At 41.6% G+C, this 144,179-nt stretch overlaps 3 protein-coding genes and 1 long non-coding RNA gene across 4 annotated transcripts; 2 read left to right on the top strand and 2 right to left on the bottom strand.

Moving 5' to 3' along the window:
* Positions 1-20,294: 20,294 nt before the first annotated feature.
* On the bottom strand, positions 20,295-20,839 carry LOC122655504. Its single transcript, XM_043849691.1, has 2 exons — positions 20,461-20,839; positions 20,295-20,350 (listed from the first exon to the last, which is right to left on the bottom strand). The coding sequence occupies exons 1-2, from the start codon at positions 20,837-20,839 to the stop codon at positions 20,295-20,297; spliced, it is 435 nt and encodes a 144-aa protein (XP_043705626.1).
* An 11,415-nt stretch (positions 20,840-32,254) lies between these two features.
* LOC122655503 (photosynthetic NDH subunit of lumenal location 3, chloroplastic-like) lies at positions 32,255-35,134 on the bottom strand. The gene is made up of 4 exons (XM_043849690.1): positions 34,849-35,134; positions 33,811-34,097; positions 33,248-33,325; positions 32,255-32,585 (listed from the first exon to the last, which is right to left on the bottom strand). Exons 1-4 carry the CDS (start codon positions 35,132-35,134, stop codon positions 32,505-32,507), a joined length of 732 nt encoding a protein of 243 aa, XP_043705625.1. The 3' UTR covers positions 32,255-32,504.
* Positions 35,135-62,264: 27,130 nt separating this feature from the next.
* LOC122656057 (RNA-binding protein 208-like) lies at positions 62,265-140,341 on the top strand. Its single transcript, XM_043850489.1, has 12 exons — positions 62,265-62,380; positions 63,647-63,708; positions 64,065-64,167; positions 103,635-103,711; positions 104,169-104,230; positions 104,353-104,440; positions 104,607-104,682; positions 118,983-119,013; positions 119,134-119,253; positions 138,878-138,963; positions 139,137-139,310; positions 139,991-140,341. The coding sequence occupies exons 1-12, from the start codon at positions 62,276-62,278 to the stop codon at positions 140,309-140,311; spliced, it is 1,305 nt and encodes a 434-aa protein (XP_043706424.1). The 5' UTR covers positions 62,265-62,275; the 3' UTR covers positions 140,312-140,341.
* Positions 78,281-88,509, top strand: LOC122656058. The gene is made up of 3 exons (XR_006332037.1): positions 78,281-78,294; positions 78,847-78,850; positions 88,375-88,509. It is a non-coding gene; the product is annotated as an uncharacterized LOC122656058 (long non-coding RNA).
* Positions 140,342-144,179: the final 3,838 nt, after the last annotated feature.

The following is a 144,179-nucleotide window of genomic DNA, read 5'->3' as shown; positions in this document are numbered from 1 at the left end:
ACAGATTGCTGCCGTTGTTGCTCCAATATCTGCTGCTCCTACTGCTCTTAGTGATTCTTCCAAAGGGATTGTGAGACATGAACACTACAATAAACCCTATCACACTAAAGCCACTTGCTGGAAGCTTCATGGTAAACCAGCTGATTTTGAGGCCAAGCGTGTTGCTCGTGGAAAATCAAAAAACAAAGCCAATTATGCCGAGACTGTTCCCACGGCTCCTACTGACACTGGTCTCTCCCAGGATGATCTTCAGGCATTCCGTCGTATGTTATAGGCCTCTGCTGCATCTACTACATTGATTGCCAATCAATCCGCCACTTCAGGTTCCCATTTTGTCTACTCAGGTAGTCCGTTTGCTGGTCATTGTGCATCAGTAGTATCCACCCCTTGGATCATAGACTCTGGTGCCACTGATCACATGACCAGATCCTCTAACCTCTTTGATCGCTATTCAACCACTTCTGGGAAAGATAAGGTTCAGGTGGCTAATAGTTCTCTTTCCTCTATCTCTGGGGAAAGGCTCTATCAGTTGTTCTCCGTCTCTCTTTATCCTCTGTTTACATATACCTAATTTTACTACTAACCTTCTATCCATTAGTAGTCTTACTCGTGACTTGAACTGTAAAGTGACATTTTTTCTTTCCCACTGTGTTTTTCAAGATCTGGCAACTGGGGAGACGATTGGATGGGGTAAAGTGCATGGTCAATTATATAATGCTCGATGATGGTCATCCTCCACCACTACCACCAACTCCCCTTCATCAAACTTCATTGGTCTCTTCTGAACTTCAGCAATGGCATAATCGATTAGGTTACCCCCCTTTAGGAATTTTATCTCATTTATTTCCAGCATTGGTTAAACAATGTAATAAGGATGACCTTTTTTGTGAGGCTTGTGTTCTGGCCAAACAGACTCGTTCAACTTATTCCATTTCTAATAAAAGAAGTCTTTCCCTTTTTAATTTGGTTCATACTAATGTGTGGAGTCCTAGTCGGAAACCTTCTATTTTTGTCCAGCATTGGTTTGTTTCCTTTATTGATTGCCACTCTAGGAGTACCTGGGTGTATTTGATGCATAATAAAAGTGATGTTTTCTCATGTTTTTAGTATTTTCATAAATTGGTTCAGACTTAATACAATGTCACTCTCAAAATTTTGAGGAGTAACAATGGCAAAGAGTATATGGAAGGTCAATTCCAAAACTACCTTGTTGCCCTTAGGCTCCTCCACCAGACCAGTTGTGTGGACATTCCTGCCCAGAATGGAGTGGCTCAAAGAAAAAATCACCACCTCTTAGAGGTGGCTCAAGCACTTTTGTTTGCCCATAATAATCCTCCTCAATATTGGGGGGATGCACCCCATGCTCTGCCTCCTTCCTCTTCTCCAGTGACCACCACTGACCCCACCATCTCCGCCGCCTCCTCCTCCCCTTCCCCCCCTTTTATCCATCTTCACCATGCCGCCATCCTCATCTTCCACCACTACTCTCGCCACCACTGATGCAATCCCCTCCGATACCATCCCTTCATCCTCACCTTCCACAGCCACTCACACCATCACCACTACACTACCCTTTGCCACCATCCCTTCTACCACCGCTGATCCTAAACAATGGTCATCCTTCTTCTCCCAGCCATCTTCCACAACAACCACCGACACTACCCTCCATTTCTTCAAACTTTCTTCTGAAAATGGTGTTCGTTACACCCTCTGCCCCAACTCCATCCTCTCTCCTGAAATCCCTCAATGGCAATCTTTCTTGGTAGGTCATTTCCTTGGTGCTAGACCCTCTTTCAACATAGTCAAATCCTCCCTCTCAAAGCAATGGAATGCCGCTGGTTCGCTGGACACCTTTCTTCTTGACAATGGGGTGTTCATTTTCAAATTCTTCTCGGATGATGCAAAATCTAGAGCTCTTGATGGTGCTCCCTGGATGGTTGGCTCCAAATCAATCTTCCTCCACCAATGGAGGCCTCGTCTTCTTCTCCACATGGTCGACCTCAACACCATTCCCTTGTGGATCACCCTCCCTAGTTTGCCTCTGCACTATTGGAGTCAAGACTACCTTAGTCGATTAGGCTCCATCTGCGGTTTCTCGTTGCGTACAGATTCACGCACTCTCAAAAAGGATCATCTATCTTACGCCAGGATCTATATCGATGTTTCGGCCGATGTTCCTCCTCCATCGTCCATCTCCATTATGGAAGAGGATGGGTTCTGCTTCGAGCAACTTGTCAAATATGAGTGGATTCCTCCACATTGCAACCTCTACAAAATTTTTGGACACCTTTCGAAGGACTGTGTAGCTTCTTCTCCTCTATCCACTGTTGTGCTAAGCTCAACACAGGCTTCTCAACCTTCTCTGGCCGTTGAGTATCCCTCAACTTCTCTGGTTTCTCCTCGGAGGGTTCTCGCAACATCCCCATCGACTGCTACTGCTCCACCGACCGTTACCACAAATGGGCTTCTCCCTGGTTCTTCTCTCATCAACGCTTCTTCGACCCTTTCTGGCACCCCCAGATCCCTTAGTCGAGGAAGAGACCCCATCCATCACCGTACTCGCCGCCGCCACCCAAATCGTCGACAACAACACAGCCACCGTAGCAGCTCTCTTCGCACCACTAGCTCCCCGCATTACACGACGAAGCTTCCCCTACCAGTCCCCGAGGCCCCTCTGGCCCCTATTGTGCTGGCTCCTTCCTTGTCGGCTTCTCTGACATCTGAACTTGTCCTCTCGAAACAAGAAGTTCCCTTTGGAGATAGGTCTATCTCTGTTGCGTGCTCTGAGCTTGGAAGATGCTCTTTGCCTTTCCCTTCTCCTGATGTGATGACAAGCGGCCTACACAGATCGCAGCCTCCTCTAGGTGATGCCTCAGTTGAAGTCCTAGTGAGTTCTATCACCAGAAGCCATTCTCGTGCTATAGCCCCGTCTCCAACGCTAAGGTCAGTCTCCCCTTTACCTAATTCAGCCTCCCAACCCCTTTTTTTTTTTTAGGTGAATAAATATGTATTACCAAACCCTAGGAGGGGGCAGGAAAAAGGAAAGAATATACAAGGGAGAGGAAGGGGGGGAGAAACAAAACAAACCTACGCAGAGGTGGAAGAAAAAAGAGAGGGCAGGTCAAGGCCCCAAAAGATAGCAATATGCCTATTCTTAGGGTGTCCCTAACAGCACGAAGATGGCTACGGCTGAGCTAGGAAGAGACTTCAAAGGAGATGGCTTTCCAAATCAGATCGAAGGATCGAGAGTTGGAAGTCCATCCCTCATTTTACCCCCTTATTACCTAACCCTCCCTTTCCAAATACCTCCCCTTCCACGTGTCCCCCTTCACGTCTTAAACACCCTCCCTCTCATCCATCCTTTAGGCATCTTCCTTCGGCTCATTAAACCTCTCCCTTTGCCAAGCCCACCCTTTCGGCCCACCCTCTCCCTAACCTGCTCCCCCCTCCCCCAGCCCAAGCCCAATCCTTCTTCACCTATAACCTTCCCATTTTCCAACCTCCGGCCCATCTCTGCCAAAAACACTATCCCAACCCATCCACCCCCTCCCTGACCTGATCCATTTTTTACCCTTCTCTCTCGGGTAACCCCTTGGATCCCCTCTTAGTTAATTCCCTTCCCCTCCCGCCCCCTTTGGGTTGCCAGGCCTTATCCGCTGTGGTCCACCCCCCTCCCTGGCTTGTGCATAGCCCGCCTATTGCCTATTCCCATTGTCGGTACAAGAGTACCCCCCTCGAGATCCTTGCCTCTCTCCCTCTAGTTTCCCTTGTCGGCCGGCTTCTTTTAGAATGTCCGGGGCCTCAACTCCCTAGCTAAGCATCAGGATGTTAGATCCCTCATTAAGTCCACTCACTCCTCTTTCTATGCTCTTCTTGAAACCCATGTTCTCCAGGAGAACGTTGCCTGCATTGCAGCCATGGTACTATATCTCGCGATATATCGGTATCTCGGGCCTACCGAGATACCCGAAATATTCCAAATTTTGTCAAATTTCTCCGAAATATTGCATTTTTTCTGCAATATTTCGGAGGTCCATCTCGGTGGGTATTTGGCCATATCTAGGCCTGATACTTCATGGACACCCTTATTTAAGCTAAATAAACACATTTAAACCATAAAATTGCAAAAAAATGAACTCAAAGTGGTGTTTTGGGCTTGCACCCTTAATTAACAGTATACGGTCGCCGACCCTAATGTACAAATAGTTAAATACACATTAATTAGGCAGTTAAAGACAAAAGAAATTTAAACAAACTAATTAAGACTCATAAGACATAATTCATAAATCATATTCTCATAAACTCCATAATAGTCAATAACTCAATACTCAATAGCTCAAATGCTTAAAGGCAATACACAAAGTGTCAAAGTCACAAACTCACAACTCACAAGTTCACAAATCAGTGAAATCACAACTTACAACTTACAACTTACAAGTGCTAATAATAGTTGTTGTGCCTTCTTGGATCAACCCCACTCATAGACCGTTGGAGTTCACGTCCATTGTTCTCTATTTGAAGGACATATGTGGAACACGGTATAGTTTCGGAGAAGAAACAAGTGTAGTCATCCACAAGTGCCATGTAAATGGAGTCATCAACCTACTGTAGGTAACCTATCCTAGGATATGGGCTAGGGTTACCAATCAATCCAGTCTGTGAAGAAGATGATCCAGTATGATATGATGTCGGCGGAAGCGGCGTTGGCACTGGCTGCATGTATGGCTGGTGAGGTTGGTAGCTAAGGTATGCAAAGATGTCATCTACAAAAGATGATCCAGTATTTCCCTAGGACTGGGACTGGTAGTCATAGTCCCCTACCCCACTAAACTACCCATATGATCCGTATCCATATCCACCGTGAGGTTGTGATGCACTATAATCCGATGACAATGGAGTGGTATGTGCGTCAAAAGATGGGGCACGCCAATGCCTAGTCAGTTCTCCCTTCCTATCACCCATACCCAAACTGCCAATAGAGCTAGATAAGTCATCAATGTCCATATAATCAGCTTGTAACTGTGTTTGTCGACCCCTACGCTTTCTGCTGTATGGTTGTAGGGGGGGTCGTGCGGGTGGGGGTGCGGGGTCACGTGCTTCAAAGTAGATGAAGAACAAGTAGGAAGATCCTTAGAATCCAAGTTGAAAGAGTAGAAAAGCATGAAAAAAGCCCCAAAATCACTTCTGCCCAGCTCTCGGTCGATATATCGACCGTTAGCTGGCGAAATATTGGTTTTATACCCATGTTTTAATGAGTCACGTGCCTCGGTTTGTACCATTTCGCCGATATATCGGTATTTGGTCGAAATGTGTCGAAATGGTCGAAATATCGACCGAAATTAGGACTTTTTTTGTTTCGCCCTTGCATTTCGTCTCGGCTATGTCGAAATTACCGAAATATCACGATATATCGCAAAATTTTGTACCATGATTGCAGCATCCATAGCCCCCTCCTGGTCTCTGCTCTCCAACTACAACCATTCCCCTAATGGTCGTATTTGGATCCTCTGGGACCCCTTTAAAATTCACATCTCCCTATACCATTCCACTTCCCAACTTCTCTACCTATGTTTTTCCTTTCCTAACTCTTCCACCTCTTTCTTCATTTCTATGATCTATGCGTGCAACTAGGCTGCCGATAGATTGTCTCTTTGGACTGAGCTCTCTCCTCAAATCCGGTACGGATTCCCTTCCTTGGGGAGTTGGCGATGACTTCAATGTGGTGCGATCTCAATTCGAGAAAATGGGTGGAAGATCCATAGATCCTTCTTCTATTAATGCCTTTAATGATTGCATTGAGGATCTCGGTATCAACGATCTTAAATGGTCAGGCTGCCCCCTCACTTGGCACAATCGTCGTGTGGGGCCGGACCGTATCGCTTGCAAGCTCGACCGATTCCTCTCAAATAAAGCCTGGCTCAACTCTTTCCCTCTCTCCCTTGCCAATTTCCTTCTTCAAGGCTTATCTAACCACAGCCTTTGTCACATTCTTATTCAACCATACTCCTCCGTTGGTCCCAAGCCTTTCAAATTCTTTAATATGTGGACCTCCCACCATCTCTACCTCCCCACCATCCTGAAAGCCTGGTGCATCCCGGTTTCCTCTCCCTCTCTCCCTCTCTCCCTCTCATTGACCTTGCTAGGAAGCTTCGTCATACCAAGTCCGCCCTCAAGAGTTGGAACTTATCCACCTTTGGAAACATCCCTTCCCAGCTCTCTTCCTGTCGGTCTAACCTCACCCTTGTCCAATCCAGACTCCAGTCGGATCCCCTCAATCCTGAGCTTGCCCTTGAGGAGAAACAGCTCTCTGAGAATCTCTCCTCCCTCTCTTCCCTTGAAGAAAGCTTATTGCGCCAAAAATCCTGCATTAAGTGGTTGGATCTTGGAGACTCCAATTCTGCCTACTTCCGTCGGGGTCTTAAAGCTAGACTCAACTCCAATTCCATCACCTTACTGCAGTCTCCCGATGGAACTCCTCTGTCCTCGGTCCATGCCATCAAGTCGGCAACCATTTCCTTCTTCTCTACCCTGTTCAATCCTCCCCCCCCCCTGGCCTCATTAACAAGTTTGTTCCCCCTCTCTTATCTGATTCTCTTCTTGCCATCCCCTCTGATAAGGAAATCTCCAAGGTAATTCTCTCCTGCAAATCCAATAAAGCCCCTGGCCCTGACGGTTTCAGCATGGGTTTTTTTCTTTGCTACTGGGATACTATTAAAGGTGGTCTATTCAAAGCCATTCGCAGCTTCTTCTTCAAGCCCAGCCAGCTTGCTCAGGTTAATCAGACTTTCATCTACCTCATCCCTAAAATAGATGGAGCTACCTCCCTGTCTAATTTTAGACCTATCTCTCTTTGCAACCTTCTTTACAAGTTCATTGCCAAGATCCTTGCCAATAAAATTAAGGCTGTTATCCCCTCTCTCGTCAGCCCTAATCAATCCGCCTTTATTTCTGGAAGAAGTATTGCAGACAACATTATCCTTTTCTCTGAAATTGTGCGAGGGTTTGACCGCAAATCTCACTCTCCAGCGGCCCTGATGAAAATTGACCTCCATAAAGCTTTTGACTCCCTCCGTTGGGACTTCATATGCGATGTGCTCTCCCAAATGGGTTTTCCCCCTGCTTTTGTCCGTTGGATTTATGCCTATATCTCCTCCCCCTCCTTCTCTGTCCTTGTTAATGGTTCCCCTACTGGCTTTTTTCATTCCAAAGTCGGCATTCACCAAGGTTGCCCTCTATCCCCTTTCCTGTTCTCCCTGGCTCTGGAAGTCCTTTCTAGGAGCCTCCAAACCAAAACGGATCTCCATCTCATCTCTCCTATTCCCAAATGTAAGCATATTAACCTCACCCATTTGGCCTTTGCAAATGATTTGATGATCTTCCCTAAGGCTTCCCCCTCCTCTATTTCAGCCATCATGGATTCCCTTCACCTCTTTGAATCTCTCTCTGGTCTCCGCATCAACCTCCTTAAATCCAAGATCTTCCTTTCAGGCATCCCTGAGTCAGACAAAGAGACCCTCCTCCGTCTGACTGGGTTTTCCATTGGTTCTCTCCCTGTCAAATACCTCGGTCTTCCCCCATCCCTACCAGGCTCTCTAGTCACCACTGTACTCCCATGCTGGACAACATTCGCAAGGGTCTCCAGCTTTGGAAAGGCAAACTCCTTTCCTATGTTGGCCGACTTGTGTACATCCATTCAGTCCTCCATGCTTCCTATATCTATTGGAGTGGCATTTTTGGTATTCCTAAAGCCACCATCATGGCTATGGAACGCCTTTTCTGTGCTTTTCTCTGGAAAGGGAATGATTCTTCCAAATTCCGCCACCTATTAGCTGGAAGTCCATCTGTCTCCCCAAATCTGAGGGAGGTCTTGGTATTCGTCGCATCCGTGACTCCAATACCGCTGGAATCCTCGAGCTCATTTGGAAAATCTCCTCCCGTCAGGATTCCATCTGGGTCAATTAGGTCTATTCCCATCTTCTCAAGAAGGATTCCATTTGGACTGCCCCTATTCCCTCTGACTCCTCCTGGATTTGGCGTAAGATCCTCCTCCTCCGTCCCCTCGCCCTCCATGCTATCTCATCCTTCATTGTTGATGGCTCCTCCACTTCCCTTTGGCTTGTTCCTTGGCATCCGCTTGGGGTTCTTTTCAATGTCTTTGGGCCCAGGGTGATTTATTCTTCTGGCCTTCCCAAAGACACCCCTCTCTCCCTTAGTAAGTTCGCGTATTATACGCGTATCTGAACATTTAATTCAAAAAAAACTTATTTTACCGTATTTTTCCGTATATATGGTAAAATTTCTTGTTTTTTAAGTGCACCCGTATTAAACACGAATTAAACGTGTATAATACTTTTTAATATAAGTTTAGTTTTGTTTAAAAAAAAAACTCAAAACTTAACAAAGAAAAAAAACGAAAAACAAAACCCTCGCATAATACGATTTTGGTCTTCTTCTCTTCAAACCCTAGCCGTCGACTGCCCCCATTCCATTCATCTTCTTCATCTCTGTTCATTTATGTGGGCTCATCTTAGAGATGAGTTCTAGAACATAGTATATCTTGTTTTTTTTTCTTACGGATGAGATACTTTAATTGATATTTTGATTTGTTAAATGATAATCTTATGAGATATAATAGGGGATATTATATTGTGTTTATTTTAGTTGTGAGGCTTCTTTTTGATAAAATCATAGTGTATATGCTATTATTTTGTTTATTAGATGGTGCATGTCTATTACATAGTGAATGTATGCCCGTATTTTTGCTTATAGAGTGGTCGTATTAAACACGTATTGAATTATTGCTGTATGTGTTTTATTACACTGGATTTTTTAAAAGTATTATTGCCGTCTAGTCCGTTTAATTGCCGAACGTATCCGTTTCCGTTCAACCCGAACTTACTAACTTATCTCTCTCCTCCCTCATCTCCCTCGGCTCTTGGACCCCCCACCCCCACCTCAATCCCTCTATTCTCTCCCACTTATGGCCGTCCCTCCCCCCCCTTCACCCCTCCCCCCCCCCCTCTTGAATGGGGAAATGAGGTGATCCAGACTTATTGTTGCTATCCAACAGAGTTATATATGAGCTATTCATATAACTTATTTTCCATCACACTGTGAATCTAGATGGGTATTCTGAAAGTATTCTGTCAGGGTAATTATGTAATTTTGTATCGTATAATTAAGAAATCCAATTTGTGTATGTGCTCCCCGGAAACATATGGTTACTCTATTCCATGGATCGGGAACAATCGGAAAAGCCAGACTGGTACCGTATCTCTTGGAATCCTAACCTAAATTGGGTTCTACCAACAATTGTACTAGTGTTACTATCTTGTGCAGTAAATATGGATTGGGATTTACAATAATTGGATGTGAAGAATGCCTTCCTCCATGGAGAGCTTGAAGATGAGGTATATATGGACATTCCACCTGGGTTCTCATATGACAAAACCAGTGGCAAGGTATGTAAGTTGAAGCATGCTTTATATGGGCTAAAGCAATCACCTCGTGCCTGGTTTGGAAGATTTAATAAGGCTATGGTTTCTGTGAGATATAAGCAGAGTAATGTTGATCATACTTTGTTTATCAAAAGGAATGGTGATATAGTTACCATTCTCATAGTCTATGTGGATGATATTGTGGTGATAGGGAATGGTGGTGATGAGATCAACAAGTTGAAGACTTTCGTTGGCCGTGAATTTGAAATAAAGGATCTGGTAAAGCTGAAGTACTTTTTAGGGATAGAGGTTGCACGATCTTCAAAGGGCATCTTTCTTTCTCAAAGGAAGTATATCCTAGATCTATTATCTAAGACCGAGATGTTAGGGTGTCACCATGCTGATACACCTATGGAGGCTACTACAAGACTCAAGGAAAAAGAGGGTGAACCGGCTGACAAAGGTCGTTACCAGCGGTTGGTAGGAAAACTTATTTACCTCTCTCACACACGGCCAGACATAGCCATTGTCGTGAGTTTGGTAAGTCAGTTCATGCATGATCCTTTCTCAAAGGAAATATATCCTAGATCTATTATTTGAAGTCATTCTCGGGAAAAGGAATTCTCTTATCTCCTCATGACCATCTACGAGTTGAAGCATTCACCGATGCTGATTGGGTTGGATCTTCTAATAGAAAATCCATATCTGGTTATTGCTCCTTTGTAGGTGGAAGTCTTGTCACTTGGCGTACCAAGAAACAAAACATGGTAGCAAGGTCCAGTATTGAAGCAAAATTTCGTGCTATGGCGCTAGGCTTTTGTGAGCTGTTATGGCTTCAAGGTTTATTACAAGATCTTGGTATTCCTGTCCGTTTCCCTATGATGTTGTATTGTAACAACAAGGCTGCCATTAGCATTGCTCACAGTCCCATTCAGCATGATCGTACCAAGCATGTGGAGGTTGATAGGCATTTCATCAAAGAGAAGCTGGAAGAAGGACTGATCTGTGTTCCTTTTGTGAAGTCTGCTGATCAACTGGCTAATGTGTTCACTAAAGGGTTGTGTGGGAAAGTCTTTCATCCTATTTTAGTTAAGTAGGGCATGTTTGATATTTATGCTACAACTTGAGAGGGAGTGTTAAAATAAGCGGGAGTATTATGAGCAAAGGTAGAATTGTAATTAGGTCTGTGACACTGTTCACGAACAGTGTTGGTTAACAGTGTTGAATCAATTCTGTAATTTTTCTCTCCCCTCTTCTATTATAAATAAAGGGGCTTGGATGTTCATTAACACATCCAAGCATTGGGCTCTATTCTTTCCTGTTAACAATAACCATCATCTCAAACCCTAACCCTAATTTTTACCTAAAACCTTATTTTGCCCCAATTGGACTACCAGTTCGTAGCAGATCTTGTAGTACTGGCTCCTAGTTGGTCTCCTACCAATCTAGGACTACATTAAGTGGTATCATAGACATGGATGAACATGGTAGACCATTGCCAGCAGCAACCGATCCTATAGCGCTGCAATGTTTTATCTGTTTCAAAAGTTCCCCGCTGAACAAAAAGCTATATCTGAGGAGATAGAGCTGAACAAAGGACTATCACTGAAAGGTTGCAACTAATTAAGCAACGACAGGTCACTCTTGTTGGGGACAGCAATCTGCCCATATAAGACAGATATCAAGTGAAATCCCAACTCCACCGACCTCTTAGAAGATACAAGGAAAATAGGGACAGGCACAGGGAACACGAGATGAAAGAGAAAGGCATAGAGAAGATAGGTATAGAGAAGATAGAGATCGACAGAGAATCTTATTAGGTTTGAAGACCATATGAGGTCTTACTGTAATGTTCATAATGGTGCCCATTGTCGAAGATCTGGTGATATTCAAAAGGTCAAGCTGGAATTAAAGAATTTCGATGGCAACCATGAGCCCCAGGTATTTTATGATTGGTTAGCTGCATTAGAGGACTACTTTGATTGGTTTGATTTACCCGGGGATAGAAAGGTAAAACTAGCACGTACTAAGCTAGTGGGTTCTGCCCATGAGTGGTGAAGAACTACTGAGGGTGACATGGAGTATGATGGTAATGCGCCCACTACATGGGCTGAGATGAAGCATGAGTTGAGAAAGAAATATCTGCCCAGGCATTTTAGGGCACAATTGTAGGATCAACTGAACACCCTACGCCAAGGGAACATGATTGTGACTGAATACATGCAAAATTTGGACTCACTCTCTTCTCGTACTGGCATTAGGGAGAACAAGATTCAGGTATTGTCATGTTTCCGTTTGGGATTGAGGTATGATATCAACAAGACCATTGGTGTTGTAAAATGTTTAATATTAGGGACTGCTTTGAGAAAGCTCTTAAAGTTGAAGAGCTATTGGCATCACCAGGTAAACGGTTTGGTACTCATGTTGTTGACAGCAAGAAAAATTTTCCAGCATCCAGACCTCTTACTTCTGGCTCTTCTACTGCTGGTTCTTCACGTCCTGCACCTCCCTCACAAGTGGATAACAAGGGAAAAGCACCTATGGTTAGTACAGGCAAAGTCCGGTGTTTCCACTACCAGGACATTGGACATTATGCCAGCCTCATTGGAGAAAGCCTATTGTTGTTGCTGAAAAAGAAGATACAGCTGAGGAAGATGATGTTTTGCATCTTTACCCCATTGATGAAGGAGATTATGAAGCTGGTTATTTTGATGATGTGCTTGATTGGGAGGATACCCATGAAATTCATGTGGTTACAAGAGTTTTGGTGGCTGAAACCAAAGGAGAAGACTGACGACGCACTTGCATCTTTTATACTCGCATGTGTTCAAGAGATCACAATTGTTGATAGTGGTAGTTGTGTTAATGTGGTTTCTGAATATTTTGTGAAGAAGGCTGGGTTGAAGATTGAAAAACATCCACAGCCCTATAAAGTATCTCTTCTGAATGGCAATAAGATGGAGGCAAATCAGCGCTGTTCTGTACCTTTGCATCTTCATCGCTATTCAAAAGATATATGGTGCGATGTGATCCCCATGAGGATGATAGAGGTGCTATTGGGAAGATCCTGGTTATATGATAAAGGTGTTACCATCGGTGGAAGGAATAACTAGTGTATATTCCAACACAAGGGGCAGCAAACAATGTCCCACCCCTTGAATTTGCCTGCTGAATTGCGCAAACTGCAGTCCTTGCGCACCAAGCAAAAGGGTACTGATCATGGGAAGAAGCTACTTTCTGTTTCACAAAAGGAATTTGAGAAAACCAACAAAGATACATGTTTGGTTTTGGCACTGGTTACCAAAGAAGTTGCTCCACAGCCAGTAGTACAACTTTCACCAATCATGAATGAACTACTGTTCGACTTCTCAGATGTAATTCCAGAGGAGCTGCCTGATGAGCTACCTCCTCTACGTGACTTCTAGCATGCTATAGAACTGCTCCCTGGTTCGGTATTGCCTAATCTGTCTGCCTATCGACTTAGCCCTACAGAACATGATGAACTAAAGAGACATGTAGAAGAGTTACTGAAGAAAGGGTTCATTCAAGAGAGCCTCACCCCGTGCGTTGTTCCAGCCTTATTGATGCTCAAGAAAGATGGTTCTTGGCATATGTGTGTAGACAGCAGAGCAATCAACAAAATTACCATCAATTTCAGATTCCCCATGCTGTCCGGTTCTAAGATCTTCTCCAAGATTGATCTACGGAATGGGTACCATGATTACCATCAGATTCGTATCCGGCTTGGAGACGAATTAGCCGGATACGAATGTAAGACTGCATTCAAGACCAAGGATAGCTCGTCCGAATGGAAGGTTATGCCAATTGGTTTGACTAATGCGCTAAGCACTTTTGAGAGTAATGACACAAGTACTTCGTCCTTTCATTGGTAAATTTCTGGTTGTTTATTTTGATGATATTTTAGTGTATAGTAAGCATTCAGATGACCATATTGACCACTTGAAACAAGTATTGGATCAAGGTGGGCAGCACTCTAAATATGCTCTACACGATGGTTACTTGTTCTTGGGGACAAGATTGTGTATACCAGATTCTTCCCTACGCCATTACATTATTAGGGAGGTATATGGAGGAGGCCTGGGAGGGCATTTTGGAAAGGACAAGACCATCTTACAGGTGGCTGATCGTTATTACTGGCCCCATATTGCTAAGGATGTGGAGCATGTTATTAAGAGGTGCCGAGTTTGCCAGCTAGCCAAGGGAGACAAACAGAATACAGGTCTCTATTCACCACTGTCGATTCCTCATGCACCCTGGGTTGACATCAGTATGGACTTTGTTCTCGGGCTGCAAGCTACACGGAAAAGGTATGGTTCCATCATGGTAGTGGTCGATCATTTTACGAAGATGGCTCATTTTATTCCTTGAAGCAAGACACTTGGTGCTTATCGCATTGCTAAACTTTTCTTCAAAGAAATAGTGCGCATTCACGGGCTGCCAAGCACTATTGTCTCCGACAGAGATGTGAAGTTTATGAGCTACTTTTGGAAGAGAGTGTGGTTGAAGACTAACACCAAGCTGCTACTCTACTATCCACCCACAAACTGATGGGTAAACAAGTGGTGAATATAAGCTTGGGCAATCTATTGAGATGTTTAGTCAGAGATTATGAGAAGATATGACCATCTATTCTAGACATTGCTGAGTTTGCATACAACAGTTCTGTGAATAGAACAATAGGACATACTCCCTTCGAGATTTTACTGGGAACTCAGCCCAGGCGTCCCATTGACCTTGTTCCTCTGTCCCAAGTTGTATGATCGATACATGTCCTTCGTCCATTCGTCAGAGACGAATGTTTTCAAGCCAGGGAGAGTTAATGCAGAGCTGAAGCACTACATCCGCAAGAAGAAGGGGAACAAGAAGTTCCTGCCCAACCTGGTTGAACCAATGGTAGTACATACACAAGTAGTAGTAGTGTTTTGTGTTTTTTTTTAAGAGTTTTATGTTTTTAAATTGAACCAGCCCAACCTGGTTGAACCACTGTAGTAGTAGTAGTTTTTTATGTATTTTTTTAAGAGTTTTATGTTTTTAAATTGAACCAGCTGTAGTAGTAGTTTCTTTTTTTTTGGTTCCACTCCACACCCCTACGATTTAGAGAGAGTTGTTGATTAGTAGTAGTAGTAGTAGTTTCTTTTTTTTTTTGGATCCACTTCACACCCCCATGATTTAGAGAGAGTGTGGATTAGTTGAATCGGCTAGGAGTAGTTTTTTGTTTTTTTGGAAGAGTTTTATGTTTTTAAATTGAACCAGCCCAGCCTGGTTGAACCAGTGTAGTAGTAGTAGTGTTTTATGTATTTTTTTAAGAGTTTTATGTTTTTAAATTGAACCAGCCATAGTAGTAGTTTCTTTTGTTTTTTGGGTCCACTCCACACCCCTACGATTTACAGAGAGTTGTTGATTAGTAGTAGTAGTAATTTCTTTTTTTTTTGGATCCACTCCACACCCCCACGATTTAGAGAGAGTTGTGGATTAGTTGAGTCGGCTAGGAGTAATTTTATGTTTTTTTGGAAGAGTTTCATGTTTTTAAATTGAACCAGTGGTTCAATTTTTTTTGGTAAACAAATATATAACCGAACCCCAGGGGGAGTAGGGAAAAGAGAGCCAATATACAAGGGGAGAAAAAGGTGACGGGGAGAGAGAAGAGAAGGGGGGGGCAGCGAACCGGACCTACGCAGAGGTGGAAGACCGCATAAGATGTAAATCAAGACTCCAAGAAACCACAAAATGCCTGTTTCTAGGGGTATCCAAAAAGTGCCTATGACGAATGCAGTTGAGCTTGGAGGACACATCGAAAGAGATGGCTTTCCAAATCACATCATAAGATCGAGAGTTGGAAGTCCATCTCCTGGGGTTTCTTTCCATCCAAATATGGTGAATAGCAGCACCAAAAAGGAGCTTCCCAATAGTGTCACAAATGGAGTTCCCAAGGAAAGTCCTGATCAGCCATAGCCATTCGCGGTCGAAGACTAGGATCCTCCTGCTACGAGGCTAGATCGATGAAAGGGCAGGCGAAGAATAGGTGAGGGAGGTCTTCACGTCCGTTCCAGCCAAGGTTGCAAGGTTGCAAGAGGTACTGTTCACTTCCGTCCGTCACCACTTTTATATTATGTATAAGAATAACACCCAAAATGAACTTCTCTAAGCCAGTAGTCCATATCAGCCCCCAAATCACTGTTGCATGAACAATGCCGCGAGGTACTGTTCACTTGAACAATAGCTTCTTTTTTTTTCTTTTCTTCTTCTTTGGTCTTCCTCATGCTTTGATCTACATCAAATTCTCAACAAGTAATAATCCAATTGGTCAAAGTACCGGCAGGGTCAATGCATAGATGACACGAAACAAGAATGAAGCTGATCACATTGGATCCATTAGATTTCATATACAACGGTATAAACACGATGAGTATGACTGGATAAACATATTTATATATAATTTCTAGCAAATCACATTATTTCATTTCATATATGCTACTAAGTAAACAACCAAGAATAATTGATTGATTTCACCAGGTAGCTGATCACATTGGATGTGTTGCATTTGATATATGATCATTTTTCCCTTTGACAAGGTATCTTGAATTGCTGGTTTTGCAGTAGAATGCAACAACTCTTGCATCTATCTATGTGAAAAGGAACACATAAGTGATGCCACAAGGGAACGCTCTTGGATAATGGAATGCAAGATACTGTAATAGCGTAGTAGAGAGTGCTGTGGCAGTTTTATGAAGAGTTGGCTAAATCTTCACTGGATTCTACATTCTAGGCTGTCGATGCCATTCTTTTCTTCTGAGGCTTCAAGTTTTGTATGTTTCGGTTTCAATAACTTGGTTTTCCAATGGGTCGTAAGATTTCACTGGTTTATACGATGACAAATTCTTGATTTATTTTAGATTTAAATATGGTGAGGTATTATTGCAACTGTAAGGTTGAGTTTCCCCAGAGTTACTTATGGGCTAAATGCCCTTCATGTTTTTTTTTTTTTTTTTTTTTTTTGGTAAATGCCCTTCATGTTTAAAAAGCCCCATTTGGAGTTTGTAATATATTTCATTAGTGTTTATTATTATGCTTGTAAGAACTCTTTGTCTACACCATTTTTGTAGGAGTTAACACTCGATCACTCTTGAAAAGAAATAAGATGTTAAGGCATCTGCGCATACTTCTATATTCGATAGGTCAAGTTGGTCATACAGAATGCTAAAATTGCTAGAAAACCTAATTTGAAATGCGATAAAATAGCTGGCTTCATCGAGAGATAGAATGGATTGTATCAAAATTGTTATATTCTTGATGAAATAATTATGTGAGGATTGAAAGATTAATATGTGCAATATATTCCTGATAAAAAAAAATATTTGTGCAATATATGTATATTGATTTATATTTTCATAACATTTAAAGTTCTAATCTTTTGGCTTACATTGTTTTTAGGTAAAAGGCTCCGGTCCTGTCCCCTTACAAGAAGTGCTCGAAATGACCACCCATTTGGCATTTTGTAACCTGCCCCTTCTCATGCGGTCTTATATGAAAACCTCCTCTTTTTTATTAATTTTTTGGACTAAAATTTTAGGGCTGATGTTCTCTGTGTCACAGCGCAGCTTATGCCCAGACACATGGATCTGCCATTCAGGGGAGCAGGTTGATCATTTCGCCCATCCCCATGTGTTTCGGCGCAACCTGGTCATTTTTGAGTTTTTAGGGTTTAGCACTATGTGGTTTGACTCAGTTGGTCATCTTATTTACTCAGCGTCGTATTCTATCAAATTAGACTAACTGTTTTGGGTATAGTGATCCTTTTGGGTATTCATAAAGGTTTCCTCTTGAGCCAATATGTGTTTATTATGGCTATTGAAGCCCTTCCCCGCTTTCTCTAGATATAATTCTCTTCCTTTTAATATAATTTTCTTCCTGTTAACAAAAAAGAATGTTTGGAGGTATAAAGGTAGTTCGTTTGGCTCTTGAAAGTTCACATCTTCGTTTTACTAGCTAGGGATAGTTACCCAAAAAACAATTAATTTACTAGGGGTCAGAGAGATGTCCAAGTATTTTTTATGTTAAGTTTTTCCATCTTCGATCCAAAGTGACCAGCCTAAGAAATTTAGTTCCGAAAGTGGAAAAAAGATTGTCATTGTGGAATTCGAATCAGCTCATCTATACATGAATGTTGCGGTAGGTGCCAGTCAAAAGCTAGATATAAGGGAAATTTGCAAAGTATAAACCAACATTAATTACAGTCATCCACAAAGTACTCTCAACATAAAATAAAAGTAAGGTCTTACCCCAAGGGGTAAGCTCAGTTGGCAAAAGACCAATTCCTCAAATAAGAGGTCATGAGTCCAAACCACCTTGGGGCCTATCCTCATCCCCTACCTCCCTCACCCCCTATTAAAAACTCTCCCATTCCAAAAAAAAAAAATAATGTCCATGATCACAGGGCCTCTAGCCCCCAAACTACTACTCTTTGTGTACATCCATCTCGCAAGTTTGATCACCATCGTGTCCTTCCCCGGCGAGTTCCCCACAGATGCCATGACCGGGCATAAGTGTCCACCCAGGATCTCCCCAAACGTCAATTCCAGTCAAATACGGTCAGCAAGATTGCTCATCAGTCTCCATAGCATCACCTGTATCAATATCTAAAAACAAGATTCCCGAGGGATGGGCTTTCACAAGCCTAGCGAGCGATTAAATCATACACAATCATACAACAATAGATACAACCAAATGCATGCTAAAGTATGCGCATCACATATGATGCATTAATGCATTTGTTCATTTCCTCCCTAACAACAAGATTCTAAGTCGGGTCAAGTACTACTATAGCATTGGTAGCATCGTCGGTAAACGATGTCATTATACGGATGACATACCAACAATGTCAAACCCACACTACAATGGAAGCCAGCGAGACCGGACCTCTCCACTAGGTTGTCCGCTAACCCCCGATACAAACCCCGTCCTAGTGCCCAGCCCGAATCACCATTGGTGTCTGGGCTTTGCAGTGGGCTACCCCAAAAACACGGTCAGGACCAATGGGCTTGCCCAACACCTTAACCCTTGTCGATAGGGGTCGTAGTACTAGGTAAGCTATATTCTAACCAGCAAGCAATCTACTGAAATGCATAAGAACGCACATGTGTAACCTAGAGGTCGAGTCCGTAGTGTCAAACACGATGGCCCGGCTGCCCTCTTGCCCCCTCTAGCTTACACACACACTTAAAATAATAATATTATGGTGGGTGTGATACCGAGATACCGGTTGGCCAGTCACCACCCAACCCAATCCATCATACACACATCACAATCATTCTTTATTCACATAATTCACCTCACATCACTCTCATGGCAATCACAAGTCCGGCTCCCACTCACGGCACTTGGATTTCATCACTCATTCTCAACACATATTCATATATCATCATCAACATATATTCCAAAATAAAATTTCAGCCAAAAACCAACTAGCATAATCATATCTCATCATCATTGCATTATTTTATAAGACATGGCATGCATAGTAATCAAGCCACATCATCATGCATATCCTAATCACATGCCTAATGAGAAACATTCCACAAAATATTTCAAGTGTTCAATCCACTTCCTATTGTCGCAACGTGTATCCTTGGGTCCCGTGTGCATGTACGCTCCCTCAACCGCAATAGATTACCCTAATAAATCATTCCATGGGTGCACAATAGGTGAGATAGGGTCTGGAACCAAGTCCCAAAGCCAAAATCCCAAATCAACACTGTTCTAACCTCAGTGGATGATACACTTCGTCCGTAGGCTATTGTCTAAAGGCTCTTCAATAGGTATCATCCACTGACCTGTCATCCGCTGGTTCGCAGAGACAGTTTTACAGCTTAGATTGATTCCAGCCTTGGCTTCAAGGCAATGGGACAGCATGGGGTACTTTGGGGAGTGAAATTGACCTTCTAAGATGTTGATAATCACAAGCATTCAATTCAAATAGATTCCATAATAGGTTTTAGGTTCCAAACTACAAGAATCTCCAAGTTGGAGTTCAATAATGGGGGGTTTTTAAGTCATCTAAGGCATAGTGCTGGAAATGGATCACTTCTAGGGTATCAATTGATGCTTCTAGCATCCATTAAGGTGATTAAACTACTTAGAATGAAAAGCCCCATGGTTTGGTAGGGAATTGAATGGATTCTAATCAAATCTAAGTAGAATTAGCTTAGAATTCACATAGGTTGAAGGGCTTACCAAGGGGATTAGCTAGGACAGTCAAGGGTAGACCTTCTAAACTGAGTTTGAGCTCCAATCCACCTTTCCCTTGAGCTCCAAGTGCAAGGGTAGAGTGCAGCCAGCTAGGGAAAGTGTAGTGAGCTCAAGAGTAGCTCAAATAAAAGACGGAATCCTCCCTTCTCACTCCATCTTCTTCCTTTCCCCTCCTTCTTCCTTCTTCTCCTCTCTTCCTTAGCTCCCATGTTTTCTCTCCTCTTTAGGGTTTGGGAAATGAGAGAAATGAAGAAGAGATAGGGTCTTGTCCTAATTTAGTTAAGTGACTTAGGGTGTGTTTGGTTTGGGGGTGATTTAATGTCCAAAATATGTTTTAAACTCATGGGGTTCCATATAGGGTATAGGGTATTGGTCTTATGGTTTTTCTAGGTCCATTAGGACATAAATAACCCTAGGTTAGGCTGGGGTTAGACCCTGGACTCAAGCCCAAGTCTCAAACATAAAACCAGGCTGTTTCTAGCCCCTGCGAACGATGGGTCTGCGGATCTTACCTTTCGTCCGCAAGCTTCTTCTGCATGATCCGTAGGAAGCAATTTGTGTAAGCTGGGCTCCAATTGTGATGGAGTCTTCTTAAGGGTGTTCATCCACATGTGGGGGATGTGAATGGGTCCCAATAGGTGCAATGCCTGCCACATGTATAAACTATAATGGTGTTGTTAGATTAGTATGGTAGGGGCATAAATGTAACATTCCCCTCCCCCACCTTATAAGAATTTTGTCCTCGAAATTGACGTACCTGATAGTCCGAACAAGTGAGGGTGTTTTGTTCTCAGCTTGCTCTCGAACTCCAAAGATGCTTCTTGCTTGGAGTGGTTGCTCCAATGCACCTTGACATATGGAATGGTGTGGTTGCCAAGATGGTACTCTTTATGCTCCAAGATCTCTACAGGTTTCTCTTCATAAGTCATATCTTCAGCAAGCTCAGGCAGCTTTTGAGATAAGACATGCGCTAGATCAGGGATGTACTTCCTCAACATCGACACATGAAACACATCGTGTACCCCTGCTAATGTTGGAGGTAGTGCCAATCTGTAAGCCACATGTCCAATGCATGCCAAGATCTCATATGGCCCAATGAATCTCATACTCAATTTCCCTTTCTTCTCGAACCTCATCACCCCTTTAGTGGATGACACACGAAGGAAAACCTTGTCTCCAATTGCAAACTCTAGATCCTTCCGCCAAGCATCGGCGTAGCTCTTCTGCCTAGATTGAGCCGCCTTGATACAGTCCCGTATCAAATCTACCTTCTCGCACGTAGCTTGGATTATTTTTGGCACCAAGATACGTCACTCGCCTACCTCGTCCCAATATAGTGGCGTTCGGCATTTCCTACCACATTGAGCCTCGAATGGTGCCATGCCAATGGATGTTTGGTAGCTGTTGTTGTAGGCAAATTCGATGAGCGAGGTATGCTCATCCCAACTCTCTTGCATGTCTATGGCACATGCCCGAAGCATATCCTCCACAGTCAGAATAGTATGCTCTGATTGCCCGTCGGTCTATGGATGAAAGGTCGTGCTAAAGTTCAATAAAAGGCCAATAGCCTTCTGGAAACCTTCCCAAAACCTCAACGTGAACCACGGGTCTCTGTCTAAAATAATGCTAACCGGTACTCCATGTAGCTCCATATAGATGAACAATATTATCAACATAAAGCTTGGCTAATCTGTCCACGGTGTATGTCAACTTCATGGGGATAAAATGCGTTGCCTTGGTCAGCCGATCAACTATAACCCAAATGGAATCCATACCCCTAGCCGTACGGGGTAAGCCAATAATAAAATCCATGGTAATGTTATTCCACTTCCACTCTGGGATAGGTATGGACTGAAGTAACCCATGCGGTTACTGTCTCATTGCCTTGACTTGCTGACAAGTAAGGCATCTCAAAACATGAGTGGCCACATCTATCTTCATGCCACTCCATCAATAGTTCCTCTTCAGATCCCCTTGTACATCTTCGTACCACCAGGGTGTACAGAGTACGACAAACTGTGGGCCTCGCTCAACACCTCCTTCCTCAAATCTTCATCATTGGTGATTAAACTTCAAAGTGAAGAACAAAGTAATAATAAACTGCAAACGCATATGTCATGTGTAGCCATAGGTTGAACTCAGGGAGGTGAGATCTATGCAATTCCAATCCTAACTTAGGCAAAGTGCACCACTTCGGATGACAATTATTAACTACCAACTATTCTACCAATAATGAAAGAAACAATATCAAATCCAATAAACGGCCTAATCTAACAATAAAGTCAGATTTTAAAGAAGCACTTAGGGATAGGAATCCACCATGAAAATCCAAAGAGTGACAATCACAAATGCCCTTAATTGCATGAACAGGCTAGGTTTATAGAAGCAATGATTGACACATGATCAACTCCTATAGGTAGTCCCAATCATGACATAGAAAGATGATAGCACGCAAAATTATATTGGAACTATAACAAGTCCGCATACGAAATTAATGGAATGCATAATGTGGTCAATGCACATATAATATTGGTCGCATAGAAAATTAAACTATGGGCATATGAGAACCGTCACTTCTCTTCCCCTCATGGCTTTATCCAATCCCTAAGTCAAGAGACTTAGCTAGCCATAAAAGGAGTAGAAAGAGGAGATAAGAGGGATAAAAGAAAAACCAACGTAAAATTAAACTAAGCAAATCAAAGAGAAGAGATAGGGTATATACCTGAAACACTTAGCTCCAATGAAGATCGATCCTCACTTGAACTTTGTCGCATCCAATAATGAAGAACCAATTACAAAAATAAAAAGAAAATTACACATATGATCTTAAGGGGAAGGGAGGATAAAATTCTGTTTTTAACAATAAGAATAAACAAATAAAAAGAATAAACAAAGAGAAACGCAGAAGCTTGAAGAATAAAACAACCTTGAATTGAATCTTCCAATCACCAATAATTCCACTAATCTTTAATGTTGATTACAGCTTCAATCCAAAAATAAAAAGAAATTATTGAAGATCAAAATAAAAAAAATAAATAAAAAAACCAAAATTCTAGATAAAAGAGCTCAAATGGAAAAGAGGGCGTGAGAGAGAGTTGAAAGAATGAATATTAATGAGGGGAGGGGCTGACCCTTGTTTATCCTAAAAATCGTGGAACCCATCCTCCCTTCTTCTGCTTTCCTACTTCTTTTTGAAATCTTGATCTCCAAGTAAGCAAATCCTCTCAATCTTCTAATCTTTAAAATTGACCATAATACCCTTGATAAAATCACATACTTTAATAGCCTTTTGCTCGAATCATCAAGTTCACAGGCCTCAGTGGTCCAGCCCACTAATGTGCATAAATTAAATTAAAACTTTGGGCTTCATGGGCTAGATTTCGATTTCTCTCTTAATGCACTTCAGCTCAACTTCACTTGATCTTGCATTTTCAGCATCACAAGGGCTTCTTTTAAGCTCCTTAGCTTTAGTTGCTCCTCTTCCACAAAAATGACTCTAACACCTGAAAATACATAAAAACACCTCCAGTAGCTCCATTTCAAGTATAAAAATGCAAGAATTATATGCCTAAATTCATACATAAATGTGCTCATCAGATTCCCTCATACTTAAATTTTGCTAGTCCTCGAGCAAACAAAACAGAAAACTAAACTAAATAAAATAAAGAAAAACCTAACTCACTTTCGTAGGAATCACGATTGCACTTAGCATGTGCGACAAGCCTTTAAACCCCAAGGTTACCCTAGTAAACAAGTTGTGTCTCGTGAGTATTTGCAGGGAATATACACACAAAATTCAAATTTTAGTTGACCCTTTCCTAAGCACAGGTAAAGAATACATCCATTTTAAAATTGACAATAAACATGATAACTAAGCTTTGAAATTGAGATTCTTATGGACCCCCATACTTGGACTTTATTATCTCACTTTAAGTTGTGGAACTATCATACCTCCCAATTAAGGAACTTCCTTATTATGTTCACTCTATTTCTTACCAACACTACTCCATAAAGATTAGACCAAGAGCATCTTCTAGGCTACAGAAGACCTTAGCTCGGGTCGGACAAAAAGTTGGGCACTTTATATTACCATTCCACATTTTTCACTAGTTAAAGAACTCAATTGTTCCTCCTCTACAGTTGGCCTGAATGACATGCAGGGCTTGCACTAGACACCGAAGTTACTAAGTAGCATTGGAAACCATTATGATTACATATATCTGACTTCAGAAATTGATGCAATATGAGCTCAAAACTTTTTTTTTTCATAACCTACTCCAATTCGTGCAATGTCTTGACCTCTTAAGCTTTTTAAATGGCCCTTGTAACGAGCTTTAGGCCAATTACTCTCAAACTAGACGGCTTTAAGGAACTAAGAGTAAAACACCCCTCGGGCTTACTTACTTAAGCCAAATAAGCCACAAGCCAAGACTGGATCAAAGAGCAGAATTGTAATTCTAATTTATCATGCAAAATTGCTCGATCCCAGTCTTAACTCCCAACCAGGACTCGCGTAACTAAGACTTCACACGTGGTCAGCTCTCTTTTGGAGATAGTGCTTTCTCTCTTTTTCTTCACTTTTTAAACTCCCACCTTGGGAAGTATTCAAATTTCCTTCCTCGTTACAAGACTTTTATTACTATAAAGCACAGGGTTCTAAAATCACCTTTTTCTCTTTCTTTTCACAACAAGAATTTGTCCAAAAAAAATTTCAAAAATGGATGCAAACTTACACCTAAGCCTAAGTCAAGATTCAACTTATCAACTATCCCCCCCCCAATACTTAAAAGATGCAATATCCTCAATGCATGAAAAAAAATACAAGGACAAAGGAGAGGGGTTACCAAATATGATCATTCGGGCATAGAGCATAGACGTTCATGGAGATCCATGACCTCTTCCAAATTCACAAATGGTAGCTCAATGTAAGGCTTTAAACGTTGGCCATTCACTTTAAAAATCTCACCAGTACCTAGATTCAAAACCTCAACAGCACCATAAGAGAAAACATTATGCACAATATACGGACCATCCCAGCAAGATCGCAACTTGCCTGAAAAAATATGCAAACGGGAATTGTAGAGCAAGACCTTTTCACCAAGTGTGAAAGATTTCCTAAGGATCTACTTATCATAAAAAGCGTTGGTCTTAGCTTTATAGATCATCGCATTGTCATAGGCATCATTCCTAATCTCCTCCAACTCAGCTAGTTGGAGTCCTCTATGGTTACCAGCAGCAGAGAGATCAAAATTCAATTTCTTAATGGCCCAAAATGCTCTATACTCTAACTCAACAGACAGATGGCATACCTTCTCATACACGAAACGGTAGGGAGATTGACCAAGATCTATCTTAAATGCAGTTCTATGGGCCCACAAGGCATCGAAAAGTCTAAGGGACCAATCCTTGCAAGATGGGTTGACAGTCTTTTCCAAAATCTGCTTAATCTGCCTATTGGATACCTCAACTTGGCCACTGGTCTGAGGATGATAAGGTGTAGCCAATTTATGGGTGATCCTATACTTTTTCATGAGGGCCTCGAATGGGCGATTACAAAAATACTTGCCCTTATCACTAATGATAACGCGGGGTGTACCAAATCGGGAGAAAATGTTCTCCTTGAGAAAATTGATAACCACTCAATGATCATTGGTCTTATAAGCAATTGCTTCAATCTACTTGGACACATAATCAACAGGCAATAATACATACATATTACCAAAGAAAACTGGAAATGAGCCCATAAAATCAATACCCCACACACCAAAGATTTCAACCACTCAAATTGGGTGGAGTGGCATCATATTCCTCTTGGTAATGCGACCTAAGGACTAACATGCACTACACGCTTTGCAGTAAAGGAAAGCATCCTTGAAGAGACTTGGCCAAGTAAAACCACATTGCAATACTTTGGCTGCAGTCTTCTTCGGTCCTAAATGGCCTCCACATGCCTAATCATGGAAAAAAGGTAAGATTGCATGCTGCTCATGATCAGGAACACAATGCCAAATTATCTGGTCTGGACAAGTCTTGAACAAATAAGGGTCATCCTAGAAAAAGTACTTGACTTGGGAATGGAACCTGTACTTATCCTGATTGGACCAATGGTAAGGTGTCACACCCGTGGTCAAATAGTTGACAATATCTCCGAACCATGGTTCACTAGACACCGCCATCAGCTGTTCATCTGGAAAACACTCATTAACGGGACACTCATCATGCAAGGTATTGGGTAGGCAGGATAGATGGTCTGCTACCAAATTTTTAGTTTCTTTCTTGTCCCTTATCTCTAGATCAAACTCTTGGAGCAACAGGATCCACCGAATGAGACGGGCATTAGCATCCTTCTTACTCACAAGATATTTAAGGGCAGCATGGTCCGTATAGATGATCACATGGGATCCAATCAAGTAGGAATGAAACTTCTCTAAAACGAATACAACAGCTAAAAATTCCTTCTCAGTGGTAGTGTAATTGAGTTGTGCATCATTTAGAGTCCTACTTGCATAATAAATGACATGGGCAACTTGTTAATTCTCTTCCCCAAAACAGCCCCATTGGCAACATCAAATGCATCACACATTAACTCAAAGGGCTCAATCCAAATAGGTGCCTGAATAATAGGAGTTGTGGTCAACTCCTTTAAACGCTCAAAACTTTCAAGGTACTTTGTAGAAAATTTAAAATCTTGGTCCTTGGCCAGTAAATTGGTAAGGGGTCTGGCCTCCTTGCTAAAATCCTTGATAAATCTCCTATAAAAGCCAGCATGCCCCAAAAAGGAACGGATGTCCTTGACAGATTTGGGGAGTGGTAGATTAACAATGAAGTCCACCTTGGCTTTATCAACCATAATCCCATTCTTGGAAATCACATGACCTAGAACTATCCCCTCTTTCACCATGAAATGACATTTTTCCCAATTGAGGACCAAGTTTTTCTCTCTACACCTCTCCAATCCGCCCAGAGATGGTAAAGACACTCAGAGTAGGAGGAGCCATGAATGGTAAAGTCGTACATAAAAACCTCAAGAAAGTTCTCCACCATAACTAAGAAGATACTCAGCATGCATCGTTGAAACGTTGTAGGGGCATTGCATAGCCCAAATGGCATGCGCCGGTAAGTAAACGTTCCAAATGGGCATGTGAATGTGGTCTTGTGTTGATCTTCGGGGGCAATGGGGATTGGTTGTAGCCGGAATATCCATCTAGGAAGCAATAATACTCATGTCTAGCTAGACGCTCTAACATCTAATCAATGAAAGGTAAGGGGAAGTGGTCCTTCCAAGTGGCCACATTTAACTTATGGTAGTCAATGCAAACACGCCATTCTGTTTGGATACGGGTTGGGATCAAATCGTTATTGGCGGTTTGGACTATTATGACTCCAGATTTCTTGGGCACAACTTGAACTGGGCTTACCCATTGGCTACCAGAGATGGGATAGATGATCCCATTGTCAAGACATTTCAAGATTTCTTTTTGAATGGCTTTTGTCATCACAGGATTAGCTCTTCTCTGGGGGTCTCTTGAAGGTTTGGACCCCTCGATAAGGTTAATGCGATGTTGAACAATAGAAGGGCTAATTCCTTTAATGTCAGCCATGGTCCATCCTATTGCTTCCTTATTTTCCTTTAGCGAAGTGATTAACTCAATTTCTTGCTCTAGGGTCAAATCAGATGCAAAAATGACAGGTAGAGTTTGATCTTCACCTAAGAAAGCATACTTGAGATGTGAGGGAAGCACCTTCAAGTCGAGCTTGGATAGCTCATCAATGGAAGGTTTAGGAAGTGAGGTGGATAGAGGTCCAGCTGGTTCTAAAGGAGTTTGCAAACTCCAAACCTCAAAGAACAAGTCCTCATCATTGCCTCTTAATTGCTATATACACTCATTGAAAGCATAGTCAAAATCAATATCAAAGTTAGTTTCAATGCCATCAGGTATTTCAGAAATCACATGGACATCCTCATGCAAATTTGGTTGCTTCCCCAATCTAGAAACATTAAAATCCACAGATGTGTTGCCAAATGACAATCTCATGATACCATTTCTACAATTGATCAAAGCATTACTAGTGGCAATGAATGGTCTACCAAGAATGATAGGAATTTGATCCTCGAGGTTTTCAACAGGTTGGGTATCTAGGACAATGAAATCCACAGGGAATACAAATTCTCCAACCTTAATCAAAACATCCTCTACCATGCCTGTAGGAATCTTAACCGACCAGTCTGCTAACTGGAGTGTGACATTAGTTAGTTTAAGCTCTCCTAGGCCCAATTTCTTGTACACAAAATGTGGCAAGAAATTGACACTTGCTCCTAGATCAAGAAGAGCATGGTCAATTTTGGTATTGCCAATAACACAAGAGATTGTTGGGCACTCAGGGTCCTTGTACTTGGCTACCATCTATTGAGACAATATGGAACTCACTTGGGCAGACACAAAAGTTTTCATGGGCACATTGGTCTTTCTCTTTTGAGTGCATAAGTCCTTTAGGACCTTAGCATAAGCAGGGATCTGGGTAACAAAGGGATGTTAATTTACCCTTGCTTAAACACATCAAGAATCTTATCCACATTTGCAACTTTCTTATTATTCTTGAGCTTGTTAGGGAAAGGAGCCTTAGGTACATAGGTTCTTTCTGGTTGCTTACTAGGCCTCTCACCATATATTCCAAGTGAATGATGTGATAAGGTACATTCGACTTCCCTAGGAAACTCCCTAAAATTCAATCATTTTTCCGGATATTGGAGAGAGTGGATAAAAAGAAAAAACACAAAAAAAGAAAGCTCGTGAATCAAAATCTGTAGCTACTCCATCACATTCCATCAAATTGTCCTAGGTTCTTCTCTCCACCCTGTGAGGATAATGACATGGCAGAGGATCGCCATGTGTCCTCTATTCACACCCCCTTGAGGAGAAGAGAGAGGTGAATTGAATGTTGGGAGTCGCCACCTAGAGGAGGGTCTAGGATCCATAATATAAATGTAATTACTCTAATATTATGACCTATTGGGGACTTGTCGGTCCATTGGTCTGGGTACAAAATAAGTTACGGTCCGGGGAAGGTATTAGGCATCCCAGTCCGCCCGAATTTGCCAATCTTTCTATTACTTGGCTAGGTAGAGTCATAACATGCTTTTGGGTGAGAAAATAAGTAAAGTGCAAGAAGGGTAAAAATGAAGCATGAAATTCAGAGAAATGTGAGATGACATACCTAGAGGTTTGGTTATATAGTAAGGATTAGTATACATGAAAGTAAAGAAATTATATACAAGATAACAATGAACAACACGTGAGGGATTTAATCATAAATATGTAAGCTCTAAGCCTAGGATGCATAGATAGATAGTAAATCAAAAAGAAACATTGAGAATGCTAAGATGTCAATGAAAACATGGCTAAAAGCCTAAGCAACATAGCTAAATGAAGAAAACATACATGAGAATCCGTATACAAAGCAAATCAGTGAAAATTTTGAGAACACCTCTAAGACTAATGCGAACCTAGAGAAAACTTAGAAAAAATCCCAAGAAGTAAGAGGGAAAACCCTTGGACAGGAAAACAACGGTGAAAACATGATTAAATGTGGAAATAAGGATTTGAAAACATTAAACAAAGTTAAATCATAAAAATGTACCGATGAAACACCTACTCTAACGATAAAAACCGTGAAAATAGAGGAAACATGAAAAGACACATATGATGCATGAGAACATGAGAATATACTAATGACATATTGAAGAGATGCAAATAGGATCTAGATCTAAACAAGAGAAAATATGAATGGGAGGTAAAGAGAATGTCCTAACCGGATACATGCATGCAAGAGACTATGGTAACACCGAATATGAAAATGGGACAACTATCCATAGATGATCATCACATCATTATAATAAGAGAATTCACTAGCATGCAGTCATCATGAGATGAGAGAAATGTTTACCGAAAAGAAAAAAAAAAGATGAGAGAAACTAAACATGGACATATTATCCACATGTGAATCAAAGAAATATAGAGATCATGCCTTAGAGAATAGACAAATGCATCATATCATTCATGTAAAGAAAGGGAGTCTTAGACTACAAGGGATGGGGATTGTATGTAAAAGGAAACATGAAAAGACTAACAATAAAGGTGTGTGATCGCCATCTAAAGAGATGGGATCACACATCATCAAAAGATGCAAAACGAATGCGAGAAAGAAAACAAAAAACTTGGTTGAAAGTATGTGAAAAAAGGACTCTACCTAGTTAAAAGGACTTGCACTTGAGTAAGAGTAGAGGCTTCCCTTTTGTGACTCAAGGGGTTGATGTGTGGAGAGAATATCGCCAATAGTTCAAGCTTCTTTGTTTTTTTTAGCCCGAATGTTATCTGGGACCCGGGCAGGCCCCTGCAATAGTTCAGGCTTCTTTGTCGTTCTTTTGGGTAGTAGTTTGTCATTCGTACTCGAAGGTCACTCGATATGACTTAAAGAGTTGTCCAAGGATTCAAACCTCACAAGATCCTCCTCAATGTGAGAGGGGTGTATTTATAGATGTAGAGGGTGTGTGCACTCCCAAATTCATGCTTGGATGGTGGGGTTTGATTCGGATCGTTGGTGAAGCATCGAAATAGGTGTCTTTGCATCGTCGATGGGTGTTTGGTCAAAGTAATGGTCAATGGGGTGTGGGCAAGTGGTTTGTTGCCAAAGGATGGGTTACTTGAGGCTTAAGCAAGCCAAAATTGAGCTTAGGCGTGAAAAGAAGTGAAATCAGAGCTAAACATGACAAGTTTGCGATTCTCCGATTTGCACAGAGTCGACATTGAACTAGGATCGAGTCCACATCGAGGAGGGGATAGGTCGACATCGAGTTGTTGTCGATGAATAGCTGCCGACATCAATGGAGGTATTTTTGGGTGTCGGCATGAATAGTCTGGATGTCGATGGAGGATAGACAATATATGCACTAAGGCTGGCATAAAATGATTAAGTAGCTACTTTCTTTAGCATACAACATTATGTCTTCCACTTTGATAGCAAATTGGATTTGCAAAAGGAGAAAAGATTTCATCTCACCAAAATAGAATATTGGTCCATGACCAATACGAAAAGCAATCAGGAGACCCAATTGGGACTCTAAAAATATAAAAGAGAGGAGGGGAGAAGTAGCCCACGGTTTTGGATGCCTCTCTCCATCCTCCTACGATTTCTCTTCTCGCTCCCTCTCTCTTGGTGTGGTTTGAGCAAGAAGGATTCTTGGGTTTTGGAACCCAAGTGTCTTGGTGATTTAGCTTCTTCTCCACTTTGCAAGAATTGATAGCGAGATTCAAAGTGTTGAACTAGATCAATTTCTAACATTGCACAAATCGAGAAGACCTATTATCTATAAGAGGAGACACTTGCGACTCTAAGGTAACCATGATTTTTCCTTATGAAATTGTTTCTACCTCTCTTGGATCTGAACGAAAAGTGCATTACCAATCTGATTCCCTTGTGCCATTTGGTTAAATCCAACACAATATTCCTAAAAGATAAGAATGATGCTTTTGATGAATTTGTGTCTATATTGTTTCGTGGAGGGTCATATATGCAAATTAAAGAGTTCAATTATGCATGACATTTATTGGGAAAATAAAATAGGTTGATTATTTATTTAATTATAGTAAATAAAATTATCAACCATAATTAAAGAAATATCAAAATCCCTTTTAGATTCTACCTCTTCCCACTTTAAAAGCAAGATAGATTGCAAATCAAGTAACTTCACCAACAAGTATCCCAATCAGTTTAGGAAACTGAGAGTTGGGATTTCATACAACCTTAAGGCAGCACCAGAGGGGAGGGTGACACCAGTCATAAACGAATTTTGGGCTCCTCCTCTCTAGACGGATTTCTCTCTCTCTGTGAGTCTGAATGGTGGTGTTGATTTGAGACTGTGAGTCTGAATGGTGGTGTTGATTTGAGACTGTGAATCTCAAGTTGTTTGGTCATAGTTTCTGTTGTTTGTTTACTTCGAATAGAGGATTTAAATGTTGATCTTCTTCAATTCCTATCGTTGCACAAACGAGGAAGAACTATTATCTGGAGGAGGAATTTCAATTCCACTTCTAAGGTAACCTATTGTTTCTAGTTTCCTTTCATTATGGGCTGATCTTAAATTTGAATGCAAATGTTGATCTTCTTCAAAATCCTATTGTTGCTCAAACGAAGAACTATTATCTGGAGGAGGAATCTCAATTGCGGTTCTAAGGTAACCTATTGTTTCCCATTTCGTTATGGACTGATCTCAAATTTGAATGCATATGTTCTATACCCGATCCGAATACAAGGCACTATCGGGTCACCAATTCCAACACATACCAAACCAGGCCCAAGTTTGGTACTTTTGAATAATTTTCATATACCTGTTGATCCTCTCCACCTAATAGCTTAAGCTTTGGGTTGGGCTTATTTAACATCTGATTAAGTGTGTTTGTGGGTGTGAGTGTGGATGTGTGTTTTCTTGTCTAATAATTTTTCAAATAAAGTATCTATATTGCGAAAAGGGAGTAATTAACTCCCACTAATATGACACCTAGAACAAATAGATTACCTGATTCTAACAATTAGAACAATGGATTATGTGATTGTAACCATTCCAAACTTGCCTCCAATTTAAACCAACTTGCTAGGGAGTGAGCCTCCTAGCAATAGTTTCACTTAATAATACATGATCTGAAACCTCAAGACCATATTCCTGCATATATTCAGCAACATAGGCAAAATGATCTATGGATGATTATTGATAAAGCAAATCTACTGTCTTCTTGCACTCTGTTCTTAGTTCTCCTGCTTGAGGAATCCCATGCCATAAGGAGAAGGCTTCCATTTCAGTGCTTCCGACTCCATTGAACTTTTTACCTGCCAAGACAAAAATACCATCATGATTCCTGATTATCCCTATGCCACAACTGATGTCTTACTTGTTGGTCAGCTGATAGGTTCTGTCCGTTGTTATGACAATCCTGCTGTGGTAGAAGGCAATCAATATGGTTCTGTTTTATCAGTTGGCTACCTTAAATATATATGGAAAAGGGGTGGTACTCTGGTTGGTCGGTGGAGCAGACAAGTCAATGGTTGGGGGTGGATGGAGGGTATTTGAGCACCACGTCCAAAGGGGAGAGTATTTGGCCATCGATTGCTCCAGGCCACCATGTTTGGTTGGCGGGGCAGAAAAACTTTCTCCTAAATATACATCTCTTACCAACCCAAATATGTTCAGGTCCACACACATTTTGTAAATCTGGTTTATTACATTTGCTGGGTGTGGTTTATTGTTTCTGAAGATTAAATCGCTCCATGTTTTCTAAATTAACTAACTTAAGATTTCGATCATCCTGTTTTAGATGTGATTTCAAACATTCAAGGGAATTCAACATTAAGTACTGCATGGAGTCAAAGACAATTCTTTGCATATTGCGTTTGTTTTCTTGTCCTTCCAATCCCCACCCCTTGATTAAGAAGGATAAAAATGCAAAACAATCAAATAAATTCCGTATATTTATGCAATCTAATTCATAAACCTCTTGAAGAATAGCTGTGGTGTCTTGATAACATGACTCTGTCTGGGGAAGACTCTGCATCTTCACAGCATCTTCAAGCTGTCAACAATGAAAACAAATTTTTTTAGGCTGTTTGAATGTCAACTTCTATATCATTATAACGAACACTTCTATGTGTAATCAGTTGTCTACTTCTAACATTTCTCATATGCCTTCTGTGTTATATATATATATATATGTCAGAATGTGATTATCTAATTGGACATTATGATTGATCTGTCCAACTGGTTACGAAATGGAATCTGCACACTTGTTCTTGGAAGTTTTCTACTACCAAATATGGATAAAACTATGGAAATTGTTTCATATTTCTATGAAGATGATCATGCTCATTATATTTGCAGTCCTTTACATTTTCCAACATTCCCGTTATCTAATAGAATTGTCACAAATGCTACAAGTCTCTATGACCATCTAAGTGTAATTTGGGGGTGTTGGTCAACAAGAAACACAATCGTTACTGGTAAAGATCTAGTTCACTCAATCGTTTGCAGTGCAAGCACATAAACAAATGCATTTATTACCTTCTCCACACTATCAAACAATCTATTAGCTAGATTGGTGAGGAGTTTCTTCTCATTGGTTGGCGCTGCAGAGATAACAGTGTCGAAGTCATAGTACATAAATGTGGACTTGAGTCGGAGGTACTTCCTCATATAATTCCAAGCATCTTGCCCAATCAAATCCCCTAAACCCATGAGATCAAAGGCATACTTCCTTAACCTGTAAGCACTTCCTTTGGGCCCAACATTTGCTATGTAAAGTCCCTTCTTGAGAAAAGAACGGGTCCCAGTTTCCTCGTTTGCAATCCCTGCCAACAAAGTTTGTTATGCACATCAACACAAAGGGAAAGGAGTTTGGGAGTTGATCGGACGGACTGGTTCTGCTTTAATACCTCAAAATTGCTGCTTGAACTTACTATATCTGATGATGACTGGGGACCGAGACTACCCCGCCATCAAAATTTAGCTTCTAAAGAGTGGCAGGGGACTCCCCTTTTCCTTCCTTTTAAGGACAAACACAACTATTGGATATGTACTAAAGTTCTTGATCCAAAGAAGGTGAACTTATGTTTACAAGAAATCTTGATTCTTGACTAGTATAGTTTGGGAACATTAAGTTAGTCATTTCCAAAAGTATTTTAGCTAAGTTGCAAAGCTTAACCAAGTGCTGCTTTCCTCTTGGACGGATTTATCAGAAGCTTCAATAAATAATTCAAATCTAAAAATTAAAAATTGGGCATAATCGTGGACATTGGGCATGGTTTGATTTGAGACGAATGCGCATACTTTCAATTGTTCTTTGTGATATATATAGGGTTGGGGAGGAACCCGATTTGCTCCTGCATTGATAAAGGAGAAGCAGAAACAGGTCTGGAATATCCGTCTAACATAAAAAGAGGTAATCACTGGGATGTAGTAATGGGAAGGAAGGCAGAAGAGAGGATTAAAGTAGTAGCATTAGCAATTGGAGTTTTGAGGACAAAGCCTGATTTAGTAAAATCAGTGAACGTCTTAAAGAGAACAAAAGATTTAACAAGAAAAAGAAAGGAAGTAGCTCACTGTTGTATACTGGTGGTATGGGTATGGGTCCATCGAGCCACAACCCATTATCCTCGGCAAGAGTGAGGCGAGCGCCGGAGGACAATGAAAGAGCAACAGCAGCGGCTCCTAATGCAACCCTTCTCGAAAAAATTAGTGGGTGTCGTTCATCTTCCTTGGCTCCGGCTTCGATGCCAGCAAATCCAATAACCGTGGTTCTTCTGGGGGTGTTTCTGGGGTGAAAGATGTTAATTAGTCTAATGGACGAGGTCTCGAAGACTCCATTCAGACCTGCTAGGCGAGCCATTACACCTACAAATAACTGATTCTGTAGGATATTGAGTGCTCAGTGCTGCGCCTACTACTTAGTACTCGGTCTACTCACCACAGAAACATATTATCCAGGACTGAGGGCGTTTTCGTCTCCTTGAAATTTCAACTTTGTTTTTTTTCTGGAGACAGGAGGGGTATCCGACTTGAAATTTCAACTTTTTAGCTGCCGTTAGTTAGAACATAAAGAGGAAAAACAAACAGGCCAGAACCGAGAGGCCCCGACCCGCTCCGCCAGGCCCGGACCATAGGGGAAGAGCCCCACATGTAACCTAGATCCCATCCATTTAAACAGCTCATATCATAGGGGCTGGCCCGGTCCTAGATAATGTTCGGGTAAAAAACAGTAAACAGCTCATATCAAAAGTTAAAAAATGCGTTTTAAGATCTGCTCTCTTTGGTATCATTTTTATCTTTTGTTTTTTTTGTTTAAATTAAAAATGGTTTTGTATGTACTTGGTATTATTTATGGATCCTATTTCTATTTAAATAAATAAGAATAATTGAAAAACTATATTTCTATTTGAAAACACTATTGCTTGTTCTTGGGCCAGCCAGGTTTCAAGATCATCTCTCCTTTGTCCGTGGCAAAAATTTAAAGGGTAATTTATACATACCACCCCTGAGGTTTAACGAAAGTATAATTTTAACCCCTTTGTTTTGGATAATTCTGCGTACCCCTTTGAGGTTTACAAACGTTAACAAATACACCCATTTCGTCAATTCCTGACTAACAATGTTAAAAATATGATGTAAACTGACAAAATTGTTCTTACAAGAAGAAAAAATAAAAAACAAACCTGCAACTCATCTTCCCCAAAATCGATTGGGAAAAATCAGTTGCATGTATGGGAACACCATGGAAACCAAGATAGTGACACGGCGAGCGAAGGATTTGGAGCGATTTGGAGCAAAGTCTACCTAAGGCCTAAGCACCACTTCAAGCTGATCAGTCTCAGCTTCTTGCACCCAACCGCAATACCCAAATCAAAAATCAATTTACACCTAACCAGCCATAACTTCTCCAAATTCCTTGCCTCCGCTATAGCCGCCGTAGCAGAATCCATGAGCTCAGTAGACAGATCAAGCTCGACCAAAGACAAGATTGCCCACTTTGTACCCATCTCTGATGACCCGATGCTTGTAGACGATAGGGGCCGTCCTCCTGCTGCCATTTTCGAACCTCCTCCTTGATCAACAATTGGGTTGTGGGATCATCAGAATCGTCCAACACTTGCATAAGCAGATTCGACCTCGGCCAATCTAAGTTGTAGACGGCACCATGTAGAATAGAACCAATCGAAAATACCATGGACCCCCAACCACGCAGTTGCAAGTTTGGAGCCCCAAAATGCCAACCCTTGAACTAAGCTGCAATCTCAAAACCCAACAATAATAGGGATAACCACAAGAAAGCCTTGATAAAAGCATAGAGTCGACTCTTCACTCTAGGAGTCTCATTCTCGATCTCGCTCCCAATGTCTGAATCTGTCCTTCCTGAATCCAACCGACGCCTTACAACGGCAGCGATTCCTAATTGCAGAAGCAGTTCAGGTGAGACAACTAGCAACCCTGTGAGCTCTGAGGAGAGGAACCAAAGCGAGCTGTTCGGCGTTCTTCCCTCTAACCTTGTCACTCCCGCCTCCGCCAAGGAGGAATTCTTCTTCTAAAGGACCCTCTAAGTCAACCATCGACCAATTAGGGTTCTCCATCTTCACGATCACTGGCATTCCACGGTGGTTCTTTTTCTCCAAGAAACCAAACAACGGTGCCATTTTTTGTTTTTTCTTTCTACCCTTTCCCCTCTGTGATACCAGAGACCCAGCTCACTCACAATGTCGACCTCTCAAAGAGCACCTTGTTCCAGGGACTGATTAGCTCCGGAAGATGTCAGAACCCACATGACAATCTACCTTCAAAAGAGAGAAGCAAACAAAAGACAAGACATGCAGAGCGCAGAGAGTGAGGGAGTGAGGGAGAGAGAGAGGGTATGCAACAACAGATGCGTGGGTAGGGGAAAGAGAGATGTTGAAGCAAGCGTCTCCAGTTGATGGAGGCATTCAGATGTTAAAACTTTATAAAGGGTCCCAGTCCCAGAAGACTCGGTGGATAAGTCCAAAATTCTTTCATTCAGTTCCAGCTTGTACAGCAGAGAAAGAGTGAGAGAACGATAAAAGAAGTACACAAGAGAGAGAGAAAAGAACAGTTCAACACAAGATTTTCCAACCCCATACCTGCAACTCATCTTCCCCATCCCCAATCAATTTTGGGAAAGATGAGTTGCAGGTTTGTTTTTTATTTTTTTTCCTGGAAATTTCATCCGTTCAAAACATATTTTTAATGTTGTTAATCCTGAACTGATGGAATGGGTGTATTTGTTATCATTTGTAAACTTCAGGGGGTTACGCAAAATTATCCAAAATTGGGGGGTAAAAATATATTTTTGTTAAACCTCAGATGTAGTATGTGTAAATTACCCAAAATTAAAAGGTGGATATAACCTTGAAGTTTGGAGCAAACAAACTTTTGGAAACTCTCATGAGGAGATTTGCCACATCCAAGCTGAATTAGAGACCATTCAATCTAGCCTTGTCCCCAGTAGAGCGTCCCACCAAGAAGAGGAGACAGACCTTAGTCTATGCTTAGATTCTTTACTCCATCAAGAGGAACTCTATTGCGCTCAAAGGTCTAGAGTTAAGTGGTTAAACCGTAGGGACCGTACTACTACTTTCTTTCAAACAAAAACCTGTCGCCAATGTTAGTGTAACCATATGCATAGGTTTAAGGATAACACCAGAGAATTAGTGGATATCCTTTGACCAGGCCTTTCAAAATACAAGATCTCATATCTTGAGAATTTCTATGCTTCCACTGACCTGCCAGATAATATCGCTCATACCTTGTTGAGTTTACGCCCAAAATTTTTGAAACCCAAAATATCATTTTGTGTCGACCCTGCATGGTTGAGAAGATAAAGGCTGCCACCTTCCAAATAGGTACATATAAAGCCCCTGATCTTGATGGTATGTCGGCTAAACTGGGAGATTGTTGGAAATGATGTAATTGTTGACGCCCAACGTTTTTTTAACAATGGGTACATGCTCCATGATTTCAACAAAACTGCAATCATTTTGACCTTGAAACAAAAGCATCCAGAAACCATGAGCCATTTTCGACCTATTAGCCTTTGATATGTGTTTTATAAAATAATTGCGAAGTGCCTAGTTAATAGGATGAAACCTTTACTAAACTTTATTCTTTGTCGTTATCAGAGTGCTTTCATCCCCACTAGGTCAATCTCGGACAACATTTATGTGACCCATGAAATTTTACAAACAATGAAATTAAAAGGGGGGGGGGGAAATGATGTTTGCAATTAAGCTTGACCTTAGTAGAACCTATGATAAGATCGAGTGGGGTTTTCTTAAAAGTGTCCTTGCTAGATTTGGTTTTTCTCACAATTGGGTTAAATGGATTATGCAATGTATTACCACTATTGAATTCCACCTAAAAGTTAATGGTTCCATTGTTGGGAGATTTAGCCCTAAAAGGGGTCTCCGACAGGGTTGCCCCCTCGGCTCTTACACCCTTTTTTATTTTGTGTCAAGAACTTCTTACACATCAATTCAACCAGGCTAAATCTCTAAATACTCTCCTTGGTAAATGTGCAAACAGATCTGGATCAAATATTTCTCACCTATTCTTTGCTGATGACTGTTTAATTTTTTTCCAAGGCAGATGTCGTTAGTTGTAAAGCCATTATAGACATCCTAAGGGAATATTGTCTATTTTTAGGGCAAGTGGTAAATTTTAGCAAGTCATGCATTCTTTTTAGCCCTAATACTTTGGGGCCAATAAAAATTGAAATATCTTCCATGTCGGGCTTTAGTGTGGTTAGTGATCTTGGAAAATACCCAAGTATCCCAACAATCTTAGGTAGATCTAAGAAGTTGGCTTTCTACAACATTATTGAGATAGTTCAAGCAAAGCTATCTAGACATAAGGAAAACCTACTTTTCACCATTGGAAAAGAGGTTCTAGTAGGTTCTCATAAAATCCATCCTCTCCTCCATCCCAATTTATACAATGTCAATGTTTCAAATACCAACCCATATTTGCAACTAGCTAGACAGACTCCTTTGGTGGTTTTGGTGGAAAGATAGTTCAGATACAGCTGTTTTTTGAACCAAATGGGACAAGTTTTGTCTAACTAAGGGCGTCGATAGTCTAGGTTTTAGGAACTTCTCATGTTTTAACCAAGCTCTTTAGGCATGCTAATGTTGGTGTATGCTCCACCAAGGCAATGCCCTTTGGGTTAGGGTCCTTAAAGCACATTACTTCCATAATACCTCCCTCCTTGAGGCGTCGTTGCATTCTAATTCTTTTTTGGGCTTGGCAAAGCCTTCTTAAAGGCCAGACCCTCTTCTCTTAATAAAATTACGTCATAAAGTAAGCATCGGTCATCATATCGACATCTATAACGTTGCTCGAGTACCTAGTCTCCCGTAAGGCCGAATTTTAAGCCACCCTATTGATTCTTGTCCATGCCATGTGGCTAACCTTATTCACCGTGAGTCCAATAAGTTGAACACTCCTCTCATTTACTCCTATTTTTCTCCTACTGAGTTAAACAATATCCTCTCCATTCCACTTTGTTTTAGGAATGTTGAATTTAGATGGTAGTGGGCTTCCACTTCTAATGGCAATTTTTGTGTTAAATTTTCTTACTATAGCACCTTTGAGACCAAATCTAGACCTACCCTAGGTAGTTCATGTTGGATTTATGTGTCCATCAAACCCGGTTTGGTCTGGTTATTTTGTATTGAACAGTTTATACATTTTGATTTAATACAATCATATATATGCAATATAAACTTTTTAAGCATTATGTGTCACGCCCCTATTCCAGACAAGGAATATAATATCATATAAAGGGTGACTAGGACGACGCGTGTCATCCTACTAAACCGCCCGGATCACTGACACAGTGTCCCAACGCATATCATATCCAATATTAACACAATGTAACATTAGAATGCGGAAAAGAGGAATATTACATTCCAAGGATCGTAGTATTGCGGAGCGTATAAATCGAATAGTTACAAGATGTTCAAAGCTAGATGATAAATACAAGAATTAGTTACATTTCCAATGATCATCTAATAACTATCAAAAATGGTATTACGATAAGTATTTCACCATAGGCCTTAGCCTCAAAAGTAATCAAAAGGGGATCGAGTCCCGAATATCCTCACGGCCCGTAGGCACAATCATCGCAAGGACACCGTCGCCATGTTCTCAAACACGGCCTCCGGTTCCTCCTCACCGATCTCATCGTATCCCGAGGGCTGAACTCCAAGTCCCGCGAGATATCCGTCACCGCACCATAATCTAAAAAAATGTGCGCACGAGGGGTTAGCTCCACTGAGCCGGTGAGGGGATGGGAATGCACAAACACGCAATTCACATAGTCCAATGATGCATGCACATGTTAAGTCCATTTTTCCACCTAACAAACAACTAAGTCAATGGCATATGCTACCGTGACAACTCGGGAGACACGTGGGTCACTTAACTTATCGCCACAATGAAACCTCAATTGTCACGTGGGACCTACGCCCGATCGAAGCCTCCAAGACCACTCGGTGGCGGACCCACGATAACCAATACTACCATGATCGGCCTCTCCCACCTCCACGAATCCGTGTCTGATTACCCAACACCTAAACCCCCGTTGGTAAGGGTCGTAGCATAAGGGTGTGAAATCCTAGCCACAAATATACTACATGCAAGTCCTATCGTCCCGAGAGGTAATCCGGGCGCATCAACTTTTCATCCGGTTTAGTGCCCGTTACAAAGACGGCACGGCGCATACAGTTCAACATGACATTCAACATAATTTCTTCATAAATGTTTATAGAGTTCGGGGTTAGACCGTACCCACCGCACCGAGACCCATCAAGATACAACATTACCAATCAACATTATAACAAATAGATATAAAATTATGCAATATGCGCACACAGCTTATTAATTATAATGAGTACATAATATATAGTGCAATAGTAATAACAAGCCCAAACAACCAAACCCACTCACTCGTATACGCAAGCACCACGATTATCGGTGTCGCCCGATCAAGCAATAAGCCACAAAAGTGAATATTTTAACCTATACAAGGAGTGGAATAAGGTTAAACGAGCGAAGGAACGGATCCCAAAAGGTCTCCCATAAACACTTAAGTATAAGGTTTCGAGACGAAGTGGTTGCAGGAGTGGTTTCATGCCCAAATTCCGCAACCACATGTAAATCCTAGGAAACCGGGACGCTTTTACTCAAGGTCGGATGCGATGTGGTTTCAAAAACTGAATCCAAGTGTGAATCCGAGCTTCACAGGGCTCAGGACAATTTTTGTCAAGGTCGGATGCAGATGTGGTTTGAAAAACTGAATCCGAGTGTAAATCCGACCTTCAGAATCCTTCTGGGAAGGTAGTTTCGGGGGGTTTCTTGCGGTGCGAAATCACATGTAACCTCACACCTTCGGTCCAAAATCCAAGGATTCCCCTCCAAGGACCCCATTTCAAGTGGTTTTAAAGCACAAGGACCTCTAGAAAACTCTATCCTAAGCTCCTTAGGGTCCAACCTTAAATCTCCCAATTGGCAATGAGAACCCTCACATTAGAGCTCATAATGGAGTGAACTAACTCCACCATAGCTTGGCTTTAAAGCTCCATCTACTCCCTAGGTTCCAAGAGAGATCTAGGTCAATCTCTCCCATTACCCAACCCCTTTTTGAAATCCAAAATAGAAGAAGGAAGAAGCTTACCTACCCCCAAGATGAGAGCTCCACGATTTCGGCCCAAGAGATGGGGTCTCCACCTTCCTCCAAGCCTCTCTCTCCTTCCTCTTTCTCTTCCTCTCCTCTTTCTCTCCTCTTTCTCTCCTCCACGATTTAGGGTAGAAGAGGATGTTGAAGAAGAAGTGATGTTCTCTCTCTCCCTCATGGACTCATTTATAACAAATGGGTCTATGGGTACCCTTAGTCAAATGGGTCATGAGGCCTAATGGGTCAACCCATTAGTCCTATGTGGGTAAGTGGATGGAATAACCCATCATTGGGTCAATAGGTTATATGGGCCGCCCACAACCTCAATTAGGGAAAAGCCCATTCTTAGATGGGTTCATATGAGATGGGTTTAAGTCCCCAATGTACTTCCTAAAGGTACGCGGCCTCGAACTTAAATTATTCCCTTCTCTCATGAAATAGCTCGAGCGGTTCAAGCCCGGACCCGCACTTCGAGGTTACCAAGGGAAGAATAATTAATAAGACTTGAGGCTAGAACTTACTTTTCCCCGTCATGGTTTATTACCCATGACCCGAACACCTCGCCACGGGCAATGCAAGCTCATCACCGAACGAAATATCCAAATGAGGTGACGGTCCAGGATGCTCTCTCTGAACTCCTCGCTTCCGGGCTGGTACTTGGAGGGTAGTCGACGAAGTCGCCGTCCACGAACTTTCCCCACGGCGGTTGAGAAATCTTTCCTCCACAGGCAAACCCGTGCTTGTGGTCAACGATTTTGTAGCTAGGTTTGACCATCATGGAGAACAGTCACCAAAGATACATGGCAATGTATCTACACGTCACGAGAAGAAATGATATTTAATTATATCCCGGTACGGGTATAACATCCCCCACCTTATAAGAAATTTCGTCCTCGAAATTTGACGTACCTTGTAGATAGGCAAGAAAAGGGTATTTTGCCCGCATTTCTACCTCGCCTCCCAAGAAGCTTCCTCTTCGGATGGTTGCACCATTTTATCTTCACATAATGAATGGGCCAGTTGCGAAGATGAACAACCTTGCTGTCCAAAATCTTTTCAGCACTCTTTATAGGACATGTCGCCGCAAGTTCGTGGTTCATGCGTCAATACATGGCTTGGATCATGGACATACTTCCTCAACATGGATACGTGGAAGACGTCATGCACACCTTCTAAAGATGGAGGGAGTGCTAACCGATATGCCACCGGTCCAATCCGTGCAAGGATCTCAAAAGGTCCTATAAATCTCGGACTCGCTTGCCCTTCTTCCAAACGCATCACCCCTTTGGAGGGTGATACCTTAAGGAACACTTTATCACCGATAGTGAACTCAAGGTCCTTCCGCTCTCAAGTCGCATAACCCTTCGCTGGGTCGAGCCGCCTTGATCCGCTCACGAATCAAGTCCACCTTCTCGCATGTTGCCCGAATCAACTCGGGTCCAAGAATACGCCGTTCACCTACTTCGTCCCAATATAACGGTGTCCGACACTTCTTCCCATATCGAGCCTCAAACGGTGCCATGCCTATAGTAGCCTGCAATCGTTATTGTAAGCAAACTCAATAAGTGAGAGATGCTCGTCCCAGCTGCCTTGCATATCAATGGCACAAGCTCGGAGCATATCTTCCAATGTCCAATAGTCCTCTCCGATCGTCCGTCGGTTTGAGGGTGGAAGGCTGTACTAAAACTCAACAAAGGTACCCATTGCCTTCGAAAACCCCCCGAACTTAGATGTAACCGGGATCCCGATCGGAGATGATGCGACAGAACTCCGTGTAGACGAACTACATTATCAATGTACAAGCGAGCCAGCTTGTCCATCGAATAGGTAATCTTCATGGGGATGAAGTGAGCCGTCTTTGTCAATCTGTCAACGACAACCCATATGGTATCGACACCTCTAGGCGTGGGGCAACCCGTGACAAAATCCATGGTAACATGCTCCCACTTCCACTCGAACAGTGAATGACCGTAAGAGGCCATGAGGTCGCCTGTCTGTCGCCTTCACCGCCGACAAGTAAGACATTTTGCCACATACTCAGCCACATCCTCTTCATTCCACTCCACCAGAATATTCCTTCGATCTCTATACATCTTCGTACTACCTGGATGAATAGAATAGGGAGAGTCATGGGCCTCGCCTAACACTTCCTTCCTCAACCGAGGGTTACTAGGAACACATAGCCGTTGTCCGAACATGAGAACACCACTGTTAAAGTAAAATCCAGCTTCCCGCGTGTCCCCCCTTGATAGCCTCAATAACCTTTTGAATCTCCTCATCGAAGCCTGGGCTGATTGAATTCGCCCTACCAAAGGTGGGATTGTATTGATAAAGGCGATAGAGATAAGGTAACACCATCAACCAAGAATTCCGTGTCCATCCTTCTAGCTTCCTCAATGAGTTTCTCCGGCCGCTAATGATGCCGGTGACAAGGACCGAGATTTCGGCTCAGCGCATCCGCTACTACATTTGCCTTGCCTGGGTGGTAATGGATAGTACAATCATAATCTTTCAACAACTCCAACCACCGTCGCTGCCTCATATTGAGCTCCTTTTGTGTAAAGAAGTATTTGAGGCTCTTGTGATCACCGTATATTTCGCTCTTCTCACCATATAAATAATGTCTCCATCTTCGTAGCGAAAACCACAATGCAAGCTCCAAATCATGGGTCGGGTAGTTCTTCTCATAGTCCTTCAATTGCCGAGAAGCATAGGCCACTACCTTCCCATCTTGCATTAGAACACAACCCAAGCCCATTTTAGATGCATCATCAGAGACTACCATCCCTCCAAGCATCATTAGGAATGGTAAGTACGAGCGAAACCAGCCTCGCTTGAGCTCTTGGAAGCTCTTTTCACGCCTATCGCACCACTCGAACTTCACTCCCTTTCGGTCATCGTGTCATAGGAGCGGAGAGCCTTGAGAAGTTCTCAATAAATCTCTGTAATAGCCAGCTAGTCCCAGAAAACTACGAATGTCCGCCACATTCTTGGGTATCGCCTACCAACCATCGACTTCACCTTGCCAGGGTCAACCTCTATACCCTTACCGTAAACAAGGTGTCCTGAATGCCACTGTTGTAGCCAAAACTCACACTTACCAATTTGGCGTACAATCGCTTCTCCCTTAGGCGTTGCAATACTAGGCGAAGATGGTCTCGCGTGCTCCTCCTCGCTCTTGGAATAGACCAAGATGTCATCAATGAAGACAATGACATACTTGTCTAGAACATCGTGGAACACCGGTTCATCAACTCCATAAAGGCGGCCGGGCATTGGTCAGCCCAAGGACATGACCAAGAACTCATAATGACCATAGCGAGATCTCAATGCCGCTTTGCGATATCACTATTTCGATCTTCAACGATGGTACCCGACCGGAGATCAATTTTCGAGAACACCTTCGCACCGTAGTTGATCGAATAGGTCATCGATCCTAGGCAAAGGATACCGGTTCTTGATTGTCAATTTGTTGAGCTCACGGTAGTCAATGCACGACGCATACTACCGCCCTTCTTTTTCACAAACAACACAGTGCTCCCCAAGGAGATACACTGGGTCTAATGAAACCCTTCTTCAACAGGTCCTTCAACTGCTTCTTGTAGCTCCTTTAGCTCGTTGGGGCCATCCTGTAAGGTGCCTTGGATACTCGGGCTGCACCAGGAATCGATCTATCATGAACTCGTCTCGCGATCCGTGGCAACCGCTTAGATCCTCGTGAAAGACATCTGGAAAGTCTTTCACCACGTACAACTCTTCCAAAGGCCTGCCTTTGGCTTCAGTGTCTATCACGGATGCTAGATAACACCGACATCCCTCGCCAACAACTGTACTTGGAGGGCAAGAGATGATAACTTTCTTGGGTCTCTCCCGCTTAGTACCCATAAACACAAACTCTTCACCTTCACGGTTTGAATAGAACCTTCCTCTCTCAACAGATTAGACTCGGCTTTGTGAGTTGATAGCCAATCCATTCCCAAAATCACATCAAAGTCTTTCATATCCAGCGATTAAGCTTGCTTCGAGTCCGTGACCACCCACACATACCGGCAAGGATCACAAACCGAGTTAAGTTCAACCTTGCTACCCGTTGGTGTATCGACTATCGCTTGGGCCATTAGCTTTGGTTCAATGGACATCTTCTTAGCAAAGCTAGGGGACACAAAAGAGTGTGATGCCCCGAATCAAATAAAGCATAAGCAGTGAGAGCAAACAAGAACAACACCGACAAGCAACGACAACCAATCATAGAAACAAAAGCTATTATATGCACATCTTAAGAGTAGAGTGCATTACCTCGTAATAACACTGGATCGGCCGGGCCTCTTCATTTGTCACGAATACACCCGACCTTGAGATCTATGGGCCGGAGCAGAAGAAGAGAACGCACAACCGCTTTGGCTTGGGGTGCCTTCACGTAGCTGCACTGGAGGACCTATCATCCGCGGATGAGGACAGCTCGAACCATATGCCCGACTCCTTGCAATTGTAACATATGAGAGTCCGGGAACCATAGTGAGGAGTTGATGTAGGCCTAGGTGCTTGCACCGCATCCGACCTCCGGATCGGGCCGGAAAAGTAGTAGTGTAAGATCCTCTCTTTTGGAATTTTGTGGATCCCCTAGGTTCATGAGAGGTCATGGGCCTTTACCACCTGAATGGCCCTGTAATTCTCTCTCTGCTGGTCCTCAATCACCTTAGCGGCTTGGACCGTCTCAAGATAAGTAGGGTACTTGTGTAGCACCACGTATACTAATGCTAGGTCTAAGCCCCTTCTCAAACTTTCTAGCCTTCACATTCTCGGCCTTCATGTGTACCGGGGGAAGTAAACGCTCCTCAAAAGCTTACGGGTACTCAAGGACCGATTTGGATCCTTGAAAGAAGCTCATAAACTCGACTCCTTCCTATCACGGAAGTTTTGAGGGAAGAAATTTTTGAAGAAGACTTCCTTGAATTGAGCCCAAGTTGCCTCTCGGGTGAGTTGCCCAAAAATGGTCTTTAGAGGAGAGCCACCACGCATCGTAATCACCCGAGCTGGTAGGTAGCACACCGGATCTTGTCCGTGTCATTGCATCGTATCACTTCAAAGATTCTCTCAAGATCCCTTATAAATGTTGCCGAAAAAGGAATCATGGGCCATCTTGTAGAAGGTTGGAGGACGATGTTTCGAAATCTCTCCGATAACCTAGCAAAGATCCACCCAAGCCGAGTCACCGCTTGACCGAAGGAGCCACGTATGGAAGGTAGAATAGGTGCGGCACCTCTTGTGTCAAAGGAATTCCAGCAAAGTGGCTTGAGCCGAGGAACACTAGGTACAGCAGAACCCACAAAGGTGGGTGGGGAGGATTGACTTGCACAGAGGAGGCACCGGCTGCCTTTCCCTAACAAAGGCTTGGAACATAGCCGTCATGTTTTGCATAAATTGGCGTTGCTCTTGTTGCGCCTCCCTATGCTCTCGCTCCATGGATTGCAACCTATTGCTCAACAACGCGGCGACATCCGCATTATTACTAATTGGCGGTGCTACCGGTAGAACCGTATTCAAGCCTCACCGGCCTCTTCCCTAGCAGAGAACGGTTGGCATTTGACCGTGTATTAACCATGGTTCACACCTGGTTACTACCAACACCACGCTTATAGGCACAATTGCAATATTAAGCAAACCAATCAAAAATCGATTTGCAAAGGTAAACATAGGTTACACGAGGGGTAAGGGAAGCAATAATGAGGGTAATAAACATTAGAAACAAGTTGGTTAAGCAAAACAGGTCAAAAACCCTTTCTGCCGGGTCGGATTTACATGCGGTTTCACTAGGCCGCATCCGAGTGTAAATCCGACCTTCACAGACCAAAGGCTGGTCTCGGAATCCGCTGGATTCACATGGATTCAAAATCTTGCATCCGAGTGTAAAACCGCATGGCCCAAAACAGAATTTCTCACTCGAACTCTCTTTCAAAACCCAAATTTCTTTTTCCAAACACCCCTACGCTCCGGAGAACCCAAAACCGCACTCGCTCCTTGCTCCCTCTCCCTTCTAGGTGGATTTTTGGCACTCAATCCACGCACAACAGATCCGATCGAGTTCAGGTATGCCCTCTTCCCTCTCTATCGATCTATCTCTTCTCCCTTCGACTTCTATTATGGAGAAACCCCAAAACCCATTTCGGGTTTTCTAGGTTTGAGTTTTTTTTTGTTTTCTCCTAGCTATTTAGATGGATTTTTGTCCATCCTACCTTCGTTTCCCTTCATATGCAACCTAGTTGGGGCATTTCCCCCAATCTTGCACCATCACCAAGGGTTTGGGTTGGATTTTGGAGAAATCCCAAAACCCTAACCGAAAAATTTTCTATTTTCTTATTGCCCAAATTAAATTCGATTTTTTTGCTAGGTAGGCTTGGTGTATGTACATTTGGGGTGTCCCTATGCTTTAAAATCCTTGTACTATATCAGAATTTTCCTTTCTTATGATGTTCCAAGCATGATTTACCACAAGTTAGCTCCATATATATTGCTTGAACTAAGTATTGGGTAAAAACTTCATGTTCTAGGTATACTATGGCCATGTATGTATATTGTGTACTATATCATTCAACTTCCAACCAAATTCTGAAAATTTCCTCTTTGGGTTTCATAGTATAATTTTTTTTCAATTCAGTCCAACTTTGTTTGAACTAATTGCTTGTATAATGCTCTCTAAGCATAAATGTGGCCATGTACTTTTATCCTCTATGATTGCATCTACATGTTGGCCATGCATTCCCCTTTTCCCTAACTCCTTAGACCATTCACAACAAACTTTTCCTAGTACATTCCCTGTAATTTGGTTAATCTGTTGTAGAAATCAAGGTCTAGGTTCTAACTCCTTGTCTCGTTTCATTGTATATCTGCTTAGGCCTTAATATTCACGCATTGATTTAACATGTTTCTATATTCTTGGCCTTCTTTGGTTGCAGGTTAGGGAATCTAAATGGCTCCTAGAACAAGGCGTGCACGGGGCCGAACAAGCTGCCCACCGCTTTGGATGCACTATGGTTCCAAGACCTAGAGAAACAGAGATGTACCAAGACCACTTTCGCTTTAAGAATATCTTGGAGGGGAGAGATGTGGTATCGGAAGACCTCAAGGCCTACAAGGTAGGGCCGAGGTTTGAAGCACCGGGGTGGTCCAACCTCCTCAACCTTCCGAGCCATTCTATCCCAAGCTCGCTCGTCACTTCTACGCCAACCCGCACACCGAGAACCTAGGCACGCGAGATTACCGGATCCTCTCTTATGTCAAGGAGTCACCATATCCTTCACAGAGGCAGCTGGCGGCATCCTCAATGTAGCTATCCTGGGAGAGAAGACCTCATCACAAGCACCATGGAAGAATCCCTACTCCTTTCTCGGAGAGAGGCATACAGGAGTTATACAGGAGCTTACACGTGGGGCATTCGAGAAGAAAGTGCCTCGAGACTTCTTTTGCCAATTCTCCCGTGATATCGAGCCGGATTGTGCAAGACAACATCGTGCCTATAGCAGTCACCGCACCATGCCTTCCATCTTCGTAGGCTATGTGGCCTATCACCTCTACAAAGGCATTCCCATCCGCCCCTACATTATCATGCGGACTATGGATCATGCGGGCGAAATCCCGGAGGAACTTAGATTTACCCTATGGGAGGTTGCTCACCACTATTTTTCAGCATTTTGGAGTTGACTTGAGTGAGGAGGATCAAGACTTAACCAAGATCCACCTCTAGATCGTAACGCAGAGGGCGAGGATGCGAATTGCGATGGATGCATATAGTGATGGGGAGCCATTGGTCCCAGCAGAGGGTCACGGCCCGAGCCTCGTGCACAGAGCCTCCTCCCCTCGGCCGTGCATGCGGCCTCTTCATCCGAATCGCTCCTAGTGGGTCCGACATCGACAGATTCTTGCAACTCGGGGCCGATGAGCACCAAGATGGCTCAGGGGTTTGAAGGAGTGAACACTAGGCTCGATGCATCGAGACGCATGGAGAGCCTCGAGCAAGATGGAGGACTTGCACTCCTACCTCCATGATGAGGGCACAGAGGACGAGCCCAAGAGTGATGATGAGATGGAGCAAGAGACCTCCGTCCATTCCCACCATGCTCTCAATGGACCCCTAGCTTTTGTCTTACCATGCAAAGAAATTTATTTTTTTCTTTTTCTTGGTTGTAAGAATTTGAAGTCTACAGCTGAATTTTGTTGTAATCACTGCTTGGCTTATGGAAATGTATTAACAACTGAAATTAAGGAATATATCTATAATTATATACACATGTCTTTCATTTCACGTTGTCTATTATTTGCTATTGTCTTCGGCTTTCTCCCTAGCATTCACACACATTCCAATTATGCATTGTTGGAAGCTTTTAACTTAGCAACCTATTGTGGAGAGTAAATCACAATCCGCTAGATCGTGGTGGTGCAGAGCATCTCGCTCGATACCACGTCACGCCCTATTCCGCATAAGGAATATAATATCATATAAAGGGTGACTAGGACGACGCGTGTCATCCTACTAAACCGCCCGGATCACCGACACGTTCCCAACGCACGCCATATCCAATATTAACACAATGTAACATTAGAATGCGTAAAAGAGGAATATTACATTCCAAGGATCAGTAGTATTGCGGAAGCGTATAAATCGAATAGTTACAAGATGTTCAAAGCTAGATGATAAATACAGAATTAGTTACATTTCCAATGATCATCTAATAACTATCAAAAATGGTATTACAAGAAGTATTTCACCATAGGCCTTAGCCTCAAAAGTAATCAAAAGGGATCGAGTCCCGAATATCCTCACGGCCGTAGGCACAATCATCGCAAGGACACCCGTCGCCATGTTCTCAAACACGGCCTCCGGTTCCTCCTCACCGATCTCATCGTATCCCGAGGGCTGAACTCCAAGTCCCGCGAGATATCCGTCACCCGCACTATAATCTAAAAAAATGTGCGCACGAGGGGTTAGCTCCACTGAGCCGTGGGGATGGGAATGCACAAACACGCAATTCACATAGTCCAATGATGCATGCACATGTTAAGTCCATTTTTCCACCTAACAAACAACTAAGTCAATGGCATATGCTATCGTGACAACTCGGGAGACACTGTGGTCACTTAACTTATCGCCACAATGAAACCTCAATTGTCACGTGGGACCTACGCCGATCGAAGCCTCCAAGACCACTCGGTGGCACCCGATAACCAATACTACCATGATCGGCCTCTCCCACCTCCACGTAATCCGGTACTGATTACCCAACACCTAAACCCTGTTGGTAAGGGTCGAGCATAAGGGTGTGAAATCCTAGCCACAAATATACTACATGCAAGTCCTATCGTCCCGAGAGGTAATCCGGCGCATCAACTTTTCATCCGGTTTAGTGCCCTACACAAGACGGCACGGCGCATACAGCTTCAACATGACATTCAACATAATTTCTTCATAAATGTTTATAGAGTTCGGTCGCACCGCACCCACCGCACCGAGACCCATCAAGATACAACATTACCAATCAACATTATAACAAATAGATATAAAATTATGCAATATGCGCACACATGCTTATTAATTATAATGAGTACATAATATATAGTGCAATAGTAATAACAAGCCCAAACAACCAAACCCACTCACTCGTATACGCCAAGCACCACGATTATCGCTTGTCGCCTCGATCAAGCAATAAGCCACAAAAGTGAATATTTTAACCTATACAAGGAGTGGAATAAGGTTAAACGAGCGAAGGAACGGATCCCCAAAAGGTCTCCCATAAACACTTAAGTATAAGGTTTCGAGACGAAGTGGTTGCAGGAGTGGTTTCATGCCCAAATTCTGCAACCACATGTAAATCCTAGGAAACCGGGCGAGCTTTTACTCAAGGTCGGATGCGATGTGGTTTCGAAAATCAATCCAAGTGTAAATCCGAGCTTCACAGGGGCTCGTGACAATTTTTGTCAAGGTCGGATGCGATGTGGTTTCGTAAAATCAATCCGAGTGTAAATCCGACCTTCACGTAATCCTTCTCGAAGGTAGTTTCGTGGGGTTTCTTGCAGTGTCCGAAATCACATGTAACCTCACACCTTCGTGTCCAAAATCCGAAGGATTCCCTCCAAGGACCCCATTTCAAGTGGTTTTTAAAGCACAAGGACTTCTAGAAAACTCTATCCTAAGCTCCTTAGGGTCCAACCTTAAATCTCCCAATTGGCAATGAGAACCCTCACATTAGAGCTCATAATGGAGTGAACTAACTCCACCATAGCTTGGCTTTAAAGCTCCATCTACTCCCTAGGTTCCAAGAGAGATCTAGGTCAATCTCTCCCATTACCCAACCCCTTTTTGAAATCCAAAATAGAAGAAGGAAGAAGCTTACCTACCCCCAAGATGAGAGCTCCACGATTTCTGGCCCAAGAGATGGGGTCTCCACCTTCCTCCAAGCCTCTCTCTCCTTCCTCTTTCTCTTCCTCTCCTCTTTCTCTCCTCTTTCTCTCCTCCACGATTTAGGGTAGAAGAGGATGTTGAAGAAGAAGTGATGTTCTCTCTCTCCCTCATGGACTCATTTATAACAAATGGGTCTATGGGTACCCTTAGTCAAATGGGTCATGAGGCCTAATGGGTCAACCCATTAGTCCTATGTGGGTAAGTGGATGGAATAACCCATCATTGGGTCAATAGGTTATATGGGCCTGCCCACAACCTCAATTAGGGAAAAGCCCATTCTTAGATGGGTTCATATGAGATGGGTTTAAGTCCCCAATGTACTTCCTAAAGGTACGCGGGACCCGAACTTAAATTATTCCCTTCTCTCATGAAATAGCTCGAGCGGTTCAAGCCCGGACCCGCACTTCGAGGTTACCAAGGGAAGAATAATTAATAAGACTTGAGGCTAGAACTTACTTTTCCCCCTGTCATGGTTTATTACCCATGACCCCGAACAGCTTCGCCACGGCAATGCTAAGCTCATCACCGAACGAAATATCCAGAGGTGACGGTCCAGGATGCTCTCTCCTGAACTCCTCGCTTCCCGGGCTGGTACTTGGAGGGTAGTCGACGAAGTCGCCGTCCACGAACTTTTCCCACTGGCGGTTGAGAAATCTTTCCTCCACAGGCAAACCCGTGCTGTGGTCAACGATTTTGTAGCTAGGTTTGACCATCATGGAGAACAGGTCACCAGCATACATGGCAGCGGTATCTACACGTCACGAGAAGAAATGATATTTAATTATATCCCGGGGTACGGGTATAACATTATGTGTCCGTAAGTTTTATTTATAATGGTAGTCACGACTAGGGTTTGGGCTAGGCACCTTTATCATATGGTCGTTGCATTGGGAATGCCTAGACATGTTGATGTTGGGATACGAATGCAAATGCATATTACGATGTGCATTGGTGACCCTCATGTATTACTACTAGATGAATGATGAGATAGACATGTGTCACCGAGACCCTGTACCTGAGAGGACATCATCATTGCAAAATATGATCAATGACTAAGATACAAGAGAGTCAAAGCTGGTGTTCTGGGAATGCACGGATATTTCATGAGTGAGAGAGTAGCTCAACATGGTCACCATTGCCTAACTGGGGGACATCAAGATAGAGAGTGTTTATGGATGGTCGGATCAAAATCTGGATCCAATACCGTTTTAGAAATGGTTTTTCCAAAACCTATTTTCACATAAAATATAAGATTATATGTTGTTTTGATTGAAAAATATTTTATCGTGTTTTGTGGGATCCGATCACGTATGTCTGGACATGTATTATGGAATGGGGTTAGGCAGTAAATGTGTACATGCTCTAGATTCCATAATGATGATATTGATTAGTGGTGGGTTGGTACATAATAATTGATTATTATGTAAGGATTTAATTGGAATTTGCTAACTTGTTATTACTTATTTAATTTAATGGATGTGGTGCTAATTATATTTATCAATTAAAATAAAAATAATTAATTAATTTACTATTCCTATTTGATTCTACTTCTTCGCCAATTAGAAGCCCATCAGGTTTAAACAGGTTCAAGTCAATGAGGAGAGAGTGTGTCAGACTCTCACTAGGATTTTTTGCAAATAGGGTTTCAGAAACCCTGGCTATAAAAACACACCAAGGGGAGGGGGACGCCCATTGTAAGCTTGGACATTTCTGGCTCCTTCCCCCCTTGGATGATTTTGGCTCCCGCTGTCTCTCTCTTGATCTCTTCTTCCTCCTTCTTCTTGCTCTCTAGTTTTTGAGAGTTAGGGTTTTGGAAACTCATATTTGTGCTTAAAGATCTAAAGAGACTCTTGGATTGACTTGGAGAACCTTGGCTGCACCAATGGAGGTTCAAGTTTGTTTACCTAGTGTGCTCAATGGAGGAAGAACCACTGTCTATTGGAGGAGTAACACTTGAGGCTCAAAAGGTTAGAAAGTTCTTATTGATTCCTCTTGTTTTTAATTATATGATAATCATGGGGTGTGAAAGAAACCCGAATTGATCTCTTTCGTTGTGTATTCAAATATGGGATGGATCTCTCTTTCCATGGGATGGAAAAGAGATGAGTTTTCTCTCTTATGGATCCCATAATTTTTATAGAAAAATAAAGAGAAGGATTTGGTAATGATTTTCATACCAAACCCTAATTGGGTCACTATAGGGTTCCCATGGGCGACCATGGGAAACCCTAAAATTTAAATAGGATGCCCTTGCGCAACCCAGACTTTTCAATTATTGTGAACCCAAGATACAATATGGTATTGGTAACCTAGGGCAACCAAGGAGATGATCCCATGGACTGCTATTTGACTAATAGTGTTGTATCAAAGCCACCTTTCTCACCCATGGATATCACATAATTAAGTTTTTGATGCAACTATTATGTATGGGATGCAAGTTGTTAAGTTTTCATCTTGAATTAGTTATGGATGCCCATGGGTAGTTACAAGGTTGTTTTAACAACTTGCCCATGTGTGTTGGTTATTTTTAACCTTAGTTTTCTGAAAAAACTTGTTAATTTCCAATTATTGAAAAATTGTATCCAATTAGGGAAGAAAAAAAATATATTTTTTGAATAATGGATGTGGGGTTAGAGCGCATGTTGCCAACCATCTCCACACATCCCTGCCCCTGCCCATGACTCATGCCCCTCCTTGCGTGCGGTGCACGGCCAGCAGCACAACGCACAAGTTGCACGCACACACGGCCTGCCGGCCTGGCGCAGTGCATGGCACGGCTATAGCAAGGCCACGATCAGCACCACGCGCGCGTGCGGTCTAACCTTCATAGGTTGTGGGCAACCCATGGGTGCTGCCCATGGCCCGTGTGTGTGTCCGTGGTCAGTGATCTTTTGACTACAGTGTTTTTTCCTCCAGTTTTAATAAAAATTTAAAACAAAATTTTACTTCTTTTATTTTTTGGAGGAAGAAGATGGGTGAAGAGATTCTTCTCTCCAACCACTTGGAATTTAAAAAAAAAAAAGGATTTTTAAGTGTTATGGGTTTGGATAAATGTGATCATGTTATCACATGAGATGTGGTGGTTCAATTTTTTATGAAATCCATATATTTTATTTTCTTGCATGGTTATGCCCATACATGATGTTGCATTGGCTCTGTGATTATGGGATTGGCTTTCAAATAATGTGGATGGTTAAATTGACATAATTTATTTTCATGGGATAAATGGGTGGATGTGATGCTTCTCTCTCTCTCTCTATTCCCTATCTTTTTTATAAAAAAATGTACTCCACCCCATGGGCAGCCCAAATGGTAGGTTGGTTTCTCCATTATGATTTCTTTATATTTGAAAGGAAAATGTATAGATTTTTCCTAGGTTTCAAATGTAATTTTTATACGAGATTAGATTTCCAAGAGCATGTTGAGGATAATCTGTATGTGTTCAAATTCATGGAGATGATGATCACCAACTTTGAAGGAATATCGGATGGAGGAGATGATCGAGTTGCCCCTGGTGCCAGTTTTATGCCCAAACGTTTTCAAAATCAATCAAAACTCCTTGGATAGATACGTTTTTATCATATTTACCCTAAATCTAAAGTTTGGTATGAAGATGACACCATTTTTCCATAAAAATCAAGGTTTTACTAGGTGAAATAACCAAAATGCCTCAAGTATTAATTAAGTGCCCAAAACTTCTTGGAATGGGCCAAAATTTTGTGTGGCAAAGTATTTTATCATTTTAAAATATGTCCTAAAAATTTGTGCAAAAATGATTTGATTTAACAAAAGTTTTACCAAATTTCTCCTAGGAAGTAGCTCGAACTGCCAGACAATTTTGAACCCGTTCTCCACCCCCAAATCACTACATTATCCCTACATTGTTAAAAAGTACATCTCGATATCTTTCCAATGATAATTGGATTGCAAAAATCAGACCACCGGATCTCTAGGAATGATCGACAAAAGTTCGATGCCCGAAATTGCAAAAATGGGCCAATGGAGGCTGCCATGCAGTAGTTTTTTTATGTACCTCAAGCGTTGTCCTTACGGTATCGAAGTGACACCGCAGGGGCACTTTTGGGCCTATAAATAGACCCCATGCATGGGGAGGGGTTGGTTTTGGGAGAGAAAGAAAGGAGGAGGGAAAGAAAGAGAAAAGGGAGAGAGGAAAGACAAAGAGGAGAGAGAGAGAGAGAGAGGTATGGAAATTTCAAGGGGTTTAACCCAATTTCGCCTAAAAAGCCCACACTCTAGAAAACCCGCAATAGCTCAGTTTCTGGTTGGTTGAAACCATATCGAAACCCGAGATTTATAACCTTGGTTTAGAGTAACCAAACTATATATATAAACCAAAAATGACTGAAACGTAATGACCAACAACATCATTAAATAGTATAAGTCAACACCTCAATAAGTTAGATCAGATTGTTAGTACATAAAAGATTGGGAAAAAGTTCTCTGTCCGGGAGTGTGGCCTACACTAGCACTCCCATGAGTCTATTTCTCTCCTCCCCATGTCAAAAGACACCTTTGCCCCCTTGTTTTAAGGAGGAGAGAGATAGACACATGGGAGTGCTGGCGTAGGCCACACACCCGTACAGAAAACTGCTTCCCTAAAAGATTATTTTACGAAACCAGTAACAATTGGCGACGTCGTTGGATAGCATAAGCTAGCACCTCGGTCAGTCAGATTAGATTGATAGTATGTAAAAATACCACACACCCCACACTATACATAAAGTACTCATCTATCTACAATTTTGCCGAATGTAAGAATATGCGATAAAAAGAAAGGAAAAATATTCATTGTACACCACACCGTACATAAAGTATTAATGGTACTACAACTCACACTGCACCGTACATAAAGTATTCATAGTACTACAATTCTAGCGAATGCCGGAATATGCGATGAAAGGAAAGAAAAAAATGCAAAGTGTATGCTACACAGTCATCGAGTTACTATACTCGGGCACACCTCGATTGCAGCCGAAGCTGAGTTACATATGTGAGCATGTCAAGATTGCAATGAAATTCAATACATGTGCGTGTGTGTGTGTGTGTGCATAGATACTTAGAAATAAAAGTGAAAAGAACTATAAATGAACCAAAGAGTACCCGCCCTTTTGCTTGTGGTTGGGGAATGTGTCCAACTCATAATTATGGAGGCCGTTTAGTAGTTTTTCGTTGCACTGGCACCTAACAACACTATTTGGAGTCTGGAGGAACCTCAGATACTCTGTGTTTTGAGGGGAGAGAAAAACCAAAGAAGAACCTCACTAAGTTTCTTCCCACTCCTTTAGGGCACTCTATATTCACTGCTTTTACTGTAGGGGATGAGGGGAGTGAAAAACTGAAGAAGAACTTCACTAAATTTCTTCCCAATTCTTCAAGGCACTTTGTATTTTATCTCTCTTTGATTGTAGGGAAATCCGACAGGGGTTTGACACTGTCAGAATAAAAGAGGAGAGACATGGTCAGTGTATATCTATGTAAAAAAGGGGAAAAAGGGAAAGGGAAAAGGAAAAGATTACTGAACCCGGGCATTAATATAGCTACAAGTGCCAAGGCTGGTTACTTACCCTCATTATAAGGTTGAGCATAGTTCAAGAACACTTTGACAATAGTTATTTATGGCAATATCCTGGAAATAAATAACATAAGCATGCATACCTTGTGTGAAAGCCGGAAATGTAGTAATTATCTGCATCTTAAACTCATTACAAAAGATTCTTCTTTGGCATTCTATGTTGGTAAAGTGAAGCATGGTAGAAAACTTGCTAATTCAAGGGAATCTTGGCATGAATTGTGTCACACCCCGGCCCGGTTCATAAGGGCCAAGTGTGATTGGATGTCTCTGACATCCAACCAATCCCCCAGGATCGCAAGTGTAGTATCCTATTTACAAACATATCTCACAAATACAGTAATCAGAGGCAGCAGAAACAATTTAAATAATAGAGGTAACATCTGTAATAAGAGAGGTCTAAGTGATATTTCATTTATATAAAAGGTAAAGTTTGTGATACAACTATACATTTCTCAAAAGTACGACAAAGTAAAGCTATACAAGAACTATATTATAATTATACTAAAGTGTTATAAACACAAAAGAGTGAGGAAATAGCCTAGATCTAGTAGTGTCTCAGGAGAATGCGCAGTCATTGCACGAGCACGAAGCATCGTGCACCATTGACAGAGGAGCATCAACTCCAAGGGCTGAATGAGAGTCCTGCGTAGACGAGACTCCCACAGAAGCAGCAACAAGATCATCTGAAAAATATAAGGATCCACGGGGGAGAGCTCCACTGAGCCCAGTAAAGGAATGCATGCAAAACATATCGCAGCAATTATGATGAATGTCCTAAGTAGCATGTCCTAGCATGGATACTAAGTCACATGGGGGTATAAGTGCTACTGTGGTAGCATACTAGCCTCGGTCCCGGTATTAACTATCGGTCACCCGAGAGAAAACATCCTACCACGGTGAGAACCCACCAGTTCGAGCATGTCACCAGGCAGCCCAACCAGTAGACCCCCAAAGACTAACCCTACTGTTGATCCCACAACGGAGCGGATCACTAACATGGGGACAGTGAATGGCATTCCGGTATTACCCCTCGGACCTACCACTGGTTATCCAACACCTCAACCCCTGTTGTTAAGGGTCGTAGCACTGGGTTATGAAAACATCCTAGTCCAATGCAATCTAATCATGATGGCATATGATTGTGCAACTCAATTTCAGTGTAAACAGCATATCATAACATCATTGTATAAGAATTAAGTAATATTCATGCAAATGCAGCATGTCAATGCAGCCTAATCACATGCAGTCTAATGCAAGAATTATAAAGCTAATAAACTACATGCACTGTACAGTAGTAGTGATGATGCATGGCATGACACATCGAATAAATGGAAATTAAGGCAACAAACACTCATAAAATAAAGTCAAATTCCCTTACCTTAAGTGTTAGGCTAGCCTAGGCAACCAAGATTCCAAAGCTCCAGGTAATTCAGAAGAGAAACAGTAGAGATAGTCTTAGTACAGCAGGAAATAGTAAGAATTAGGGCCTGGAACAGGTCTAGGTCAGCACCCAAACATTGGAGGGCAAAATTGGCATAAAAAGTGTGAGCCGTATTCAGGGGTAGAATTGGGGTTTTTGGTCTAGGTGCTCTGATCTTCACATGCAGGCCCCCAATATCAATTTTAACACTGCTCTAAGGTGGGTCAACCTGGGATTGTGATTTAATTATAAAAATTGCAATTAATTTGAGGGTTTAAAGAGATTAACCCCAAATTTCTAACTTAGGGTTCCTTAATTTAATTGGGTTCAGCTACAATTTAATGGACAGCTAGAAATTAGCAGTCAATTTTAGGTCTGAACCATAAATAGGTTTAATTAAAGAGATCAGTGATGGGTATTGGTCAATTTAGGGGTCCAATTTCATGATTCCAACCTATTCTAAGGTGGGTCATGTCAATTTAATAGTTTAATTTCAGAACTTAATGTCAATTTGGGGGTTTTGTCTGTGCTTCATGGATCTTGTCATGCAAGCATCCAATTTCACCTTTTGGACTTAATCTAAGGTGGATCAATCTAATTTAACAATTTAATTGGAAAACCATAAACAATTTTTAGGGGTTTTGTCTAATTAACTCAAATTACCATCCTAAGGTTAATGAATTGTATAATTCAGCTATGAATTGGAAGATAAAACAGAAAATCACAGGTTGTAGCAATACCTGAACCATAAATTGGTCTAAATCAGGGTTTAAACTTAGGGTTTGGTCAATTAAACCTATCAATTCTATGGTTTAATGGTTGGAATGAGTTTAAGAATTATTTAGAGATAGGAGGATTGAGAGGAAGAAGAAGAGAATAGCAGGATTCATGGCTTACCTATGTGTGCAGCAGCAAAGATGGAAGATGCAGCCTTAAATTCCTGCTCCAAGGTCTCTAATGGAGATCTCCTAGCTTCAAAACCAAGCCGGGATCGAATTCCCTTAGGTAAATCCTTCTTCTCCTCTTTCTCCTTTCTTCTCTTCTCTTCTCTTCTCTTCTCTTTTTTATTTCTCTAAAGCTGGATCGGTCCTTATGTTTTTAGAGTAGTGAATAGTGAAATTTGTTAGCTTATATAGTGATTTAAGCACTAAGGGCTGTTTGGTCTTTTAATGTAAAATCAGTTTTAAAACTAATTCCTAAAATTATTTTAAACCAGAATTTCGTATTTATTAGATTAATCTAACCATAGAATGATGTCATATGACATCATGGGTCATCCGAACACTGGTAAATGTTAGGAACAGGATTTCCCACTGGGGACGTGGGTCCCACAAAGGTAATTTTACTAAAATGCCCCTATAATTCTAATCGATCAGTACGATACACTATAAATACAATTAAAATTACACTTACAATGCGTTTAATTAATGAAAATGTTCTGCATAGCCTCCAGGCGGCAGATCAGGCACAGGTAGCTTAGGTGCGGGGTTCCATCAGGGTCCTCTGACTCCAGGAGGGCTGGTTGGGAAGATTCTCACTTGGCACTCAGCCCAAAACAGAGAGAGAGCTCCGTAGGCCATCAATCCAGCATGCCAAGCTTATGTGTTGTCTTCCGTTAGACACCTCAGACTCATTTAAGGCCACGATAGTTGTTTGATATGGGCATTGAACCAGAACTTGAAACCGCACAGGTTCCAAAAGTTCAAATTTTTGTGGGTTTCACAAATTGGCTGTATAGGAAGGTAGGAATTTCTATAAAAAAAAAAAAATACAAAAAAGGAAAATAAAAGGAAGGTAGGAATTGGGATCGGTTAGCCAATTTACCGATCTGATTTCCGATTCTTGAAACTAGGCTCTCTTTGGTATAGTTTAAATTTATGTTTATCTGACACAAACATAAATAGATGTCTTTGGTATGATTTATGACTTCTATTTTTCATTAAAATAAATCAATATAAGCATCAATTTATAAACAGCTCGAGAGTTGTTTATGATTTATCACCATAAATTGTTAATGTTTGTTTATGCGGGTACCATTAATGAACATGTGTAGAATTACTATTTAAGTGACGAAAATTAGAACAAAACCTCTCTCTCTCCTGCCCCACGGATTAGGTATCATTCACTTGCAAAACCGATATGATACCAATATGGAATCGGCATGTATTGGCCGTATAAGACAAATTTGGCCCTAATTTCCCTTTAAAAAATAGGATTTTTGATTGTTTTACCTCTTGCTAGTACCATGTCACCGATACGATATTGGGATTGAAAACAAGGAAAATCGTTATATATCACCCAATACGGCTGATGCAATACTGATACCTCAAATCATGTCAAATAATATATTATTCACTTAAGCATGTCAAATATACATTTTTATTATACAATCTATTATATGTAGTAGCAACCAAACGATTATTGTTTATAAGTCATAACTTATTATCATAATCAAGAGGGGATGATTCGACCCACTCTGGAAATTGCAGCCTCAACGAAAGGGAGGGACGGTGAAATCCATTAAGCGCGAGCCCTGATTTCTAGTGCTTCTTTTTCTTCTCAATTTTTTATTTTGAAATCCTTTGCAACGGAGGTCTCTGAAGGGATAAAAGCTTCCCTTATATATGTCGTCCATCCTGCCTTTGTTTTCCTCTCTCTTTCTTTTGGATTTGGTAGGAGTTGTTTATTCTTCGTTTGCTCCAATTGAATTCTCCAAAAGTAGATCGGGTAGGATTACGTCACGGTTTCTAGGTCTTCTGCTTTTTCTCTCCTCTTTTTGACCTTTTGAAGCGGTTTTGGTATCATTAGAGGAGATTTTGGAAAATGCAGCAGAGATTGAAGCAGCAGCAGCAAGCTCTGGTGCACCACGCATTGCTACAGCAACAGCAGCTCTATCACCCAGGTGTACTCGCCGGCGCTATGTCGCAGGTTCGGTCTTTTAGTTCTCTTTGCTTTTCCTGTTAGGACCCATTCGTTGCTTGGTTCCCGTAATTGTCTGGTTCGTTTTGTAGACAGAAAAATATATTTGGTTGTGGTTTGAGGGAAAATAGCTATATTTTAAGCTCCTTTGCCGTTTCATGGCCTTGCTTTATTTTTTATTTTTTATTCAATTTCCTTTTCCCCCAAGCATTTTTTTTCCTGTATATTTCTTTCCTTCCTTTTCAGTGATAATTTGATCGATTGTTTGGTTGTGAACAACATTTTCCCTTTTCCTCATGCATATTTGTTGTGGATCTCCATTCTATGACTCAAAGTGCCCTTTAAATGTATCTGCTCAGAAACTTAAATATATCCCCCACCCCTTTTAACACTGTCAGCTTGTTAGAATTGCCTTTTACTAACATGTGTTGCTCCATTGTTCACACTTTGCTTTTCTGTGGTCCTGTTTTACATGTCTGTTTCTAACCTTTATTCCTTCTAGAGTTTTTATTTCTTCAGTTTGCCCTTTGTTGATTATTCACATTATTTTTTCCCGAGTGACATATTCTCTTCTTGTAGCTTTAAGGCTTACCGCAGGAGGGAAAAGAATGAAGTACCCAGACTGCCCCAGACATGGGAGCTGCAATGACATTGGTCTTATTTGCCAATGTTGTGTGTATGTGCATGCTTGTTAGAAATTGCACATCTGATGAATCCAAACTATTATCGAAGTAGTCTAATGTGCATTGGGGCTTTATAGATACCCAATATTAAATGAATGTTTGTGCTTCTCACATAAGATCTACGATCAAGTTTTCTTTACAATATTATTTAATTTTGCGTAATTGAAAAGGATGTTCAGTATTATGCAATTGCATGATAACAAATGGTCCTCTCTAAGTGTTTGGTTTGGTCGATTGATGATTAATGAATCTACTAGTGAAGTGCTTTGGTTTGTCCCCTTAGGTTTTGATTATTCTCATTTTGGGTTGGATATGTATTGCGATATTTATCTTTTCAAGGCATTGGGAAATGGGTCTAGTTTTTCCTGCTTGGTATTGAATTAGGAATTTATTATTTTGCATTGAGCTACTGCAGCCCATTATTTTCTTCTCTTTGGTAGAATTAGGGAATGGGATCTCGCCTAGGATCTTTTATCATTTACAGGACCTACATTTGTTTTTGGATATTTGTGTGAACTTTTTAGGAAATCCTCCTTAGGTTTGTTAGGTTATTTTCTTTTGTTTTCTTCTTTTTTACTTTTATATTTTGCAGATGGAGCCGGTTCCAAGTGGAAATCTGCCTCCTGGGTTTGATTCATCTTCATGCCGCAGTGTGTGAGTGCTATGGAACATTTTCTTCTTTTAGGGGGGTGGCACTTCTCGGGTTTTTCTTTTTCCTTCTTGTCCTCTCTATGCTTTTGGGCCGTGGGTTGCGAACAGCTTGCTCCAAGAGATTGCTTGAGAGAACTTTTACTGGCATTTCTTTCTAAGACTTCTTGGCTGGAATGGGCTACTCTGTTTTCTAGGATATGTTTTCCTCCCATTTATTTTGTGGCTTCTTAAGCCATGACTAATTAACATATAGTTTGGAAGTGGTAAATCATGTGGCATACTGTTAATTTTCTTAGTTATGTGGTTGACATTCTCTGTGTTTTATCTTCTTATTAGTTCTGATGGCTTTTACTTTTCAGGTATGTAGGAAATATCCATGTCAATGTCACCGAGAGCCTTCTTGCTGAGGTTTTCGGTAATACAGGCCCACTTGAAGGATGCAAGCTCATTAAAAAAGAGAAGGTTTGATTCAGTGATTGCTGAAGCCTATATGTTCTGTTCTAGTATGCTTATTCTTTTTCTATTTAATCTCATAAAATAGTAAAGCAGTCACTTAACAGTTGTGTAGCTTAAAAATTTGAACTAGTATTGGAAATGTTTTGAACACCATCCTTTCATTGGTGTGTTGCTAAACTGGATGTCATGTAATTCTAGCTCAAGCTTATTAGGTGCTCCAGTATTCTCAGGCTGAAATAACTTTAAGGTTTCTTTGACTTCCTTCCATCAAGTAAATAAATAAAAGATTCTGCTGAACCCTGAAATTCTGATTCTGTTAGTATGAACTGTCACACAACGTAGGTTTTCTTAGAATCCTTCGATTATTGAGCACTAGTTGGAAATTATCGCACATTAGTGGTGAGATTGCATAGAGCTCCAAATGCGGGGTTCTCACCACTTTGTGAATTTCTTCTAACACATTAAGAAAACCACAGATCTGATTCTGAACATGGTAATATGCTAGGAAGAAACATCCTGGCTTCTTCTTATAATCTGAGATGATGGAATTGATCAATTGGTGGAATCTATTGTTTCAAGAACTAGGCAATGAGGAAGGGATATGATTGGGCTGGGTAGGTAATGTAGTTTTAGATAGGGTAAAGCCCTACTAGAAGCCAATTAAACCAGGACCAATAACAAGGAACTAAGGGGCTGTTGGTTCTGCAGTTTCAGTAGCACAGAATTGCAGTTTTATGTCAAATCTAGGGCTTAGGTTAGGATAATGGAAGGGGGGCTTAGGGGGTATGGCTAGGCAGGTTTGTAGGACTCTAATAATGTAGGTATTATAGAGTTTTAAGTGTTTTGAAAATTCTGTAAAACTGGGCAGTCAGTCAGGATTGACTATGGGTCTTGGGGAAATTAATGAAGGATGAGGGGATTAGGGTTTTGATGGACAAATATGGCTGGGCAGCAAGATCTAGGGTTTAATGGAGTTAGGGTTTATGGGACTCGAACCATAAATAAAAGGGATCTATTGGGGGAAAGGATTAGAGGGTTAGAAGAAGAATTGGGTGTCAAACTTACTGGAGATTCCACTGGCAGCAGCATGAACAGATGTGAAGGATAGAACCACCTTCGAATTGAAGAAGATCCTCCCAGCCGTCACGGCGTAAGGAGTCAACCGGATTCCACCAGTCCCTTTCCACCTTGAGATCCACAAGGATGCACACTCACAAGGAGTAACACTCAACAGAGCAGGGCAGCAGCAATAGAAGCAAACAAAAGCTTTTTATTAATCAAATTCGTGTTCAAGGCTTTGTCCCCTTACAACTTTATATAAAAGACTCAAAAATAGACTTCTACTCTTAAAAGGAAAGGCCTAACCCAATCTTTAACTTATTAGGTAACTTAAACTGACTAGGAAACTAAAATACTAAAAGAAATAGGCTCAAAACCTGGCTGGACTTATAGAATCCTAATCCAGCTCAACTTACATCACATGGCCACTTAAGTTGTCACATGACCACTTAAACAAGTCACATGGTCACGTAAGTGATCACATGACCACTAATTACATAAAAATCAAAATTGAGGAATTAAAACAGCTAATCCCGTATGCAACCTAATTAGCCATATTTTAGGCCCATAAAAGTGACCTATTACATAGAAAACCCATGCGATCAAAGGCCCAACATATAACCCAACCCTAGACTTATTTCTAAAGAAATAAGCCCATTTCGGTGATGAATCTGCATCAACTCTCCCCAACTTGAAAAAATTCGTCGTCGAATTTTGCAGTGATGAGGGGGAAACAACATATGAGTAGCAGCTTCAGCCATTCCCAAACAAATTCTGGTGATGCAGGAACATTAGGGATGAAGTCTTCAAGGTGTGGAGCTTTCTCTTTGAAGAACCATGGTGGCATAACAAACTCTATGTATTCGGTCTCTGAATCACCCGTGAATGCCCTATCCATAGAGTCTTCAGTGTTAATAACCTTCTTAGACACCAGCTCAACCTCTTCATCTTCTATTGTATCAGCCTTATTTACATTGGTTTCTTCGACATACACCACTTCAGTAGGATCTTCTACATGTTGATTTTCCATCTTTGAAGCTATAGGAATGGTTTCTTTCTTTTCATCACAATTCACTGTCACTTCAGATTTATTTCCAACTCCTTTGGCAATAAAAATATGTATTCTCTATACCTGTCTGTGTCTTCTCTGTAATCTCTGAGTCTATCCTTGTGATCTCTGGCAGGGGTAACTCTTTGTTCTCCCAATCGTTGCAACCTATCTAGGATGGCTTCAGTTGTAGCCCTTTGTTCAGCAGCAAATTTCTGGAACAATTCCAACATAGCATCCATAGGATTTGTTGGTGGATTTACTACTTGATTACCATGCTGATCCAGGGCTCTGATACCAAATAATGTAGTTCTAGATAGGGTAAAGCCCTACTAGAAGCCAATTAAACCAGGACCAATAACAAGGAACTAAGGGGCTGTTGGTTCTGCAGTTTCAGTAGGACAGAATTGTAATTTTAGGTCAAATCTAGGGCTTAGGTTAGGATAATGGAAGGGGGGCTTAGGGCATATGGCTAGGCAGGTTTATAGGACTGTAATAATGTAGGTATTATAGAGTATTAAGTGTTTTGAAAATTCTGTAAAACTGGGCAGTAAGTCAGGATCGACTATGGTTTTTGGGGAAATTAATGAAGGATGAGGGGATTAGGGTTTTGATGGACAAATATGGTTGGGCAGCAAGATCTAGGGTTTAATGGAGTTGGGGTTTATGGGATTCAAACCATAAATAAAGGGGATCGATTGGGGGGAAAGGATTAGAGGGTTAGAAGAAGAAATTGGGTGTCAAACTTACTGGAGATTCCACTAGCAGCAGCTTGAACAGATGTGAAGGATAGAACCACCTTCGAATTGAAGAAGATCCTCCCAGCCGTATTCCACCAGTCCCTTTACACCTTGAGATCCACAAGGATGCACATTCACAAGGAGCAACACTCAACAGAGTAGGGCAACAACAATGACAGCAAACAAAAGCTTTTCATTAATCAAATTCGTGTTCAAGGCTTTGCCCCCTTTCAACCTTATATAAAAGACTTAAAAATAGACTTCTACTCTAAAAAGGAAAGGCCTAACCCAATTTTTAACCTATTAGATAACTTAAACTGACTAGGAAACTAAAATACTAAAAGAAATAGACTCAAAACCTGGCTGGACTTATAGAATCATAATCCAGCCCAACTTGCATCACATGACCACTTAAGTTGTCACATGACCACTTAAACAAGTCACATGATCACTTAAGTGATCACATGACCACTAATTACATAAAAATCAAAACTAAAGAATTAAAACAGCTAATCCCGTATGCAGCCTAATTAGCCATATTTTAGGCCCATAAATGTGACCTATCACATAAAAAACCCATGGGATCAAAGGCCCAACATACATATAACCCCACCCTAGACTTATTTCTAAAGAAATAAGCTCATTTCGGTGATGAATCTGCATCAGTAGGTCAATCAAAATTGTCGTGCTTTGGATTAAAGGTTGGGTGGTTAGTTAGCGTGTACAAGACTGGATGATGAGCTGGTGTACTGGGTCATAGTGGTGAGTAAAAAATGTATTGAAACTGAAAATGTTACAGGAGGAAGTGGATTTCAGGGTGCAGTGCCAACACTTTCCAAAGAAATTTTCCTTGATTAAGGTCTGGTAATCCTTCTCCCTAGTTGTTGGAGATGTAGTTTGTAGCCTTTGGAATAGAGCCAGCTTGCTGGAGTTGGGGAGAGGATTAAGGTAGGAGTAGAGCTGCAGGTGTGACACCTCCAGTGAACTGATGATACAATTTTATTCATGTACGAGTTTTTCTTAACCACGGGAGAGTTGATGCAGGACAATCTTGGACCGGGCCGACCCAAACCCAGTTGAACCGGGTCCAGTTTGAGTGTTTGGATCTAGTAGGATCTTAGGAAGTTTATTTTATTTGGAAAATTATTATGTAATCTTTTATTTTAAGGTAGTTATCAGACATATAGGGAAATTTCCGATTTTAGTTTTATTGGGTTTCTATTTTAGTTAGCCTGGTTTTAGTAAGTAATTAGGAGTCTTTGTTTTGGGGATCTACATTTTTCTTGTCTTTATTTAAGATTGTACTCAGCCACGTTTTGGGAATGAATGGAAGAATGAATTGAAAACAAAGTGAGTTTGTGTGTGTACACACACACTCCCCCCGCCCCCCCTTTTCTTCTTCTTCTCACGGCTCCTTCTTCCCTTTTCTTCTGTGTGATTTCTCCCCTCCCCCCTGAAATTCTGATTTCTTTCTAACTTCTCTTCTTCTCGATTTCTGTCCCACATTACCTAGTTACTTATCTTAGGACACCTACGGTGTTTTAAGAGAATCATTTGGTTGGAGATAAACTTAGATTTGTAGAAGGTAGTTTGAACAAAAGATAGGAGATTAGGCAATAGGCATTGGCTCCTTTTGCTTCTGTTTTAGGTTTCCCAGTAGAAGTGTGGCTTCTCAGGCTTCTTTGGACTTTTTCTGTGAAGATTTCTAAGGTCTGTGTCCTCCTAAGATCCAATTATTGAGAAACATTACAAATGCTTGCCTTTTGGAAGTGGAAGTACCTCTCTCCTGGTGGAATCACTTCAATTAAATCCACCTTGATCTTACCGTGTATCTCTTTTCAATATTTAGACTTGCAAAGAAAGTGGCTGCAGACAGTGAAAAGATCTTGCTAAACTTCCTAATGAGACTTGATCAGTGAAAAATTCATCAGCTGGGAATGGGTTGTTTGTCTGATGGAGCCTGGGGTGCTAGCAACAGGAAACATTTTTCAATTGAGCACTTCTGCCCTTGAAATGGCTGATGGCTCTTTAGATTTTAAAGTGAGAGCAATCTTTGTGGTACTTTGATATGATCAAGATATGAGTTGCAAGGTGATGGTGTGAATACACTACTGAGGGAATTGAAATTTGGCAGAACAGTGAGAGATATTTTCCAGCCATTAAAGGATGGTATAGAGTCAAGTTGGTAATAGGAAATAATAAGGATTTTGGAAGCCTTTGTTGGGAGGGGGTTATTGGGTGCCTCAAATTTTGTGGATGATGTGAAGAATGGGGTTAAAAAAAATGTAAACATAATCTTTTGGTGAAAGGTTTCATACACGTATGAACAGTGTTGACCCTGTTTCATACACGATTGTGTATGAAAACGCTCCCTAATCTTTTTAAATAGGTTATCTGTAGTTTTGTTCATTTATAGTAACTAGTTAAAGGGATGTGCATGTGCTTTGCACGTGAATTCTGGTGGTTTATTGGTAATTTTATTGGAAACCATATGTTAAAATAAGTGTTTATAGGGGCAGATTTGTCTTTCCACTATTATTTATTCCTGTCTTTTACTATTATGGTTTATGTAGGGGCAATTTTGTCCCATCAGTATTATTGTTTAAACATAATAAATTCAGTCAATGACCTGTGATAGAACATTCAGTTCTACCGCAGGCACTTTTCCGTATTGGGGTTTGCGTGGTTTCCTTCTTCTTCTACCTCTGGTTTGGTTAATTATTTTCTGGTATTATGACATGGTATTAGAGAATCCTTAATCAGATTGGAGTTCTCTTTCGATTTTCTTCTGATCCCTTCTTCTCGTTTTCCCCGTGGTGTGCAGCCACCATAGCTGCTCCTACTATGCCTTAAGTCCACTCCTATCAATATTTAATGGAGTGATTTTAATTATATCTACCTACTACTTGTTGCTGCTTGATTGTCTACATCAACCATAATTACTGTTGCAAGGATCGATCTCCAGAGAAAACCCTTACAGTTCTCGATCTCACATGGGAGGATTGTTGTTGAAGCTCTGTAAGGGTGTCAAAACCAAACTGCAGTAGAAAACCGAATCCGACACCTAGCCGAATTAACCGAACCGGGCTGGTTTCGGTTCAAATATAGGATAAGCTAATTCGGTTTGGTTCGGTTTCGGTTTCATGTCCAAACCCGTCGGTTTGAACCGAAACCAAACCGAATACCCATTTAATTCCCAAACCCTATATCTTTTAATTGGATAAATGATATTTAATAAAGTAATTAAGTAATTAAAGTAACCAAAACCGTATGCACTCAAATCAAAAAACCATATTTATCTTCTTTGTTTTTTTGGTAATTGTTTAACACTATAACTCTAATTCTCTAACCGAATGGCTATTCATATTCCCTTTCCTATTTTATTATTTTTATTCTAGTTTTAGACTTTTAGTCTTACTCTTTCACTTCAAGTCTTACAATTCTTTCAAATTCAAACGTGCAACCTCCATTTTCTCCAATAGATAAACTAGCAGCCTATAAAAAAATGGAACCGTATTCAAGAACCAAATTATATTGCATTAAAAACCGAATTAGACTCGAATTAAAACCGTTTTGTGAGACCGAATTAGAACCGAGACCGAACCGAACCGAACCGAGGGGGTTCGGATTCGGTTGTAAGTACCAGAACCGAGTCGGGTATCGGTTCAGTTTCGGGTCACACCCACAATGCATGGAACCGAACCGAAACCGAACCGGTTGACACCCTTCAAGCTCTGTGTTTCAGCATGAAGTTCTGTGGTTCTGCTCTATTTCTGATGGTTGATTGTTAATGAGCTCTACTATTTTTGCTGCATATTTGAAGGCCTTACCTTTCTCCTCCAAAACCTTGACATCGATTTCTTTTGGTTGGCTGGCTTATTCTGGTTGTGTGTTGCTGGTTGGTTGCTGCTTGTTGCCTGGCTACTCTGCTGAAGACTGCCCCTATTTTTTTTTTTTTGATAGGTAAAACCCCTATTTTTTATTCCTTGAAGGCTGGTTTATTGCTGCTATTCTAATTTTCTCTTCAGTGCCGATTGGTGTCCCTTGGCTCCACTTGTTTCTCTAATCGATTCTTGAAGAGTGTGGTTCACTATGGCTGATTCAAAGACTCCCCATGATAATGTCAATGTTCAGATCACCTCCATCAAATTGAAGGGTAATTCTAACTATTTACTTTGGGCACATGCTGTCCGTGTCTACTTCATAGCTAAGGACAAACTTAGCTATATTACTTCTGATCCTCCACCATCTGATTCTAAGGATTACAATACCTAGAGGAAGGAGAATGCTATTATTTTGATTTGATTATGGAACATGGAGCCGGATATTGCTGCCAATGCATTGTTCCATACCACTGCCAAGGGAGTTTGGGATGACCTAAAGGAGACACTCTCAAGAGAAGAGCATGACACGTATCTTTGATCTCTATGAGAAGTTATTTTAATTTCAGTAATCCGAAAAATCTCTTCAGGAGTATTATAGTGCTTTTAAGTGCACGATGGAAGAATTAAATGTGTTCCAGACGCTTACTACTGATATTGAGAAATTGAAAGCCTAGAGAAATGAATTTTTTGTATCCAAGTTCTTGGCTGGTTTGAATCCTAGTTTGAAGAATGTTAAGGGACATCTACTTGCTGGTGAATCTGTCCCTACTTTGAATGATACCTACTCCAGGCTGCAGCGCATTGTTTCCCCTAGTTCCAAGCCTGACACAACTCCTAAGAAAAATTCTGCTTTTACTACTACTAGAGGTCGTGGTTCAGGGGGAGGACGAGGATTTGGTGGTCGTGGTTCCGGTGGACAGCATACTGACAAGGCTGCCCCCGCCTGTGTTCTTATTGTGGGAAGACTAATCATACTGTTGATACTTGCTGGTCCAAGCATGGGAAGCCTGAATGAGCTCAAAACTTGGCCAATCATGCAGCTCCTGAAGATGGTTCTGATTTTGTTACACCTAGCGACACTAAATCTGGTTCAGCCGGGGGAGATTCATCCACTAACTTCCATGATGAGATTCAACAACTGATGTGTCGTATCAAGAGTCTCGAGTCATCCACTTCCACTTCTGGGTCATCTTCCTCCGCTGCCACATTAGCCCATGCAGGTACACCAGCTGCCTTCCTTTCCACTAACCACACTCTAGATCATAGATTCAGGTGCTTCCAAACATGACAGGTAAGTCTTCCATTTTTAGTTCTATTTCATCTGATTCTCACACTCCATCGGTTATTGTGGCCAATGGCTCCTCCACACCTGTTATTGGGCATGGCACTGTCTGTTTTAATTCTACCCTTTCCCTTACCTCTGTCTTACATGTTCCTCAATTTTCATTAAGTCTCCTTTTAGTTAGTCAACTTACCAAAAATTTGAACTGCTCATTAACTTTCTTTCCTTCTCATTCTATTTTTCAGGATCTTCAGACGAGGAAGAAGATTGGTGGAGGATGTGAGAAGAATGGACTATATTATCTAAATGGTGTTGCTCCATCTGCCTCGACTGCTGCTACTACTGTTAGTGAAGTCTCCTTTTCAGTGGCACTGTAGGCTAGGACATTTATCGTTGTCTAGATTAAAGGTTTTATTTCCGTAGTTTAAATCTTTAGATAAGTTAAGAGTGTGAGGGCTATTAGTTGGGTAAGCATCACCGTGCTACTTATCCCTTTCTTCTATGCCCCGTAGTACGTCCTTATTTTCTTTTGTGAATAGTAATGTGTGGGGTCCTTGTCATGCAAGTAATAGACCTGGTTTTCGGTATTGTCACTTTTGTGGATGACCATTCTCGAACTACATTGTTGTATCTTTTGAAGGATCGGTATGAATTTTTACATGTATTTCAAAGTTTTTGCAATGAAATAAAGACTTAGTTTAATACTTCTATTAAAATTTTTTGGTCTGATAATGCGTTGGAATTTGTACAAAACGAGATATCTTCTTTTTGTATTGCTAACGGAATGATTCATCATACTAGTTGTTCTTACACTCCTTAACAAAATGGGGTTGCGGAACGGAAAAATAGGCATTTACTTAAGGTTGCCTGGGCTCTCATGTTGCATGTTCATGTGCCCGTGCCCAAACATTTTTGGTGCGATGCAGTTCTTACTGCTTGCTTCTTGATTAATCGGATGCCTTCGTCTGTCCTTGCTGATAAATCTCCGTTTCAATTTTATTCCCTGGTGTTTCGATTTTCAGCTTGCCGCCTTGAGTTTTTGGGTGTGTCTGCTTTGTTCATAACCTTTATCTTCCTGGTGATAAATTGGACCCTCGGTCAACCAAATGTATATTTTTGGGTTACTCTCAGACCCAAAAGGGATATAGATCCTCTGACTCGCAGACAGTTTGTTTATGTGGATGTAACCTTCTTTGAAGGTACATCTTACTTTTCTGATCACCCTACCGTAGCTAGTGATCCGTTAGCTGTGTCTAATCCTCCTCCTATTCCTACATTTGTCCCCATATCCACTTCTCCACTACAGGTGTATCGGCGCAAGAGGCACATTGGGCAGCTCCATCCAGATAATACCGAATTATCTACATCGCTTCTTGTACCATCCTCAGCCTTTGGTGGAGATCCAGATTTACCTGCTCTTCTTGACTTACCAGGTGATCCGGATCCTGATGATTTACCTATTGCTACTCAGAAAGGTAAACGCACATGTACTAAAAAATCTTCAGTTGCCTATCCCATCGAGCAATTTGTTTTCGTATCTTATCTTCCATCCTACCATCTTACTCTTGCTACTTCCTTGTCCACTTATACCATTCCTTGTACCCACATTGAAGCTCTTGCTATCCCTGCTTGGAAGCAAGCCATGGATGTGGAAATGGATGCACCTTATTGACTCATCATACATGGGAGTTGGTGGATTTACCTCCTGGTAAAGACCTAGTCAGGTGTTGGTGGGTGTACACTATTAAATATCATTCTGATGGTTCTGTTGAGCGGCTAAAAGCCCGTCTGGTTGCTAAGGGATACACCTAGACCTATGGTGTTGACTACTTTGAGACCATCTCTCCTGTGGCTAGGTTGAACTTTGTTCGCCTCATTATTTCTATGACTGTAAATTTCGATTGGTCCTTATACCAGATAGACATTAAAAATGCTCTTCTTTGTGGTGATTTATTCTAAGAGGTCTATATGGAGCAACCTCTCGGTTATGTTGCTCAGGGGGAGAATGGTGGGCATGTGTGTAGGCTACATAAGGCCATTTATGGGCTGAAACAGTCCTCCCCGAGCATGGTTCGAGAAGTTTAGTTCTATTGTGACTGGTTTTGGTTTTTCTCAGTGCTTTGCAGACCATGTGGTATTTGTTTGTCGCCAAGGAGAGAAATTGGTCGTCCTTTTTGTTTATGTTGATGACATTATTGTGTCAGAAATGATGAGAGTGGGATCAAGGAGGTGAAAAATTATTTATATCAGAATTTTTAGACTGAAGATTTGGGTCAGCTTCACTACTTCCTTGGGATTGAGGTTATCAGAAGTAAAAATGGAATCAGCCTGTCCCAAAGGAGGTATGTGTTAGACCTCTTAACTGAATCTGGTATGCTTGCTGCAAAACCAATTGATATTCCTATGGATCTTAATTACAATTTTGGCTCTGATGATGGTGAAGGTCTTAAGGATGTCCACTCCTATAGAAGCTTAGTTGGAAAGTTGTTGTACTTGACTGTCACTAGACCAGACATATCTTATGCTGTTGGGGTTCTCAGCCAGTTCGTGCAATCCCCTTGTAAGTCTCATTTGGATGTAGCCATTTGGGTTCTTCGGTATTTGAAGGGAGCCCCAGGGAAGGGGCTGATTTATCGCCCAATTAAAAATATGGAACTTGTTGCCTACTCAGATGCAGATAGGACAGGTTTTGCTAGTGACCGTCGATCTACTACAGGGTATTGTACATTTGTTGGAGGAAATTTGGTTACATGGCGAAGCAAGAAACAGACCACAGTTGCCAGATCCAGTGCTGAAGCAGCGTATAGAGCTATGACCCATACCACTACAGAGTTGATGTGGATTAGGTCACTCCTACTTGAGATGGGGTTTCCAGTCTCAACCCCTATGAAGATGTTTTGTGACAACTAGGCAGTCTCTATATTGCTAGTAATCCGGTCTTTCATGAGAGGACTAAGCATATGGAAGTGGATTGTCACTTTTTTCGCAGCGCCGTCTTGAAGAAGTTGGTTGAGACACCATTTGTTACCTCGTCTGATCAGGTTGCTGATGTGTTCACAAAGTCCTTATTTGCCCCTGCTTTTCGGTCCTGTTGTAGCAAGCTGAGCATGAGCGATATATATGCTCCAGCTTGAGGGGGAGTGTTAAAATAAGTGTTTATGGGGGCAGATATGTCTTTCCACACTTATTTATTCCTGTTTTTTACTATTACAGTTTATGTAGGGGCAATTTTGTCCCATCAGTATTATTGTTTAAACATAATAAATTCAGTCAATGATCTGTGATAGAACATTCAGTTCTACCGCAGGCCCTTTTCCCTATTGGGATTTGCGTAGTTTCCTTCTTCTCTCTTCTTCTGTCTTCTTCTTCTACCTCTGGTTTCGTTAATTATTTTCTGATATTATAACACCATACATGAAGTAAAGAAGGGGATATGTTGGGTACAGTATTTTACAAGTAAGGGTGTTATTACTTATTGGTACGATTATTCTATATATAAATAAAAGAATAGGGTCTTAAAAATATTGTTGTTAGGAGCTCCACATAGGCATGTGCCATTTGATGGGTTGTGAGGACAGAGAAGGACAAGTGGAAAAATAAGGAATGTAGAACCAGACAAACTCATTTCTTTTACAATGGTAACTGATACATGAAAAATATGAAGGCCTTATAAAGATGTGGTTGTTTGGAGCCCCACATAAGCATGTGTCATTTAATGGGATCATGAGTGCGGTAGGGGAGAAAAAAAAGAGGAATATAAAACCAGGCAAACCGCAGACTTACCTTTTTCTAATGATAATTATAAAAAAGAAAAAAGTGGGTTATAGACAACATGAGCATGGACATTGTAGTAGATGTGGGTAGAATAAAGAAAATAAGAAGTAAGAACATGGAAACATTAAAACTCCTTTTATAATTAGGGTCATGAAAAATTCTAAACTAATTATTAAGTAACAGGGAAATGTGAGAAATAGCATGTTAAGTGAAGAGAAGTTTGCCCAGCTAATTATATATGGGTAATAAAGAGGAGAGAGATGTGGTTAAGAGTCCACATGAGCAAGGCCATTTTAGTAGATATAAGGGGCAGAAAGGGGAAAAGAAAATGGGATATAGAAACATGTCAAACTCTTTAAAGTAGTGGCATTTCGGTAAATATTAACTTGACATTAAGGTGGGATCAACATTTAAACAGAGGAAGATGATTGGTTAATATATAAAAAGTATTTTTAATGTAATTCCAGATGGAGATAAAGCCAACTAGAACCAGAACCAGAATCTGCTTGGGTTTAATGCAATCGGCTAGAGCAGAATGGATGATTAGATGAAATCAGGGTTAGGGTTTAATGGAGTTTAGGGTTTGATGGTATGGGTAGGATAAGCTGATGTGGAGGAGTCTTCTATTGAAGGTCTTGAAGTGTTCTAATGGAGTTACAAATGTAAACTAAGATAGGTATCGATTTAGGGTTTGGGTTTTGGGTTTGGGAAAGTGAAAGGAGAAGAGATCTGGGGTTTAGAGTTAGGGTTAGGGGCAGGGATTCAGGTCAGTAAGGACTACTCGATCCAAGTTTGGGTGGATTCTAATGGCCGGATTGTCCTAGGCAGAAAATAGGTTATGGGGAATGTAGTTCGAGTGGGGGAAAGGAGAAGGGTTTGGGGATTATATGCTTACTTCTTGTTGGATGGATCCTTGAGCTGATAGCAGATCTGAATAACTGAGCTATGAATCTTCACACACTCGGCAGTAGCAAACTTTAACAAACTTGAATGCCCTGGAAGGAGAGAAGCAGTGAACTAGTGAAGGCTATCTCAGCCTCACCTTCATAGCCTATCTCAGGATAGTGGAATGCATTAAAGCAATATTCTTCTTTATTAAATCGTGGGGGGCTCAATTGATTAGGACTCAAAATAGAAATAGGAATGCTAATTAGGACTAGGACTTAAAATAGAAATAGGAAAGCTGACTAGGGCTAGGACTTCTAATTAGGATTCAAACTTGCGCTAGGAATCCTAATTTAGAATTACAACTCAATAAAGAATAATAAAAAACAAATACTAATTTAAATCCTAACTAGGGCCGCCTTTTTGAATTTACCTTCACAAAGCTTTTGAGTCCCTTTGCTGGGGCTTCATTTGTGATGTGCTTTCTCAAATGGGCTTTCCCCCAGTCTTTGTCCGTTGGATATATGCCTGCATTTCCTCCCCCTCCTTCTCCATTCTGGTCAATGGCTCTCCGGCCGGGTTTTTCCATTCCAAAGTGGGCATTCGCCAAGACTGCCCCCTCTCCCCCTTCTTGTTCTCCCTCGCTCTGGAAGTTCTCTGTAGAAGTCTTCAATCCAAAACGGATCTTCATCTCATCTCTCCTATTCCTAAATGCAAGCACATCAACCTTACCCACCTGGCTTTTGCAGATGATCTGATGATCTTCTCAAAGGCCTCTCTTTCTTCTATCTCCGCAATCATGGATTCCCTCCACCTCTTTGAGTCGTTCTCGGATCTTCGCATTAATCTCATTAAATCCAAAATTTTCCTTTCAGGAATCCCCAATTTTGATAAAGAATCCCTTCTGCGTTTAACTGGATTCTCCATCATAGTTGTCGCGTCATCACGGCGATCCAAGTCGGTGGAGGGGTGTCATGTCGATATATTGACATGTCGCCCGCCATGGCAATGCCATGGCGATCATATCGACCATGTTTTATTTTTTATTTTCTCTATCTTTAATGTCATTTAGTATGCTATAATATATACCCTATAACATAAAAAATTAACATGGAAGTGTACTACTAATCTACTATGGTTTAATTCATGAAAGTGTAATATCCTTTAGTGTATATGAAATCATGGATTATCAAATAATTGATAGCAATAGTCTTGCTGATAATAAAGTTGAAAAATCATGAGAGTTGAGATATGATTCATATGAAAGTGACTACAAAAGTAACAAAACAAAAAAAAATTAGAAGAACGTAATTTATATTGAGTGAATAAAACTACTAAACAACCCATCTAAATAAAAAAAAAAATTGTTGATGTGAATATGTGATTGTGTATTAGTGTTTTCTGTTTGATGTTTTTTTCATTTATTTTTATGTAAAGTAAAAAGCATTAAAATAAAAAATGGTTTAAAAAAAAAAAGTTTTATAATTTGAAACAACCATGTCGCCCAATATGGCCATATGTTGTGGTATGGCGTCCATGGCGGCGCCATGGCGACGACATGGAGGCCATATCGGTCGATATTCTTACATTATCCATGTCGGTGGTCGATATGCCCACTTCTCCAGCGATATGTCGCCATGGCGCCGCCATGGAGTTGATATGGCAACGCCATGACAACTATGTTCTCCATTGGTTCCCTCTTGGTTAAATACCTTGGCCTCCCTCTCATCCCTGCCAGGCTTTCCAAGCACCATTGTGCTCCTATGTTGGATAACATCCGCAAACATCTTCAGCTATGGAAAAGCAAACTCCTTTCTTACGCTGGTCGCCTTGTTTGCATCCGTTTTGTCCTCCAAGCTTCCTACATCTATTTGGAACGGGATTTTCGGCTTACCCAAAGCCACCATCCAGGCTATGGAGCACCTCTTCTATGATTTCCTTTGGAAAGGGAATGATTCATCTCGATTCCTCCATCCTGTTACTTGGAAGTCTATCTGTCTCCCCAAATCCGAGGGAGGTCTAGGGATCCGACGTATTCGGGATTCCAGCTCCGTAGGCATTCTTAAGCTTATTTGGAATATCTCCTTCGGTCAGGATTCCATCTGGGTCAACTGGGTCTACTCCTACCTTCTCAAGTCTGACTCCATTTGGACTGTTGCCATCCCCTCTGACTCCTCCTGGATCTGGCGCAAGATCCTTGCCTTCCGCCCCCTTGCCCTTCGTGGTATCTCATCCTCTATCGTTGATGGCACCTCCACTTCCCTCTGGCTTGACCCATGGCACCCTTTTGGAGTTCTTTATTGTGTCTTAGGCCCTAGAACGATTTACTCTTCTGATCTCCCAAAAGATTCCCCCCTTTCCTCCCTCATTTCCTCTGGCTCTTGGTTACCTCCCCCTCTCCTTAATCCCTCCATTGTATCTCGGATTTGGCTTGCTCTTCCCCCCCTTGCGGACAAGACCCTTTGGCTGCCTTCCCCCAATGGCCTATTTAGCACTAGCTATGCTTGGAACTTTGTTCGTGAGCCTGCTCCCACCGTTCCCTGGCACAATCTCATCTGGTTCGAAGGCCATATTCCTCGCCACAGTTTCACAGCCTGGAGATCCCTTCGCCTTTGCCTCCCAACCCAAGCCTTCGTGCTTCACCGACACATCCCTGTCCCCCCTGCTTGCTCCCTTTGTTGGAATGGTTTTGAGGACACCCCCCACCTTTTCTTTGCTTGCCCTTTTACCTCACCATCTGGAAAAAAACCCTCTCCTCAATTTGGCCTCGTAGCAGGAGACCGCTTCCCTTTGAGCGAGAATGGCTTTGGATGGACATGTCTTTTTCTGGGTCCTCAATATGCGACCCCATTGGAAAGCTGGTTTTTGGAGCTGCTACCTTCCGCATTTGGACGGTGCGGAACCTTAGGAGATGGACTTCCAACTCTCGATCTTATGATCTGATTTGAAAAACCATCTCCTTTGAAGTCTCTTCTAAGCTCAGCTGCACCCGTCATCGTCCAGTTCTGGACTCCCCTAGGAACAGGCATATCACTGCCTCTTGGGGCCTGGATTTGTCTATTTTATTTCCCTCCACCTTTGTTTAAATTGGCTGCTTGTTTTTGCCCCACCTCTTTTCCTGCCCCCTCCTGTGGTATGGTAATATATTTATTCATCCAAAAAAAAAAAAACCCCATGACTGCTTCTGGTGTAGGGAAGAATCCCTACACCTGCGGCTGGTTTTAGACAGCCAGTTTACATCAATTTTCCTTTACCATTTTTAAAAATAAAAGGGAAAATTACATTCCCCTCACCTGAACTAAGCCCCAATTGTAAAACCATCCCTTCCTTCTGAAATTACAACTGTCCCTTGTTTTGTAGCAGTGTTACCTATGAAATTCAAATGACTATTTTACCCTTTGCACTTAAAAAATACCCAACCCCACTTGCCTATATTCGAAACGTTACCGTTGAGAAAGCCTTTGAACCGAACCTCTCCTTCCCTTCTTCATCTCCGCGGCTTGCATCAAGACTGCAACTCTCCGGTGATGTGAGAAGCTGCAATTTCTGGTGGAGGTAGGTGAACTCATTCTCTCTTCTCTCTAGTCGATAATAATCCAGATAAACTCTGACTAGGTAGCTCTCTAGTTGCAAAAAACACAAAAAATGAGATTGGACCAGAAATTGAAAAGATTATTAGTTTCTTCGCCTGTATTATGTCACTCAAAAGGAAGGGAGGAACGACTATATCATCTTACAGGGTAGAGAAGTAACCTTCAGTGCAGGAAACCATCGTCCAACTGCAAAGATCGACAAAGTAATGTCCCAACTCGGCAATACGTTACGAGGATAGGTTAGAGCTTTTTTTTTTATAGACGTCAGAGCTTCAACTACATTAAGATTTTAAGAAGGATGAAAGGGTAAAAGGATAATTAGTACCATTCATTGTTATTCTCCTTTTACCAGTGCAAGAACTAAAACTAGATTAGAATGTCACTATGTGATGCGGATCCAGGGTTCCAAAACCTGATTCGGATCGCTTACGGGCCCACCCAAGTGTTAGATAACTCAAATCATAATCACAAGTGTCACAACAGTAAATATTTGAAATTTTACAGGAGCAATTGGAGAATGGTAAATAACTGAAGGTTATAATGGGATGGCAATATCGTAATTAAAGGAAATCAAATAACCAAAGTGAAGGCACCATACGGGAGTGGAGAGGATTTATAAGTGAAAGGGTAATCTAGAAATAAGAGACAAAATATGGAAAGATGGGACTTAAGGCATTAAGGGTAAAGGGAAGGGCAATATGGGAAAGCAGGTAAAAAAGAATTAAAAGACAATTACAGTTTTCTCCTTTCTGCCAAAGTTGCCGGAATTGCGTCTCTGTGTCTCACGAACTCTCTCCTCTGTCTCGAACTCTCTCTTTGCAATTTCTATTTCTCCCAAATCCCAATTAGTGTTTCAAAAATATGGTATATTGTATTGTTTAATGTTTTTAATTTTTTTTTCTGTTAATGTGTACACCTCCACTACACATTAAGGAAAAAGCATATAAGCTCGTAAATGGTTTAAAATAAAATAAACTTTGAAAAACCTAAGTTTAATACTCTCAAACACAAATATTGACCCATATGGCCATATATCGTGGCATGGCGTCCATGGCGACGCCATGGAGGCCATATCGGTTGATATTGTACCTCAACCATATTGGAGGTCGGTATGCACACTTTTCCAGTGCCAGGTTGCCATGGCGACGCAATGACAACTATGCTTTTATCCCCATCAATTGGAGTGCCGTGCAACCATGCAAAGTCACCCCTAGTGCGCCTGGGTAGTCTCTGCTCCCCCTGGGCTTGGGCCGCCTAGCTCTACTCCCCCTGCCTCTGCCCCCTACTTCTGGCTCTGTCGTCTATCCCGGTCTGCCATAATCAGACTTGTTTACTATTGCATGAATAAAAGACAATTCATTAATTACTGAAGCACATAAATTATTTTAGTTTGAGAGTACTAAAACTACACTAAAACTAGTATATAGCTATTTAGTATTTTCCCCCTAACCCTCATGTTTAAAAGCAATTTTTTAAAATATTTTTCAAATAAATATTGGCATAGCACAACAAAATCGAAATGATATGCAATGGACAACACTTCAAAAACATTTAGAATTTACTTTCATATTTTCAGTAATTTTCAAACAAAAACCTCATATTTTTCCTTATTTTTGAATTTTTGAATAATTTTCATAAAAATAAACATAATTAATTATTGGCCGAAAAATAGTTTCGACACAGTGAGGCCGTAGATCAGCCAATGGTGTCTAACACATATTTAATTGATCACCATACAATTTACATAACCCCTATTTTTTTTAGATTTTTGTTGTAGGAAAATAAAAAATTTGAAGTAAATAAAATAAAATATATATATATACAGAAAAAAAATTTCGACACCATGAGGTTGTAGATCAGCCTCCGATGTCGGACATATATTAATTTCATCACAAACAAACAAGTATTTCATGCATTTTTTCAAAATTTTTTTTTAGAGAAAATGGTTTTACCTAGAATAGTGGAAAGGCTTCGCAAATGTGCTAAGAAGGTACTTCCAGCATAAATGCAGCGAGAAGATTCAAAGAACAAACCGAAAATCACCAACAATGAGTAAAAAATGAGCAAATATGACCAAAAACTCAAAAAAGGAGACTGTTGTGAGCTTTTGATCGAGACTCACAAAACAGTGTCTATTTATAATGGACAAATTGTAATTTAAAGTCGAAATCTCGCGAGATGAGATATTGGCTTGAAATATCGCAAGATGATCGAAGTATCGATTGAAATAATGTATATTTTTGTATTGAAGTAGCGTTTCGTCTTTAGACAGGTCGAGATATTCGAAATATTCGATATCTTGACCGAAATTTCACGAGTTTTAGTACAATGGGTGGCATGGCCTGTTAGGTTTTAGAGTAGATGGAGAAGGAAGAAAAAGGCTCCAAAAGAGCCAAGAGTTCAAACGCGATTCTTTGGGGTAAATCTGTTATGTCTCTAAACTAGAGACTAACAAGCTTATATTGAAAAGAATATATAATTACACACAGGCCCTTGGCCTTATACAAATGACACAGAGTACATAAAACAGGGGTTATGTACATATATACCCCTGATACAACTATTCTTAACACTCCCCCTCAAGCTGGGTGGTATATGTCATACATACCCAGCTTGTCTAACATAAAACTGAAGTAATGATAGCTAAGTCCTTTGGTGAAGATGTCTGCCACTTGTTCATTTGTCTTCCCAAAAGGAGTACAAATAGTCTTAGACTCTATCTTCTCCTTGATAAAGTGTCTGTCAACCTCAACATGCTTTGTCCGGTCATGTTGAACCGGATTGTGAGCAATACTTATGGCTGCCTTGTTATCGCAGTATAGACTCATAGGCCTAGTTGTCTTAAACCCCAATTCTTGAACAAGTTTCTTCAACTACAAGATTTCACACACACCATGAGCCATGGCTCTAAACTCTGCTTCAGCACTTGACCTTGCTACCACAGGTTGCTTCTTACTTTTCCAGGTGACTAAGTTTCCCCCAACAAAAGTACAGTATCCAGAGGTGGACCTTCTATCAGAAATAGACCGGGCCCAATCAGCATCTGTATAAAGTTCAATTCTCAAGTGACCATTCCTGGAGAAGAGAAGGCCCTTTCCAGGCCATGACTTCAAATACCTGAGGATCCTGTAAACTGCATCAAGATGTCCCATCTTAGGTGCATGCATAAATTGACTCAGCACTCCAACAGCGTAGGTTATGTCAGGTCTGGTGTGGGAGAGATAGATTAGCTTGCCTACTAATCTCTGATATTTTGCAGCATCCACGAGAGGTTCACCACAATCTTCCCCTAATTTGTGGTTCTGCTCAATAGGGGAGGAGATTGGTTTGCATCCTAAGTTGCCCGTCTCTGTAAGTAGATCAAGAACAAACTTCCTTTGGCAAACATTGATCCCGTGCTTGGATCTAGAAACTTCAATCCCCAGAAAATACTTCAATGGACCGAGATCTTTGATCTCAAACTGCCGAGCCAAATAAAGCTTAAGCTTTGAGATTTCAGCTTCGCTGTTTCCCGTGACCACAATGTCATCAACATAAACAATGAGAGCTGTAATAGTGCTGCCTTTCCTTTGTATAAACAAAGTGTGATCAGCTTGACTTTGAGTATACCCATTTTGTAGGAGGGCTTGTCTAAACCTCTCAAACCAAGCCTTAGGAGACTGTTTGAGTCCATAAAGAGCCTTCCTAAGACGATATACTTTCCCATTGTTACCAGTATGCTTGAACCCAGGAGGATGATGCATATATACCTCTTCTTCTAGGTCACCATGTAAGAATGCATTCTTCACATCAAGTTGGTACAATGGCCAATCAAGATTTGCAGCCATTGAGAGAAGTACACGGATGAAGTTGTGCTTGGCCACTGGAGCAAAGGTTTCCTGATAGTCAATGCCATACACCTGTGTATAACCCTTGGCGACAAGTCTTGCCTTATACCTCTCCAAAGTACCATTAGACTTGAACTTAACTGTGAATACCCGTCTGCATCCAACAGGGATTCTCCCTTTAGGGAGCTGAACAAGGTACCAAGTGTGATTCTTCTCAAGAGCCAACATCTCTGTGTTCATTGCTTCTCTCCATTTTGGACTTGCCATAGCCTCTGCTACATTCTTGGGAATAGATATGGAAGAAATAGCCACAGAAAAGGCTATACCTGTAAGGGAGATAGAATCATAGGAAACAAACTTGGTAATGGGATTAGTACATGTCCGAGTTTCCTTGCGGTGGGCAATAGGAAGATCTAAGTCTGAGGATATAGAAGTAGACAAAGGTATACCTGTCTCGATGGATGGAGGCTCAGGATGAGGAGACGAAGAAGGGTTTTGGCAGGTCTTCTTTATAGGAAGCCATGAAGAAGGATTTCTCCTGTCCTTCGTATACACCAGTAGCTCCTCCTGTTCTCTGTTCACCTGTGCACTAGGAGGCTCCCCCTCAACAACATTATCCACAGGAGGCTCCCCCTCAACAACAGTATCCACAGAACTTTTCCTTCCCCTGTCAATCTAAAAAGGAGAAATAGGAACAGGAGGGGAGCATCCTCTAGAACCTCTTCACCCTCAACACCACCAAGAGATGAACACTCCCCCTAAAGACGTGACTGAAAATATGGAATGGTTTCGAAGAAATGGACATCTTTGGAGAGAAGCCACCGACGAGTAGAGGGATGGTAGCACTTATAACCTTTGGAGGTGGAGGAGTGCCCAAGAAAGATACACTTTAGAGCCTTAGGATCCAATTTAGTGCGGGCAAATTTGCCAATGTATACATAGCAAATACAACCAAACACCTTTGGTGGAAGAGAGAATGAAGAAGAACAGGGAGGTAAAACATCAAGGGGAACTTTGAAGTTCAAGACACTAGACGGCATATGATTAATAAGAAAGACAGCAGTGAGAATGGCATTAGACCAAAAGATTTTTGGAACATGCATAGTAAACCAGAGGGATCTAACCACTTTAAGAAGATGGCGATTTTTGCGTTCAACCACCCCATTTTGTTGTGGGGTATCGACACAAGCTACCTGATGAATAATGCCATGGTAAAAAAAAAGGGTTTCCAAACCACTATACATATACTCCCCACCTTTGTCAGAACGGACAACTTGGATCCGAGTGTGAAATTGGGTATACACTAACTCATAAAAATTTTTAAATGCAACATAGACATCACTCTTGTGTTTCAACAGGTAAACCCAAGTAACCCGAGAATAGTCATCAATGAAAGAAACAAAGTAGCGGAAGCCACGCAATGAAGTAACAGGGGAAGGCCCCCAAACATCAGTAGGGATAAGATGAAAAGGTGAAGTAGATCTATTACCATTAGATGCATAAACTGTTTTACAACTTTTGGCAAATAGACAAGGTTCACAATGAAAAACATGAGTGATAGGAAAAGAAGTAAATAAATGAGGCAACAGTTTCCTCATAACATAAAAGGAAGGGTGCCCCAAACGACGATGCCAAAGCAAAATATCCTCCTGAGTACGTCCACCTCCTTGCCCACAAACATAGGATTGAGCTTGCACAACAGGGGAAGCACCAGTCTCTAAAACATATAAGCCATTAGTTTCACGACCACTGCCAATCACCCTCCTCGTCACCAAATCCTGAAAAAGACAATGGTTAGGGAAGAAGGTGACAAAGCAGTTCAAAGATTTAGTCAATTGGCTAACTGAAAGAAGGTTAGTAGCAAAGTTGGGAACATGAAAGACAGACTTCAAGGGTAAAAGTGGGGTAACCTGGATATCTCCCTTACCAGAAATGGAACAGAAGGATCCATCAGCATTTTTTACCTTATCTTTCCCAGAACAAACAGAATAGGAATTATACAACTGAGACCTACCAGTCATATGATCCGTGGCACTCGAGTCAATGACCCAAGGTGTGGTGCCGGAAGAGGAAGAGACCTGCAGTGCCATGGAAGTAGGAGTAGCAGAGGACCCATCCAGGTGGGCTACAACCCGGCGAAAGGCAGCAATGTCTTCTTTGGAAAGAGATGATGAATCAGCTTCAATGACCCCAACATGAGCCTTAGGCCCCTTCTTCCGCTGTCCTTTCATTTCCCCGGAGGAACCAGGAGGGGGCTTCCCATGGAGATCCCAGCAAAAATCCTTTGTATGCCCAGATTTGCCACAATGGTCACAGAAGAACCGGCCCTTCGTAGATCCCTTAGTAGCCCCCTTATCAGCTCCCTTAGTGGAGTCCTGAGGGGTGGAAGAAACAAGAGCAGAACGCTCAACAGTGGGGTTGGGAGTAGTCCCCATGGCACCCCTATGGGTCTCCTCACTCTGTAGATATCCACGCACCTTCTCCAGTGAGGGAAGACTTGGTCGGCCAAGGATTTGTACCCTAAAAGGTTCAAATTCAGAGTTAAGGCCGCCAAGAAGAAACAGGACCCTCTCTTTCTCAAACAACCGGTGCACCTTGACCTCATCCTCAGGACACAACTGAAGATCTCTATAGTGATCATACTCTTCCCATAGGCTCTCAACAAGACTATAGTAGTCAGAGATGCTTCTATCACCCTGGCGCAGACTAACAATCTGTTGGAGAAGTTGGTACACCTTTGTAGAGTGCCCAACTCGATCAAAGATACGGGCCACACTATCCCAAATGTCTTTGGCTGTCTCCTTGCCCATAAACCTCCTGGCAATCTCAGGCTTCATTGAGAAAAGAAGCCAAGCCATCACAAGAGAATTCTTAGTGTCCCATTTGGAGTACCCTTGCTCGGTAGGAAGGGGGGATTTGATGCTACCATTTATGTACCCCATCTTCCCCCTACATTGAAGAATCAATTTCATGGATTGGGACCAATCCAGGTAATTAGTATTGTCCAACTTGACAATGGGAAGCTGCACATTTGGGTTCTCATATGAGGGAACTGGGATTGATGCAACAGTAGGGTCTGCAGATAAAGGCAAGGCTGTTTCAACATTTTTTTCACCCATTTTGACCTCAAATCAAACACTTGATAGGTCCAAACAACAGCACCTCAACCACAACAACTTCTCCTCAAACACAGCAGTCAAAAACAGAGGCAAACAGAGGCAAGACCTGAAAAAGCTTGTAAAACCTCAAACAATCATCAAACAGCAGCGGATTGACAAAAGCAAACCTTCCTCAGCAAAAAACGATGCTAAGTGGCCCAGAAATAACAACCAACAAAGCTCTACTGATGAGCCTTGTCACTTCAAGAACCCAAGTTGGCGGAAAAAGGTGCAGAACAGGTTGGCCGAAATTCAGATTCTACTCTTTGATGCTTCCATTAAGCTTGAGATGATCCAATGAGAAGAAAGAAGACTTCCAAACGAAGCTAGAGCATCTGGTTGCTCTCCATTTGGATGCCTAACAAGTGAGAAACAGCTTGGTGAAGAAACCCTAAGGTTACATTCAAATACCAGCAAGAACCAAGAGATGAAAGCGAGCCCTAGCCTTCCAAGCAACCTTCAAACACCTTCAAACTCCAGAAACAAACTGCTCTGATACCATGTTAGGTTTTAGAGTAGATGGAGAAGGAAGAAAAAGGCTCCAAGAGAGCCAAGAGTTCAAACACGATTCTTTGGGGTAAATCTGTTATGTCTCTAAACTAGAGACTAACAAGCTTATATTGAAAAGAATATATAATTACACACAGGCCCTTGGTCTTATACAAATGACAGAGTACATAAAACAGGGGTTATGTACATATATACCCCTGATACAACTATTCTTAACATGGCCAAGTCCAACGGAGGCCTTGGGATGCTCCAGTTCAAATGAGTGCTGTGATTTGGATTGAAGGAACTAAAAGAGCCAGGGGCAGGCCTAAAATAACCCTAAGTAGCATATCTTAGATCTAGTATCTTGTATGACATCAAACAGAACTGATTGGACAAGAAGGAACCATGTAGCTTTTCCCATTTAGCTAGGATAAGGCTATGTAGTTGTTGTTGTTGCGTGTGTGTGTGTAGAGGGTTGGGTATGCCGCCAGCTTTCGGTAAGCTAGCGGCATACACCAATCATAGGGCTGGACACAGGAGGGTAAGAGGGTCTTTTCCAATTGGGAGGAGAGAAGATGACACATGCTGGCAGCATGCCCAGGCTTTTCCCATATATCTACAATAAAATATGTTGAAAGGAAAAACTCTAGTGCAATAAACAGACAATCGTAAACTTAAAATAGAGCACATTACATGATGCAGCCGAAGAAAAGAAAATTAAAGCAAGATCAAAGAATAAAAACCAACACCCTAACTCTAAGTTACAGAGCAATCAAAAGGAAATCTGGGAGAAATACCATGAACACAACAAACACAAACCAGTACATACACGAAAGTGAGGTCTGTCACCAATACACACGGAGAAAACAAAATGTAAGCTTTGAAAAACAAACAAACAAAGAATAACCGCAAAGAAGACATAATACACAAAGGAAACTTTTCTTTGCCTCATCTTCAAAAAAGATGTTGCCTCTTCCCTGTCTGACTTTAGGCTTATCTCCATTTGCAAACTTCTCTACAAGTTCATTGCCAATATTCTGGCTAACTTGCTCCAGTTGGTTATTCCTTCTTTTGTCAACCTGAACCAATCTGCTTTCATTTCTGGTAGATGCATTGCTGACAACATCCTCCTCTGTGCGGAGATCGTCTGGGGTTTCGATCCTAACTCACATTCCCCTGCCCCCCTTATGAAATTGACATCCATAAAGATTTTGATTCCCTGTGTTGGGACTTCATTTGTGATGTCACCCAAATGTCTTTCCCCCTATCTTTGTCTGTTGGAACCATTACTGTACCCCTATGCTGTAATGTAGGGCCGATTGGGAAGAAGGGAATAGTTGCAGGGGAAGGGGAATAGAATAGGTAGCTCAGGGTTCAACAATGCTATAAGCTGTATTCATGCAATTGTAGGAGCTCTCAAGCGCTCTTACATATTTATAGCCTCTTGGCTGAAAAGAAAACAGACTTACACTATGACTCAAAATAGAACTAAGACTCAAACTAAAACTAGGATTCAAAATTAAATCCCAATTAGGATTACAAATCCAACTCGAATTCAAATAAATGACTAAATAACATTCAAATAACCCTAAACTGTTTCCACGATTTTGATGATGGTGTAGGGGGATCCTACACCTATCTACTCCTACTCTAGTGTTGGTGTAGGGAAGAATCCCTACACTTGTGGTTGGTTCTAGGCAGCCGAACTACATCATGCTGGGTCTCTGAGACTGACAAAGCCATCCTCCTCCGTCTGACTGGGTTTTCCCTTGGGTGCCTTCCCGTGACATACCCAGGGTTCCTCCTTATCCCAGCTAGGTTACCTGGTCATCACTGTACCCCCGGGTTGGATCTTAACCATAAAAGGCTTCAGCTTTGGAAGGGCAAACTCCTTTCCTATGCGGGTAGGATTGTCTAATTAAATTAGTCCTCCAATCTTCTTACATCTATTGGTATGGTATCTATGTGCTTCCAAAATCCACAGTCAAAATTTTGGCTAACCGGCCTTGATGGGTTTAGTATGGAATTCTTCTCGGCTACCTGAGACATCATCATAGATAACCTCATTTAAGCTATCCATAGTTTTTTCTTTAATCCCAATCAGCTCCCGAAAGTCAACCAAACTTTTCTCTGCCTCATTCCCAAAAAAGAGGGTGCCTCTTCCCTGTCACTTTAGGCCTATCTCCCTTTGCAAAATTCTGGCTAACCGGCTCCAGTTGGTTATTCCTTCTCTTGTTCGCCTGAATCAATCTGCTTTCATTTATGGTAGAAGCATTGCTGACAACATCCTCCTCTGTGTGGAGATCGTTCGGGGTCTCGTTTGTAAATTGTGTTCCCCCGCCGCCCTTATGAAAATTGATATCCATAAGGCTTTTGATTCCCTGCGTTGGGGCTTCATTTGTGATGTCTTGACCCAGATGTCCTTCCCCCCATCTTTGTTCGCTCCGTTCGTTATTGCATCTCCTGTCCTTTTTTTCTCAGTCAATGTTAATGGCTCTGTTGCTGGATTCTTCCCTTCAAAAGTTGGCAATCGTCAAGGCTGCCCCATTTGTCCTTTCCTCTTCTTCCTTGCCCTTAGGGTCCTTTCTAGGAGTATCTGGGATAAAACCGACCTACACCTCATCTCCCCCATCCCTAAGTGTAAGAGTCTCTTTCTCACCCATCTAGCCTTCGTAGATGATGTTATGATCTTCTCCAAGGCTTCACCCTCGTCTATCTCCTCCATCATGTCCTCTCTCTAAGTCTTTGAATTTCTCTCGGGTCTTCGTATTAACCTTCTTCTTCGGGGTCTCTGAGACAGACAAAGTCACCCTCCTCCGTCAGACTGAGTTTTCCCTTGGGTCCCTTCCTGTGAAATACCTAGCACTCCCCCTTATCTCAACTAGGTTGACTGGTCATCATTGTACCCCCATGTTGGATCTTATTTGTAAAAGGCTTCAGCTTTGGAAGGGCAAACTCCTTTCCTATGCGGGTACGATTGTGCTAATTAAATCAGTCCTTCAATCCTCTTACATTTACTGGTGTGGTATCTATGGGTTCCCAAAATCCACAAGTAAAGCAATGAATTCTCTTTTCTGTGCTTTCTTATGGAAAGGAAAAGAGTCTTCCAAATTTCTTCACTTGATTAGCTGGCAGCCACCTGCTTTCCCATATCTGAAGGAGGGCATTCGCAGAATCCGTGATTATAATATTTGCCTCCTTAAGCTAATCTGGAAAATCTCCACTAAGCAGGACTCAATTTGGGTCAATTGGGTCTACTCCTGTCTTTTGAAAAACGACTCAATTTGGACTGCTCGCCAACTTGCTGATCCCTCCTGGGTCTTACGCAAAATCCTTCTCCTCCGTCCCTTAGCCCTTATTGCTATCTCCTTTGTGATAGCTGATGGGACCTCTATCTCCCTCTGGCTTGATCCTTTGCACCCTCAGGATTCCTTTACAATCTCCTAGGTGCTCGTGAGTTCCTCTACTGGTATCCCTAAATCTGCCCCTCTCTCCTCTCTCCTCTCCCACGGCTCCTTGTCCCCCTCCTCTCCTTTCCCCCGGTCTCACTCAGGTTTGGGCCTATCTACCCCCTTCTCCCCCATCCCTCTCGTTCGGACAAAGTCATTTAGCTTCCCTCCCCAATGGTATTTTTAGTTCTAGCTCTGCTTGGAATTTTGGTAGATCGCATCGCCCCTCTGTCCCTTGGCACAAATTAGTTTTGTTAAAGGCCACATTCCTCGACACTTTGAATGTCTAGAGAACCCTTAACCTTTGCCACCCCACCCAATCCTTTCTCCTGCTCCGCCACATCTATGTCTCTCCTTCTTGTACCCTTTGCTGGAATGGTGTTGAGGACGTCGATCACCTCTTCTTTTCTTGCCCCCTTGCCTCCACCATTTGGAAGAATGCCTTAGATTCCATTTGGCCCTGTAGTAGGCATCCCTTACCTTTTGCTTGGGAGTCGCTTTGTCTGGATATGTCCTTTTCTGGTAGCTCTATCTGTGACATCACTAGCAAGTTTGTGTTCAGGGCTGCTGCTATCTCTCATATTTGGATGGAGCGGAATCTTCGAAGATGGACCTCCAACTACTGGTCTATTGACTTGATTTGGAAAGCCATCTTCTTCGATGCTAGCTCTAGACTTCATATGCTCTCCCATTGTACTATTACAGAATCCCCAAAGAACGGGCACATTGTTGTTACCTGGGACCTAGATTTTTCTCTTTTGTAGTCTCCTAACCCGGCTTCGTAGGCTTTGAGACTTGTATAATTCCCCCTCTTTTCTTGTGTATTCCCCTCCCCTTTGGGGTTTTGGTAATGAATTTTTTATTTGCCCAAAAAAAAAAAAAAAAAAAAAACCTAGGAAACATAGTCCAAACATCAACAACATGTCCTTATTCCAACTAAATGGGGTCATCTACATGGATCCTTGCTCTCCAATCATCTATATTCGAACATGAAGTCCTAACAATGCTAGCCGAACACGCAAAAGGATTCTGCAATACACACACACACACACACTAAGTACGAGCAATTATAAAAGACCATGGTTGGAGAACTTGGTTTTGCCCAGCCAAAAAAACGAGTTACACCGAAACCTCGGCGAGTTGGTGTAATATTTTTTTTAAACTCGGTTGAAGGTTTTAGTGGGTTTTTGACCTAGTTTGACCATAAAACTTAGTATATAGTCTATTTTGGGCCATTTAAACACAATGACACAATCGGATTGTCCAAAATCAAAATCCAAATAGGAGTTTGACTTCGGACCCTAGTTTGGTAGGCTACGACACACATGCAAGGTACTAAAACTCAGGTCTCGGTACCAGCTCGACTCTTGGAAAAACCGAGACGAGTCGAGATCTCGCCGAGTTGGTGCATTTTTTTTTTTCCAACTCGAAGCCTCAACTTTGGGTTAACCCGAGATCTGGACCCGAGATCCGAGATCTCGCCGAGATATGTCGAGTTTTGTCCAATTAGGTAAGGTATTTAAGTGGTAGGTGGGTTAAAATAATGGGTCGAAATCGAGATCCAACCGAGATCCGAGATCTCTCCGAGATCTCGCCGAGATATTGCACTTTTGAGACTTGTAGGCAATCTTGTCTCGGCTTTTCCAAAAACCGAGAAACTCGGCGAGGCGAGTTTTCGAACTATGCACACATGTTTTAGTAATGGATAGCAATCAAAACATACAATTAATGTAAAACAACTTAAATAAGCATTAGAAATTTGTAAAATACATCAATCTTAGCATATATAATATACTTCTATCATTCCAAGCCATGTTTCCGAGGCTAGTAAGGCTCAGATTGTGCCACATAGGATTCCCATGCCATAGTGCTGCTGAAGAAATGCGTTTAGTCTACCACACAAGTCGTATAAGTGTTGGTATGGAAGAGGCGGTTGCGATGAGTTTGATCCACTGCTACTGCCATCAGGCTGTTGAACTACCATCGGCATGTATGGGTATTGGCTGGGTTGGGACTATGAATATGTCCATAAAATCTGACCCAATGCTTTGTTTGTCGAACTCATGTCTAGAGTGTACTAACTGTGGCTGCCCCAAATTGACCATAGCCACTATATTCGGCACCGGTGCTTTCATGGCCATAATCATAGTCATACTGAGGCTGAGATGCATGTCACGACTGACGCTCACTAGTAGTATCTATACTCATGCTTCTGAAACTTTCATGCGTAGTCTTCATACTCATGTCCTCATCCTGAGCTTGTGACTGTTTGCGACGTGGGCATCTCTGGTACGTAGTGGGGGTACCATGGTCATGATCCTGTGTTGCATGAATAAACTGACTCTCACCTGTGTAATGCACAGGCCTCGTCTCTACCCAAGCTCTTATTGATCCTGTTGTAGATGTAACAAATTTGATGTTGGATGCAGCTTCTCCGCTCAATCCGTCTAATCTTCGGTGGAAAATCTGACCAAAACCATGCAATTTGGGTGGGGGTGTGTTCTCTGCCGATACCAGCGAGATCACGACTGGTCTCGATCGAGATCTAGATAATATATACTGGGCCAGCAATTGAATTGAACCGAGATCTCGCCGAGATATTGTAATCTAAGTGTCTCGCCATCTCAAAAAACTGAGATTTTAGTGAGATCTTGTTCCATTCAAAAGACAAACTAAGAGCCGATCTAAAGCGAAAGAAGAAAAGAATGACAACATGCAAAGTAGCAAACAGGGAGTAGTCTATGGAGCTCCACTACAGACAAGCAGCATCTAGATCTAAAACACGAGAAGAGAGCCGATGAGAAATTTCAACAAAATAAAACGAAATACGCAAACACATAGTAGAAAAAGAATATGGAAAACCAAAACAAAACCTAAATCAAGATTAATCTACAAAAGAAGCACATCGAGCAGAGAAAAACTTCAGCAAAGAAGAAGAAGATCTAACTATAGGGGAACCATAAAGAAAAGAAAGCAAAAAAAACAATGAAAAAATATATCTAACTGTTGAGTATGTCTTGTATTCCAAGGATCCAAGTGTGATGCGGATCTGACCCGACCCGGCATATTTTGTGGTGTGACCCGAAGGGAGAAAAGGTTGAGATTTAGTTCGTGACGCGGAGGGTTGGGCCGACATATTTTTGTAGCTGTATATATAAGGCATTTTTTCTCATTCTAGGGTTAGACGGAAAAAAACTTGTATCTTCATTTTGTTTAGTGAAAAGTTCGCTGCTGCTCTTCCCGTGGACGTAGGTTTCTCGCGAAACCGAACCACGTAAATCTTGTGTGTTTGCGATTGCCTTGCTTGTTATTTTTTTTCTTCGATCCCATATTTGGCCATCTTGGGCGATTCAGCTTTAACACTAACTGCAGTGGATCCAGAAGGTAAACGGTAAACCTACCATAAATGTACCTGGATTAGAGAAGCAAGATTTGAAAGACAGGAGACGCAGGGCGAAGAGGAAGCTCTATAGGAAGCACTTAAGCAAAGTTACAATAATACCCCCACTTAAATAACAACTAATAAGTAATAACAATAATTACCCCTCTAATAACAATAATTACCCATATAACCATAGACAATAAAGATAATTACAAATGGTGCACTGCAGTACATAAGACTCCCCCTCAAGCTGGAGCACAAGTATCATCCATAACCAGCTTGGAACAACGACAAAGAAAAGCAGGTTGAAACAAGGCTCTGGTAAACATAGCCCCCAGTAGGTAACCTTAGAACAGTAGGTTGGGCAGCAGCACAGCAGCTCGGTCGAAGGGATGAGGCTTGTAATGACTTGAGAACTTGAAGGGGATGAAGAACAGCAACTGAAATCAACCTCCTGGGTTTCCCACTGCAAGGAGTCAATTGGATCATACGCCAGTTCCTTTCTCCATGGATCAAACACCAAGGAAAACTTCAACAGAAGCAAACATGCATAACAGCAGTTGTAGAGAATCAAAATTGTGGCCTAGTATGGTCTCATGGGTTGCTTTTTTAGATTGCAATGAAAGAGAATGGCAAGGAGTCAAAATTAGAAAGTCCCAAAAAATAGAAACTTCCAACCTTGACCCCTTACTTGGGTTACAAGACACTACCAGCCCAAATAAATCATGGCTGAGACTGACTATTCTAATAACAACTTTAAATAAATAAAAGACCAAACTAAACTATGGGACCACCCCTTAAATTAGACCAGCTGAACCAACCGGTTCACTGGTTCATTACAGGACTAAAAAATAAGAACATAAACAACCCAATAGAACTCCAGCAGCAGCCTTCTTCTTCTTTTTCCTTGAATACACCCTTGGTTTGGCATCACCAGTTGGTCACCAAAACGAACAAAAGGAGTAGAGATTAACTTCCTCGTTACAATAGCTCACACAAAATGACAGTCGACCTCAATATGTTTAGTCTGTTTATGAAAGACCGATAACTAGCAAAATTGATAGCAGCCTGGTTATCATAGTCATGTTCATAGCTTTATTAACCGATAAACTGAGTTCTTGAGCAAACGACATTAGCCACATTAATTTAGCAGCATTGTGCACCATGGCCCAATATTCAACCTCAACACTAGTTTGAGCCATTGTAGTTTGCTTCTTGCTCTATGTAACAAGATTATCTCCAACAAACTTACATTACCTAGTAGATCTCCGATCATCATCGGTACTAGCCTAGTCAACATCAGAATAACTAGTAATATCAGTATGACCATGACGACGATAAACAAGCCCTGTACCTGAAGCACCTTTAAGATGCCTCGGGATACATCATGTTGCTTCCTAGTGGACTTGCTTAGGATTTTCCATGAATTGACTTATAGCATCAACTGGAAAAGAGATATCAAGCCAGGTGACAGTAAGATATATGAGTTTGCAAACTAATCTCCTGTACTGATGTTTCTCGTCAAATTCCTTATCATCGCAGATTCCAAGTTTCACATGATGATCCATAGGGGTATCAATTGGTTTACAACCTTACATGTTTGGTCTTAGGCAAAAGATCAATAACATTTTCTTTTGAGATAAACTAACACCCTTTTTGCTATGAATCACTTCAATGCATAGTTGATACGACATCTAGACGAACTAAGGCATTGGAGGGGGCCTGGATGCAAGGCAACCAAGTCAACCAAAATGTCTGCCTAGGCAACCAAGGCGATACTAGTTGTCAAAACGCATGGATGCCAAGGCAGTCGCTAAGTGACGCTTTGACAACTATGCTTCAATGCTCAGAAAGTACCTGAGAACCTCCAAATCTATCATCTGGAAGTTTTGTTGTAAATAAGACTTGACATCTTTAATACTAGACACGTCATTACTTGTAACAATAATGTCATCAACATAAACAACCAATACAACAACCTTAGAGCTTTGACAATGGACAAACGTGGAATGATTGGAATAACGTTGTGAGAATCCATAACTAGGAGCAACTTTACTTATCAAACCATGCTTGCGTTGATTGTTTCAACTCATAAATAACCTTGTGCAGCTTACACACTTTTTGTGAATTCTCCCCATGAGCATCATACCTAGGAGGTTGCTCCATATATACTTTGTCAAGTTGATATAAAGGCCAATCAAGGTTTACAGCCAAAAAAAAAAAAGAACAAGTACATAGTTTAAATGAGCAACATTAGAAAGTTTTTCAAAATGATCCTTATACTTACTATCTCTTTACTTAGAGGTTAATCAACTAGGGTCTATGTTTGAGAAGAGAGTAGATTATCCACTTCCACATTCATAGTCGTTTTCCAACCAGGATGCGACAATGCCTTAAGGTAGGTGGTAGAAACAGATTGTGTAGATAAAGACAAAGCGAAGCGATGAAGGAATATGGAAAATGTGAAATGGAAACAAATTTATCAATAGGGTAAACAATTATGGACTTCTGAGTGCAAGAACAAGTACCTTTTCATAAAGCGATTGTTTATCAATAGGGTAAATAATCATGGACTTCTTATGTACCGGTCAAAATTAATTTGGTGTGCACAAATGCTGTCAAAATCGCTTTGAATGAAAATATTTTTTTGGACATGAAAACAAATGAAAATTTTACCGTACTTTTGGTTTTTAGCAATGTTTTACGATATTAAGATTTATGGAATTTTTAGATTTGAGAAAAAACCCAGTATTAGAAAGTAGAAAATTGCACCTACCGCCGAAAATCCAATTTTTGTTCTTGAATTGGGGAGTTGACATTTTTTCCTTTTGGAATTTAATTTTTGAACTATTTTTATTAGTTTCAAATAGGGGGTATTTGCTTATTTATGAATAATATCTTCCGTAAATGAAATACAAGGCAAAAATAAGTGTCTGTCCAGGTTTCTTGCCTGGTTACTGGCATACATAACTATCTGTATTGGTTTCGAGACAGGTTTCCCCAAGTTTCGTTGGGCATAAGTGTCGAATTGCGAAATTACCAACATCTCAATCGAAACCATGCATTTTTTAAAGTACTTGGCTAACTCGTCTCGGAAACCTGTGAAACCGAGATATCTTAGTGGTTTCAACAGGTTTCGACCGAGTTCTCTTTCCATGGTAATGGAGCAGGGACTTCAGACAAAACACCAAATGATGAAGAGGATGTGCAACGACTAGTGCAGATGGCTTGGGACAACACAACATTCGATAAATGGATGACAGGTAGTTACAACTGCATCTCCCAAAAAATGCTTATGAACATGCGTATGATCATCAAAGAACGAACAACGTCCAACATATGTTTTTTCCTTTTGGCTGCATCGTTGTGTTGAGAGGTATAAAAGCAACTAGTTTGATGTATAATACCATTCTCAAAACAAAACAAAGAAATTGAATGTGGAGTATTTCAAGGGCATTATCAGAAAGAAAATTTTTATGATAAGCACCAAATTGAGTTTTTGTTTCATTATAGAAATCCCTGAAAACAAAGAGAAACTCGGAACGATCTTTCAACAGATACAACCAAATCAACCAGGAATAGTTGTCTATAGAGGTGACAAAATATAAAAAACCTTACTCTTGACACGACATGGACCCCAAATATTTGAATGAACTAAAGAACTTAGCAACCGACTCCTAGAAACATCATGAGAGGGAAAAGTAGTATGATGATTTTTATTGAGATCACAAGCTTCACACTCAATGTGAGAGATAGTTTTACAATTAGGAACCATCTGTTGAAGCTTGGAGAGAGATAAGTGACCTAGTCGATCATGCCAGCAAAGAGGAGAAGCACCACTAGAAGAAGCAGACACAGTTGTAGAGGATGAATCATCTTCTAGATAGTATAGACCATCCTTCTCATGCCCTCCACCAATCGTCTTTTTTGTTGGAATATCTTGAAAAACACAATAAGACGGATAAATCGTAACAGAACAATTTAGAGATTTTGTTATCTGATTTATAATCAAAAGATTTAAAGGTAATTGTGGTACATAAAGAGCAGAGGATAAGGGAAAGGAAGATTTTTTTTTTTTTTTTTGATGATAGGAAAGGAAGATTTTGAGTAACTATACCATGACTAAATACGTGAGTGGAGGACCCATCAACATGAATAACTCGGGATGGGTGACTCATTTTGTGGAAGGAAGAAAACACATTACACTTATCAGTGATATGATTAGAAGCACTGGAATTAATAACCCCACTGGTGGGAGATGAAGAAGCAAGAAGTGCAGCAATACCTCTCTAGGCAAGTGTGGCGGTGGAAGACTCAAATTGCTGAAGTAGTTTCAATAGCTGGTTATAGTCTTCCGAGACAAAGATCCTGATGGAGCTGCTCCAGATGAAGAAGCAAGGTTAGTGTCATTAGATGACACCATGTTGGAATTCCCTTGAGTCTGCTAAGCTTGCCATTTTTTATGCCCACTCTGGTTTACCATATTTAACCCAACATTTGTGAATAGTATGATTTGATTTTCCACAGTGCGTACACTGGCATAGAGGTTGATCAGATTGCTCTCCACTATGACCACTTCCACTTCCACCTCGTCCTCTATCTCCCCATAAACCACGACCATGTCTAGAAAAACTAGAATGCGTTCATGATCACTGTTACTAGTAACAAATGCAGAACTATCCTTGGACGAGAGAGGGAGAAACAATGTGCTGAATGCGACATAACGCCTCATTCATAGAAGGAACTTTTTCACCAGCAAGGAGCTGGCTTTTGACAAGCTGCAAATCAGAATCCAACCCAGACAGAAATTTAGCTCATTGAAATTTGGCACGCTAGGATTTCAACACTTTTATGTCACTAGAAAGGGGTTGGTAGACATTCAGTTTTTCCCACATGCCCTTGAGTGCACTGTAATATTCACCAACTTTCTGTTTGAAGGAAAACTTCTTTTCATAAAGAACATATACTCTAGTCATACTCTTGTTTTGAGAGAAACTCTCCTTCAAGTCATCCTAAACACCTTTGGCAGTTGTGTGAAACATAACATTAGCAACCACAGACTTCCATACTGTTCCATAACCATACAAGTAAAGTATCATTCTCACACATCCATTTTTAATATCCTATACTGTTTGAAGATGGTTGAGATGTATACAAGTAATCCAATTTACCCTTTGCATTAGTGTAAACTTTTACTGCTTGAGACCAGAAAGGTAATTTGTAGCTCCACCAAGTTTAATAGAAGTAATTTGCACATTAACATTGTCCACATGAGGTTTAGAGTCACCCATCAAAGCAATATTAAGTCAAAGAAGATATTATATCAGCAACACATTCCGTTACAATGGTAGTAGCAATTTGTAGAACCAAGGAGAAACACTACCGCTGGGAAAAGAAGTACCAATTTGGTAGTAAATAATGATTCTCTTCAAATCACAGAGAGAACAAAGGGCAAAAATAAAAACAGCAATCCTTTTCAGGCATCTTACGATGCATAATTTAGCTGAGGTGGAGAAAGATAATACCACCAAATCAGTAGTTCAGAACACCATGAAAATCTGATCAATTTTACTAGTCATGTAGAACACAGACTATCTCAAAGTTTGATTGAATTCCAACTGCCAGATTCAGAGAGATAGGCCAAAACTGAAAATAGCAACTCAAGATCCAAAAAAATAGGGGAAGTTCAGAACTTTCAATCAAACCAGCAGATCAGGCCCAAATTTGAATGAAAAGTAGCTTAGATATAGAAGGACAGAATCCTGGAATATTGCTTCAATCGATTAGTGGGATGATCAATGTGAAATCCACTATAAATTTGAACTTTGGAACTTGTGTGATTTCAGGTTCTGGTTCAGTGTCGATGGTTGCCTCTATGCTGTGGGCTGCATTGGTGGAGGATGCAGATCAGTTCTCTGACTCACCTATGGAGGATTCCGGGGAATCATCACAGCTAGCCATTCTTGGCTTTGAAGATTCTGCAGGCTGCCTGCATCTGAGTTACACGTGTCAGACATGCTTGTATGCACACATGCAGAAACTCTCCATTTGTTAGATTGATTTGTAAGTATTAATCTATTCTTATGTATATATAATATATAATTATTAAATTATGTAACAGGGGCAGAATGGTATTTTCCACTTGTGGGACCCATGTCCCCAGTGTGGAATTCAATTCCCCATAGCCTACCCTAGCTGACCTTCCTATTTATGTCATATGGCATCAAATATGTGACTTAGATATAATTACTTAAGTAATTATACATTTAATTCTGTAAAATTAGATTAGAGAAATGGTTTTCCAAAACTAATTTTACCTAAGCTAAGGCAAACATGCCTTAATTGAACTAACTATATAAGGAATACTTAGCCATTTGATTCATTTATAACTACAAAACTAAGTCGATTTCAGCAAGAGAGGAAGAAAAGAGAAGAGAAGGAAGAAGAAGAGAAGAAGCCTAGGGTTAAGATCTGGGTCCATTTGGAGCTTGGAGCTAGGGGTTCTTCCACAAGCTAGGAATTTGGGCTGCTATTGTCCTCTCCTTCTCCAGTTTTAGGTAGACCCTTGAGCCTATTTCTGTTTTTGACCTAAATTCTCTCTTTCTCCTTCAATTTCCATTAGGGTTATGACTTTATTAAACCCTAGCATAGGAATTGGTTAAGCCCCCACATTGAAACATGTATTTGGGTTAAATTAACCCAAATCACTGAATCTATCTTAACTGTACACTTTTCTATCAAATTCAGGCAGTGCATGTCAAGATCCAGCCTTAATTTGTAAAAACCCCAATTCTGGAAGTCCAGCCGGATACTGTTGCAGGCATCCAGCCGGACGTCCGGCCCCTGTAGCTGCTTGAATCCGGCTGCCCCCCCTGCTGTGTTATGTTGGTCTGTTTGTTTAGGGTATTGACCTAGGTTTCTACTATACTTAATACATATTGTTTGATGGTTATTTAGGACTGTAAAGCCAGCTTGTAAGGTTAATATTGTGGATTGGAAGCTAGTTTTGATTGAATACTCATCCAACTTTAGGTAAGGGAATTTGATTTTTAATTTGGTGTGTTTATGTTATTAATTTTTGTTTTATTTGTGGCTGACATACCATGCATCAATCTTATAACTCTATTCATATAGTTTATTAGCTTTAAATTTCTTTGCATTAGTGTTGTGCATGAATTAGGTTACATTCTCATAATGCATTGCATATGTTAATTGTTGTTGGAAATACTATGAATGATGATGATGTTGCTGGACAGCCTTACTGTACTACTCTTATTGAAACATATGCCATCATATTAGAATGCATATGGTTAGGACTGTCATAAACCCAGTGCTATGGCCTTTACCAATAGGGGAGAGCTGTTGGATAACCCGTGGTAGGTTCGAAGGGATGATTCCGGAATGCCATTCACTGTCCCATATCTAAAGAGTATTACAGGAATGGGAACAAACAGTAGGGTTAGCATTTGGGGGTTTGTTAGCGTCAGATGTGTAATGCCTGAGCTCCCGGGTCCCCACCGTAGTAGATTGGTATCGTTCGGGTGACCGGCGTCTGGTTATGTGTTTCCGGGACCGAGGATATCATATTTACTACAGTAGCACTTATACCCCATGAGACCTAGTATCAATGTTAGGTGCATGCTTAACTTAGGTCATTCATCATGGACTATCTGCACATGCTTGTGTGTTTCCCTTGCTGGGCTCAGTGGAGCTCACCCTTGTGGAATTCCTTATTTTCAGATGACTCTTCTACTGCTGCTGGTGTTTCTGTAGGAACTTCAGCCGCTCAGGATTCTTCTACTGCTCTTGGAGTTGAGACTCCGCTGTATGTAGAGCACAATGTCTCGTCGTCGTGTGACGACTATGCCTTCTCTTGAATGTGCCTGACAGTCCAGGCTATCTCCCCCACTCTTTTGTTTATAAATCATTTTTGTATTCTTTAGCATTATATAGACCTTGTACTTTTTGTTTTGGGTTACTGGTGTGAATTGTTCAATGTAACTCAAACTTCAGTCATTATATATAAATGCGTTATCACTTAGCCTTCTCTATTATTGCCATTATCTCTATTATTTAAATTGCTTCCACTGCGTTTAAATTACTGTATTGTGATAATTGTTGTGAATAGGGTACTGCACTTGCGATCCTTGGGGGTTGGTTGGATGTCAGAGACATCCAGTCACACGTGGCCCTTATAAACTGGGCCGGGGTGTGGCGATCAATTCCTAGAAAATTCTTTCTGAAAGGGAAAAAAAAAAGTGAAAAACCAGAATACCACAGGTGATATTGTTGCAGAAATAAAGAGGCAAGCAGCATCACAGGACGGTAGTATGCATCAGTTACAGAAGTCCCTTGTTATATGTAAGATTAACTATGGGGACCCATCAACCAAAGAGGCAGCAGTTGCTGCAATACATATAGAACCACAAGACCTTAAGAGACTCAATACCAGAAAAGAAAGTGACCTATGGTTATTGATTACTGCTCCGATACCATGTTGCAATATCAGACTGACGATGATCAATAACCAAGTAGGAAGGAAAGGATACAAGAAGAAGAGAAAAGAGGCTACCAAATAGGGAATAACACAATGTTGTAGGAAGCAGTATATTACTATATTTATACCAAAAGAAACTTAAACAAAGTTACAATAATATCCCTATTTAACTAACTACTAATAACAATAATATCCCATATAACCATACAGTAAAGTTAATTACGAATATTCCGTGGTACATAATGCCTTTGTGGTTCTATGGCTTTATTCAAGCAAACAATCTTATAGTTCAGTCACATAGGGGTTTTCTGATCTTTTTCCTGTTGTCTATGAATTAAAAAAATTCTCTCAGTATTTTTGCCTCTTCTTGTGACTCTTGGATTATTCCACTTTTCTCTTGCAGTCATCTTTTGGCTTTGTGGACTACCATGATCATAGGTCTGCAGCTTATGCGATAATGACATTGCATGGACGGCAACTGTAAGATTACATTACATTGTATTTGCTTCATTGGCTAGGGCCCTGTTTTGGGCTTTCTAAAAGACTAAAAGGTTATGTTGCTTCTTGTGCGGGACATGGTGCTATTTCCTATTTATTAAGTGTATAGAGCACTCTTTGGACGTTCTAGAAACTATGTAGAAGCTTCATGTGAGGGAGCTGGTGTCACAATTCTGTAGTGGAAAGATAGTTCAAGGACAATTAGCCATGTGCATTGTGTCCTCCTTCTTAGTGAGCATTATTCTTATCATCCAGTACTGAAGTGGCTTATTTGCATCTTAGTGCCATAGTTAAATGAGTAGAAATTTTTTTGTATTTGTTATCCAAAAGAAGGTACCAATTGCTGGTGATACAAGCAGGGTTTTTTATTTAATGTTTTATCTTCATGTAGTGGTTTAGTTATGGACTTTAACTGAAGCTTGAATTATTTCATTTGCAGTTACGGTCAGGCAATTAAGGTAAATTGGGCATATGCTGGTGGGCAGAGAGAGGATACTTCAGGTTTTTGTTTGCTTCTTTCCTTCTACTGCCTTTTCCTCTTTGTTTCATTGCTTATGCACTGTCCCTTTCACCCCCTTTGCTTTAGTAAACTGGCCTTTTAATTTTTTCTACATGCTTATCAGGGCACTTCAATATTTTTGTTGGTGATCTGAGTCCGGATGTTACCGATGCAACTCTTTTTGCATGTTTCTGTGTGTATCCTAGTTGTTCGTAAGTTCCTTTTTTTAAAAAAAATTTTATTCATGTGTGTTGTGTGTGCGGACTGGCACACATTGTTACTTCATAAGTTGCTCTTTATTGGAGCACGAGGTATTTGGATCTACTTTTGCTAGTAGAACATGTGATGTGAATGGTTACTGGTCAATTTATTATGCAGAGATGCAAGGGTTATGTGGGATCATAAGACTGCGCAGTCAAGAGGATTTGGCTTCGTTTCCTTCCGCAATCAGCAGGTGCTATTCTTATCCTTATTATTTTTCATGTTTGAAGCCCAAGGTTTTAAATTTTACCAGGAAGGGTGATTTTGCCCCTTGCCGAAACAAAAATATTTTGCCAAAATCAACAAAATATTGTCAATTTTTTTGGGAGTGTAGTACATATATTGCATACACATGTAGGAGGCGATTAGATACAAAGAAAACCATCCAAAGTGGTTTATGATTTTCAAAATCCAACTACATGGTGCCACTTGGATTTTAATTAATATAGAGAAATGCACTAGTATTTGTAATAAAATTAAGGGAAAATTACACTGTCACCCCCTGAGGTTTGTATTAAATACAGAGCTACCCCCTGTGTTTCTAAATTATACAGCCACACCCCCTGAGTGGACGGTGGTAAATAATACATTTTAAATACCAACTTTACCCTCTTCTAATATCCTGTTAATACTCAATGGGAAATTCCAACTTTACCCTTTTACCCTTATGTACAAAACCATAATGAGTGTGAGCTTACCAATTTACCCTTAGGGAAGCCCAAACTTCACACCCCTTCCCTTCCCTTCCCCTGCTATTTGAACTTACCCGCTTTGCTACAAGGCTTCTTCTAAAACCCTTCTTCTAGGGTTTTTAAAGAAATAATTGCTGTCTTGAGAAGAGCTATCAATCTCATGAACAGATTCAATAATCGCCTCTCAGGCAACGGCATTTCTGAAATCTCTCCTCAAAAAAAAAAAAAAAAGAAGAGAAAAATAAAAACTTCATAGAGAGAAAATCTCTCAATCTTTCAATCTCTCACAGCTCCTAACTCTCACAGTTACTGTGTCAAGTTAAAACCCCTTTGAAGAGATATATAAAACGCTTTATATGAAAAACCCCAAACATTTGATTCCAGAATGATTCCTGCAAAACGTACCGTTTTGATCTCAAACGCATCGAAACCTTTTGGAACCTCTTTCGCAGTCAAAAGCAGAAGAATGTATAAAAGCTTGAGAATAGAAAAGATAGAGAAGAAAATGAAGATGAAAGCAAGAACTGCTCCATAACTCCAATCAACAGTTCTGGCGTTCTTTTTTTTTTTTTTTTAATGTTTCAAGGAGATTAAGGTTTCTACTTCCCCCTCCCCCCTGTATTCTCTTTTCGTGCTTTTTTGTCTGGGATCTCTGGATTTTTACTTGGGTTTCTTGCATTTTCGTCAGTAAGACCCTCCACGTCTCCAATGTTGGAAGGAATTGTGTAAGACACATGGGGATTAGTAGGAAATAAGGCTTGCAGAGCTCAAGCAATAGCCTCAGCTCTCTCTGTTCCATCTTCAATCGATCTCTTTACATCATGTGTACACTCTCTCTCTCTCTCTCTGTGTGCTTGTTCTTCAAGAGTTGAGCTCTAGCACTTATGCATAACCCATGGGAGGGTGTAATTTCATCTTTTTTGTTCAAGCAAATTCAAGCCGGGAGGGGGAAGGATGGGGTGTGGTGGTGTTAGGTTGTGGGGGTAGGGGCGGGTGGGTTGGGTTGCAGCAGATGGTGGGGCCAGTGGGTTGCAGAGAAGAAGAAGAAGAAGAAGAAGGGATGGTAATGGGTCCCATTAAGTCTATTTCAAGGATAAAATTAGAAAAAAGTTTATGCTCTCAACTTTGTCAATGATCCAAGGCCTGATTTGGAATTCTCGAGGCCTAAACTCTGCCTCGAAACAAGCCAATGTTCGCTCCAAAGTTCGCTCCTCTCGCTTTGCCTTCTGCTGTCTCCTTGAAACTCATATCAAGGAGCAAAATTCTGCAAATATCCTCTTGTCCATCGCCCCTGGCTGGTCCCTCCTTTCTAACTATTCCTCCCATCCGAATGGCCGTATCTGGGTCATTTGGGATCCTAGAAAAATTTCCATCTCCCTTCTTTCGTCTTCCTCCCAATTTCTCCACCTTAAATTCTCTGATCCTTCAGGCCTTGACTCCTTTCTCTTCACTGCCATTTATGCTCTCAACTGCCCCATCCAAAGATCTCTTCTCTGGGATGACCTGCGTGCCACTGCCAGCAGTATTGGTGTTCTTCCTTGGGGCCTGGGGGGTGACTTCAATGTCATCCGCTTCAGTCATGAAAAACAAGGTGGCAATCATCTCGACTTGGAGGCTATGAACAGTTTCAACTCTTGTATTGATGACATTGGGGTCAATGATCTTCGGTGGACAGGCTTTCCCCTTACTTGGAGCAACAAAAGATCTGGATGCCACCGTATCAGTTGCAAGCTAGACCGAGTCTTAGTCAACGAAGCCTGGCTCACCTCCTTCCCTTCCTCCCAGGCTTCTTTTGATAGTCCAGGCATTTCTGACCATTCCCCTATATCCCTTCCCATCCAGCCTTACATCTCCTTTGGCCCCAAACCCTTCAAGTATTTTGACATGTGGTCTTCTCACTCAACCTTCCTTCCCACGGTTCTGAATGCTTGGTCTAAACCTGTGCTGGCTTTCTCCTCGCCCCTTATAGCCTTCTCCAGAAAACTCCGTAACGTCAAGGAAGCTCTCAAGCTTTGGAATAGAAGCACCTTTGGGGATATCTCTCTCTAAGTTACTGAGTGCAAAGAGAGATTGGCCACTGTTCAGATTCAGCTGCAGGCAGATTTGCACAATGTTCCTTTGGCTGAAGCCGAGAAGACTATTTCTGCTGAGCTTACGTCTTTGCTCTCACAGGAAGAGCGCTTCCTCAAGCAAAAGTCCAGGATCAAATGGCTTGATTTGGGGGATTCAAATACTGCTTTCTTCCATCGTTCTTTCAAGGCCAATGTCAATGCAAACTCCATCACTCAACTCACTTCCAATGATGGTTCTCTTGCTACAACTGTCAAGGATATAAAGGACCTGGCTGTTCAGCACTTCAAGGGCATCTTCAATGCCCCCTCGATGGGAGATACTCCTCTGCCCAGCCATTTACTCAACAAGTTCCTTCCTCCCAGTCACATAGATATCCTTAGCTCCATCCCCAAAGAAGATGAGATCTTGGCAGCTATTCATTCCCTTAAAGTGTCTGGTGCTCCTGGGCCAGATGGCTTTAGCATGGGGTTCTTCCTCTCGACCTGGGACATCATCAAATTGGATCTCATAGCAGCCATTAAAAGCTTCTTCTACAATCCCAGCCAGATCAATGGGGTTAACCATACTTTCTTGTGCCTCATCCCCAAGAAGGATGGTGCTTCGGCTATGAATGACTTCAGGCTCATAGCCTTATGCAATATCCTCTACAAATTTATTGCTAAGATCCTAGCCAGAAGACTCAAGACTGTTGTGGATCTGTTGGTCAGTGACAACCAATCTGCTTTCATCCCAGGAAGAAACATCTCTGACAACATTTTGCTCTGTAATGACATAGTTAGAGGATTTGACAGGAAAAACCATGGGCCAGCTATCCTTCTCAAGATCGACATTCATAAGGCCTTTGATTCCTTAAAATGGGATTATATCTCTCAAGTCATGCTCAAGATGGGGTTCCCTATCCCCTTTGTTCACTGGATCAGTTGTTGCATCTCCTCCCCAAAGTTCTCGGTCCTTATCAACGGCAGTCCTACGGGTTATTTTGGAGCTTCTGTAGGGATTCGGCAAGGGTGTCCCCTTTCTCCTTACTTGTTCACTTTGGCCTTGGAAGTTCTCTCTAGGCAAATTCAGACATGTACTGATCAGCAGTTTATCCCCCCTATTCCGAAGTGCAAAGCTCTAAAGCTCACCCATCTTGCTTTTGCTGATGACTTGATGATTTTCTCAAAGGCTTCCATTGCTTCTCTCGAGTGTATTATGCTTTGCCTGCAGCAATTCCATGAGCTTTCAGGTCTGCGCATCAACCCCTCCAAGTCCCTTATCTTCTTTGCGGGTCTTCCAGAGCTTCACAAAGGGGACTTCCTTGTCAAATCAGGCTTCCAAGAGGGGCACTTTCCTATCAAGTACCTGGGCCTTCCTTTGATTCCGGCTAGAATGACTGCTCACCATTGCACCCCCATGCTGGACCTCATGAGAAAAAAGACTGCAATTGTGGAAAGGCAAGCTCCTATCTTATGCGGGTAGGCTGGTCCTTATCAGATCTGTCTTGGAAGCCTCCTATATCTATTGGTCTGGAATCTTTGGTCTCCCGCATTCTACCATCAAGTCCATAGAATCTCTGCTTGCTTCTTTTCTTTGGAAGGGAGCTGAGACATCCAGGTTTCTCCACCCCACCTCTTGGGCTTCTGTGTGTCTCCCAAAAATGGAGGGAGGGCTGGGCATAAGAAGAATTAAAGAAGTCAACAAGGCTGGTATTATCAAGCTGATCTGGAGGATTGCTTCTAAACAGAAGAGCATTTGGGTTGATTGGATTTATTCGAGGATTCTTCGGCAAGACTCCATCTGGACTGCTTCCGTCTCTACTGATGCTTCTTGGGTTTGGCGCAAGATCCTGGAGTCCCGCCACCTTGCTCTCCCCTATATCCACTCCCGCATTGGAGATGGCCTCTCTACCTCCCTTTGGCTGGATCACTGGCACCCTAAAGGGATCCTTTTGCACCTTGTCACACCAAGGACGATCTATGCTTCAGGCCTTCACAGAATGGCTCTTGTTGCGGACATCCTTCATCTCAATGAGTGGGCTCCTCCCCCTTCCTCCTCCCAGTCTCTCTCTCCTCTTTGGAATGACCTTCTATCAATCCAAAGAAGACTGCCTTCTAGAGGTGACTGTGTCTCCTGGACAGCTGATGGTTCGCTGAATTTCTCCTCCAAGGCAGCTTGGAATCTTATCCGATCCAAAGGCCCTATGGTTGGTTGGAGGAAGCTCCTTTGGTTTAAGCATCATATTCCGCGCCATTCCTTCATTGCTTGGAGAGTCTTCAACAACTGTCTTCCTACCCTTGCTTTCCTCCGCAGGCGTCACATACAAGTTCCCAATGCTTGCTGCCTTTGTTGGAACAACTTGGAAGACTCGGATCATCTTTTCTTTGAATGCCCGACCTCCAAAGCCATTTGGAAAGGTATTCTAGCTAAGTGCTGGCCCACCCAGAGAAGAATTCTCCCTTTCTCTAGAGAATGGATTTGGATAGATATGACTTTCGGAGGGGCTTCTATTTGTGACACTGTGGGGAAGATCGCTTTCTGTGCTGTGCTAAATCACATTTGGATGGAGCGAAATATTAGGAAATGAACCTCCAATTCTCGTTCTTATCAACAGATTTGGAACTCCATTTCCTTTGAAATCTCCTCCAAACTATTGTCAGCTCCTCCCTCCTTTTGTTTTGACACCCCAAGGAACAGGCTAATTGTTGTCTCCTGGGGTGTCCCAAATGTTTCTTTCTCTTCTTCAGCTGGCCCTAGCTGATTTTCTTTAGCCGTTGGCTGTTGTTTCCCCCCTAAGGGGGCCCTTGTTTCTCTTTTCCTTGGTAATGAATTCTTTTATTCACCCAAAAAAAAAATTAGAAAAAAGGAAAAAATTGAGCAATTAGGGGTATATTAGTCATTTTAAGTCATGAATTACCAACACCATACCACTTAACCGGAATGATATAACGGAGTGGGGCTGTCTGTAACAACTAACCAAACTCAGGGGGTGTGGCTGTATAATTTAGAAACACAAAGGGTCACTCTGTATTTAATACAAACCTCAGGGGGTGGCAGTATAATTTCCCCTAAAATTAAAGAGAAAGAGGGAGAAAGAGAGGAGAAAAGAGGAGGAAAAGAAGAAGAACTGCTGCAACAAGTTGGGGGTCACAGCCGTAAGTTCGACTGCCCAAAACATTCATAATTAATAGCTTAGACAGTAGGGTAAAAGCAAAATACCAAAATACCCCTAGGAGGAAGATCGTGAATTATCGCTGGTGCTAATTCACGACTCTCTCCCCCCCTTATATCGAGAACTTCTAACATTCCCCCTCAAGCTGGAGCATATATGTTAATCATGCCCAGCTTGTTACAAATACAATCTACTCTCACACTCCCCAAAGACTTTGTAAACAAATCAGCAAGTTGCTCCCTGGTTTGATCATGACGAGGAGAAATAATCCCTTGTTGCAGCTTTTCACGAACAAAATGACAGTCAATCTCAATGTGTTTCGTTCTCTCATGAAACACAAGATTTGTAGAAATATGAATGGCAGCCTAATTATCCCACCATAATAACATAGGAGAATCATCACCAAACCCAAGCTCTGTCATCAACTGTTTAATCCACATCAGCTCACAAGGGCCATGTGCCATAGCACGATACTCGGACTCTGCACTGCACTGCACCTAGCCACAACGGTCTGTTGCTCTTCCATGAAACAAGATTTCCTCCAACAAACACACAATAACCTGAAGTAGATCTTCGATCAATTGGAGATCCTGCCCAGTCAGCATCAGTAAAGCCTTCAATCCTCCCATGACCATGATCAGAATATAGAAGACCACGTCCAGGAGCTTTCTTGATATAGCGGCAAAACCCTTATACCTGCATCCTAGTGGGACGTCCAAGGAGAGGACATAAACTAACTTAGTACACTGACAAGAAAGGAGATGTCAGGTCTAGTCACAGTCAAATAGTTGAGTTTCCCTACAAGCCTCCGATACTTCTTTGGATATCACCATCATCGCCATCAGTTTCAAATTAGGATCCATAGGAGTATCCAAAGGTTTAGATCCTTGTAACCCTGTCTCTGAAAGCAAGTCATGAACATATTTCCACTATGAGAGCGAAATCCCTTTCCATGATTGAGCTACCTCAATACCCAAGAAATATTTTAGACGTCCCAGGTCCTTACTCTGAAATTGCTGTCCCAAATGTGTCTTCAAGTTCTCAATACCTGAAGAATCATCTCCTGTGATAACAACGTCATCTACATAAACTACCAAAAATATCCTCCCTACATCAGAATGCCGGAAAAACACCGATCACTCTCAGGTCGAGTCAGTTCAAACTCCAACACAACATCTGTAAATCGGCCAAACCACACCCTTGGTGACTGTTTTAGCCCATACAACGATTACTTCAGCCAACACACCTTACCAGACTCTCCCTGAGCAATAAAACCAGGAGGTTGCTCCATATACGCTTCCTTGTGGAGATCACCATGCAAGAAAGCATTCTTGACGTCCAACTGAAGCAAAGGCCAATGGTGGGTAGCAGCCAAAGAAACGAAAATGCGAACAAAAGCAAGTTTCGCAACAGGAGAAAGGTATCTAGGTAGTTTATACCATAGACCTGTGCATATCCCTTAGCAACAAGACGGGCCTTCAACCGAGCCACAGACCCATCATGATTAACTTTCACCACAAATGTCCACCTACAACCAATGGCAGACTTACCAGAGGGTAAAGAAACAAGGTCCCATGTCTGATTTTCCTTCAGCGCAGATAATTCCTCAGTCATAGCAGCCTTCCACCCAAAGTCAGACAAGGCTTCTGCAACAGATTTAGGAATAGGATGACGCTCAAGAGTAGACAATCAAGCAACAAAATTAGAGGACAAACCAGTATAGGACACAAAGTTAGAGATAGGATGTTGGGTACAACTCCGAACACCCTTACAGAAAGCAATAGGGACATCTAAATAAGAAATAACAGGAATGAAAGACGAAGAGGAAGTACCTATTGGAGGATCCGGATCTGGAGGCGAAGAATACGAGGTAGAGGTAGCTAATGGGGTGCTATATTTGTCATAAGCTGGAATGTGAGGTGTTGGCTTGTTGGATGAGCGACGGTGGAACACAATAGCTGGCTTAGTAGGAGGTGGCACTGCTGGCAAAGGATCCTGCTAAGGAGAAGAATGTTCGACAACATAGACGGGCAGATCATCGTCCAAATCTGAAGAAGGCAGCAAAGACTCAACAAAAGAAGTGGATTCAAAGAATTTGACATCAACTGTAACAAAGTATTTCTTTAAATCATAAGAATAACAACGATAACCCTTTTGAGTTTTAGAATATTGCGCAAAAAGACATTTAAGAGCCCTGGGATCCAACTTAGAGCGACTAGGACGATGATCCCTAATAAAACAAACACTCCCAAATACACGAGGGGGTAAAGCAAACAAAGGTTGAGAAGGAAACAATAAAGAATATGGAATACCCCCACACAAAACTGAAGATCGCAAACGATAAATAAGATAACATGCTGTCAAAACTACATCAGCCCAAAAAATTTTAGCCACTTTCTTCTCAAACAAAAGAGATCGAGTGACTTCCATTCAATGTTTGTTTTTCCTTTCTGCCACATCATTTTGTTGAGGTGTGTCCATATAAGAGGATTGATGAATGATGCCATGCTGAACCATAAATGCAGTAAAAGTAGCACAAAAGTATTCTTTAGCATTATCACTGCGAAGAACTTTTAATGAAGTATTAAACTGATTTTAAATTTCAAGAACAAAAGCAAAAAAAATGGAGAATAACTCAGAATGATTCTTCATTAAATAAATCCGAGTAACTTGGGAATAATCATCAATAAATGTAACGAAGTAACGAAAGCCCAATTGAGAAACAACCGGACAAGGGCCTCATACATCAAAATGAACTAAAGAAAAAGGTGGGCAGCCCGTTTATTGACTCTAGAAGGATAACTCACATGGTGAAGTTTCCCAAACTGACACGACTCACAATCAAGACTAGACAAAGATTTAAAATGACTGTCCAAAATGTTCAAACTCTCCAAGGAAGGATGACCCAAACGACAATGAGTCTGATGAGGAAGCACCACACTCGAACATGCCACCGTTGATGTCTTCAAGTAGATATAACCCCCCAGATTCTCGGCCTCTACCAATCGTCTTCTTCGATTTGAGATCCTGAAATACACTATAGCCAAGGAAAAAAGTGACAGAACAATTATGAGCTTGGGTGAACTTGTGAACAGACAACAAATTAAATGGTAACTTAGGCAAATAAGAAACAGAGGTTAATGACAAAGACGAGGTAGCATGCACAGTGCCTGTACCCCGAACTTGAGCTAAAGACCCATCAGCTAGCACAACATTTGAAGTAGACTCATGAAATGAAGAAAAATTACCTGAAACCCCAGTCATATGATCCAAAGCACCTGAATCAATGATCCAAGGTCAAGAAGTGGATGAAAGGCACGCAGTAGATTACCTGTCTGAACAAGAGTAGCAGCAGAGAACTGTGATGACTGGGAATTCTGAAACTGAGTAAAGCGCTCATAATCTTCATCAGACATCGTCCCAATCTTACCCTTAGGCTTGGAGGGAGAAGGAACACCCAAATCACTACTAGCCGAGTTGGCAAATTGAGGTGGTTTACCATGTAGTTTCCAGCAAAAGCGTTGAATTTGGCCAGGCTTATCACAATGATGACAAGTCCTCACCTGTCCTGAAGTTTCTGAAGTACCAGAAGTGGGAGCTTTACTAGTGCCTGTCCCATGACCACGACCATCACCACCACTATTACCTGTCCCACCATTAGAACCATGGTTTGGTGGAAAAGAGGCAAGATCAAAATTTCCAGCATTGGTGGGCTCTTGGGTGCTTTCACGAGAAGCACGTAAAACTCGAGAAAAAGTTTCTGAAAGAGTGGTGACCTTCTCTCCACCAAGAATCTGAGGCCTCACCAACTCAAATTCCTTACGAAGTCCACCCCAAAATACCATAACAGCAAGCTGTTCTCGCTGGTTTTGCATTGCTTGCATATCCGATGAAATAGTAAGGACAGAAATCAGCTCCTCATACAAACGTTTGAAGTCAGCAAGTATTGGGTAACATTGAGATTCTTTTGATCCACTTTATAGAAAGCCTGGGACAGATCATATATGTGACAAGTTGTCCTGTCTAGAGTACAGGACATTCAAATATTCCCATAATTCCTAACTGTATCAATATGAGTCACCAAGTCTGCAATCTGATTTTCCATTGAATTCAGCATCTGGCTCAAAATCCTTGCATCGACAATGTCCCATGATGTATCATCAACAGGTTTCGATTTTGTCAAATGATTATGTTGATCACGGTCAATCAAAGCCAATCGAACTACCTTCTTCCGTTGCTGGAAATTTGATATTCCCTCTAACTTCCGATCAGTAATACAATGAGAAGACGAAAGCTCAGTCAGCGTAGTCTTGGTCTCGACCATTATTACTAATCCAGATAATCTTCAAATCGCAGGGACAGCCAAAGAACACTCCACAAAATAATCCCGATTAAAACAAAATTGAGAATCACACCCAAAGTATAATACAAGTCAGAGCACAAAATCACGATAAAAAAAATCGTGAATACTCCCAATATCGCGGACTTCAACCTATTACTCCATCAACCTTCACGTCCCACAACAACTCATCAAAATCATTAAAAAATTAGACCTAGTTCTTCTTATAATCACGAACTAGTCTAAAACCAAAGACAGCATAGGGTGCTGCACCCCTTCAAACGAAAGATTAAGAGTCTACAACTTGATTGGTTTGTAGAAGAGAACTTGAGCCACTGTAAAACCTCAATCAAAATAGAACAATGGATCACTGGAAGCTTGAACCAGTCCCTATCGATCCATCTCTGATACCATGTAATAAAATTAAAGAGAAAGAGGGAGAAAGAGAGGAGAATAGAGGAGGAAGAGAAGAAGAACTGCTGCAACAAGTTGGGAGTCACAGCCGTAAGTTCGACTGCCCCAAAACATTCATAATTAATAGCTTAGACAATAGGGTAAAAGTAAAATACCAAAATACCCCTAAGAGGGAGATCGTGAATTAGCGCTAGTGCTAATTCACTACTCCCTCCCCCTTATATCGAGAACTTCTAACATTATTAAAAGCACATTATACATGATTACATTTTCTCATATATTGTGTATTCGATTCTTTTTTTAGTCCAAAGAATAAGTTTGGTTATTTTCTCGTAAATTATAATGTCAATTAAATTTAATAAATAATGTAAATCACTACACTATGCTATAACATAATGTACTATTTAATCATCTATTTTTTTTTGTAATTATATCATAAAATAGAGTTATGCTAAAAAATTTGCTCAACTACACATTCCATATTTTCATATATTACGGCATGGCCATGTCCAATGAAGGCCTTGGGATGCACCAGTTAGGAGGAGTGATTTGATCAAGATTGAAGGATCTAAAAGAGCTAGGGGCAGGCCTAAAATGGCCCTAGGAGAAGTAGTGAGGAAAGACATGCATAGTTTAGGCCTTGCCTCAAGTATGATCTTGAATAGAGCTGATTGGAGGGCAAGGATTCCTGTAGCCAATGTTGTGCCTTTTTTTTTTTCATAAAAAAAATCTTTGGTAGGATCCATGTAGCTGACCCCATTTAGTTGGGATAAGGCTGAGTTGTCTCATTTGATTAATTCTTTTAAGGGAAAAAACAGAGTAGGAAATTCAGAGGACCATAATAAGTTTGTATATTAGCTTTGCATTAGCATATAATTGTGCGAGTATATCTTCTTTTAGTCACCAAATGTATTCAAAATATTCAGTTTTTTCTTTATTTATGCATGCTTTTGAGTTGAAATCATAGATCAAATATGAAAGAAAAGGGCTCTTTTTGGGAGTTGCATCTTCTGGTGGTCAAACTCACAAACTTCTAATCTCATTCAAATCTTCTTGGTAACAAGTGATCATATTTCAATTTTTTTTTTTTTTAAAATTTAAGTTCGACTAAATTAAGGTATGGCAACTCAATTCAACTCAACTCAGCCTTATCCCAACTAAATGGGGTTGGTTACATGGATCCTTTCCCTCCAATCAGCTCTATTAAAAAACATACTTGTAACAAGGCCTAAGGTATGCTTGTCTTTCCTCTCCACTTCTCCTAGAGTCATTTTAGGTTATGGAGATGATTTACCAATTTCAACATGTTCTTGATACAATATCATGAAATGCATTGAAATTTGGTTCACTATTTCCACCGAGTTTTTTGAGAGATTTCAACTGAAGTTCATTGAATTTTCCTATCCACTTCATTTCCTAGCCCCTACTATATAAGTTTCACCTGTTGAGAAAAACTGAAGTACTTTGTTAAAAATTTCAACCAAAAGCCTTTTTTTTGTTTTGGAGAATAAAAAATGTATTACCAAAGAAAGCCCGAGGTGGGCAAGAGAGAGAAACAAGGGAAAGCGGGGGGGGGGGGGAAGCCACTAGCCCATTAGCGAGGGGGCTGTAAAACGATACAATCAAGGTCCCAGGCTCTAACAATATGCCTATTCGTGGGAGAGTCCAACAAAGACTTGTGGGGAAAGAAGCTCAATTTCGTAGAAACGTCAAAGGAGATGGACTTCCAAATAAAGTCGAAAGATCTAGAATTGGTAGACCATCTCCGGAGGTTTCTCTCCATCCAGATATGGTAAAGCGAAGCTCCAAAAACTAGCTTCCCAATGGCCTTGCATATAGAGCCTCCTGGGAAGGATCTGATCATCCAGAGCCACTCTTTATCAAAGGGGAGGGGACGTCTGCTGTGGGACCAAATGAACGAAAGGGCTTTTTTCCAAATGGTTTGGGAGAAGGGGCAAGCAAAGAAGAGGTGGTCGATGTCTTCGGAAGCAGACCAGCACAAGGTACAGGTTGAGGGGGGGGGGGGGCAAGGATTTTGCGGTGGATGAGAAAGGCTTGGGTGGGGAGGCAATGGTTGAGGGTTCGCCAAACTAAGAAGCTATGGCGGGGGATGTGGCCTTTGAACCAAACCAGGTTGTACCAGGGGACAGAGGGGCTTGAGGGCGGACAAAATTCCAGGCAAAGTTGAAGCTAAAGAGGCCAGTGGAGGAAGGGAGCCAAGTAATTTTGTCAACAGTGGAGGGGGAAGGGGGGAAGGGAACGCCAGATTGAGGAGAGGATGGGGATATGGGGGAGGGGGGGACCAAGAGCCAAGGGAGATGATAGAAGAGAGGGGTGCGTCCTTAGGGATACCGGAGGAATAGACAGCTCTGGGGCCAAAATGGTTGTAGAGAACTCCAAGCGGGTGCTAAGGATCAAGCCAAATGGAAGTAGAGGAGCCACCAGCAATGGAGAACGAGATGGCGCGTAGGGCAGTGTGGCGCAGGTGGAGAATCTTGCGCCAGATGTAGGAGGAATCGGGGTGGATGGGAGCGGTTCAGATGGAATTATTTTTGAAGAGGTGGGAGTAAACCCATTGGACCCATATGGAATCATGTTTGGAAGAGATTTTCCAGATTAGCTTTAGGATGCCCGCAGTGCTAATCCCTAAGCCTCCCTCAGCTTTGGGCAGGCAGACAGAGTTCCAACTGATAGGGTGAAGGAATTTGGAAGTTTCCTTTCCTTTCCAGAGGAACGCACAGAAGAGTCTTTCCATAGCTAAGGAGGTGGCTTTTGGAATGGCAAAAACTCCACACCAGTAGATGTAGGAGGATTGGAGGACCGATCTGATGCATTCAAGTCTGCCCGCATAGGAGAGGAGCTTGGCTTTCCAAAGTTGGACGCTTGCGGATATTATCAAGCATGGGGGTGCAGTGATGGCTGGAGAGCCTGACAGGGATGAGAGGGAGGCCAAGGTATTTGACTGGGAGAGTGCCAAGGGAGAAGCCAGTCAAGTGGAGCGGATTGGCTTTAGCATCATCAGGGATTCCCGGGAGGAAGAGTTTGGATTTGAGGAGGTTGATACGAAGCCCTGAAAGGCGTTTGAAGAGATGAAGGGAGGACATGATGTTAGAGATGGAGGAAGGGGAGGCTTTGGAGAAGATCATCAAATCATCTGCGAAGGCCAGGTGGGTGAGATTGATGCGCTTACATTTGGGAAGAGGGGAGATAAGGTGAAGGTCAGTGTTGGTTTGAAGGCTCCTAGAGAGGACTTCAAGGGCCAGGGAGAAAAGGAAAGGGGAAAGGGGGCAGCCTTGACGGATCCCGGCTTTTGCGTGGAAGAACCCCGCGGGGGAGCCGTTAATAATGACCGAGAAGGAAGGGGAGGAGATGCAAGCAAGAATCCACCTAATGAAAGGTGGAGGGAAGCCCATCAGAGACATGACATCAGCGATGAAGTCCCAGCGAAGGGAGTCAAAAGCTTTGTGGAGGTCAATCTTCATCAGGGCAGCCGGCAAGTGGGATTTCCCATCGAATCCTCTGACGATTTCAACCAACCAAAAGCCTTATCTTCTATTAAGGAAGCAAACCAGTAATTCATTGGCTAAGTTGATGGTAGACAGCTAGACATTGGCAACCTCATTTTATTTGGCCTATCCCATCATTTCTTAATTTGTTGTGGGGGAAAAAAAGGACAAGATAATGTAATCTAATAAAGTGAATTCTTGGACATGACGGAGCTTAGCCATCAGTATTTACATAATTATCTCGGATGGATTAAGCCAGTAAAAGTTTCGCAGTACAACATGACATAATAGTGTCCTTGTCTTCGGATTGTTTTGCAGGATGCACAAAGTGCTATAAATGACATGACTGGTGAGCCCTATATCATCATAAATTTTATTTTATGCAATTTTTCTTAGTGTTTTAAGGGTGCATGGAAGATGCTAATATAGTTGCTCAGAGCTTCAGATTCAAACCTCTTTCTTTCCCCAGGTAAATGGTTAGGGAATAGGCAAATAAGGTGCAATTGGGCAACTAAAGGAGCTGGTCTCAGTGAAGAGAAGCAGAATAATGAGAATCAAAATGCTGTTGTACTTACAAATGGATCTTCAGGTATGCATCCTTTCCAATGAGAATTGAACCAGTGCACTTCATTTGGGCATTATGAGAAATCAGCTTATGCATTAGTCCCATCCAATTGTGCCATTTGGACAATCTATATTCCTGCCAGCTAGTTGATGACTTGTCATTCTGGCAGGTGAAGGCAAATCGTTCACTAGAGGCATGGCATGGGAGACCTAACAACGGTCATAGGTATAGAAAAGTTGTGGCTAAGTCATGAATAATTTAAGGAAAAAAGTTTACTGGATGGATGTCCAGTATGGTGTCTTCTTCTTCAGTGACCTGATTCCGGCAGTCTTCAACTCCAGCAACCATCCTCTTGGTCCCTGATTTTGTGACTTTGGGTTTAAACTCTGCAACTCTGGTGACCTTCCCTTTGTCCCTGGTTTTGTACCATATGGACTGAAAGGGCTGTAACCTGGTGCAAGTCCTATGTTTCCCGATCTGGGGATGGGTGGACTGGAATTGGTCCTAACCTCTGGCATATTTGGCTCAAAGTGGCTACCCTCAAACCTTAACCTGTGTCTTCATGTTGGCAGCCCGAGCTCTTAGTTGCCTAGTGAAGTATCGCTTCACTATTTGCCACATGGCAGTTCATGTGATAGAGGACCAGGCAAGGATCTCATTGGTACAATTTCAGCTTAAAATAAGTAGAGGAAGTAGTTAAAATTACAAAAGATATCATTTTGTATTTTATATTCATCTCCATTTGATGGCATTTTGGTAATTTTACCAGAACTTTGAATCAGAGTTTGAGCAGCTTTCTTTGCTTGCTTTCGACTTAAAAATTAGCTTTGTACCCTTGATAAAGTAAGGAGTAAGAACATGGAAGGTAGAAGAAGACGAAGGAGAGGAAGAGAAGGAGAGAACGAAGTATTGGATAGAAATCCTACTATATATGACTACAAAGCATACCCAAAATACCCTTACAACCATAATCTTAACACTCCTCAAGCTGGGAGTAGATATCCAGCATGCCCCAGCTTGCCTAAGGCAGAATGAAATTGAGGAGCATGTGTTCCTTTAGTTAACAAATCAGCCAGCTGATCCCTTGCCCTCACAAAGGGTGAACAAATACATTTTGAGTCAATCTTCTCCTTTTTAAACTGCCGATCAACTTCAATGTGCTTGTGCGATCGTGTTGAACAGAGTTGTGAGCAATACTGATGGCAACAATCTCATGGGACCATGAATTCAAATCCCAATGCCTGGATTAAAATTTTCAAGCATAGGAGCTCACAGACACCATGAGCCACAGCTCTAAATTCAGCTTCTGCGCTTGATCTTGCGACAACAGATTGCTTCTTGCTTCTCTAGGTGACTAGGGCACCGTTTGATAACGTTACGTGTGTTTTTGTTTGCAGAATAACGTTTCTAGGTTGCAAAATGGTGTTTTATAAACGTGTTCCAAGAACGTATCCAGAACACTTTTAGTATTGTAAAGCTGTTTGATAAAACCTGTTTATGCAATAGTATTGTAATGTTTAATATAAATTACAGAAATGCCATTAATACTATAATCCATATAAAGTCAATGATGTTAGGACATTAAAAGTTATCAAAAATCCAAATAAAATGTATATTAAAAAAAAGAAACAAAGATGCACTAATAGGTTACTATAAATTACAGAAATGCCATTAACACTAGAAGTAACCTAATTCATTCAAACTATCAATAAATTAAAAAAGAAAGAAAAAAAAAAAGAAGCAGACATTTTATGATTGTCTTAACTGACTATGCTATGAAAAGTTGAATAAAAAGGGTCTTCGTGGATTCGAATCACCATCCCCTTAGAACATGCTTGAGACATCCTCATGTTCCAAGTGCTCTACCAATTTGAGTTAAAGACCCAACAAGTAAAGTTTGAAATTTACATGTGACCATGAGACCATGCCACAAACCATGCTTCAATGATATTACACAATGGGGACCTTGCCACAACCCTTCCTAATGTTCTCACATGTATTGAGCAAAACAAGAGATCATGTAACAAAACAAGAAACATAAAGTATTGAAGAGGAAGTCAAAATCAATTGTTTCTTCATTAGATAACAAGTCATTGATGAGCAACAAGTACACCATCTATCAATTTGCATTTGCATTAAAAAAAACTGTTATTCAGCTCTCTTGAGAAATACCAATGAATCAATGCTAATTCAACTAACCAGGGATGTTGTCTTTCATTATTTAGAACAATGTAGAGCTGTTCTCCGTGTCAAGTTATTAGTTGAACTTTGAGTTAGTGACCTTGAGGGTTTTTGTCTTATGGTCCTTGGCTGCCAATGACCTTGCGTGCTTTGGGTCTAGTTTTGCTTCAGAAACACCCCTAACCACCCTATGAGTCTATGAACCAAAATCATCTCTTTATCCATATCTGGGTTTAAAGCTTTTTGAAGAGAAGCACCAGCATGGAGGGTAATGATGTAAAAAGAGACCAACCACTGTAACACCATAGGTGTGCTGAACAAGTGAAGAAGAAAAGCAATGGTTAAAGGAAAAAGCAGATAGAAACCCTCCAGCCATAACCCACATACTTCAATAACAAGTGAAGAGCTTCAAAAGTAAAGGTAAGGGGAGACAAAGTGGAAGAATGTTAATCCTTGCACCAAACTAAAAATCCGTCTGCCTAGGCGACGCCTTGACAACTATGGTTATATGCTTTACATGGTATGTACTTGTGAGTATGAGTTGCTGTTTTTTTTTTTTTTTTATTATTATTTTTTTTAAGCCGAATCTTTTCTGGGACCTGGGCAGCCCCTAAAATTTTATTAATTCAACTCTAGATAAAAATAAATACAAGGGGGGGTTGACATGCTCGCGTAACCCCAACCTCAAGGAGTATAGACATCGCTCCACTTTGGAAGAAACCTCACACTCCTACTCCATACATATTCATCATTTCCTTAAAAGCGGGAACCCAAGCGCATACTCGTGAGTGATCGGACGAAGCTCCACTGGTAAACAGATCTCCCCGGTGAACGTAGTGTCGACCAAAGAAGTACACGCTAAATTCCCCACCAATCGGCCGCCCTATTTCCTTCTCTATACGTAAAGGAAATCAAAGGTCTAATTTGATCCACCAGATTCAGAGTTTCTTGAAACCAGTGCCAACATCTCCAAGATCCGCAACCCCTTTTGGATATGCAGTGAATTGTTGCCTTCGAGTCAGAATTCACACAAACCTCCATAAAACCCAGATCCTCACATAACTTAAGACCATCTCTCAAAGCCCTAAGCCCCGCCACAGAGTTTGTACACTCCCCATAGAACCGCGCAAACGCAGCAACGACCACACCCTCTTTGTCACGGATGATGCCCCCACCTCCACCCACCCCTGGGTTTCCTTTGCACGCACCATCCACATTAAGCTTCACAATATGGGCGATCTCTGAATGGGAGGATGATGAGAAATTCCAAAGAATTGGAGAGTAAGAGATTCTTTCAAAGAGGGGGGTTTCACAAATGATGCATAAATGGGAATGTCACCAATCCATTTTCTAACAACTTCCACAGTGCAGCTTGCTGACCTCGCTTTCTCACCATGCCTTCTGTTATTTCTTTCTTTCCAAAGCTACTATATAACAACAGAGGGGACCAAACCTGTGATAACACCACATAGACTTTTCCAATTAGCCTGCACTTGCCAAAGCAGAATGTTACTTCTCACACTTTGAAGAGGTACGTCTTCCACCTCCAACAACCAAGAGAAAAACGACCACACCTCAGAGGCCGTCCCTCCCCACACTAGGCATTGGGATGTCGTTTCACATTTTGGAATGCCACAACATAGGCACTTAGATGCTAATGAGATTCCCATTCTCATTATGGCATCCTCCGTGGCTACCCGGCCACATAAAATCTGCCATGAAAAAAACTAACCTTGGTTTGGGTTGTGTGATTCCACACCCATCTCGCAAAAGAAACTTCATCCGAGGCAGCTCTATTCAAACTCCACACTGACTTCGAAGAAAAACCCCCATTCCTCGCTGGAGCCCACACCAATTTATCCTCCTTGTCAGAGATGAAATATTTTCCTTCAAGCATACTTTTGCGCACAACATCAAAATCTATTTTGAGAATTTCCCCCTAGTTCCAACTTCTCTGCATGTTCAAAACGTCCTTTACCATGATGTTGAGGTCTAGTTGCATCGTCCCATCAGCTCAATCAACTAGCGCTCCCCACCCTGTCCAATTATCAAGCCAAAAAATTCACCTCTCCTTTACCAACCAGTCAGCGGGAATTGGAGAGCAGAAAGTCTTTTTGCTTCAGCGCCCGACGCCAAGATAATGATCCAGACGGCTTCGGCATTGCCAACACTAAGTGCTCGTTCGTATAGTACTTCGCCCTAAAGAAGGAAACCCACGACGAATTCGACGACATTATTCGCCACAACCCTTTTAGTCTCAATGCCATACTGACATCCTCAAGCCGACGAATGCCCACCCCTCCTTCTAAAATTGGTTTACACACCTTCGACTAGCTCACCCAATGATGTCGATAACCCCATTCTCACTGTTCCCACAAAAAATTTGCACAAATACTATCAAACCTTCTAACCAGAGTCCTTGGAATATCCAAGATTGAAATGATGTGAATTGGCATTGAAGAAAGCACATGTTTTAGCAGGGTGTCTCTCCCCCCAGAGGATAATAGTTTACCCTTCCAGCTTGCAATTTTTCTCTGAACCTTAGTTAAGAAATTCTCAACAAATTAACTCATAATCGCACTGAATAGAGAGGCGCTCCAAGATATGTAATAGGCAATTTCTTTCTTGTGAAGCCAGTAATCAACTCGATCATGCGGCATCTGAGATCAGCGTTCTTATCATTTACAACAAAACAACTCTTGCTTTTATTCACCAGCTGCCCGTACATGCTTTCATCCCTGCTAATGAACCCCATTATCTGTTTCAAAGAAGACTTCAAACCTCTTGCAAAAATAATAGTATCGTCAGCAAACAAACTGTGCAATATCCCTAGGCACCCTCTTGGAAGCTGAAAAAATTTGGCTCTGCCCTCCACAAAGAGATAACGTAAACCTCTACTTAAAACTTCCTCAGCAATGGTAAAAAGCGATGGCGATAAAGGGTCACCTTGCCTCACCCCTCTTGATGATTTAAAAAAACCGAGAGGCTCTCCATTGATCACAATTGAGAACCAACAGTTTTCCACTGTTTTCCTTATTAATGAATCCATTTTTCAGCAAATCCAAATTTACCAAGAACCTTATACAAAAAATCCCACTCCAATCTATCATACGCCTTGGCCATATCCAATTTAAGAATCACATTGCCACCACGAGCACCCCTATTAATATCATGGACCACCTCTTGAACCAAGGCGATATTATCATGTATGCATCGTCCCTGGACAAAAGCGCCTTGCTCCTTGGATATAATGTTAGATTGTTAGGCAGAATAAAATAATCTCATTGATAAAATTTGTGCAATAATCTTATAAGAGAAATTGCATAAACTAATGGGACGGAAGTCAGACATTACCTCACGATTCTCCTTCTTTGGAATTAACACCAAATTTGCCGAAGTATAACACCGCGGCAAACACCCCGATTAAAAAATTCCTTAACAGTCGCCCAGACATCCTCACAAACAATATCCCAATAAGCAGTGAAGAAGTACCCTGAAAAGCCGTCGGGGCCAGGAGCGCTGTCTTTGGATAACCCAACATAATGGCGGTTCCCTCTATGGAGGAGTTGAAAAGTGCGGTCTTTGGGTTATCCAAAGACAGTGCTCCTGGCCCCGACGGCTTTTCAAGGTACTTCTTCACTGCTTATTGGAAACGCCATAAGAGCCGCATTATCAACATCAGTAACCATGCCAGGAATTAAGTGCAACAAATCCTCGTCCTAGTAACCACCCTAAGAAGTAAAAATCTCGGGAAAAAACTTGACAGCTTCACCTGCCACACCCGCTATTCTAGAAATCCATACACCATTGGCATCCTTGATTTTTTTGATTCCCCTGTTACGCCTACGAACATTGACCATGGTATGGAAAAATTTGCTATTTCTTTCACCCTCTTTCAACCATCTAACCTAGGACTTCTGCCTCCAAAAAATTTCTTCCTGAAGATCTCTCCTTGCTTCCATCAGCTCCCCCTTGGAAGCTCCACTCGGATTTTGCTCAACTTCAGTTTCTTCTGTACAAACTATATCCTCCGCATTCCTCACGTTTAGATGAATATTTCCAGACACCAATTTGTTCTAGACTCGAAGACGAGAACGCTGAGCTTTTAGTTTTAAAAATAGAACCTGCAAAGGAGTACCGTAGCATGGCAATTCCCAACAACTCCTAACACAGTCCATAAATTCCGGGTGGGAAATCCATATTTGCTGGAATTTATAAGAGGAAAATCTTTCAATCACCTGAGGAGCAAATTTCAGAAAAATGGGGGGCATGATCCGAGCAAACCCGGTTCAGATGTTCTACCTAATTCAAAGCAAAAGCGTTAGCCCAAGCATCATTAAATAAAAACCTGCCAAGCCTTGCCAACTCCTTACCACTGCCTTCCTGATTATTTGACCAGGTAAAAGAATTCCCAAGAAAACCACCATACAAAAGGGCAGCTTCAATCACAAACTTACCAAAGTCTTCAATAGAAATAGGACATGCTGGCCTTCCCCCAGCTTTCTCTGCCGGATTCAGGATCGCATTAAAATCGCCCCCGACAGCCCAAGGGACATTTAAGTATTCTCCAACTCCAATAACCCCATTCCAAAGCAACCGTCGATCACCCAAGGAGCACAGAACATGGACAAACGAAATGAAAATTTTAGTTGCATTATTAACATGCAATCCAACGTAATAAACTGCAACTAACTTTTGATCACAGTCTCCTGCACCTCCTGCTTCCAAAAAACCCAAATTCTGTCCTCATTATCCACTCCATTAGAGCACACAAAATCCATACCTATCTTCCTCATAATGCAATCCGCATTAGCAAAAGGAATCTTTGGCTCTAGCTACCATATCCACCTTAGAAGATAAAATTATTGATTTTAAGCGCCTCACTGACGGCTTATTTCCTAATCCCCGAATGTTCCAAAATAGAACATTCATTAAGACTCTTGTGATTTGGTATTGACGGGTCCCATGGACCTAGTGAAATGACTTGTGCCCTGGCACTGCTGGAACCACCTTTCGGAATGCTTTCCTTGCGGCCTCAACTTGGGGAGGGCCTTCCTGTGCAACATACAAAAGCATAAAGAATCACCACTAATCTATGAAAAACTCCTAGTGGCATCAAGGTTGGGAGATTCAGCACAAAGCTCTATGAGTTCAGCCAGATATTATCGAACTTAAAAGGACCCAGTTTGGAAATCTGCTTTGGGCCTCTTTTTCCGCCATAGCTTACCTCAGGGAAAGATGTGTACTGACTGATAATAGAAACTTCTGATACCCGAGCACATATGTAAGATGTGGAAGGAAGGTTAAATGCTTTTATTTAGTTGGCCATATGCTGCAAGTTGATCCCCTCTAACCTTTTCTGCAGTTGCCTCTTACAAAGAATTCAGTATTTTTTTTTGGGAAAATTACAGATTACCTACAAATGGGTTTCAGTTTACCAAATTGCCTACTCAATCTTTGGTTCAACCAAACTACCCATAATAAATGTGTGTTACAAAACTATCCAAACAGTACCTTTGCCTCACTCACCCACGTTTTTCAACATTTTTACCCCAAATTCCTTCACTTATTCTCTCTTCCCACACCGCAGCAAAGCTTGTGGCAGGCCATCGCCGTTCTTACTGCCACAGCATCTGAGGGGCTCTGCTGCCAGAGAAATTTCAAAGGAAGTCAATTAATAAGTCTTGGCTGAAAAGAGAATGAGAGAATGGCTTAAATGAGTTGAGTCTCACCTCAGCCCTCTATATATAGATTTCATTAATAGGAACATAATTACAAGTATACCCTCCATAGCCAACTGTGATAGCTAAAGAGAGAAATAAGAAACAAAATAACAAAGAGAAATGTCCAAAGTGCCCTTATCTGGTTGCATAACGTAACACTCCTCAAGTTGATGCATATATATCATGCATGCCCAACTTGACTAAACTAGGATGAAACAGTTTTCCACTTAGCTCTTTAGTGAAGACACCTGCAAGTTGATCTCCTGACTTCACAAAGGGTATACAGATCTGCCCACTTTCTAACTTTTCCTTAATGAAGTGTCTGTCAATCTCCACATGCTTAGTATGATCATGTTGCACTGGGTTGTGAGCAATGTTGATTGTCGTTTTGTTGTCACAGTACAACATCATTGGATGATGAACAGAACCACCATTATCCTGGAGCAAACTCTGAAGCCATAATAGTTCATGTTGTAATATGGGTCCAAGGGTAAATCTGTCCATGGGAGTATTCTTGTATGTGGGTTTTAGTCCCACATTGCTTAGTTATATATATATATTTTTTGATAAATAATTATATTACCGAGCCCCAAGGGGGGGTAGGAAAGAGAGAACCCGAGAACAAAAATATTCCGGGATATGGGAAGTAAAGATTTTTCATTTTTTTCTCTTCTTTTCTTTTCCGCCATTCTACCCTAAAACCACCCACCGCCAGCCCCTCCACCACTTCCGCCAGCTCCTCCGCCACTTCTGACACCTACTGCCAGCCCCTCCACACTTCCGCCAGCCACCAGGACCCACCGCTAGCCACCGCCTCCGCCAACCACCGCCGACCACCGCCGGCCCTCTCCCTTTCTCCCGCCACCTCTGCAGGTCCTTCACTCCTTTTCCGCCACCTCTACACACCTCGTGAGGGCTTCCACCTTGTTCGATTTTTTTTTTTATCCCTTGGTGGTGATTTGACTCTTACCAGGGGTTCGTTTTTTCCCCTATACATGTTCTGATTTTTTTTTTGGGGATTTGTCTCTGCTTATTTTTCTCCAGCCACCATGCCTGACGAGTCTGAGATCACGACTGCTTCGACTGGTTCTGACGATTCCAACCAGCGGGACTTTGTTCCCTTTCCGGTGAATCCCATAAAGTTGAATGGCAGCAATTATCTTCTGTGGTCTCGTTCCTGTTTATTTGCTATTGGTTCCCGTGGGCTCTCTGGTTATATCACGGGCACTAAGGTCAGGCCTACAGAGGCTGGATCGGCTCAGGATCGATGGATGAATTTCAATTTTTTGGTGATGTCCTATTTGGTTAATTCCATGGACCAGACCATTGCTGGTTGTTATCTGCTCCTTGACACCGCTGCAAAAATTTGGAAGACGGCTCATGACACATACTCTCAGGTTGGGAATGCAGCCCAATGCTATGAACTCCGTCAGAAGCTCCATACTACCAAGCAGCTGGAGTTCTCTGTCCCAATATTACAATACCATGTGTACACTATGGTAGGAATTGGATTTTTTGGGCACTTTTAAGGCTACCACAGATGTTGACGCGACGGCCTTCAGGAAGTGGGAGGATGGTCTACGGCTGTTTGATTTTTTGGCCGGCCTCAACATTGAATTTGATAATATCAGGTCCAATATTTTAAATCGGGATCCTCTTCCCTCTTTGGAGCAGGCCTATGCCATACTTTCGGCTGAGGACACGAGGCGCACTGCCATAGTTCATCCTGTCACTCAGGAACGGTCAACCCTTGTTTTTGGTTCTCAATCTTCCCTTGGAAATTCATCTCGTCCTCCTACTGATCGGCCATCTAGTGATCGCCCGCCTATTAAATGCGATCATTGTGGGAAGGACTGGCACACTAAGGACCGATGTTGGAAGCTTCATGGTCGTCTTGCGGATACTCGTGGGCGTGGAAGGGGGAATTCCTATCGGCCTAGTTCCTCTCGTGCTAATCAGGTTGCCACTGAAGATCCATCTGAACAGTCTCTTTCTTCTGTGATGGCTGAGTTGCACAATCTGCGAGATATGATGAATCGCCTGGACACATCTTCGGCATCTGTATCTCCTTCCATGGCGGATTCGGCTTTGTCTCTGCCTGCTCCTTCCAATGCACCTTCTTCCACAAGTATTTCTTTTGGTGGGAATTGCACCTCGTTCATATGCCTGACTCTTGGGTAATTGACTCAGGAGCAACCGACCATATGACAGGTTCTTTCTCTGTTTTTACCACATATACTCCTCTTTCAGGCCAGTCAAAGGTTCGGGTTGCTGATGGGTCTCTTTCCTCTATTTCTGGGAAGGGATCCGTTTAGTGCACCTCCTCTCTCACTCTTTCCTCTATTTTACATGTTCCTAAGTTTACTATTAACTTATTGTCCATTAGTAGTCTGACTAAGGATTTGAACTGCAAAGTAATATTTTTTCCAACTCATTGTTTATTTCAGGATTTAGAAATGGACAGTACGATTGCATGTGGTAAGGTGGTTGGTGGTCTGTACGTGTTTGAAAATTCCCTGACAGCATTGACATCACAGCCGGCATCTTCTAGTTTTGATTCTGCATTGCTTGAGTTAAATAATTGGCATCGTCGGTTGGGCCATCCCCCGATTGGGGTTTTAAATACTTTATTTCCTAGTCTGGTAAAACAATGTAATAAACACAACTTTTCTTGTGATGATTGTACTTTGGCAAAGCAAACTCGGAGTATTTTTCCTATTTCAGATAACAGAAGTTTGACTCCTTTTAGTTTAATTCATTCTGATGTTTGGGGCCCTGCCCGTTGTGTTTCTACCTCTGGGTTTAGATGGTTTGTCACATTTATCGATTGTTTTAGCCGGACGACTTGGGTATATTTGATGCATAGCAAGAGTGATGTGTTCAACTGTTTTATGTTATTCCACAAAATGGTCCAAACCCTGTTCGATGCCAAGGTGAAGATTCTTCGCTCAGATAATGGCAAGGAATATATGGATGGTGCTTTCCGTTCCTATTTGGACGGCCATGGGATCATACACCAGACTTCTTGTGTTGACACTCCCGCCCAAAATGGAGTGGCTGAATGCAAGAATAGACATTTACTGGAGGTAGCTCGTTCCCTTATGTTCACCATGTCTGTTCCTCCTCGTTTCTGGGGTGATGCCGTGCTTACAGCTACTTACCTCATAAATCGACTTCCATCTCGTGTCTTGGGTGGCCGCTGTCCCTTGGAGATGTTGGTTGGCAAATCCACCTTTGTGGTGCCCCCCAAAGTGTTTGGCTATGTTGTGTTTGCACGAAATCACCACGTCCATGGTAAGCTTGATCCCAGAGGATTACGGTGCATTTTTCTTGGTTACTCACCGACTCAGAAGGGATATAAATGCTACCATCCTCCTACCAGAAAGGTGTTGGTTACTATGGACGTTGTCTTTTGGGAGTCAGAGGCTTACTTTCAACCGCCGGTACCTCTACAGGGGGAGACTCAAAGTAATGAAGAGGTCTCGCTGATTGCTCCTTTAGATGTTGAGATACCAACCATTGAAGATGTTTCTATTGAACTAGAGGATGGAGTTACAAGTCAAGAACAAGAAGTGGGCAGATTGAGCAACATGTGTAAGGGGAGAGACTTGTGAAATAGAAATACACTCGGGGAACTGATTTTCCTACAGATGGTCCTTGGTACAAAGAGAAAGAAACCACCACTGCTGCACCACCTACACAATCAGCATCTGTTCCTACTCTAAATCTTGCTCCTAGTCATACTTTGGGTAAGCACCCTCTTGATCCTAGGCTTGATTTATCCATTGCTGTTCGCAAACAAAAAAGAAGTTGCACTCAGCATCCTATCTCAAACTTTGTGTCCTATAACTCTCTAACTCCTGCCTTTCATGCTTTCATATCCTCTTTGTCCTCTGTCTCTATACCTAACACTTGGCAGGAAGCAATCGCCGAACCAAAATGGAAGGAGGCATTGAATGAAGAAATGCTTGCCCTTGCGAAAAATCAGACCTGGGATTTGGTAAGTTCTCCACTTGGGAAGAGGCCTGTTGGTTGGAAATGGGTCTATGTTGTGAAGCACAAGGCTGATGGTTCTGTGGAGTGAAACAAGGCAGGATTAGTCGCCAAAGGGTTCACTCAAACCCAAGGAATCGATTATCAAGAGACTTTTGCTCCTGTAGTGAAGATGAATACTGTACGGGTCATCATTTCTTGTGTTGTAAATCAAGGATGGGAACTTCAACAACTCGATGTGAAGAATGCCTTCCTACATGGAGACTTGGAAGAAGATGTCTACATGGAGATACCCCCGGGTTTTACCTCTTTAGAGACTCAAGGGAAAGGTGTGCAAGTTACAGAAGGCCCTATATGGTCTGAAGCAGTCCCCAAGGGCTTGGTTTGGCCGATTCCACAAGGCTATGATCGCATATGGGTATAAGCAAAGTAATGCAGACCACACATTGTTTGTTTAGAGAGTGGGACAGCAAGTTACTCTTTTGATTGTCTATGTTGATGACATAGTAATTACAGGCAGTGACGCCCATGAGATTCAGAAGCTGAAAGCTTATTTGGGTACGGAGTTTGAAGTCAAGGATTTGGGCAAATTGAGGTACTTCCTAGGGATTGAGGTTGCCTATTCAGCTAAGGGCATATCTCTCTTTCAAAGGTATACCTTGGATTTATTGAAAGAAACAAGGATGCTTGGGTGTAAACCAGCCGATACCCCTCTAGAGCCCAATACACATTTGAAGAGTAAGGAAGGTAAGCCAAAGGACAAAGGAAGCTATCAGAGGTTAATGGGTCAATTGATTTACCTCTCACATACCCGGCCAGACATCACCTTTGCTGTAAGCCTTGTCATCCAATACATGCATGATCCTCACTCTTCTCACTTGGAAGCAGCATACAGAATTCTTCGTTACCTCAAGTCATCTCCGGGGAAAGGAGTATTGTTCTCTCCACACGGCCATCTCCGAATAGCCACCACATTTTGCTTTTTTACTTCGTCACATGACATGGATACCTCCGACAAAGGTACAATAACCTGAAGTGGATTTTCTGTCAGGGTTACCACCCCAGTCAGCATCTGTGTAAGCCTCAATGTGGAGATGATCATGTGGAGATAAGAGAATCGCTTTCCCTGGAGCTGACTTCCAAGTAATGGAGAATACGAAGAACAGCAGCCTTATGAGTGGAGTTGGGATCATGCATGAACTAACTGACCAAACTAACAGCAAACGCAATGTCTGGTTTCATGTGGGAGAGATAGATCAGTTTTCCCACCAACCTTTGATAGCGCCCCTTGTCAACTGGATCACCATCCTTCTATAGTAGACGAGTAGTAGCTTCCAAAGGAGTGTCACATGGGTGACACCCTAACAAACCAGTCTTTGAAAGTAAGTCTAGAACATATTTCCTTTAGGAGAGGAAGATGCCTTTGGGAAAACGGGCAACTTCAATCCCAAGAAAGTACTTGAGTTGTCCAAGGTCTTTAATCTCAAATTCTCAGCCCGAGAATATCTTTAGGTGAGAGACTTCCTCTGCATCATTGCCAGTCGCCACTATGTCATCAACATAGACTATGAGAAGAGTAACCTTATCTCCATTCCGCTTGATGAACAAGGTGTGATTAGCATTGTTCTATTTGTATCCTACAGAGATAATTGCTTTGGGGAACCTGCCAAACCAAGTCCAGGGAGATTGTTTCAGCCCATATAATGCCCTCTTCAGTCTGCAGACCTTCCCATGAGTCTTGTCACTTGCAAAACCTGGAGGAACCTCCACATAGACTTCTTCCTCCAATTCTCCATGAAGGAATGCATTTTTCACATCCAATTGCTGCAAAGCCCAGCCAAGATTGACAGCATATGATAGTAGAACCCGAACGGTGTTTAACTTTTCCACTGGGGCAAATGTCTTCTGATAATCTATGCCATAGGTCTGGGTAAAGCCCTTGGCCACCAGCCTGGCCTTATATGAGTTATATCTGTCCACTGTTCCATCAGGCTTATTCGCAACCCATTGTTTTCTTGCCCGAAGGAAGAGCCACCAGTTCCCATGTTTCATTTTTTGATAAGGTTGTCATCTCTTCCATCGTTGCTGTCTTCCACTTTGGATCTGATATTGCCTCTTGCCATTTTTGAGGAATAGAAACAGAGGAAAGAGAGGACACGAATGCATAATAGGAAGGGGACAAAGCATCATATGAAACAAAATTGGTGATGGGATGTTGGATGCAATATCTAATACCTTTACGAGTAGTAATAGGTAAATCAAGAGAGGGATCCTTACTAGGTAACACAGCGAAATCTGGATCTGGATCAGGATCAGGTTCTGACGGTTGGAGAAGTGGTACAGTAGTGCTGATCTCAACTTGCTCTTTGTGTTTTCAGCTGAAGACGTGATCCATAGGAATTTGACTCATAGGTCTTTGTTTCCCCTGAACAGGAGGCACATTAGAGACTGAAGAAGGAGGCTCACCCTGAATAGGAGCCCGAAGGGTAGAAGAAGAAGATCAGGAACATCTTCAAATACTAGATCATGCTTCCCCTGAAGACGTGGCTGAGAATAGTATACCAAGGATTCATGGAGGACAATGTCCATGGTAGCAAATGTACGCCGAGAAGGGGGAACATTTGTTTCCTTTTGGGTGGTGGAGTAGCCCAAAAAAATACAACGGATGCTCCGAGGATCAAGCTTTCCATGAAGATGATGATTGCGAACATAACAAACACAGATTTTTGGGGGAACCACAAAGGAGGAAGAACCTTGAAGGAGGTCAATAGGGGTACGCCTATCAAGAACAATGGTAGGCATACGGTTAATGAGGTAGGCAGCGGTGAGTATAGCATCACTCCAATATTGAGGAGAAATTTTCAGTGAAAACATAATTGCCCGAGCCACTTCCAAAAGGTGTCGATTTTTCCTTTAGCGACTCCATTCTGGGAAGGGGTGTCAATACAGTTGGTCTGATGGATGATGCCATTCTCAGCCAAATAGGTTTGGAATTGACCTTCCATGTATTCTCTGCAATTGTCGCTCTGCAGACTTTTTAATTTGGCATTGAATTGGGTTTGAATCAATGGACTGGCTGAAAACATCGAAAAACCTCACTTTTGTGCTGCATCATATACACCCAAGTGGTTCGAGTAAAGCAATCAATGAAGGAAACAAACCATCTATAGCAAAAAATGGAAACACAACGGGCAAGCCGCACACATCAGTATGAACTAAAGCAAAAGGAGAAGTACTTCTTTTATTGATTGGAGAGTAAGTAGAACGAGTCTGTTTAGCCAAGACACATGCTTCACATAAAAACTTATCCTTGTTACAATCTTTAACTAACTAAGAAAATACAAAAGCTAAAATTCTCAAAGGAGGGTGACCAAGCCGACAATGCTATGGAGATCCGAAGTTGCTGAATGTAGCTGATGAGTCGAAGAAGAAACTGATGGTGGACAAGTTTGACCCGTGTCGAGTAGGTAGAGACCACCATGTACCTTACCAACCCCAATCGTGTTGCCTTTCTCTAGATCCTGTATGAAACAATGAGAAGGACAAAAAGTTATTTTGCAGTTCAAATCTCGGGTTAAACTACTAATAGAAAGGAGATTAGCAGGAAATGAAGGAACATGAAAAACAGAGTTTAAGGTAATGGTAGGAGAGTAGTGAATGGAACCCTTTCCATGAGTAGGAGAAAGAGAACCATTGGATACTTGAACAATATCTTTTCCAGAACAAGGGAAATAATGATGAAATGCATGAGAAGAACCAGTCATGTGGTCAGTGGCACCTGAGTCGATTATCCAAGGGAGGGAGACAACCGATGCACACTGACTACCGACCAGAATACCTGAGGCAAAGTAAGATCCAGATGGAGCAGCAGGCACAGGTGCAACACAAGGTGCAGCTGAAGATGGCTGGAGCATGCGACGGAGGGCGTCTAGTAGCTCATCCTGAGTAAGACCAGTGTCAACAGAGGGAGCTGTAGCTGTAGCTGTAGGAGCAGCAGCCTCAGTCAGATGTGCCCTCGGTTTGGGCTTCCCCCGGCCTCGTTTCGCCTCAAAATCAACAGGTTTCCTGTGTAACTTCCAACATTGGGCCTTCGAGTGATAGGACCGAAACGAGAGCCGAGATCTCGCCGAGTCGAGACGAGTTTTAGAACTATGGTCGGATAATAGGAGAGTTTTTCATGAAAAACATCCATACTCACCAGGGTATGACGGGTGGGTGGATAATAACATTTATAACCCTTCTGGGATGGAGAATATCCCAAGAAAATGCAGCGAAGGCCACGGGGTTCAAGTTTGCTTGGGGATCGAGTATCCCTAGCATAACAGACACAATCAAAGACTTTAGGAGGAACCACAAAGGCTGAATAGCCCTATAAAATGTCAGCCAGGGTTTGAGAGTTAAGGACTCGGGTAGGCATCCTATTAATAAGATAGGCTGCAATAAGGACAACATCTCCCTAATATTGGGGAGGAATAGTACGGCAAACATAAGAGCCCGAGCCACCTCTAAAAGGTGGCGATTTTTCTTTCAGCCACACCATTTTAGGCAGGGGTATCGACACAACTGGTTTGATGGAGTATCCCATGGGCAATAAGGTATTTTTGGAACTGACCATCCATATACTCTTTGCCATTTTCACTCAATATTTTGACAGATCTGAACCTACTTGTGAAAATTTTGAAAACAAGAGGGATGACCTAATTGGTTATGCACTAAATACACCCATGTTCACCTAGAATGACAGTCAATGAAGGAAACAAGCCAACGATGGCCAAAAAGGGAAGGCTTTCGACTAGGACCCCACACATCAGTATGAATCATATTAAAAGAAGAAGAACTTCGTTTATTAGAAATAGAATTAGTTGAATGATATTTGGCCAAAACACATGTCTCACAAAAAAAATTCATCCTTATTACATTGTTTAACTGATGCTGGGAATAAATATGATAGAGTTCCTAAAGGGGGATGACCTAATTGGTTATGCCATTGTTGAAGTTCAGAAGAGACTAGTGAATTTTGATGAATGGGAGATGGAAGTTGTGGTGAAGAAGAACACCCATCAGCAAGAAGATACAATCCATCATGCACCTTACCACATCCAATCGTCGCCCTCGTTGCTAGATCCTGAAAAACACAATGTGAAGGGAAAAAGTTACTTTGCAATTTAGGTCACGGGTAAGACTACTAATGGATAGAAGTTTAGTGGTAAAATTTGGTATATGTAAGACAGAAGATAAAATTATAGAAGTAGAGCTACTGATAGATCCTTTCCCAGAGATAGAGGAGAGAGAACCATCAGCCACTCGAACTTTGTCTTTCCCAGAAGTAGGAGAATAATGATGAAATAAGCTAGAGGATCCAGTCATGTGATCAGTGGCACCGGAGTCTATGATCCAAGGAGAAGAGACTATCGATGCAAAGTGACCAGCAAATGAAATACCTGAATGGGCAAAAGCTGAACCTGAAGTGGTGGAAGTATTGGCAGGAGTCGATGTAATAGAAGCTGCGGAAGCCTGTAACATACGACAGAATACCTGATGTTCATCCTTGGATAGACTAATGTCAGTATTAGAACCAATGCTGACAGCCTCAGTACGATTGGCTTTGTTTTTTGATTTGCCACGAGCAACACGCTTAGCTTCGAAGTCAACTGGTTTACCATGCAGTTTCCAACAAGTGGCTTTGCTATGATAAGGCTTATTACAGTGCTCACAGTTCCTTTAGAAGAGTCACTAGTAGTAGAGGATCCATCAGATAGGAACAGCAGTGGCAGCGGTTTGTAGAGCTGATCAATTAGTGGTGGGAGTGCGTAAAATAGCACTCCGCCTATTTGCTTCAGTATGTACTAAGGCATAGGACTGTTCCAAAGTAGGAAAAGGGATTCGGCTGAGAACTTGAACCCGAATATGATCATATTCCACATTCAAACCAGCCAGGAAGTCATATACTTCGATTTTGTCAACATGCTTGCAATAGGCAACAATATCAGTAGCATTAGTGTGCTGGTAATCAGTGTAATGATCCAGATGTTGCCATAGACTTCGTAGGACAGCATAATACTTTGAGATAGAGAGGTCCTTTTGAGTGGTTTCATGAATCTTCTTGCGTAATTCATAAACCTGAGCATCATTACCAACCTGTCCATAAGTTTCTTTCGGCCAGCCATATCTGGGCAGCAGTGTATAGAAGTAAATAGCCGCTGGCCAGATCTGGTTGCATAGAGTTAAGAAGGAAAGCCATGGCTTGAGAGTCATTAGAAATCCATCGATCCTGAAGTGGACTGCAGTGCCTGTAATTTGTCCAGTGTGACCACAGCCAGCAATGGTGAGATAGGTTGATCTGGACCACATGAGATAATTAAGTCCATCAAGTTTGATGGAGGCAGCAAAGGGAAGATACTCTTGTCGAGGTTGTCCATCAAGTCCAGAATTGACTTGACCATCCGAACTAGTAGAGATGTCAGAACCAGCCATGGAAATCTAAATTCAATGGAGATGAAGAAGATCTCACAATCCAGCCAGCAATAAATACTCCAACAAGAATCGAGTCTCCTCATGAAGATCAGATTGTTCTCAAAAAACCAGCCAAAAAAGAAAAGCTAATAGGGAGATAAACTACAATTAGGATTTTGAAGAAAACCCAAATCGCAAGAGCTGTGGATGATGAGGAAGCAAGTAGAACTGATGCAAAGAGGCCACAAGCTTGATCGAGTTCCTCTGGGATAGTGATGAAGCATTCCTCCAAAAATCAGCAACTCCAGATAAAAAATTAGAAAACCCTAGCTGGACAGTCCTGAATCGAGTGTGAAGGATGGGTTTTGAAGTCCCAGCGCTTTCAGCCGTCAGAATAGGCTGAAAAATAGATCGAGGGCTCCTCTAGTAGTGGGGAAGAAGTCCTCCAAAAATTAGCTCTTTCTGATGAGCCAATAAGAAACCCTAATTTGATCAAAATTAGGTAAAAAACCTGTGTTTGGAGAAATCGCAGGTCTGGATCTGAATAGTACTTGATCCAATTCTGCAGTCTTCAAACAGGGAAGGTGTGCACCAATAATAGCAGAAAATAATCTCCAAAAAGAAGGAAAAATCGATCTTCAAGTGTAGGAAGAACTTGATCTTCAAGGATGGAGGAGATCTGTCGGCAGAATTAGGTCACACCAATAATCTTCAGTCTTCAATGAGGTACGATTGAGGGCAGCATCTAAATCTTCATCAGATCACCTCATAGTTGCTGCCCTGAATGAGAGAGAAGAGCCAAGAGTGGTGGAGAAGAGAAAACCAAAAACTGAGAAAGTTGCTCTTTAGATCAGAATTTGCTCTGATACCATGTTAGCAGCCCTTAGAACTGAATGCTTGAGTGATCAATAGGATCACCAAGCCCTTTATTTATATTGAAAAGAGTTACAAATATTCATACTCTAACTAGAAAGACCCCCATTGCCAATTCCAATTAGGAATTGTACTAGGAATCGGCTATATGGGAAAAAGACTAAAATACCCCTATCGGTTAGAAATACATAGTTTTAACAGAAACAGATGTTGGCAAGGTGGTGTTGACTTTTCAACTTCATGTTGGAACTCAATTTTCAATCCCATATCCCCCTTTTACCGACTTAAATGCCCTCTAAATCCTGATCCAAGTGTTGAAAGGTCAAATAGCAGGTGCCCAACTTCTTACTATATCACTGCTCCAGTTTGAAAACAGTTGACAAATTTAAATAAGAATGGCTGATTATTTCGTCTATCAATTGTAGATGGAGGTATGGAGAACATCAATGAGGAGGCACCAGAAAACAATCCAGCATACACTACTGTCTATGTCGGCAACCTTGCTCATGAGGTATTTGATGTGAAAAAAAAGAAAGGAGAGAACATGTTAATGTTGTAATGTGGTATTTGTATCTGTAGCATCATGTTTCATTTTCACTTAATTGCTTTTGGCTCTCATTTCTTTCTTCTTCCATTCTTTTGCCTATGCATTATTCTTTGAAGTATTAATTGCTTCATTTCCAGGTGACTCAAGCTGAACTTCATTGTCAATTTCATGTTCTTGGAGCTGGTGTTATTGAGGAAGTGCGAGTACAGAGGGATAAAGGGTTTGGATTTGTAAGGTATCATACTCATGAGGAAGCAGCTTTGGCCATTCAGATGGCCAATGGGAAGATGGCCTGTGGAAAGTCTATGAAGGTACAGAAGCCTCTATTTAAGGATGTTTTCCATTAATGTATTTCTTTTTGGTTCTCTGCCTTTAATCTTGTATTCTGTTATGGTTGTTGGGATAAATATAGTAGTTCATGGTAGGGAAATGTATCTTTAGATGCTCTCCAGAAGGTATTCCTCATTTTAGGAGTGATCACAGCCATCAAACGAAACTGCATTCATTGTACAGCTACAGACAGAAATTACATGGAGTTGATTGCAGCTATCTGATCAGCTTCACTTTTATTTGTCATTTTAGTTATCAATCATGTAACATCCTGGATAGGGCATGAAACACGTTGAATCTGGATTGGTACAATTTTGAACAAAGTCTGCTTGCAAATCCATATTTGTCCCAGGTTCCTAATTGCATGGATCAGAAATATGGGTTGGATATAGGTGGATTTGTGGTGTTAATGTTACACTTTGAACCTTTATTATGAGATCAACAATGTCATTGCCCATGGCCCACCTGTTTCAAATGAAGAACCTACACTCAACCTGGTGCTGGACCTTTTTCTTCCCCTCTGATGAACAGTACTTTACATATTTGAAGTTTTAAACGAGTTATAATGAGTATGGATCCTATCAGATCAGGTCTTGGATAAGATGCATTCCGTTGCACTTTGCGTGAAATTAAAAATGGAAAAACTGTTTTGTGAATGCAGTGCTCATGGGGTAGCAAGCCAACTCCTCCGGGGACCGTGTCAAACCCACTGCCGCCACCAGTACCTTCTTTCCAGATCCTCGCAACTCCTGGAATGAACCATGGCTACTCAGCAGCAGATTTGTTAGCTTATCAGCGTCAATTTGCCTTGAGCCAGGCTGCCGGGTCTGGCCTGTCGGGCCAGGCTCTTGTGCAGATGGCTGGTCAGCAAGGTCTTGCTGCAGCGCAGGCTTCCATGGGTCTGGGTTCTGGTGGATCACAGGCCATGTATGATAGGTATCCAAACAGCTCATCAGGCCAGCAGCTCATGTATTACCACTGACATTACGATGAGGCAGGTGCAAGTGTCCATGGCTTTTGATTGCTTTTGCAAGTTGCTGTTTGGACCAGAATTTTTAAATTTTAGGTTTCAATTTCCTGTATGCTTTAAAATATCACCTTAACTTTGTATCTCTTGGACCTAGAGTAAGCCATGTTGAACCGCCCTCTCATGTGTTTTATGTTTATATCTTATTACTTCCATCAGTCTTCTTTTTATTTTCTTCTTGTTTATTGTAATTTAACTAGGAATCTTTGACAAGTTTTCCCGTCTTGCTAAGTCTTGGACTGAGAAACCCGCACGCCTCCACGAGACAGACATAGCATCCCATGCGCCCAACATGCGAAGCTCATCTACTTTGAACAATGGTAACACCATAACCTGTTTGGGTGCTTTAATTGAGAGAATGGGTACAGACGCTGTTTCACAATTTTTTATTTGGAGAAGAGAACTGTGCTTGGGAGTGTCTGCCCTGCCTCTAGACACAAGCCCATGTGAAATGACTTCATTGACCCCCATGAAAGGCAAAAATGTCGGCCCTGTTAATGTTTCCAGGTGCGTTAACATTGGCTTCTTTTCTAGTGCAGGGACTGTGCTACCTATGTTATGTGGTGTTATGCCTTGCCTGAACTTGGGTTGTGGAAGGAGCCGAGAGAGCATTGGTAGGTTTTTTTTTCTTTTAATGCAAGGGAAATTTTATAAAAGAACTATGGAAAGGGCAGAGTCTAGATTCTCAACAATCTTGCCCCCCTCGAGCGTACCTGCTCTGGTTTTTACAGGAAAATGATAGAGCTATTGAAATTAATAATCTATCATTCTTTAGCAATATTACAGACCCAATATTGTTAATTAAAACACTCACATCATAAAGCATATAATTGAAGCTCACCCCGTCTCACCTATACGGGGTTTCATTTCAAGGAGCGGAAGAGAGAAATAGACACAGGTGCTAGTTTGCGGTATGTAGGTGTTGTGCCCAATCTTTTCCCTAATTTTTTTTAACCCCTGGGCTGGGCTGTTAAGGATCTCAAAAATAAAGGTGTACCCCTAATTTATCCGATTGATTGAGGATTTCATTAACATCCCCATTGAGAATAAAAGAACATTTTATCCTGATCTACTTCCTCTTACAATATGGACAGGAACCCAATTGACTTGTCTTCTTAACCTCAAATATTCGAGGACCTCTTCCTCTCATGGATTTTCAGCCTTTGTAGTGTAGAAGAAGCATGAGACTAAAATGGCATATACATGAGGTAAGATTGGTATATCTCTTTCTAATTTATTGATGGTATCTTCATTTGCTGCAATGGATAATTTATTAAACTGCATGATATACTAAATATAATAAAAGAATAAGAACAGAGTCAAACAGACTCTAGGTATTGGTGATATAAACCTGATTCTGTATGTCTTAGAACTTCAGTTTCTGTTTCTAGGTCCAAGTGTCAAACCCTCACCCGTTTGGTTAGTCATGTTAAGAACAGATTCAGGAATTAGAAAATTCCACTTCTTTCGCAGGCTGGTCGATTGATTTGTTCCTATTCATTTTTCCTAATAAATTCTGTAAACAGAGTCGGATAGTATCTGTTCGTCGTATTGGGTTTGTAAATAGATGGGAGAAAAAGAATGGTTTATCATTCATGTCAATTGATTTGCCGGCCTAAGATTGATGGGGGCTGGGTTTTCATAGTACTTCTGTCCATATATATATAATACCTCACTTCACTTGTCATTGTATTATTGTATTAGTTGTGCAACTTTTACAGTCACCAAATTCCCTTTATTAGGCTCAAAGTTTAAAGAATATATATATATATATATATTTTGGAGAGAAAGAACGCTACTTGTTGTTGTGAGAAATCTCCCCACCATGGAGCATCATTAGCCTGAGGAAGAGAACCAAAACCGGTGTGCGAGCTTGGCTTGTCATAGCCACACCCAGATAGTTTTTTTTTTTTTTTTTTTTTTTTTTTTTTTTTTTAAATGTTAAAATCGAACTATAAAAACAATTTCGAGAGGGGAATGACTCTCCTATACCTTAAGGAGGAACAAGGGTGTCAATTTAGAACTGAAACCCAATACCGGAACTGAAATAGGGGTGGGAAGGTGGGTTGTAGTCTTGCAGATGATGGGGGTGGGGTGGTGGTGGTGTAAAAAATTGCTCACATTTTCTTTGTTGATGATACCTTTACTCTTTGCAAAGCTTCAGATAATGATCTCTTAACTATTAAATCTATTTTAGATCTTTTTTCTGACATTACTGGACAAGAAATTAATTTCACCAAAAGTGAGGGTTTCTTTAGCAAGAATGTAAATAATATCCAAAGGAGAAAATTTTGCTCCCTTCTGAATATCCATGAGATGTCTAATACATCAACTTGCCTTGGCACAAATTTGTCATTCTAGATCCAAAGTCAAGGACTTGGATTTCTTGGTGCAAAATGTACACTCTAAACTCTCACGTTGGAAATCAAAATTTTTATCATATGCCGGTAGTAAGGTACTCATACAATCTGTTCTTGCTTCTATACCATCTTACCTCATGTCTTGCTTTTTATTTCTTAAAAAAAGAAACTTTAAATTCTTTGGATTCTATTTGTCTTCGTTTTTGGAATGGGGATTATGGCACAAATAAGAAATGCCCCTAATTGGTTGGAACAAAATATGTAAACTTCTGTCCACTTGAGGCCTGGGATTATGTAATGCAGCTACCCATAACCAGGCCCTAATACTGAAACTAGGATGGAGACTGTTAAATGAGCCAAATTCTATTTGGGGGGAGAATTCTCAAAGAAAAATATTTTCCCCCTTCCGCAATTTTTGATCCCAGAACTTTGAAAAAGTAGGGGATCTTGGACTTGGAATAGCATAGCTTCTTTACTAACTTCACTTAGAAATATCACTTGGCGTGAAATTGGAACACTACTTACTGTTGATTTGACTCATGGATTCCACGTTACTCCATTACCCCCATCCATCCAATAATTTGTCATTAGTTAAGGGTCTTTGTTGTATTATTATTTCTAAAAGTATCTCTTACAGTCAAAGTTTCAAAATGTGTTTTTTGTTCAAAATGTGCTTTTTGTTCAAAATGTGCTTTTTTGTTCATTCACTCCTTTTTACCTTCCCTCCATTTTTTGGTTTGAATTTGTTGTGCATTTTTGTGTGCAAGAGGCAATATGGAGCTCAAGAACAGTCCCACATTGGTTGTAGGAAAGTAACTTGAGTGATATATATATATGATTGGTTTCTTAAGGTGTGAGCCTCTTGGAGGGGTAGTCACCCTTCTTTCTTGTGTGTGAGGGTTCTTGGGGTGCTTTTGAATAGCACGCGTGCCGAGCCAAGCCGAGCCGTGGCCGTAGTCGAGGCCAAGGTCGGGGTCGGGGTGTGGGTGTGGACAAAACCTAAAACTCGGTTCACCCATGTGTACCATATTCGTATACAATGTACACGTATACGAATAGACACAACCCCATGAATGGATACCTCCCTATACATGGAGGATTACGTGGTCGAGATCGGGGTCGGGGTGTGGGTGTGGACAAAACCTTCTTTTTAGATAGTGAAAGTTTTGCATTTGAGTTTTTTCTAAAACTCGGTTCACCCATGTGTACCATATTCGTATATGATATACACGTATACGAATAGACACAACCCCATGAATGGATACCTCCCTGTACGTGGAGGATTACATATAGACATACCTCCCCTTGGAAGAGTATCTTCCCGTACGTATGGGCTACATGTATACCTATGAGTATACCCCTTCATAAAAGGGTGTTTGAACCTTATATACATACCATGGCCTGCCTGCCATTTTACACACAACAGAAATGAATTGTTTCTGCAACAGTCTATTCCAGAAACT

Source organism: Telopea speciosissima, chromosome 3, assembly GCF_018873765.1.
Source record: "Telopea speciosissima isolate NSW1024214 ecotype Mountain lineage chromosome 3, Tspe_v1, whole genome shotgun sequence".
Classification (NCBI taxonomy): domain Eukaryota; kingdom Viridiplantae; phylum Streptophyta; class Magnoliopsida; order Proteales; family Proteaceae; genus Telopea; species Telopea speciosissima.
The sequence above is the reverse complement of the archived record's forward strand: the minus strand, read 5'-3'. Positions and strand labels throughout refer to the sequence as shown.

Coding starts and splice junctions, on each gene's coding strand:
- LOC122655504 (XM_043849691.1), bottom strand. CDS start 20,839: ATGAGGTTCGAGAAGAAAGGGAAATTGAGTATGAGATTCATTGGGCCA. Junction 20,351..20,460: donor TCACTTGTTCGGACTATCAG/GTACGTCAATTT, acceptor TACATGTGGCAG/GCATTGCACCTATTGGGACC.
- LOC122655503 (XM_043849690.1), bottom strand. CDS start 35,134: ATGGCTCGCCTAGCAGGTCTGAATGGAGTCTTCGAGACCTCGTCCATT. Junction 33,326..33,810: donor TGTTTGATAGTGTGGAGAAG/GTAATAAATGCA, acceptor CATTGTTGACAG/CTTGAAGATGCTGTGAAGAT. Junction 32,586..33,247: donor CCACAGCTATTCTTCAAGAG/GTTTATGAATTA, acceptor TTGTCTTGGCAG/GTAAAAAGTTCAATGGAGTC.
- LOC122656057 (XM_043850489.1), top strand. CDS start 62,276: ATGCAGCAGAGATTGAAGCAGCAGCAGCAAGCTCTGGTGCACCACGCA. Junction 63,709..64,064: donor TCATCTTCATGCCGCAGTGT/GTGAGTGCTATG, acceptor TTTACTTTTCAG/GTATGTAGGAAATATCCATG. Junction 104,683..118,982: donor TTTCCTTCCGCAATCAGCAG/GTGCTATTCTTA, acceptor ATTGTTTTGCAG/GATGCACAAAGTGCTATAAA.